This window comes from Phallusia mammillata, chromosome 3 (assembly GCF_965637545.1).
Source record: "Phallusia mammillata chromosome 3, kaPhaMamm4.hap1.1, whole genome shotgun sequence".
NCBI lineage: Eukaryota > Metazoa > Chordata > Ascidiacea > Phlebobranchia > Ascidiidae > Phallusia > Phallusia mammillata.
Genome location: NC_137254.1, coordinates 12,124,726 through 12,268,904, shown reverse-complemented (window position 1 = coordinate 12,268,904; position 144,179 = coordinate 12,124,726). Strand labels below are relative to the sequence as shown.

At 38.3% G+C, this 144,179-nt stretch overlaps 10 protein-coding genes, 1 long non-coding RNA gene and 3 pseudogenes across 11 annotated transcripts; 7 read left to right on the top strand and 7 right to left on the bottom strand.

Moving 5' to 3' along the window:
• The window catches only part of LOC145218559 (uncharacterized), a 1,809-nt pseudogene extending 1,605 nt beyond the window's left edge, over positions 1-204 (bottom strand).
• Positions 205-3,931: 3,727 nt separating this feature from the next.
• Positions 3,932-8,903, bottom strand: LOC145218560 (uncharacterized). The gene is made up of 2 exons (XR_013857654.1): positions 4,442-8,903; positions 3,932-4,133 (listed from the first exon to the last, which is right to left on the bottom strand). It is a non-coding gene; the product is annotated as an uncharacterized LOC145218560 (long non-coding RNA).
• Positions 8,904-33,801: 24,898 nt separating this feature from the next.
• Positions 33,802-37,275, top strand: LOC145219534 (uncharacterized). The gene has a single exon (XM_080086887.1). The coding sequence runs from the start codon at positions 33,802-33,804 to the stop codon at positions 37,273-37,275; it is 3,474 nt and encodes a 1,157-aa protein (XP_079943013.1).
• Positions 37,276-38,792: 1,517 nt separating this feature from the next.
• On the bottom strand, positions 38,793-39,790 carry LOC145220122 (uncharacterized; the record flags this gene model as incomplete). The annotated part of the gene is made up of 1 exon (XM_080087417.1): positions 38,793-39,790. A coding segment is annotated over one exon (690 nt), but the record flags the coding sequence as incomplete, so codon positions are not given.
• Positions 39,791-47,114: 7,324 nt separating this feature from the next.
• On the bottom strand, positions 47,115-53,546 carry LOC145219533 (uncharacterized). Its single transcript, XM_080086886.1, has one exon. The coding sequence runs from the start codon at positions 53,544-53,546 to the stop codon at positions 47,115-47,117; it is 6,432 nt and encodes a 2,143-aa protein (XP_079943012.1).
• Positions 53,547-58,503: 4,957 nt separating this feature from the next.
• Positions 58,504-59,991, top strand: LOC145219532 (zinc finger MYM-type protein 1-like). Its single transcript, XM_080086885.1, has one exon. The coding sequence runs from the start codon at positions 58,504-58,506 to the stop codon at positions 59,989-59,991; it is 1,488 nt and encodes a 495-aa protein (XP_079943011.1).
• Positions 59,992-61,058: 1,067 nt separating this feature from the next.
• On the top strand, positions 61,059-61,787 carry LOC145219530 (uncharacterized). Its single transcript, XM_080086884.1, has one exon. It carries the CDS (start codon positions 61,059-61,061, stop codon positions 61,785-61,787), a length of 729 nt encoding a protein of 242 aa, XP_079943010.1.
• Positions 61,788-62,185: 398 nt separating this feature from the next.
• On the bottom strand, positions 62,186-69,785 carry LOC145219529 (uncharacterized). Its single transcript, XM_080086883.1, has 4 exons — positions 68,843-69,785; positions 63,974-64,953; positions 63,242-63,479; positions 62,186-62,723 (listed from the first exon to the last, which is right to left on the bottom strand). Exons 1-4 carry the CDS (start codon positions 69,716-69,718, stop codon positions 62,226-62,228), a joined length of 2,592 nt encoding a protein of 863 aa, XP_079943009.1. The 5' UTR covers positions 69,719-69,785; the 3' UTR covers positions 62,186-62,225.
• A 6,720-nt stretch (positions 69,786-76,505) lies between these two features.
• LOC145220098 (hepatic sodium/bile acid cotransporter-like) lies at positions 76,506-88,937 on the top strand. Its single transcript, XM_080087390.1, has 5 exons — positions 76,506-77,013; positions 77,369-77,546; positions 81,607-81,817; positions 87,486-87,681; positions 88,193-88,937. The coding sequence occupies exons 1-5, from the start codon at positions 76,521-76,523 to the stop codon at positions 88,717-88,719; spliced, it is 1,605 nt and encodes a 534-aa protein (XP_079943516.1). The 5' UTR covers positions 76,506-76,520; the 3' UTR covers positions 88,720-88,937.
• On the top strand, positions 79,067-81,499 carry LOC145220108 (uncharacterized; annotated as a pseudogene).
• LOC145220117 (uncharacterized) lies at positions 81,879-84,123 on the top strand. The gene has a single exon (XM_080087410.1). The coding sequence runs from the start codon at positions 82,130-82,132 to the stop codon at positions 82,574-82,576; it is 447 nt and encodes a 148-aa protein (XP_079943536.1). The 5' UTR covers positions 81,879-82,129; the 3' UTR covers positions 82,577-84,123.
• A 160-nt stretch (positions 88,938-89,097) lies between the features above and the next one.
• On the bottom strand, positions 89,098-94,973 carry LOC145220125 (uncharacterized). The gene is made up of 2 exons (XM_080087419.1): positions 91,487-94,973; positions 89,098-91,401 (listed from the first exon to the last, which is right to left on the bottom strand). Exons 1-2 carry the CDS (start codon positions 92,125-92,127, stop codon positions 91,056-91,058), a joined length of 987 nt encoding a protein of 328 aa, XP_079943545.1. The 5' UTR covers positions 92,128-94,973; the 3' UTR covers positions 89,098-91,055.
• A 61-nt stretch (positions 94,974-95,034) lies between these two features.
• Positions 95,035-105,964, bottom strand: LOC145219528 (uncharacterized). The gene is made up of 3 exons (XM_080086882.1): positions 104,010-105,964; positions 99,102-99,562; positions 95,035-98,916 (listed from the first exon to the last, which is right to left on the bottom strand). Exons 1-3 carry the CDS (start codon positions 105,109-105,111, stop codon positions 98,650-98,652), a joined length of 1,830 nt encoding a protein of 609 aa, XP_079943008.1. The 5' UTR covers positions 105,112-105,964; the 3' UTR covers positions 95,035-98,649.
• Positions 105,965-113,507: 7,543 nt separating this feature from the next.
• On the top strand, positions 113,508-117,005 carry LOC145220111 (uncharacterized; annotated as a pseudogene).
• Positions 117,006-144,179: the final 27,174 nt, after the last annotated feature.

Genomic DNA, 144,179 nt, shown 5'->3' with positions numbered 1-144,179 from the left:
TTAGTGCGCGTGTTTCTTCCTGGGATAAATTGGGTTTCGTCGCCGTGGATTTCGACAGAACCTGTGCGATCCGATCTGCGGCAGCTGCGTTGTTGTGGCCGAGTCTTCATTTCCAAGACTGGAACCTTTTGGGGGGCGATAGCAAACCCGTGGCCTTTTTCCAACACCCGATGTTCCGCATCTGTTAGAGTCTTGGACGACAAGTTTCTGACCCATCTCTTTTTGCTTGCGTCTTCACCTTTTTTGGCAGTTTTTATCTACCGGTCTTTTTGTAAAGTCTGAATTTTCTTTTCATGCACCACTAACATATTTAAACACGTCGTTGGTAAACTCATCATTTTGTTGCTCTGTATTTGCTGCTCTGATTTCTTCTATGGTTGCTGTATTGCGGCAAAGCATGTTGTAAACGTTTTTCTGAAACAACATATAACATGTTGCTGAAAGTACTGAAAGAAAAGTACTGCTGAAAGTGTACATTTTTTTACATACACCTACATTCATTTCCCCTTTCAGAACGTTTCCTTTTTTTGTATGGTTTTAATGTGAACGGCACAGATGCACTTAAAGGATACGTGCTTACCCACGCATAGCAAGAAATAATGCGCGGTCACAGCAAAAAACATGCAAGAGACCACATGTAAGACGGCCAGGTCGTGTGTAACATTGACTGCGTGAAGAAGCAGAAGAGCTGCTGACATACTGACTTGAACCGGAGTTCTGTCGTGAACTCTTTGGTACTTGCAGAGAATCAAAATGGTGACGATTAGAAAACATATAGATGCTACCTCCGTTGCGTAAGATGTGATCTGCAAACAGAACGTAGGTATACATTTGTTTAAAGGGTATATACACCACGCAAATATTGTTACCTTAACACCTTTGGCTATTATTATGGTCCTCACAGTCAAAAGAACGGTAAAAACAGTGATTTGCATCCAATTGCAATTGACGTCACCCATTTTTTCATTTACGATCGTATTACAACCTAAGTCTGAATACTTCTTTGAAACCACGTCGATGAAAAGGCAGATTGGTTCCAGTTTCCTGACCAAAAGGTTGCTTGTGTTTTTCGTTTCCCTTTATATTACATTGCAGACCGATTCTGATGGCATCGTTGTCATAGAAAAATTTGCCTTTCCTGGCAGTTTATTGTTGCCTTCCAATGTGTCATTTAATGCTTGTTGAAATCCATCGAAGTCCCAGCCAGCAATGACAATATAGGTTGTGCCTTTTGTACTCGTGTATCGTAAACTTGGGTCGGACAATTGAAAATGGGAGGTACCTGTTGCGTTTGTCTTGTAAATTAACACAGCAGCAACGACTCGATTGACATTTTCAGTTTGGAATGTAAAATTAATGTGATATGATTCTCCTCTTAAAAACTGAGTTGTATTTTGCCTCATTTGCATGTATTTTGCCTCATGTTGGCAACAATGATGTGCAGCAGAACATTTGCATAGTCGTAGGTGGTTCCGTTTGTTTTTAGATGATTTTGCACAATACTCTCGATTTTGTTTTTGATATTCGCCAATCCATCTCCTCCATTAAGTTTAAGATAGTTAAACGCCTCTAAAGATAACTTTTTAGACAAAACTACCAAAATTTTGTTTTGCTGAACAAATGATCTATTTTAAGCAAACTTTAACTCAATATTCCTAAATATTGCTGGTTTTTAATTCCCGTTGGGCTTCTCGGTTGAAAGCCTTTTTACAAAAAAAAAAAATTACCAGCAACAAATAGTAGAACATTTATTACCTTCGTTTGAAATCTAGCACGTCATATTTATATGGATGTATTTTTCTACGATCGGACAAGGATCTCCAAACTTAGAATCATGAGAATTTGATGGAATTAGGCAGTATGGTTTGTCTTGACAATTTCTTATGATCTCGGTTGCTTGAGATCCGTTACAGTTTAAATTTTCTGTAGCATAGTCCAATGTTTTGTTGCAGACTCTAAAGGAAAACATTAAAGTTACATACATTGAACACATTCTCACTTTTTTTCATATTGTAACATACATCTATTTTTCACAAAAAAATTTAGCATAAAATCGTTTTTAACATTTCCCTAGTTGTTACTCTACTACGTACTCCCGAGTAATGTTGTATTCGACCATAAACAGTAGATGATAATATAATATTTGTTCCGGTAGGGCAAGTGACATTCAGCCAATCAACTCTACAAAGTAAGCAAAGTATCACATTAGCATTAATTCAACAAGTATGCCTAATAAGTGAGGTTGAATTGTGCACATATACCTGTACATCGCCTAAATCCTGTAAGTTGCTGACACCCAGTTAAAAGCGAAATGGGTTGAGCTGCAAAATTATACGTTGAATTTTTTTCACAGCAAACAAAAGAAACTTAACGCTAAATGAGTAAAAAATCATGTCGCTTTTCTAAAGTAGCACTAAGTTACATCAAGGTGACATGTAACTATTCCGACAAGTACGATGCACTTTGATGTGTGTAAACAAGTATAACACTCACCTTCAAACGTCAATGAAAGAATCATGATTGGAAACAATCCTACCAACAAAACTCTCAACAAGAGACATTTTATGCAAACGTTCAATATAAAATTAACTGCACTCAAGTCGTGCCAAACGATGCCTCTGGGTCCTAGTAGTTAGTCTGGGTAAGGGTGCTGAAGCTCTCAATATAACTTCGTTGACGGGTGATTTTAAAACGGTTACGGAATATATAGCGCTGCTGTGTTCCGGGACTATAGTAGTCCAATAAACGTTACCGCTTTGTGGAGTCTCTTAAATTGAAATTAATTTGGAACAATATGCTAACACCGATCAGCATGTTAACTTGGTATAAGTTTGCAATGCCAACAAAATACACATCGATTTTTGCGTACTACAGATATGAAAATTGCGATTTTCAAGCTACTTATTTTCTTACACTTCCGTTTTAGTTGTATAAGCATTATGAAGCGAAACAAAGAAACCTGGAATTTTTTTGAAAAAAAGGTTTGAATGAAACGCAAAAAAAATCAACGAAAAGAAAGCAGTGTGCCGGAAGACATAATGGTCCAAAGAATGTAAGTGACCTCATCTGGAAGAGTTAAAAAGTTTAATCCATTAGACACAAGAGACTTTGTACCATTCCCCTTTGATGAGACAAGTTTGGATAGGATCAGGGATCTTCATGCAAAAGGCTTGACCAAGTAAAGGGCAAAAAGTTTTTCACGTCAGCTGTTTGGAATCAAGTACACAAGTCCACCAAATTTTTTTTTCCTTTAGTTTTACCAAAAGAAATTTCCTAGTACTACATCATGCAGTATGCCCAAATCAATTTCAATTAGTACTTTTGTAAAGTCTGACAAGCTTATTAAAAATGAAGTTAAAGTCGTTTGGTTCAACAATTTGAAACCTAGTACATACTCGCTGCTTTAAACAAACAAGTAGTGATGACATAGCACACGTACCACGCACGGCCGTCGGGTATAATAGCAAGAGTTCAAAACATAGTTGAAACAGGAAAGTCAAAAGTTGCTTAATGTCATTCAGTGTCGGTACAACTGTTTCTGCTGCTGCCATACGCAATAGCAAACGCCTGCCGTCAACCACTTTCAGTTCGCACTTCTTTTTCTCTGGTATTTATACACAAACTTGCAAACTGCTGAAGTATCAGTCAAAATATATCCACTCGCTGCACAATATAGCTGCTGTGAATTTACTTTTGCACCGAGTAATTTCGACGCAACAGAATGTAAGCTGTTTATTATTATGCACAGGCCGTATGCTTATATTGAAAGTTTTAGTTGTCTACTGGAATCTGTTGTCCAAGTGTATCTGACACCGATGCAGTTGACCAGGCTTTCGTGAAGACTGGTACAGGTCGAAATTCCCGCTACTGTCGACCAGCTCGACGGTTCGGTTACACATGGTGATGCACGTGCGGCGATGTAAATGTAGAATTTCACCTTTGAAACCAGGAAGCAGAGGTAATATTTAATTTTTTAACACCGGAAAAATGTTTTAGGCCACGTAAAATTACAATAAAATCGCAAAAAAGTTGCCTCGGCTGAATGGGACAGTGTATGTTTTTCGTAACACCACTGGCTCCATTTGGGTGGCAAAAGTGAGTTTGCCAAAATAAAGATTCGTTAAAGATGCGAACTAAATCAAAGGTTTCGAATCAAAAGTCGTGCCTTTTGCACGGAATGTGTTTGCCCTATACTCACGTCGTTCATTGGTAAATTTCAATGATTGTTTTTTGTTCATTTCAGTTTTTTGCTTTTTACGGCACTAATATTGTTGGCGTAGTGACCTGTTTTGTTTACTCGGACATGTCCTATTAGAAGAGGCTGTGTGCATATTTATCATCTTCTCTGAAAAAGCTTGTGCTGCCAGCTTCTGGGTAGTCGACAAAAGGGACACGAGGATATTTAGGACTGACGTGTATTCAATAAAATTGGGAACGCGACAGGTCTTCGGGCCAAGCAACATTTCTTCCTCAAATATGTAAAAACGTATATTTAAAGATATGTTTGGAACACTACACACGAAAGGAAAAAAAAACGACCAAAATCGACTTAAATTTTCATGTGTGTTTTTAGTAGGCAAACGTCGCTGCAAATGCTAATGTTATCATCTATGGTACAAGAGGCCACACCAGTTAGATCCGTTTATAAAAATTAAATTACATAAAATATTGAAAAAAGGTGCGAAACAAGCGTCGCGTTTGATTAAAGCATGTCGCGTTTAAAGTTTATTAGTGCCATTATTTTCCTCAGTACAGATATGTTTGTTGCATTGTGACTGTGAAATTGTGCTTTTAATTTAATACCAGACTAACAAGCAAAGAACAAAAGCTCTTATTGCGAACGAGTAAGTGAATTGCTTCCGGTATGACGGGAACCCTCAAACGTCTGCAATCACATAACAACATGAACTTGGTAGCGTGGTAAAACTCGGTTGTTAACGGTGGATTGTGATTATCTTAACTTGGATAACGTAAGTTGGACCAAAGACCGCTGACATACCAGTGGTCTACTTGGCTGTACGCGTGACCAACAGAAGTACAAACCATTGTAATTGCGATCTTCTGCAATGTGCACACTAATTGCAAAAAATTCCAACATCACTTCTATAATTTATTTTGGCAAACATCATACGCACACAGTTTCTTTTTCAAGCAAAGTCAATTAAAATTCCTCGGTTGTGACGAAAACGCAATTTCAATTTTACAAAATTGTCTGGTGCAAAATGTCTTATTCCTTATTTGTGTTAGGTTTTACCGCACCATTAAATATTACACGAAAACAAATGTCAACCGTGATGGCGGTGTCAAACTTCTGGTGGTCGCATCATCAGTTGTACACGTTTATAGAGCCATAAAAAGCTGAATGCTTTGCTAGTAAATTCACTTTGCAAACGTGGGCTGCGATTTGTTGTTTATCCTTTGGGACATTTCTCATCTGCACAGTATTTAAACCTTAATTCTACTGTCAAAACATGAAAGCTGCAAAATTCGTCGTGATATTTGTCACATTGGTGCAAGTTTCCCTCTGCCAAAAATGCAAACTTGTCACAGAAAAAACGTACTGTGAGAATGAAGTTGGAGCAAATGTACAAGGTAATTTCCTGTGTTCATTTGTTTGTTTACGTGTAATTACTGGTCACTGCCATCTTTTAAGGAAAACCCCGAAGCTGCCAAATCATCAAGGCAGCTTCACCTAACGCTACCAGTGGCATATATTCACTTCAAGATTCAAGTGGATTTGAATACCAGACATATTGTGACATGGAGACAGTTAGTGGCGGGTGGAGCCAGGTTGCTTCCGTTCACGAAAACAACGCACAACCAAATGGAGCGTGTACAACCGGTGACAGATGGTCCACAAACATGGAAACTCGGCATATCAGCCGAAAAGTGAATCTTATATTTTTTGGAAACGTCGTTGAGTCTACCGATGATGATTTAAAAACCCTGGATATTTTGATATTGAGGGCAAAAACGTAATTATTTGGTTCCTATAAGGTTCCTAATAGCACACCTCCAAAGGATTGGAAAGCTTTATCGTACTTTCGGTACCGAACAACGTCCAACTTTCTGAACAACTACAATGGAAATCTCTGCAACTTAGTCACGTCAATATACCTGGCCAGGAGATAATGGTCCTGCCGAACATGTTGTTTTTGACAAAGGCAACGAAACAGCTCTGGATAATCAGTTTGGACCAAATGTTTTACCTCAGGATACATTCAGGTAAGAAGTTAATCCTTTATGCCACAAACGCAAACTACTTACGTTTTGTTGTCTATGACCAGTTTCGGGTGTTGAATGGACCTATGCTTTGTGTCCTGGGATTAAAGTTCATACAACTCCGTGGAACAATGAGCACAACTGTATTGGATCAACAGGATACAATATTGCTGACAAGTACTGTGGTGATTTCGCAACATGGTCCTACAATGGATATGGCACTCATACAGAATGGAGTGTAAGCAAACAGCTAATTAAAAGTTTGTTTCTCATTTTCTACAAGTAAATAAATCAATTTCCCATTTTCTTCAGTGGTATTTTTTCAGTCGATTCTTTCACAACATTTTGTTTTTCTTTCACAACAGCTTTATAAACGGCATGTTTACAAAACGTTTTTGCGGTGACATATTAAACAAGGCAAAAGTCATTTAAATGGCGATTTTATCACCGAAACCGGCCAACACAATCAGCTTCATGAAATCTGTAGAAGAAAAAACACGCAACAATCATTCGTTTGTTTGTTTGTTTTAACATGTCTAAACATTTGGTGTTTAAAACGAACCTGTTTGCTTTATTACTGTTGTACTATTGTTCCTATATTGTGTACTGTGTCTATGGTTGCCCCATGTGTAAGAACTCGCGTGCCCTCTAAACGGCATTACCCTGCAGAAGACAATACAATGAGTGCTTGCGCCAGAATACTAAAATTAATATTCGTCAGCTACATCTTCTGCAAACCACATGCAAACAATTTAAATCTTGACGGCTGTGGGACTGTGTAGATCAGGGGTGTCCAACACGTGGCACGCGGCGTATTAAAAAGTGGCACGCGAGGTCTGAAGCACCAGCAAATCTCACATGCCAAAAACTAAGAATTGGTACAAAGGCGATTGTTGTTCTATTGTTTTGTAACAAAATCAATAGAAGCAATTACCACTGGCATTCACATTTGACTTATGTTACAAAGTATCATGCGCTGCGGTTGCCAGTTGGGTTGTTGATATCGACTGTGTACTTGCTTGTTGACCTGGTTTTACCGGAAATTTGCACCATTTGTAGTTTTTGCGTCGAAGAAATGAGCAAAAAAAAGTAAATGAACCCCTACGACTGTTTAACGATTCTTGGACAGCAGGAGAAACCATTGTGTTTGATATGCAGAAAAAGTGTTTCTATTTCAAAGCAATTTAGCATAAAGAGACATTACCAAACCTTGCATGAAGAAAAATATCTTAAATATGTTGGAAAGTCAAGGGAGGGCTTGGTCAAAAAGTTGAAAAGCTCTTTGTCTGCACAGCAAAATACCTTCATGAATGTTGTCGATCGAAGTAAAAAATCAGTAATTGCATCATATATCATTGCAGAAAAATTGCTCGTTCTGCACGACCTTCTACAGATGGTGAATTTGTTAGAGATTGTATTCAGGAGGTTGCAAAAGTAATGCTTCCAGATAAGGAACACCTTTTTGAAGACATAAGTCTCTCGAGAAACACTATTGCAAGAAGAATAGAAGATATCGGTGAAGATTTAACAGCACAACTGTCTTCGAAAACTGGTGAATTTCAATGTTTTTCCATAGCTTTTGATGAAAGCACTGACATGATTGACACTGCCCAAATATTAGTATTTATCCGCGGTGTAACAAAAAACCTGTCAATCCACGAAGATCTTCTTGGGCTTGTTTCTCTTCGTGGCACTACACGTGGTTTGGATGTAAAAGAAGGAGTGCTGCAACTGCTCCACAATAAAGTTCCCTTCTTACCGCTTTCAAAATTAGTCGGTTTCACAACAGATGGTGCACCTTCTATGACGGGCAAAGTAAATGGTGCAGTGGCACTTCTTAAGCAGCACTTGCGAGAATCAAATTTTGAGCAGGGCATTCTAACAGTACATTGTTTCATTCATCAAGAAGCTCTGTGTGCCAAGTCTTTAAAAATGACGCATGTAATGGAAGTTATAGTAAAATGCGTAAACGAAATACGAGCAAAAGGTTTAAAACACCGCACAGTACAAAGATCTCATTTATCACTCGGAAGTACGATGGTTAAGTCGAGGAAAGGTGTTGGAACGCTTTGTTGCTCTTTTAGAAGAAATACGAATCTTTTTGAGGGAAAGAAGACCAACATTATTAACCGAAAATGGTAAAAATGTTTTAATGCTTCTTTCAGATCATGCTTGGCTGTTAGACCTTACTTTCTTAGTTGATATAACTCAACACTTGAACAAATTGTGCATTAAGCTTCAAGGTCGGGAGTTGCTGCTTTCTGAAATGTTTACAGATGCGAACAAGGATTTTCTGTAATGAAACTCAATAAATCAAAAATACGTAGCCAACTAACTGACGGGCACTTAGATGCAGTAATGAGAATCGCTACTACACCGTTAAAGGCCAACCTTTCAAGACTGGCAGAAGACAAACGCTTGCAAAGAAGCAGTTTTTGATAATCATGAAATACTGAATGAGCATGATTTTGAAATGTAAATAAAGTTTGGTTCTTTACAAAGTGTATGCCTTAAAAAAATAAAAAAGATAGTTTATCAGACGTTGGCACAGCGCTAAATTATAGGGCAAAAATTGGCACGCCACCGAGTTTGAGTTGGACACCCCTGCTTTACAGCTTCGTGAATAGTAAGGTCGGTGAAATCACACAATATTTTTTGTTTTCCTAAAGTTTCGAGGTCTTGTGAAATTTTATTTAAACACAAAAATGGCTCAAAAAAAAGAAGCAAATGGAAGAACAATCTTATGCCTTGACTTTGCTAGAGAGTAGATATTCTGTGATTGCTGTTGCCAGAGATATTGGGGGTCTCAAGAAAGGTAATTTATCAATTAAAAGGTCAGCGGCGTAATTGCCAAACAGGTTGGCTCCGAGGAGGTAATTAGGTTCTAGGGCAGCTAAGAAGACTTCGCCAAGTACGCATACGGTTTTGAAGCAACAAGTAACCTCATATCCATCTATAACCGCCGTTGAATTAAACAACAAGCACCCTGAGCTTCTCCACAACTTTTCAAACAGGACAATTCGTCATCGACTCCACAAGGATCTTAAGCTACCATGTCGCCGTGCAGCCAAGAAGCCCATGCTCACTGCAGTAATCAAAGAATCTCCATTCTTTAACAAAGTCAAGGCACAAGATTTTTCTTCCATTTGCATCTTCTTTCGACCCATTTTAGTGCTTGAATAAAATTTTGCAAGACCTCAACTTTAGGAAAATAAGAAATATTGTGTGATTTCACCGACCGTACTATTCACGAAGCTGTAAAGCAACACTAGACACGCAGAGTATGGCCTTGCTTTAAAGTGTAGCCAGACAGTAGCTTATGACATAACCATAAGCGTTTTTGTAACACAATGCTTTTAACGGAAACAGTAAGCTAATAACTTTTTGCAAAATTGAAATGTAAAGTTTATTTTGCCATTGAATGTAAAGATTTTTTTGCTGGCACTGTATTTTGATTACCTGACAGTCACGTTTATGCAGTTTTATTGAGTAAGAGCCAAATTTGGAAATTTTAACGATTTCGCTAAAATCAATAGTTTTTTTTCTGTCTATTGGATAACCGGGAAGAAAAAAATTCTTTGCATGCTGAAGTTGCGAGTTAGGTTGAGGTCTTGTACTTTCTGGATCCTTCACTTTCTGGATCCTTCTTGCAATTCTGGACGAAGCGTCGTTTTGAACTAGTAGACGATTTGACGAAACAAGTAACCACTTGCCATTTGACGTTAAATTAAGTACAGACGAATCCGGTTAATCGCATCATCGATTTGCCACGGGTATTTGATGCGATTAACCGGATTATGCGATAATCTACTAGCTCAACTATGGCAACGGGGCAGTATTTTCTCTCTTTTGTTGCCGAGAATCGAAAAAAGTACTCTCCAGTCAAAACTAGATTTATAACTCTCAGCGCAATGCATGACGTCATGCTTCCTAACTGTCGTGGCTGTGGTACAATCGCCTAAGTGTGTTAAAGAAACAGTAGAAACGCACGTACACACACACACACACACACACTTAGTTGGCGCGCGATTGTGTTTAAATTTGGGAACTTCCCTATGAAGACGATTTATGACGTTTTAGTCTTGTATTGGGTAGTTTCCCATATAAATGTGCCAGGCCTCTCGCCTAAGATACACGTAAAATGGCCTGTTGTTTCTAACGTGTTTCGTTTTCTAGTTCAAACCAACGTGTTAAGCGGCAAAGTGCTAGGTGCATATTTGTAAGCAAGCCCAAACCCGTACACGACCGAAACCTAGTCAAACTTACAACTTTGGCACATTCTGCAGCGCAAGGGCGCTAAGGCGAGCTGCATCATTAGTTTCTATTATAACCCGTTATACAATTGACAAAAAGAATAATTGATTTTAGCAAAACTTTAAAGACTCTTTGTCGCGCTACTTTCTAGCTTACTCAGCAAAACTACAGCTGCAAGACTAGCGTGACTGTCACGTGATCAACGTGTGATCGTTGCTTCAAAAATTTAAAGCAGCAACAAGTACTAGAGGAGTAAATGCCTTTTTTAATCGGTGTTCTTCCTGATAAGTTGCGCAAGGTCACGAATAGAAGACATAAAATATGTCAGTCGTTGGCACGTTACCAATTACGTGAATCTAAACAACATCGTGTGATTACTTGCGATCTAACATTTTTTACAACCATTACGTGTTTGGCGGGTCATGAACAATATAACAGAAAACATTTTTTTAAATATTTGTTTTACATTTAACATTGTTTAAATTTCAATACAGTTTAACACTTCGAATTTGGTGCAGTTCGCACTTAGTAAGAAATTACAATCAGCGTCTTTGCCAGAACACCAGTTTCGTAATTTTGACACGTTGAACTCTTCATATCAATTTAAAACGCCTGTTATATCACTATTGGCGATTAGATAAGCCAATAAAAAAAGGATTAATGTGCACGGCTTTGAGATAACGTTATCGCAAAGTCCTTGTTATCGCAAAGCGTTACACTGAACGCCGATTTAATCTCCTAATGACTTTTCCAAAATATTTTATAGTCGAGACGTGTCATTTTCAACGTTGAAATTAGATGCGTAATGCAACCATGCATCCACGTCTTTTCGTGTACATTACCTCCGGAGGATTTTACTATCATATCGTCGTTTTTTTTTAGAAAAACTCGGTCTGTTCGACTTTCACATAGAGATCATCAATCCGGTTAATCGCATATTTCGTTGAAAATCGATGCGAATATCCGGTTTATGCGATAAACCGGTATGCGATTAACCGGACGATTTTCTTAACAAACGATGGGCGACGGTTTGGGATTTTTAATTGTGATGCAATTAAACGGATTATGCGATTAACCGGATTCGTCTGTATTTAGCCTTGGATTTGAGGCGTATTGAACAAAGCAATTTCATAGGTGTATCGGGGTAATAATACTTAGCTCTCAAACAGTGGAGACGATTAAACAGCAAATTTAGGTTTGAGTACAAAAAAGTTCCTATTTTTGCGGCCCGCCAAGAAATTTATCGGTAAACATTTTGTATTGTTAGGACGATTTCTGTAAAAGCACAGTTATACATTTTGTATTGTGTTAGAGTTAAAGCAATGTCGTTTAAACTTCCTACTTAAAGAAACGCAAATAATCAGAGGCGGAACTATGGGTTATGTTTTTGAATTTATAAATAACATAACAAAGCTTTGCGCATCCATGATAGTAAAACAGCTTTTCCCCAACCCCAAATCTCTATTACGCATTAATGCAATTAAGTCCAACAACTCTTCTTTTACAGTAACGTCGTCAGAAACGTAACGAACATATACAGCCAATGACGGGTTGTCTTGCACATCTGTTGACTCGTCTAAAGCTAAACTGAACGCAGTACACTTTTTCAAATCATTTTGCAGTTGGTCTTCGACATTAACATTTATCAGAGATACCCGTCTTTCAACTGTGTGTCTTGAAACCGGAGTTAGCGATATTAGCCGCTAAGTTTTGTGTTTTTAGGATCTAGCACTGCAATCACCTCAGATATATTCTTCTTGACGAATTCACCATCTGAATATGGGTGTTTGGACCGGGCAATGTTCCATGATACAATAAAACTGGCTTCAGTAGTTGTGTCAGCTTCCTTGCAGAAAGTTGTTAATACTTTCTGCTTAACTCATTAAGCTTATTCTTCCGTAACTCCGACTTAGGTGGGTAATTGATGGGAAATGTTTTGTGTTTAGCTTCGTAGTGACGTTTCAAGTTACTCATTTTATAATGATTAAGCGAAGCTTGACAGATCAGACACACAGGTTTGCCTCCATTATCAGTGAATGCAATCTCTTCTTCCCATTCTGTTTTAAAAGTTCTATTTTCCTGTTCATACTTTCTTTTTTTGCATTGAGTTCTTAACGACATTTTCTTGCTCCACTTTGCAGTTATTGCTAGTATAAGCCGCAAAATGCCTTTAAAATGTCAGCCCTGACCCACAACTTAATTCTGACAATTGAATTAACTGCAATGCACAAGCTATGCACACTTTTGTATAATAACGTTCTTTTGGTTTTTGGAATGTACAGTGGTTATTACAAACAATCAGTTTATTGTTAATACGTGATAGAATGCATTGTTTCATAATCAAAGTAATGAGCGGCTCTGGAGTCTGATTCACTTTAGGTCAAAAAGGTAGCGCCGGTGATATGTTTGGAAATGCTTGTTTTTAACGATATTAATAGTTTTAAACCTACACCTGACCCGAATAGCCTTAACCACCGGCATTTCTACAAGTCTAAAAAAAAACAAAAAAAAACGGGATCTCGTTTTTGGCGTCGAAGTATACTAAAGAGCCGCAATCAAAGGCTCAAAGAGCCGCAGTTTGGCCACCCCCTGTTTTATAGTATCTATGGTGTAACACTGTCAACGCACTAATTGCGGTTTTTAATATGGATGGGGACATAGAAGATCACAAGTATCAATAGCGGGTTTTTGTTTTTTAACTTTTCTTTTTCTGCGATTTCCGTAATTGCCAAATTTAATGTCGGGGGTATTAGGAATCATAACAAACGAAAGCTATTTTTCACTTTAATAAAGGGAAGAAAAAGCACTTCATGTCGTTTTTCTCCAGGAAACGCGCTGTACAATTGAAAGGAATGGAAAAGGACAAAATAGTTTTGGAACATGGCTCTACCCGTAGTAGTAGTAAAGGTGTGGCAATCCCGCTCACAAAAAAATGCACTCACCCAAAGTCGTAATTAGCAGACAAACATATAATTCAAATATCATTAACGGCGGCTGCAGGTCAATTTAGACAAAAATCACTGGACTCCTAATCCCAATCGTAATTCACGTAAGAGTATCCTTTCACGTACATATTTTGGTTACTACGTTTTATATATTTAGCTTTCTACATTTTGTGATGAGAAGGTCAGTTTGGTGATTTTAGTTGTTTATGAGCGTTTTTGGCTTGACGTTTTTTTAATGTAATGCTAAAATTAGTTTGTAATAAATCATTTGCGTGTTGTTTGTAGTCCTAGACATTATTTCAGTGACTGTTCAACAGGGAACCTAGGGGTAAAAGTGAAAAAACCAGTTCCACATAGTTGAGCCATTTAATCCACTTTTGGATAGCATTACAAATAGCCTTAAATGTTGCGAATGGTATTGGAACATATGGAAGATTTCTTCATTGTTTGAATAAGATGTTGATAATTCTGGATGTAACTGTGTACAAACACATTACTGATTTTGCTGAAATGTGTATTTTGATGGTAAGGTATCAGAGGATGATTAAAGAACCTATATTGATTTATTTGTGATTAGATGCTTTCCTGCCACACTTGGTCAGTTGATGAAGTTTGCGTTCGATTATTTTCTTCTAATTATTATTAGTTGCGCCATTCAACTCTGAAAAGTGGTGGTACATCTGATCGGACCGTATCATGAAGCGATTTTTTTACTTAGTATGTGCACCATAAATTTGAAACACTACCCAAATATAAAATTCGACATCAGCAAAACCACAGGGCTTAGGCATGAATTTGATTGTTAGCGTTGTGTTTTTGTGACACAAAGTCTTCAAGGAAATTTATCCACCAGGTTGTACACATTCGCCACAGGTAAGATCGCCAGGAAAGCCCCTGTGACCTTGTTACGAATGCGAATCGCAGAAGAAATGCGTCATCCGTTCTTAGCGAAATCTGTATTTAATGGTTATATCAAAAATGCCTCAATTTGTCTGATGACATTTTTGGTACTATTCACAATATCCTTTAATTTGTGTATCATGCAGCCTGCTTAAACGGTGGTTTTAGCTTTTCAGCCTTATTTCTGAGTTTAGGAACGGTACGTACAACAACGAAAGCTGAATAGTTGTGAAACATGCGCATGGCAGCCCAGACATAAATGTTCAGCCTTCTCCACCGTAAGTGACTTTTTGCAGTGACCGTTTTGTGTTTTTAACTATAAATTGTTAATCGTTTTTTTCCCTCACACCGCGGTTACCATTGCCTTTTCAAATATTTCTTTTCCAAGTGCGCTGGAAAACGCAGAACCAAGCTTGTGCTGTATCTGCGGTTGAAAAAAGCAAATGTGTCATATTTCTTGACGACTTTGGTGCTATTAATCGACTGTTTAAGGAGTATACCATCGGAGGGTTACGTCTGCGATGGTCTTCAACCTTCTGCCGATTCTACAGTAAGTTCCCATTGACCGTTTTGTGTTTTTCTTATTTTTTTCCAATGGTAAAACGTTTTTTATACTTCAGGTCTTGACCAATTCAGCGGGGCGGCGCCATAGACCGTCTGAAAAGAAGGCGCAAGAACCGCGTCCACTGCCTGGCCATCGCCAACGCGTTATTGTTGCAGAAACAGCTCCGCGCCCCGCTAGTGGCATCATCGTGAAACCGTGGGACGCGATACGATCGCACCAAGATCTAAGTCCAATCAGCGTTTAACTACTGATTGCCGCTGGACTGGCGCACCAACACTGTGGCACACATCATGGCTGTGCGCTCCCTGGCCTTTCGCGTCAACGCGGGTCTTGCGGCGGGTCACAGGCGAAAGATGGTACTTCCACACATCAGAAAATAATTTCCATTTGTTCGACGGCCCGCTGTTGATTCGTTCCCTCGACGAGCTCCGAGCGAGATTGCCGTGGCTTGGTTCACAGGACTGTCCGAGGGCTGGTGATTAAGGACAACCTGTGTTTTTTCCGCTAGCCTTGTTTCGTGGCTCCAGTCCAATGCGACAGGCTTCTGGTGGTCAATGTCAACCCTGACACTTCCCGGCGCGAGGAGCAAGCTCAATATTAATCTGTTTGATTTTGCGGCCGACACTCCTCGAAATGGCAGCATACTAAAGTCGCGGAGTGTGCGACGCCGCGCATTCAAGGAACCGCGAATCCTTAATTTACATATATTCAAGAAGCATTTTAGTTACATAGAAAATTTGGACATTTTCGCCTCGGTTTGTGTGCAAGGTTTGCAGGAAACACTTTGGCAAGTTGTCCAAGTGCAGCGAACACGAAAACACCTGCAAAGGTTTGCTTAAAAACAATTATGTTGGCGGGGTGTATTTTGCACCTGTGTCAGTGATGAATGCGCTTGACGGGGCCGGCATGGACGTCCCCACACCCCTTCGTTTTTTCCCTTTCCGGGCCGCATTCGACTTCGAGGCGTACTTCAAAACGGAGAATCTCCCTGCAAAAGCGTCAAAGACGACCTGGCATGTTGAGCACCTTTCCCTGAGCGTTTCCATTTGCTCTAATGATCTGGCTTCCAGGAGCCCCAGTGCTTCATCACGGATGGGGATGCTACGATACTCGTCGATCGCATGCTTTCCTACCTCGTGCGAGTGCAGAAAGCGTCACGGGAACCAATGATAGAACGCTTCCAGGGGATTTTTAACGATTTGGACAAACTACTAATCGTGAAAACGCGAGTCGTGCCAAGTTGACAGGCACTCTCTGCGATATTCCGCGCGCGCCTTGTCACGCATCTTACCATTTTACCAGTCATCAGCTTTAACGGTGGAAAATATGATATTCATTTCCTGAGTATCGAAAACATGTACTCCGCGCGCGGCTTGACACGCATTTTACCAGTCATCAGCTTCAACGGTGGAAAATATGACGTAAACCTGATGAAGCGATGGTTTCTGCCCCAGCTCACCCGAACCGACATCATCACCTTTGTGGTAAAACGAAACAACAACTCACGCCGACCGAGGACGGCTACAATCGGGTGCAGGTCGTGTACTAGGCAACTTCCGATCGTGACAAACATGTCTCATTGCCACGCGGGTCAGAGAGATGGCAGAAGAGGTTGAAAGGACGGCGCGAGGCTCAACTTCAAAACCCGATTAGAGTTTGCGCCCGAATCATACTTTTAAACCAATCATAAAGAATTTGTTTGTTACGAGGATTCGGCAGGTCGTCAGCAGCTAGAACGCCTGTTTAACGACGAGGGAGAAGCCGGTTAAACGAAACAACAACTTTATGTGCATCCAGACGCATCAGTTCAAATTTCTGGATATGAGTGTACCAATAAATGCGCCACGCCAGCGATAGTTGAGTAATCACTCCCAAACTTTACAACCTTACCCGTGGTCGACGAGGAGCGTTAACTACCCCGCCTCACACCCGGGTCCACTATCTGATACAAACGGACAGCAGCAGAAGCAACAGAAAGCAAGCAAGCAGCATGAAAACACCAACCAAACGACCCATTCTCGCAAATATCACCAACGCCCCAAAAGATCGTCAATTCGTTCGATTTTTGCAGGGATTCTATGCAAGCTCGCCCGTGGTAGTACAAAATTAACTCAGGCTAGTAGCAGTAGCAGCAGTAGTATGATAATGCTTGCTCTCTTTTTCACAGTTACTCCTACACCACGCATGCGCTGCCTAACCTTGAGCTTCAAGGTAGGCAAAAGCGTTTTTTTTTCGACATCAAACAGCCCACCTGTTCTGAGAGACTCTGCACATCCAGGTGTTTCCCACGCCGACCGAGGACGGCTACAATCGGGTGCAGGTCGTGTACTAGGCAACTTCCGATCGTGACAAACATGTCTCATTGCCACGCGGGTCAGAGAGATGGCAGAAGAGGTTGAAAGGACGGCGCGAGGCTCAACTTCAAAACCCGATTAGAGTTTGCGCCCGAATCATACTTTTAAACCAATCATAAAGAATTTGTTTGTTACGAGGATTCGGCAGGTCGTCAGCAGCTCGAAATGCTAGAACGCCTGTTTAACGACGAGGGAGAAGCCGCACTGGCCCCGCCCCACCTTCATTTCGAAGACGACGAGCCTCTGTGATGCACATTCTGCGGTGCCCCAAATTTACAAGAATGGGCATTACAGCCGATTGCGAGTTCTTACTCGACGTCTTCCGAGATACTACCGTATTACCAATGAGCCGGCAAATACATCCGAGGCGTAGGTGATACGACCCGACATATGTACCACCAACGAAGCACAATCTCTTGTGATAGATGCGCACATTCCTTACGAGAGCAGCTATGAACAACTAGATGAGTATCGTGTTCGCAAAATCGAAAATTACAAAGATGCTTAGGAATCTGGGCATTAGCAAGACGGATGAACGAACAATGGCGATGCGGGTAATTCGACGCTGTCGATTTTGTACGGACAGCACAGGTTGTGGAACCCAACAGGACGGTCGCAACCATGGACCTAGCCAGGGCTAATGAGGTGGGCATTTCCACCCTCTTGGAAAAAATACATAATTTTTTCAACGTGGATAATACCACGCATATTCAAGCGACATATCTATTTATATTACTAATAGTCATTTGTTAAATTCAATCACCACAAAAAGTATACAAATGTCAGTATTTTTTTGCAACCATAGAAGCGGACAAATGGTTTCAATTAACAAAACCAGTAAAATTGTAATGGCATTAATTCGCACTCTCAATGTCACTGCGCTGTTCAACAAGGGCGGGGGGTTTCAACACAGCAAGATGACATTGTTTGGTAACCTTGCAGCACGAGGAAAAAAGTAGCTGTCTCGTTAGTGTCGTGATTGATCACATTCTAGGGTAGGATTTGTTGAGAGATGAAATATAGTATTTTAAAATATTTGTGAAAATGTCGCATATACAGGATAGTATCGAAATATTTTCAAAAAATCAAAATCCCATTCGGTGTGGATATATTTTGTTTGCAACAATGGAATGTAGACTTTCAGGATTGGCATTGGTAATCATTTACTGAAGTTTTTTGCACTAATTTGGCAGTAAATAGAACGTTTTGCGGTTTTTAATTTAGGGTTTTAGAAAAACCTGGAGGTGGTTTTGTGAGACGAAAAACTATTATTGGACTAGCGTTAGTCTGACTAATAATAGGTAACTGAAAACACAAACCTGTGAATAAACGGACGCCAATTGTACTACGTCCATAAACGAAATTGATTAAGTTAATTTGAAAATCTATCCTAAATGTTCGTTTCCTATGCGGGTATGAAAAAATTGACAACGACGAAGGGTGCTAACGCTAGTTATTAAACTGAAACAACAAAAGCACAAGAACAATGGCAGATCTTGCAAACCAAAGCCACCTAGACACACGAGGTGGCACCGTGTAAAAATTTGTAATCAGTCACTCAAATGTTAACGCACCAACTTTGTGCACAGCGTGGTCAGAAATCGAGACCCCCGTAGCCCCGCCAAGTCGATAACCCTTCTCCTGCAAAACGTCCGATTCCAGCCAAGCCGGTTACTCTTCTCCTGCAAAACCTCCTAAGTCGATTACTCTTCTAATGCAAAACCGCCGATGGCGGGCGCCACCTTGTGCAAAACCTTCCGATCCCAGCCAAGTCTCTAACCCTGTGTCTTGCAAAGCTTCCCATCCCAGCCAAACCTCTTCCTGCGAGGCAATTGCTTACTGCCATTTATTCATATGTTGGTTCGGGCGATTTGCGTTACACATAAATTGGTAAAAAGTTGGTGGTGCTCGTTACTGTAAAGTTATAGATGGATCAAAACCATTGCGATTTTTTGGCAAAAGAATAAGTTTTGATGGAAAAAACCAACGACTGTTGGCAAGGTCACACATTTTTCAGAACTAAGTTTTGCTGTTTGTCATAAAACAAAAATCAAAGCAATTCTTGTTCCAAAATCGCCATCATCAAATGCTGATGGGGTCAATTTGAGCAAATCGCTAATTCGTTTGTTTGAAAACTGTCTCCAAACTCCACACAAACCTCGAGACAAGCTATTATTTCATTTCTTACATACCGTAGATTTGAAAAATAGTCCGCAAACGTTCTTCAGATTAGACACAAAGTTAAATAACACCTCATTTAGAAAATGAATATAATCTACGTATTGTGAGATAAATGATTCTGCTGAAAGTCACGAATATGGTATGACAAAAAGTGATCGATGCGTTACCCGACAAAAATGAAAAGGTGACCTCACTTCTCCGCGTCTGAAGAGCTTTCTATCGTTTGCCAGGGGTGTAGACCCATTTGAGGAGAGGCTCTGGCCCAGGACTCAACCTTTGTTATCTCATAAAAAGGACGTCCATTTTCCTTATTTGGTTGACACCAGGCTCTTCATCGACTTATCCTGGACAACATTTTTGGAATCCCCTCCATCGTGTTTAATCGCCACCACGAGAAGGTATCACCACAAATTGTCTTGCACATTATGGTCGAACTGCGAAGATGTGCTAATCATTTTTGTGCTTAGATGCAAATTCGCTTCACTTATAATTCGTTCTCGCAACTTGTCCCAATATCATACTACACCGTCTTAACGTTTAACCCCTTTAGCCAATTGTTTGACACAGACAACCATGCAATTTGGCGAAGTGAAACTGGCGGGCTGAGGGTGATGGTGTATTTTGTCCTGGTACCCCAACCCTTAACTAAGAAAAACGATACGCCTTTACAAATTAAGCTGAAAGCAATTCCGTATTGAAATCATTTTTTTCAAAATTCCCATCATTCGTTGGTCCATATGTCACAACTAAAGTTGATGACCTTTCCACTGATATACTGGAAATGCTGTTCCGTGCTTTGGCACAGAAAAAAACATCACATGAAGTATCCACTAGCTCTTTAGCGACTAGTATTTGTCATAATCCTTTTACTGCAAATTGTCAGTTTTGCTGATTCTTTGAACCATATGTGTTTTGTCAGCAAAACAGTTGTTTTCTTCGATCTCGGGTCTTGACACCACTATTTATTGAGATGTTTCCTAAACAACAAAGTATTTGATGGTGATCAGCTATTTTACTTCTCACAACAAAAATATGCTTGTAGCCAAGTACCTATGTGACACAGAGATAGGAGGCTCCCATCGATAATGCTTGCAGTCAAATTTGACCACAAATTTCAAGTGTGGTAGTTCTAATATAAGAATTTCACAGAATTGTGGAAATCTTAAGACAGAAGCTGAGGAGTGTAAAACTGAATTTATGTGATGATATAAACATGCTCTTTTGACATCATTACAAGCAGTTAATCCCCTTCGACTCGTGTATCTACGGTTGATAGCTTCATTCATACTTGTCCAATCTGTCTGAACTCACTTCGTTGTCATTCATACCACGAAAATATCAGGGTCCTTACAATTAACGTCCTGCCAGCAACTGTCAATTGTCGTAACACTCGACAACCCCGATCGCATTGTATTTTTTTCAATGTTTCAAATTGTCCGTTTAATATCTGCGTGAGCAATGTTCCAGATAGTTTCAAATAAGAGGCATGTTTGTTACCAACCCAATTAGTCCTATTTTTAACCAAATAGCATTGCCGCTACAAGTCCAAAACGCAGTTTTGTTTCTAGATAAGTTACAAAACAGGTTTACAAGATCGGGTCTTTTTAACAGCTATTCATTAGCTTTTAAGACGCAAAAATCACCATGCAAGATGCATATCGTGCATCTAAAACAGCAGTGAAAACGAAAACCTTTTGATTCTCCCGAAAAGAGTTGTAAGAATTACTGCAGGCTATAGGTTACATACGCTATTGTGCTCTTATGACAACTATTATTACAGAACAAATGCTATTTTTTTCCGCGGAAAGCAGGTCAAATGGATCCCGAATCACAAACCCAGGTTTCAGATGAAAACGAGTTGGAGGCAGACCGAAAGAAAACAGTGTCGGAAAAAATCTTCCAGGTGTTTTTAGAAAATGGCCGTGCGAGCCGCGTTCTATTATGCTTTGGTCAGAACAGACATAGCGACGTTTTCATGACAGAACCCTGTTTAATGCAGCTTACGAAATCCGCACAAGGGTAGAGTACCTCACAACACAACATCAAATAAACATTTTCTGGGACATTTTGCAGCAAAACGCACCCCTGGCTTTGACGGTAGTGTTCAGCTCATCCTATCTGTTTTGGCTAAGTTTTCTTAGGATGGTTTGGAAACCTCTTTTTCTCGTTGTTTTGAAAATCGCAGAAACGTTTGCAAAGCCGTGTTTATGCATTTGTGTGGCAGCCACGCTGCAAAGAACATGAAAAACTTCAAAATCCATGGAGGAAATAAAACAAATTGTGTATCATATGACAACTTTGTTTCCTACGCTGGACGCGCTTTACATAGAGGGAAGCTGGGGACGATTTTGCAGCAGAAAGTTAGCCGCAATAGTGAGGTTAACTTTTCCGAAAAAAACGTTTCGGACGCAAACGACGATGTCTAGTTTGGCGAAACTTTGGCTGTAACGTCCGACACATTGTTTGATAACTTAAAAAAAGTAATCACGCGGGCTAAAGACAACGCAATCAGATGGTAAGGTTCAAAAACCAATGATTTTTTTGTCCAGAACTTTGGGAAGAAATTATTAAATACAATCTTCCGAAAATGTCGCTTTGGTCAGGATTGATGCTCGGCACGGGGACACACTTGCTTACAAAAATTATTGTTGTGAAGGTGCAAACAGAGTCCAGCAAAACTTTACGAAAGACGATAGAACGCAGGGTAGTATGGAAAAGAGTCAGCAAGAGTTAAAGAGAAGAGGGTGCATGAGTTTGCATGGCTTTATGCAGATACGCATCTTGGACTTGTTCGGCAGTATAAAGATGGGGTCAGAGAAAGAGCAAAACGTAAGAGAACAAAAACAGAGTCGTCAGAGCCTGAGGAAAAGTGGAGCAAGCGAACAAGAGTAACGACTCCAAATAAAAATCTAAGCAAGTATATGTAGGCCCCTGTAAACGACCATCGGGGTTGCACGAGTAAACGAAAACAGATTTCAGACAAAAAGCAAGATAGCTGTCGCATGCCGAAAGATTGTTTGGCGAGACGCTGCAGTGCTGAAACACCAGATTTTTCAAGAATTCTCAAGATCATTCGGATTTGCTGCAAGCGAGATGAATGGTTAGGTGATTCGCACATCGACTCGGCAATGTACATGTAGGCACAGTAGTTTCCGATGGTTATGGATTTACAAAGTTGTTTCTCCGAATTAGCGAATAAAAACCTGGTATACACGCCCACAAAATTGTTTGTCCAAATCGTTAATGTACATGGAAATCACTGGCTAACTGTATCTAACAGTTTTTCACCGAACAAACGATTGTTGTTTATGACAGCGCCCCTAAAGCGCAGTATAGCCCTTACGATCAGTTCATTCTAACCAAACTTGTTTCATGTAAACATAAACAGCTGAATTGTATTTTTTCTGGTGTTACCAAACAATCGAACAATTCTGGAAAGTGTGGCCCTTTTTTAATGTCTGCAGCCGCTGTGTGTTTGGATATTCCTCCAGAAAACGTGCAAGTCGGCGAAAAGTGGTGTCATGGTGGCTAATAATAACAGTACAGAAGAAAGACTTACTGCAACAGTGAGATTCCTGTATACTGTATTTGTCGTTCAGGTTACTGAGAGGAGTACGTCATAGAGTGTAGTACGCTTCTGTGCTACGTTTTCAGAATGTACATTGGGTATTACAAACAGTCAGTCTATAGACGGACTGCATTGTTTTATAATCACTGATTAATGAGCCGCAGTCAAAGGCTGAACGAGACGCATGCGGCTCGGGAGCCGCAGTTTGGCCACCCCTGGCATATACGTTCAATTGCAGACTGCCAATAAACAACATGTAAGTCGACGACAGTTTGCGTCTGTGGCCAGGAGCAGTTAGAATCAACGCAAGTTTTGGTTTTATCTCACAATTTTAATGGTTTCGATTTGCCGGTGCTTGTGTGGAGCCGTGAAACACTTGTTGCGTTGCGTTCCTATCTGATGCATTACAACGCAACGCTCTCGCATGGACACAGGCTCAGCGTGAAAACAGCTCCTGGATGATGTACCAGTTGGATAATTTAACGTTTTTTTTTTCAATGGGGGCTAAATTAGACAGGCTGTTGAACTACCACCCTACATCACATGCAATCCCGGGCCAGTGGCACTGAAAAGGGCCCCGACTGGGGGTTTTAAACGCGACAACTTGTGTCTCTAGGTCTTGTTTGCAATCTGACAGAGGCCGAACTTACCAAATTCGCACAGGGGCTCAGGGTGTGTCTAGACGGTGGTTTGGGAGTACACATTACAAAAAACAATCGTCGAAATGTTTGCGGGGTCCGTGGATGGTGTGATCCTAATGGCCAGGTAGTTCTTGGTTTAGAGGATTCCTATTTTGCTTTTGTTGACGATCTTCTTTCATTGCTAGCCATTCTTTTTCCAAAAACTGAAAACGCCTTGAGACTATTTTTCAACCTATGCCTGATTTGCGAAACAATACCAAAAAGACGGTCAAGATGGTATACGACCTCTTTAAGGATCACGTAGCTGCTGTGAAAAACAGCTGCTTTGCCAAACACAGTTGCTGAACGACGTCGGTTTTTGGAATCTCAATCGACGTTTTACTTTCCACGTGCTGCATAACTCTCCAATTTCTTAACTCTATGCTTTAAATAAATCCTTCAAATTGTCGTCCTCTTAATTGGTCTCATCAATCTCTTTCTGCTTTTAATCAGATTAAAACCATGCTGACAAAACTCTCCTTTGCTGTCTTAAATTACATGCCGATTCTCTTTGGTATCTGATTAAAAGTCAAATAGCCATGGAAGCTGTGCTCAATCAATTTAAAGATGGAGAATGCTTTGTGTCACGTAGGGTAATTGCTGGAAGGCCGTAAGTTTAACCCGACTAAAAACCGTTTCCATCATTTTCAGGACAAAACATTGGACATCAGATGACTCCATCTCAGTTTAATTCGATGTTTCTTTTCCTTTCCCTTCTACAATTGGACGACAAAACATTGAGATTTTATTATCATTTATTTTATGGTTTAACATAAAATGTATTTGTAATTTTTCTGATTTATACCATACAAAAAATGTGTACACCTGCAAAAGTGACTGAATTTTCTGAAATAAATTGAAATTACATGCAAATCGTAATACCAAAAAGAGCCATGTAATACAAAATGGCACGTGCCAAATGGCAACTATATAATTCATATGGCTTTTATTTTTCGAATAAGTAAGGTCTCTTTCACGGAGGACTCGAGGTGGAAGAAAAGCCTTACATTTTTGTCATTATTGGAGTAGATCCTAAATTAAGTCCAGTAGATCCTAAATTTAGTGCAGTGCCATTTAATTTTTTACGGGGGGGCAGAGGACTTACAGGGTTAGAAGAAGGCGCCACGAGGCCAAAAAGTTACTGTGAAGGGTGAGAACCACTGCTGTAGACCGTCTGTAATGATTGGAAAATAAATGATGAGGGCAATTACTTAATTATGGTAGTGGACCTACACATCCACATGGGATAAAAATAGAAACCAAAAATCCCCGCCCGAAAACATCAAAGGCCACGCTTATATAACAGTGCGAAACATAGGCCGGTGTACGAATTCCTTTTCTCATGTTACTTATATTATTTATTTTAAGGTAGCCATGTAAATTATAGTGCCATAGCGCCATATAGTGAACATCAAATCCTTTTTACACAGGGTGGAAACGACGCGTTCTAATACGAAACACAACTGCGGAAACATTGCCAATGCGGACGGAAATATGTGTCATAAGGGAATAAATACTATGTTTACTGTTAGATCTTTCTGGAACCCGAAAAATGGCTGAAAATAACTTATGACTACCATAGAAACGGAAATATAAACATTAGTCTCTGCAGAAATGAGGGTTAACACTTCCTTTTCGTGGTGTGAAACGTTATTGCGAAATAACATCTTACCGTTATCATAAACATTGCACAATAATGTTGCAACCGTTACAAGCGCAATCCAGGGTTTATGGAGATCAGTGTGAAAGACCTAGTCAGAAATTTTAGTGCGGGCCTTAGTCCAAATATCTTCCGAGTTTAGTATGGCCCATAACTTGCTCATCGGAGTTACCCCATAGATTTATCACTGGCGGGAGACAGGAACGGTATCATCGCTAATTTCCCTTGGTAGGCCTTACATATGGGCCTAACGTGGAAGTAGCCTGGCCACACGTATCCCTGCTTTACACCAAATGCAAAATTATTTATTGTCTTGCACTGACAGTGGTCAAAACACGGTTAGTTGAAACGAACATAACAAACGAACAGTTTAAACGGTAGGTTGGGACAAAAGTCGTTTCATCGCAGTCTTCACATCGTATGGTGTCTGTGCTGGTATTGCTGTCACTCTCACTTAAATTTTCAATTTCTTTTCCCAATCCCCAACACCAGCCAAAGAAAATTTTCAATGTTGTCGATTGTTGCATCCTTATACGATGTGAATTTCATTACCCCTCAGAAAAAAATGGTTGGCCCTTGGCAGTATGATTAGTATGGTAAAAGTTATAAATATGTGTTTTAGTATACTCACATAATTTGATTTGAAATGAAGATTATACATCATTTTTGGCAATTGTTTGAATTGTACATGATTTTAATTGAATTAAAAGACTTCTTGGTCGGTTGCCGTTTGTTTCCTAAACCATGAATAAGTTATGGCCAATTCCTGTTTGTCCTTATAATCCTGCAAATTTTAAAAAGTCAGTTTTTACACATACATACTTGATTGGCATAATATTTTGCATGCATACACTTTCCAGTTTGGTTCAGGTAGAACACAGTTTCGAGCCATCTGCTGTATATCACCTGAATTAGGCCATTTACAGAAGGAGGTATCAACCACATCCAACCACAATAAACTATATCAGATGTACCAACCTGACAGAGACAAAGTTTTTTCATTTTGTTTCTTAACTTACACCAAAGTCCTGCAAAACAAATTGGGATTTCATAAATGTTTGTAATGTACAATTACAATAATACAGAACAATGTAAAAAACATAATATAGCAAAACTAAATGATTACCATTGCAACAAATCCTTTTTTATAAGGAAGAATAATATATTTACAAGTTTGACCGATGGCACTAATAACCTGATGAATCACTTAAACAGTCAACATTCAACACTCCAACAGCAGCGGAGGGTCTTGAATCATGTTGTAACATTTCTATACTTTTTAATAATGAATAAACCAACTTTTTTTTGGGCAACTTTTTGTCAAAAATTAGGATGTTCTCATTTTTGCAGTGGCGCTCACGTTACACGAAAGAATATTTTTAAACTACCACAGGGAATTTTTATGATATTTTTTCGGCCATTTGAATCCCAAAAGCAAAAAAAATATCCCAATAGTTACTGGCAGGTAAAATGTGAATGTCTTTTGCATAAATCACATATTGAGAGATATCGAGGGGTGGATTAAAAACACATGGCGGGAGAAAAATGATAAAAAGGTCCTAAAAGACGGCGTTCATAGTGGTTTCCCAAGCATTGCATATGGCATGGAACAGACTAGAAAAATCTTGCCTGCGGTGGGATTCGACCCACGACAGGAGTCTTTCCGGTACTCGCGCTCTACCGCGAACGTCGTTACAATAACTGTGCGTGGTACTGTGAAGCAGCTGGTCGCAATCATTTGAAAGCTATTATGATGCAAGTTTGAAAAACAATTTCATTCAACATTTCTTCAACAACCTCCGAAGTGTAACGAAAGAGGAATATGACAATGGATGCCGCAACAAAATGTCCTACCAAAGCAGCTATAAAGAAAATCCGTATGGAAGCCCGTAAAAAAACGAATTTTTACAAGAACTCTTCAAAAAACTTGAAAGTAACCTCAAAGTAGGTTTTATGGAACCTTAAGGTATCATTTTGCACAATGACAAACTTATTAAACTTTATCAAAATATTTCACGAGATGACTTTATGTATGCTCGGTGAAACACACTTATGAAATTGTCGTGCGCCACCCAATATCTGGAAAGCCACCACTCGCCGTTGCAGGATTTGTTTTCTTTTCGGCACAACATTCCAGCTCTATCTAATTTTTTAACACGTTTTGTCATGTGCTCACGGCTGATGATGTGCGACGGTAGTACGCGCTTATAAACTCTAATATTTCATCTGTGTTTCAAACATAAATTGACTTATACTTAACGACTTGCTGGCAAATCGCTACGGGGAAACATAAAGAAACCTTTGTTGATAAATCGTTTTTACATATTTGTGCAAGTCACAAAATGAAGAATGCTAAACGAATGCCAAAACAGAAGTGAATGTTGCAAAAATCCTTTTTAAGTTATAGTAAATGTTGCAAGACTAACCTTTTTTCAGCTTTCCCCGGCATTACAAATTCGGGATGCACACCTTCGGTATGATGATCTTATCAACCTCGATACCTTTATAGTTTACCATCTGGCCGTGGTGTGCACAACAAAGCGTAAAGAGAGATATGAAGCAAGCTTCGCGGAACTTAAAAGACCTAATAGAATCAAATCCAAGCTTCATGCAAGTGGAGACAAGTTATGTAAGTTAGCATTGAATTTTTCACCGAAACATTATCGTGATATTTGTTTTTTCGCAGCATTCGGGAGAGTTTCTATCAAACACCGACAGCCACCAATCAGAAAAAAACAAAAGCAAAACACAGCGGACACTCGCACATCAAATTAATAACAACCAAAGTTCATAGATGCCATTCAAACTCGTGTTCTGCCATGGTCTTTGCTCTGGTCAGGCATCCTGCAAGGTAAGCTTTTTCGAACATTTTTTGTATATTTATTTAGAAGACTTGGGTCGCCATGCAACCTTGTCCAGCTACAAAGATAACTCCAAAATTATTAAAAATCTGTCTTCTAAAACAACTCTGATATTTCTAGGGTTGGCAAGCCGGTCAATTGACCAGTCAAATACGGTCAATTGACCGGTCAATTGACAGCACTTTATTTAACCGGTCAAATACTATATATTCTTGAACTTGCTTTTTGGTTGTCAGGAAAGGATAAATTATTTCTAATAACCCTCAGGTAGAACAGTTTATGGCAAATTCTTGTATTAATAAGTGCTTTTAAAGCCAATATAGATGTGTTTTGTTCATTTGAAATTAATGCCAAAACAATTAGGAGATACTTTTAATTCGAAATTAAGATCTGATTTACGTCGTGGCAAACTTTGCAAGGTTTACAATGCAAATAAAAAATATAGATCACTTCTAGCACCGTTTTATCTTAATAAAAATCTAGTGTGATGTGTCCATGAGAGGAAGTTAGTTCATTAGTATTTATCTGGGCATTTTTGCAAATGTTGCACATTTTTACTGGCAGATAAAAAATCTAAGTAATTTAAAGCAGCTGTGTAAACTTGTAGGTCTACAGTCCTTTTTTCTATAGTTGACCCAAAAATTGTTTGTAGCCATATATTTAGCTTATAATTGCCCTGAATAGATGTTTGTGGATAAGTTACAGGTCAGTACTTATTAAGATAAAGTACGTACATATCGAGCCTTTGTATATTCCTTTTTTGTCATGAATGGAGATGTGACAACAGCGTAACAGCATAAATTACGACTTTTAAGCAGGATAAGCGAGTTTTGCAGTTAAATCTCAGTCAAAATTAGACTTAAATCTGATGTATATAGAATACTATGAGAATCCAGTTCACAAATGTGATTACTGAATGAAAATTAGAGACACACAGGTGGGGCCATTGATAAAATGAAGCATGCAATGCAGTCGGAAAATTCTGTAATATAATATAAACTGCACATTTCCTATTTCACAAACAAATTTACATGAGTTGAAACCTTCATTTCCATAACTTATGGTTTAGAAGAAGATTTAACTTCTAACTTTTAACTAAAATTGCGGTTTAATAATGTGTTTAGTATTTGACCGATATTTGACCTATTTGACAAGTATTTGACCGGTCAATTGACCAGATTTTATTTGACCGGTCAAATGCCCAACCCTAGATATTTCCACATAGGACTCCTTGCGACCTGCCGCGATTTCCGACCTCCAACAAGAAAAGCTTTTTTCTGACAATTTATGTTTTTTCAGCTGTTTGGCGCCACATATTCTCCAGTTTCATGACGTGGAAAAGGACGCAGTTAAATACACCGTCGGAGTTAGTGTATCAAAATTTCCTGGCGTTGGAGTGGTAGAGGAGTTGATTGGGGTAAATCGGCGACGAAGATGTTGACGACAGTGTCCAGTGCAAGACAGTGTTAGATGCAAGTTCGTGAAAACGGATCGGGTGTTGAACCTACACCTGTACAAGCGGCACTTTAGTTACATCAGGGATGTGGAAAACTTTGCTCCTACTTATGTTTGCCCATCCTTTTAGTGAAATGGTGAGAAGTGTAGGTCGCATGAGGGTTTGCTAATCCCTCCAACAGTGATAGATCGACTTGCGGCAGTGAGTATTAACGTACCCACTGCTTTAAGGTTCTTTTCATTTCGTACCACGTTTGATTTGGAGGCGTACTCTTTCACCGACCATCTCCCAAGTGACACGCCCCAAACAAAGTACCAAGCCGAACATTTACCTTTGAGCGTATCTGTGTGTTCTCATGTTTCCAGTTTTGAAAATCCACTGTGTTTTGTGACTTCTGGTGACGCGGGTAAGCTCACGGACAGGGTGACACGTGTCACAAATATTCTAGACCGCCCCATGACAATATCCTGCGACCCAATTACCGCGGATCATGGACAATGTCGGTTCGTCTGGATTCTATCGTTGCAGGCGCTATTGTGTTGTCATTGTTCTAGTGTGCCAGTTTTATCGCGTCGCTCGTTGCAGTGTTCATTGTTTTATCTAAAGAAAATGGTCATAGTGAGTTACGCCTTTCCCCCAATCATTGTTACGCAAGCGATATAAGAGCCCCTATTTCACGATGTACCAAAAAAAACAATGATTCAGAGTAAGATAGAGATAACTGCGAAGTAGTGTTGGATTGTTGTTTTGATTACGTGTGGTTGGACGTGAATAAATGTAAAAGGAAAGGTTTCTTGCCGATCAGAGTACACGAGCGTTAGCTGTTAATGAACTTCCATAGTCAGTCCCAATCTTTCGTGTAACCGTGAAAACGGGAACGTGACAGTCGGTTGCCTCTTGTGCGTACAAGAGACCTCTGTGTCCACATCCTCTCATTCGCCTGCGGCAGTGTCCAAAACCTCACCGTCCTGCCAGTGAACTCATTCAACGGTGGCAAGTATGACATTAATTTAATGAAACGTTAAGATCAATTTTATTGTAAAAAAGAATAACAACTACATGTGTGTTCAAACTGGTAAATTTAAGTATTTAGATATGCGCAATTTTCTTGCACCAAACCACTCCTACGCCTCCTTTTTACAGTTCCTTGAAGTGTTCCACTATTTCTGAGACCGATTATGAACGTTGTTGCAAAGTTTGGAATCGGTATGTTATGAAGTCGATGCATGACTTTTTGTGCTGGTACAATAATTTAGATGTAGTTCCATTTTTAAACGCAATGGAAGAAGTGTCATTTTTATGACAGTAAGAAATAGGATTTGTTCAAGGAATCTCTGAGCGTACCAGGTATTACTCTCGGCTATTTCATGAACACTGTGGATCGAAATTGAATGAACACTGCTTTTTTACAACTTTTGGTAAGCGTTGTAAGCAGTGGCGCAACTAGCGGAAATTTGAGGGGACAGGCAACTAACTGGCATTACGACTTTCTCAAAAGCGATTGTATTGCTAAGTGCGTATCATAGATTGGTCAAATGGCGTGACGCGCTTTAAAAAATGGGTTTCGTCCTTGGATTGACGGCTTCAAATGCTGTGAATCAGTAACACTTGTAATTCACAAAGCCCATTGTGATAGTATATTGACGTTTTAAACTAAGGCATTGTTTCGTAACAAATAAACTCGTTCGACTGGGTGTTTACACATTCATCCAGTAGTTCTCAAACGTTTTTTTGTTGCGACGCCCGTGGAAAAGTTTTCAGGACTTACGACGCACCAGCAAATAAAAGTTAATGAGGAAACTGATTATTAAAGTTGCATTTACACAACAACAAAAAGCCACGAAACGGAACTATTCTGTAACGCCCTAGGAAAATTGAAACGGCGCACCAGGGCATCGCGGCGCACAGTTTGAGAACTGCGTTAACCTTTCAATCTGTCTACTAGTGCTGTACCATGTTATATATAAATTCATTCCTTGTGCATATTTACGTCAGGGGCATCAAGTTGGAGTAGAAACCAAGTTAATGTGGTAATAATGTCATGTCTATCTAAGAAAATGAGGAAAATAACGTTGTTTTTTCAAAAATCTGTTTCGGATTGCGGACCAGGAACTGACACGTAAATTACAAAAAGATTTTGGCTGAAGCTCCAGGCCGATAGACATTCCATTTTTGTGTGTTCACATGTAAATACGTTTTCAAGTTCCAACAAAGATCGTTGTTGCGGATGTTTAGGTTGTTGTATAAATACATCGCAAAAACTTCGTTTTTACCATCGCAATACATGCCGATGAAGCGATTTACTGCTGTACCGACGCCTTGTCCTGTTGAAAGTTATTTATAGCTTTGATGCGAACGAACGTGTTTTCGACACTGTACGTGAGCCGTTATACGCAATAACGCCTAGGAAAGGGACCTGGCATGCCGACGAACCTGCTAGAAACTAGAAGATCCTCCCGGACAGCATAAACTGATTGGCAACAGCTCTCTTATGGAAGGCTGTTGAGGGAACAGCGTCGTTTTAGAGCGTTCAAGTTTTGTGACAACAAGAAAGCGAGATCCTGTGTGAATAAGGTGAACTTAAAAGATGAAGACCAGCTTCGGAAGAATAAAGTGAACTGAATTTGAAGTCCCGCTTTTGAAGAGAATCTCTGCATCCAAAGTGGTTTGATGGTTGGGGCGCCTGCCATGCGATCTGAAAGAATAGGTTTGGTTGGGCTTCTTCGAAACAAGATGCTAGAATTGGGTGTGTCGATTCACGCCGTGCACTGCATACACCAAGAGGCCCTGTGTGGTAAAGCGTTAGAAATGCACGATGTTATGGGGGAAGTTGTAAAAACTGTAAATTTTATCCGATGACGGGGTCTTAATCATAGGCAGTTCAAATCATTCCTTGAAGCCATGGAAAGTGAGTATGGTGAAATACTTTACCATACAGATGTACGCTGGCCCAGTTGCGGTCGGAAATGTGCTAAAACGTTTTTTTCGCCTAGAGGGATGATATTGGTCTGTTCATGGCTTTGAAACAAGCCGACATACCGGAGCTTGCTGAACCAAAATTAATTCAGAACTAGCATTTCTATGTGACCTAACATCACATTTGAACAAGTTGAATACTTTTTTACAAGGTCCGTCAAAGGTGGTAACAATCAAGTTTGATGCCATAAAATCGTTTAAGTGCAAATTGTTGTTGTGGGCATCCCAGTTGAAGGTCGGGAACTTCGCCCACTTTCCAACTCTTAATAACGTTGAGAATAGCGCCATGAAGCAATATGCAGATAAAACCATGATGCTGCATGGGAAATTTGACCGCCGATTTCCAGACTTTTTCACATTGGAAAAATAATTCACGCTCTTTTCTACTCCAATGTCTGTGAATGTTCATTCGGTTTTAGAGGAGTTTCAGATGGAGTTGGTAGATCTTCAGCGCGACACCGTGTTAAAAGAAAAGTACTCTGAAGTGAAGGTTCCCGAGTTGTAACGCAGTCCTTTCGGAAAAGTGGCCAGCTTCTTCGGACGGCGTAACAGGTCACCTCTGCAATCTCCGTAATTACCGCATGTACGTAACTACTCCCCGTGTACTTCACCAAAAACACCGACAGCACACCCTCAAATGAAATGCTTTAATCGGCAAATACGAGAAAAGTCAGTCACGTAGCAATGCAGTTTTTTAACTGTGAGAAATGGCCCACAGAGGTAACTCAGTGAGTGGCAAAGCTGAAATGCAATTTTATTGAAAAACAAGTAGCTTAACTTTTAAGCCTAACAAAAAACAAGATCCTTGTTAACCTCTTAGGGGTCCGTGAGGCAATTTTGGGGGGACCGCGAAGCGGTTAAAGTAATTCTATAATCTTTTTTGGCGTCAGTTTGTGTCACTAAAAAAGTTTAAATCAAAGTAGAATTGAGAATCGACTGTCTCCATTGCTAAACACTTGCCTTTATTGAACGACAACTATTAAAAAATGCAATTGTTCGCGCACAATCGTAATGTTTTTGTCCAGTTTGTGATGTCACATGCTGTCTTTGGATGATTGTTATGCGCAATTTTGCATAACTAGCTAAAATCCTGCAATTAACTTTCGTTTGTGTGAAATACACAAATTTATTGATGGACACTATGAATTGCCACTTCCGTGGAGACACGACCACCAAATCATGCCCGACAACCTTAAATTGGCGACAAAACGTTTAGCCTGCCTAAGACGCCGTCTAGCAAGGGATGACGTCATGATGTCGAAATATGGAGAGCAAATGCAAACGACCATTGACAAAGGGTATGCAGAAGAAATTTCCACAAAGGAATTAAGTACTAATCAACGCGTTTGGTACATTCCCCATCACGGTGTTGTAAATCCCAACAAGCCAGGTAAACTCCGTGTTGTATTTGATTGCGCTGCTCAATATCGTGGCTTGTCACTCAACCAGGCTCTAATGCAAGGTCCCGACTTTGTAAATAGTTTAGTCGGAGTGCTGTTGCGATTCCGCAAGGAACCTATTGCTCTTGTGGCCGATATTGAAGCCATGTTTTATCAAGTTCGTGTGGCTCCGCGTGACCGCGATTGCCTACGTTTTTTATGGTGGCCAGGAGGCGATCTGTCAAGGGCCCCAACTCCGCACAGAATGAAGGTTCACCTGTTTGGCGCAGCTTCGTCTCCAAGCTGTGCCGCATTTTGTTTGCGACAAGCTGCCAGTGACTTTGGCAGTGAATTTGAACCGCTTGTCGCGTCTACTGTGGAAAGAAACTTTTATGTGGACGATTGCCTCACGTCGGTTTCGGATGTTAACACTGGTCTAGAACTCGTTGCAGGACTGCGCTCCCTGCTTGCGAAAGGCGGGTTTCGATTGACCAAGTGGCTATCCAACAGCAAGGAAATCTTGGATAGTTTACCGACTGAGGAACTGTCCAAGTCTCTGTTGACACACCCTTTAGATGAAGATGTGCAGGAGCGTGTGCTTGGTGTACATTGGAGCGTTCAAGCCGATGAGTTTAATTTCACGGTTTCTTTGCCGGTCAAACCGCGCACTCGTCGGGGATTGCTGTCAACGATGAATTCGTTGTTCGACCCGCTGGGGTTTGTTGTTCCAGTGGTAGTGGAAGCACGTTTGATCTACCGAAGTTTATGTCAGCAAGAAATGGAGTGGGACGAGGAAATGCACCCAAAGGACCTACGGAAATGGGAAAGATGGTTATTCAGGTTGTCAAGTCTACGCGACATCAGTATCCCGCGTTCATTTAACTTGCACGCGTACGACAATATACAAGGAAGCCGATTGCATGTATTTTCCGATGCATCGAAGGAGGCATATGGCGCAGTGTGTTACCTGCGATCTACAAGAAAGGACTCTGTCACGTGTACTCTAGTCATGAGTAAATCTCGACTGGCCCCTCAAGGAGAAGTTTCCATTCGGCTTGAACTAATGGCTGCTGTTACTGCTGTGAAGATGGAGCAGACAATCAAGGGGGAACTAGGGTTAGATCTGCGTCCGTCAATATTTTGGACGGATTCTTCTGTGGTGCTGCAAAGCATACAAAACGATCGACGAAGATTTCCGCTTTTTGTATCCCGTCGGCTTGCTTTCATTGAGAAAAATACGTGCACTCGGAACTGGAAGCACGTGCCGACAAAACAGAATCCGGCTGACCTGGCGTCTCGGGGTGCACCGGCTGATACTCTTGCAAAGTCGGATATGTGGTTTTTTGGTCCAGTGTTTCTGAAGGATGAGCCTGCAAAGTGGCCGAATATGTTCGAGAAACAGGACGTCGAGGTCAATGCTAATGTGTTTGAGAAGAAACCTGCTGAAATATTTACGGTTGTGGAGTCTGCTTGCCCAATGGACCGACTGTTAATGAGGTTTTCTTCTCTATACAAGTTAAAGTCTGCAGTCGCTTGGATGCTGCGCTTTAAATATTATTTGTTACAAGGAGTGCGACGCCAACCTCAGCCAGTTTCAAACACGCCTTTGACAGTTCATGAGTTAAAGCTTGCTGAGATGGAGTTGGTCAAGTATGCGCAAAGATGTCACTTTGCCCAATGGATGTTTGGCATGTCCGGAGAAGGAAGATTGAAAAAGATGACTAAGTCATCACCAATATTTCGATTGGATCCATTTCTTGTTGAGGGAGTTTTACGCGTTGGTGGGCGACTGGAGAAAGCCCCAGTTTCATACGAGGCACGCCATCCAGCGATTCTCCCTCACAACTCGTGTTTGACCGATCTAATCATTACTGATTTCCACCAGCGTGTTGGTCACTCTGGATTGAACCACACATTGACGACTCTGAATCAACGTTTCTGGATCGTGGGTGGAGCAGTTGCCGTTCGCCGCGCGTTAAGTCGTTGCCTGAAGTGCCGATACCGCGATGCCAAGCCTGCGAAGCAGCTGATGTCTGAACTCCCACCTGCTCGTTTACAAATGAACGTCCACCCATTCGCTTATACTGGTGTTGATTATTTTGGCCCTCTGCTAGTCAGACGAGGGCGCAGCGAAGTGAAAAGATATGGATGTCTATTTACCTGCCTCACAACACGTGCAGTTCATTTGGAAGTTGCATGTGACTTGAGCACCGACGCCTTCGTCAACGCGCTCCGCCGCTTTGTTGCGCGACGAGGTATGGTTTTGCACATGTACTCTGATAACGGCACTAACCTGGTTGGTGCGGAACGTGTTCTAAAGGATGGAATTCGAAACTGGAACCAGCACCAGATCGAAGAACACTTGAAGCAGAAGGAAATACAATGGACCTTTAACCCGCCCAGCGCTAGTCATATGGGAGGAGCCTGGGAGCGGATGATCCGTTCGGCAAGACGTATACTTTCAGCCTTGACAAACGAACGGACGCTCACTGATGATCAACTGCAAACTCTGCTGTCGGAAGTTGAATCAATTCTGAATTCTCGTCCTCTGACACCGGTCACCTGGGACGTTGATGATGAAACTCCACTTACCCCGAACCATTTGCTCAGGGTAAACCCTTTTGGCGGCCTTCCGCCGGCCGCTACAAAAGACCGTGACTGTAATGCCCGCCAAGGTTGGCGCCACGTCCAATACTTTTCGGATCAGTTCTGGAAGCGCTGGTCGAGAGAATATTTGCGTACTATTATCTCACGTCAAAAATGGCATGATGAAAAAAAGAATCTCCAAGTGAACGACGTTGTCCTTTTGGTGGACAACGCATCCCCGAGATCGTGGTGGTCGATAGGAAGAATCGTCGCCGTCCATCCTGATGAGCATGGAGTTGTACGAAGCGTCATGGTTCGATCCAAGGGAAACTGTGTTCGAAGGCCTATACACAAGTTGTGTTTAATCGTTCCTGCTGATGAGAAAGTTCATGCGCAAGCGCATGACGATCCAGTGGCTGTTGCTTGCGACAATGAATCTGATGAAACCAAATGCCGTTGCGAAATGGAGCGATTTTATTGCAGAAATAAACAACCCTTGTCGGTTGAATGGAAACTGGCGCAGAATGGAATTCGCGATTGTTTAGACGGAAGTGACGAATGTGTAAATTTGGTTGGTGACGCATTTGCAGATGTCAACGAAATGATTGCCAATCCCGTATACCGAGCAATTTTCTGGATAACTGTTGTCTTAGCATTGGGAGGAATTTGTCTGACAAAAACAAAATGACATGTTGAAAAAAATGCTGAATAATAAATAAAACTTTTTCACAATTTTACTGATTTTCGACTGAAGAGCTGACCGGCATCGACTGGCAACAATTCCACTTTAACTTATTGAGTGTTAAACGTTGAGCTTTACAACAGATGTCAAATGGGTTAAAACAGGGGTGTCAAACACCCCGCCCACGAAGTAACGTTTGATTGGAAGTTAAGTGTTTTTATCAGGCAGACATGCAATATTAATTTTTGCGTCCCTTGCTTCGTTTGAAAAACGCAGTCACGTTTTCGCTTAAATAGGTTTTTTTAGCTTCTCCAATCTAATGCAAGAATACAGACCACAGATAAAATATCTAAGCAGTGGATATTAAACCTGTGTTGTTGTAGCATAGCAGACCAACCAATCGTACTAACGAATTTCACCAACTTACAGACTAGCTTTACCTCGCCACTGCATAAACCCTCAACTGGGCTACTGTGGCCAGTTGTAGCGCGTACATGATGCAATTTAGACAGTAATCATTTGTGCAATTGCGACCTCCGCCTTTAGAACGTTTTCGTATTATATGTGGTTTTTCAAGCGTAGAAAATTGCCACTGATTTGGTTCACATGGAACAAGGAAATCCCTGTCATGCATTTTGGAACAAAGTGACGCATGCACATCAATAATGTCACAATACCTATCGACAACGTGTATCTCTGCAACTAGTTTTACCTTTAAATTAGTAGCTTTACGTACAACACGCGGTCAGATTAGTTGCCTTTCATGTTAGAAACAGACAGACCCACACGGGATAGATATTTTAAACATCAACTATTAAACAGAAGCTATAGTGATAATCATCAAGAAACACGAACCCGTAAAACAACCTTTGTTTACACTAGACCCCAAATGACGATTTACATTGTGTTCTTCAGTTTTCTGATGAGCATTGACGAACATCCTGTTGCAACAAATTGAACTTATTGACAAATTAAGGTCTTGTCAGTGCACAGTCTTAATATGGTCTCGGTGTTGACCGGACGTGATAAACTGCAGGGTAATTTAGCAAAACTATATAAAATTTACCCTACATGTCGCTTTGGCAAGCCCCGAAAGAAGTAATCTAGAAAACCACTACTATATGTCAAGCAGTAAGAAATCCAGTTCTTCCCTATTTTCGATTTAGCAATGTGTTGCGTTGTATTATTGAATGGGTTTAAACTTGTAAAACAAATTCATTGGTTGAGTATGACCTGGTTTAACATTCGCTATTCTTTTAGGGCATTGTTATAAACTTTTGCCTATTTGCAAGATAAACTTTAAATGCCTTATTTCCAATAAACTAGATGCGTTAAACATTTTTACAAACAGCACACCAGCGTGTTTTCAAATGTCTATTGGTGCTATTTGTTATTTCCTTCACAAAACATACGAGAGGAATTTCACTTTGGTGCAAGCCAACACACATAATTTAAAATCGTACACCAGTTTTCGCGAGTGTGCATCATAACGTGTTTGTTTAAAATTGTAACTACTGTTAAACCTGTAGATGTATGACATCAATGGAGTTTGTCTTTTTGTGTGTCGTAATGTGACTTTTTAAACTCCCACTTGTGGTGTAGCGTTTTTTCACAAACATCACATGGCTAAAGCTTCTGACTGGTGTGCGTCAACATTTGTGTTTTTAAATTTCCACTGATGTTAAATCTTTTTTCACAAACATCACATTGATGAGGTTTTTCGTTGGTGTGTGTGAACATGTGTGTTTTTAAGTTTCCACCATGGCTGAAGCAATTTTCAGAAATGTTACATCGATAAGGTTCTCTTTGGTGTGAGTCAACTTGTGCCTTTTTAAATTTCCACCTTTAAAGCATTTTTCACAAATGTCACATTCTGATTGGTGTGTGTCAACATGTGTGTTTTCAAGTTTCTACCCCAGGTAATGCTTTTTTTACAAACATCACATTGATGAGGTTTCTCTTTAGTGTGTGTCAACATGTGCTTTTTCAAATTTCCACTTTCGCTGAAGCGCTTTTCGCAAACAATGCAGCGATGTGGTTTCTCTTTGGTGTGTGTCAACATGTGTCTTTTTAAATTTCCACGCCGACTAAATCTTTTATCACAAACATCACATCGATGAGGTTTTTCGTTGGTGTGTGTCAACATGTGCCTTTTTAAATTACCACCTTGGTTAAAGCATTTTTCACAAACATCACATCGATGAGGCTTTTCTTTGGTATGTGTCAACATGTGTGTTTTCAAATAATCACCTCGTATAAAGCATTTTTCACAAATATTACATCGATACGGTTTAGGATTGGTGTGCGTCAACATGTGCCTTTTCAAACTTCCATTTTCGCTGAAGCGTTTTTCACAAACATCACATCGATAAGGTTTCTTACTGGATTGTGTAAACATGTGTGTTTTCCAATGTCCTCTTATTGCAAATATTCTTACACAAACATCACATATATAAGATGTATGTTTAGTGTGAGTTGCCTGGCACAATGAAACAACAAGAATACCAACTGAAAAACAAACAAGTTACAACTCTTAGCTCTGTAATACTTTGTAATTAACTGATGTGTGTAACTATCTGCAATCCTAATACTCGAGTAATGTTTCAAGCTAACTGAAATCAAGTAGCTTTGCAATGCGGCAGTCAGCTGTGCAACAATTTTCTTTTTTCTAGCGTCTTCGATTACAAGCGTCATTTGTATTGGTTACAAACTTGGCCAAACAACTGATCGGACATATTCCTGTAGCGCTGGTTTGCCAAAGGGTTTATGTATTGAACCAATTCAAGGTATTAGAGTTACTCTGTCAGAAAATATGTATTCAGTTCAGAGGTTCTTATCTGCGCATGAAGCGGTCGATGTCACGTCTGCCATACATTTGTTCTATTCAAGACAAGTAATTGTAATTAAGAGAAGTGGGTCTTCATTTTTTTGAAGCCTTAAGATAACAACAGATGTACAATAAAATGAAAAGTAAACGTAGACTAAAGTCATCTTATTCAAAACCAACGTATAGTAGCATCAAGTCAATAAATATTATGTATCAGTGTTTCCAAGTATTAAAACACTTAAGTCCAAACCTCTGTGGAAATTCCAACCAGGTTTATTAATAATTCTGAGTAGCTTTTTTGTTTCAAACTGCAATTAAACGCACTTAAAAGATATTTTACTTTTCCGAATCTAACCCAACATAACATACCACTGGTAAAATGATTAAAACGGTGTGTTCTAAACGTGACAGACAAACGAATTCGTCCTCTAACATCTAACTAATATAAACACTAGCTTTCCCTCGCTACTGTAAACCTTAACTGGACTACAAAGATCAGTTGTTGCGTGCAAACGAAGCAATTCAGACATTAACGGGTTGTGCAGCTGCAACTTGCGGTTTTACCACGTTTTCGTATCACAGGAAGCAATTCGACGCATGGCCTATTAGCTAGCTTCCATGGATTTAGAAACTAAGAGAACAGGCAACTGGTGAAAATTCAAAATTGATTTTGTGAATTATTCAACAAACCATCACAACACAAATGGAAACATAGTTTAAACCTACTACTGCAAACCAAGTGAAGATTCACTTTGCGATATTTTGTTTAGTGCCATCGTAGTAAACAATCAGTTGTTAAACAAAGTATAATTTTAGAGTTAAAAAGATTTCAACCCCCTATTGCAGTGGTTCTTAACCAGGGTTTGGCAACGCCAAATCAGGGGTTCGACGTAGGTCTTATGAAGTACACTACAAATACTCGTTTTTGTCATACTTTTAGGTCTATAGTCGCTAAAAACTGCAATTTGTATTTGCTCAATATCAAAACACTGAAAGGTTAAACTTAGGCAGGGGTGTTTTGTGGTACTGAAAATAGTATTACCAAGCTAATAACGGTATGTGTCAATCTTTTTGTACGCCTATTGTGTGCCAACAATGCGTACAAAACAGGTACCACAAGGATCACAAAAAAGATTATGACATCATAAACACTTAAGACTGATCCTCGTTGTGCAGCTCAATCTATACACCAAGCAACAAGTTAAGCTGGGCTTTTGGGCGCTAATAGATGGTAAATACATGAAATAAACCAAGTATTTCAAAACAAATATCGCGAGCGTTCTAGCAAAATGGTTATTCACCTCTAAGGTTTATTTTTTTTTGACGTAACAATGGGCATTGGTCGCGTTCTTCAGCAAAAACTTATTACATCATCTTTTCATGTTTGTGCACAGGTGCTAAAAATACAATGCTTTATTTTGGTAAAAACTAAAAATTGCCGGATTTAAAGCAATCATGAAACAAGTTGCTTGTATTGCTATGTCAGAATTTATAAAAAAAACTAATTATGACCCACCCAACAAAATGGGTTAAAAACCTAGGATGTAACTTTAGGGTTCGGCTGTTATAAAAAGGCAAAGAACCACTGCCCTATTGTTTGCTACAGAAGCAACATAGTGATTCATAAGGTGTGTTTCGCAAGCTTTAGACTTCGACTCATGTTAACCAAGTCGTTAACCTGATTCAAAGCCCTTTTCAGTTTCTACATAAATACAATACAAACAAATTTACTTTTACTGTTACGCTGATATTTTTGTTTGACCTTACAGAAGATGTGAGAAAAGAATAAAACCCTTTCCTTTTTTTCTTGTTAACATAACGGACTTTAGTACGCTGCAGACGCTGATCGTTTTAGCCTTAATCATTGACTCTCAACTAACAACACTGGTCACTGAACACTGGTGCATAACGGCAAAAGAAAGATCGACAAAGGCTCGCCAAATGCATTTCAAACCAACCGGTCATTTGACTGTTGTCTAAACAAGGGGTGAGCAACCTTTTTAACACAAGAACCAGTTAGGAAAATGTAATTAATACAGCAGGGTCGCACATCGAATAAACACAGATTTGCATTTTCAGCTTTTACTAGAAAATCGCAAGTACAAGCGAATTACACTGACGCTGATCGTCTGTCACTCTTTTCGAGTATATTTTGTATATTTGACAAGTAAAGACAGACCTGTCGGTCAACACCCTGTTACAGAGGCTGATTCTTGTAGCCTGTTATGACATGACACTTACTTCTGACGTGGAAACTAGAATCCCTTATTTGCACAAGGTGGATCCAATAAGACCAAAGAAAGGGATAACGATTATCACCAAAGCTGCTTTCTTGCGAAAATGCATAAAACACAAAGTCCTACTCCCCTCAAACCAACGTAGGGGTGTAGATTTTGATCTTCTGCTTATTCAAGAGAGGAGGAAAATTACTGAACAACTAGCTCCGTACAAAACCCTTACCCTTCCTCAAGTTTTGCCGCCCGACCACGGCGCTTGCTACCACAGCTACCAAATCAGATATTAGCGAAAATTTAGTTGGTTATGGTTCAAACAAGCTGAACTCCGCAAACGTTTTAAGTCCGCGCTTCGGAGTGACGCACGTTGCACCAAACGTCGTTTGAAGAATAAAAGCGACAGAAACCGCTACATCCGACGTAAATGTAAAGCTAATGCCGCTATTAAAAACCAGCAAGCCGAAGATTGCATTTTAAATAAATCCAGAAAGATTTTGTCACATACGGACAAATTGTTCCTCTTAAAAGGATTAAACTTTGCCCCTACACCTGACTGGACGAAGAAAGAAAAAAACTCAGAATGATTAAATGCATAGTCCCACATTCACAGAATAGAATGGGACAATGTTTTTGGAGATGATTCATCACAAGATGAACCAATGCTGCCGCCCAAACTAAAAATTCCTAAATTTTCAAGACCTGACCCTAGTCTTCTTGACGAAAAACTCTTGCTTAAACGGAAAGTGTACGGGTAAAAATGCGCACTCTGGGTCCTGCTGTACGACGTTGAATCTAGAATATCGCTCAAGCTTGCAGAAGCTTAAACGACTTGTCGCGAATAACGTCATAGTCATATGTGAGACGGACTAAGATGGAAAAATTGTCGTAGTCGACTACTCCAACTTCTGCCATATCATGAGAAAGAACCTCATGAAGTTTTCCAGATTGCCAGTTAAACCTGAGGATTTTGACAGTCACCAAAGGCATATCTATCTCGAGTGCGAAGCATTGGTAAAAAAAAACTCCACATGACCAATGTCATAGACATGGACATGTTGTTCCACACCATAGGTATAAAAGCGACTGGTTCTACTTACCATCATGTTTCAGGACCTTCAGCCAAGTTTTTTAGCAACAACAAACCAGCCTACGCATACCCTTTGTTTAAAACCCACAAAATGGCGCCACAACAACTGCAACTTGCAAAGTGCTCAGATATTCCGGTGAGATTGGTACATGCGGCGGGGGATACGTCTCTGTCGCGTATTACAGCACTGCAAGAGTACCTACTTAAACCTGTCAGCCAACCCTTCTGCAAAAGTACCGTTGACGAATACTGCAAGGACAGCAAAGGGCAGCTGTTAGAAATAGAAAAGTGGATATTGGATGACCAGGCACAAAGCCATGCGGATAGTTTAGTTATCGTGGCTGCTGACTTAGAGGCCCTATGTCCAAGCCTGGACCGAAACCTTACAAAGGTGGCACTAGCTCATGCCTTGAAAAACCATTCTAAGCACAGCGTCGCCAGCAGACGCTGGTCAAGCTTATAATGCACTGTCTTGAAAACGTTGTCACCCAGTTTGACAACTGCCCATATTCCCAAAAGACAGGAATAATCACTGGTGACAACCACTCGGTATCAGTGGCCAATATTGCACTTCAACCATCATCCATCCATGCTCCTCCACCATTACTAAATTACACGATGGTGTTCAAAAGATTTATTGATGATATAATATGGATTTCAAAAAGTGAAAATGATGCTGAATATGGACAGCAGGTATTGAGAAAAACTTTTGCCAGTTTCGGTTTGTCCTTCACTTTTCGAAAGGTATGTACAGCTACACCTGGACAAGAACTGGAATTCCTCGACGTCCTCCATGTAACGTCCGACACCACCGCAACAGGTTTTATAACAAAAGATTATGTTGAACCTACGGCTGTTTCTTATCGTTTTTGAATGGATTCTCGCACCATCCTCCGTGTGTATTTAAATCCATTGTCTTTTCGGAAGCGGTACGCATGCGTCGCCTGAATGAAACGGATACCGATTTCATCCACAGCCTTGTGAGGTTGAAGCAAAAATGTTTATTTTCCTGCTTTCCAAAAAGATTGACTTCGGACATAATCGATTTAGCTTCCACCTGGAAACTACGTTTCGGGCCTAAAGCAACACCACAGAAGCAGCATAAAATAGTTTTCTGGGCTACCAATTTCCCAGGCATCCTTAAACTGTCAACAAAAGAAAAAGCGCCAAAGCCCAAAGCTTGCATTACGTTTCAACGCCCAAAACACTCGGTGCGATATTGTCCAAGAATCGCGCACCGGGTATGTTGAGCTATAAACAGGCTGGTGGATATTCTAGACCATGCGGCAAATGCGCATTGTGTGGTGGTAGAAAGGGGTTTAAGGCAATGGTTCCTTCCGCTACCTGCATCACCACGCCTTCCTACCACTCTATTCCCCTAAGACAACAGTTGACTTGCAAAAATTATGGCATATACGTGGCCACTTGTACAACATGCAAAGAGCAGTACGTAAGACAAACAAAAAAACGTTTCAGTACTAGATGGAATTCACACCGATCAATCAACACGCTCGCCATTTTTACAACTGCTAGTTTTTTGTTTGCTACCGGCGTTGCCACCTTATTTGCAGTGAGTCAGTTTTGGCTTTTTATCACAGCCGTTCTCCATATTTTTCTCGCCATTGTCTGGTTTTCGCAACTGTTAGTTGTTTTAGTATTTTAACTTTTTATGTTTTTTTATCGTTTCTTTTCTTTTCTTAGACAGAAACTGACCATGCCTTAATAGGCGAAATTAATATTTATGTTGAAAATGAAACTTTACACTGACGCTCATCGTCTGCCAATCTTTTTGAGTATATTTTGTACATTTCTTAACATTAATGTTTTTAAAGACATTTTACTTCGAGTCAAATTGTCCAGTGTAAGTACTTTAAGGCCAAAGCTTTTTTGTTGCAAGTTATTTATGTATAAACTTAATAAAAACATAATTCCAAATTAAAAAAATCAAGATGACAAACTGACAAAAGCTCTGTAGTTCTTCCCTAAAATGTTTCAAGGGCTTTAAAGAATGTATAGTTTTTTTTCTGTTTTCGGTATCTGCGGTCAAATGTACACAATAAACAACTGTAACAGAATTAGTTTCAACTGACACTGCTATAAACGATTCAATTTTCTTTCTAAAAACTACCACTTTAAAGTTGTGGGTGAACTAGTGGGTAGAGCTACTAACACTGAGCTTGTCTGGGGCCCGGTGTGAGAATTTCTGGTTGGTGGCGCAACGGAGCATAGGCGTTTATGGTGCTGATTCAGCAATTTGGGTTTATGGTAAGCATGATTGCTGAGTCAGCACCATAAACGCCTATGCTCCGTTTCGCCACCTACCAACCCGGGCCCAGCCAAAGTTCAGTGTTACTAGTTCTACCGATATACTGCGCCAATTTTTTAAAACATTCTTAGACTAAGTGTGACGTCCAAAATTTTAGGACTAGTCACGGCCTAAGCTCACTTTAGGCAAACCTAGGCTAATGCCTTCGTTGGTACCATCATCAGGTACAATGAGTCAGTAATTCACAACTGCCCTCTAGACTGCACAAACTGTGGTTTTCAGTGTTATATTATGGCGATGAAGGTGCAAGAACAGTGCACGAATGACAACAAATACAGTTCGTATCCAAGATCCAAAACAGCTGAATTGCGCCACAGTGGATGTCAAGACTATACAGAATAGAGGAAATTGAGACAGTTAAGCACTTGAGCAGTTGAGATTTCTGAAGTTCACAGTACCTAGGTGTTTGACATTATGGTGTTGGCTTTATCGTCTAAACATTCAAACAACAATAACAAACGAAAAGTTACTAGAAACACTTCACATGGCTATACATTAACATACTTGTAAACTTGCTGACATTTGGTTAACACACAAACATTTAAACTAAGTCGATTCTAACAGATTACTGCACTAAAACATACAAACTGCACTTTTAGAACAAGGTGTGGCTAAGTCCAAGCACGTTTTAGTCACATGACCGCATATAAAAGTTAGGATTGGCCCAAAACTAACAAAGAACAATGCACTTGGGAATAGACGTAACGCATGGTTGCACTTGGGAAAGAAAGCATAAAAATCACATTTAAATATTGTGAATTTGTCCGTAACATTCCGGCCCCAAAAATGTCAGACAGCATGGAAACATTTTTCAAAACAAAAACGGACAAAGAACAAGGCACAGGAAGGTTGGTCACAGAGAGAGCTGTGATTACAAATTTGGTAACTGACCCAAACCAAAGTACCCACACAAACATTTCCATCCTGGGCTTAAAAACAAAACAAAGACACAACTATGACTGAGTGAATATGTTACATACTGACAAGAATGGTATCAAATGCACAGTTTCAAATGCTTCACAATTAACTACAAATTTTGCACCAAATATTGTTCTAGGAGGTAAAAAACAATGACAGATTTTGGCAAGGTAAAAAACACAGAAAGGCTTAGAAAACAAAACATTTTCACAATACTTGGTTGTTATCAGTACAGACATTACAATGTTTAGTTGAAGAGGTATTCGGAATGTTTACAATTTATGAAGAACACACTACACAACACTAACATGCATGATAAGGCTATAAGGCAAGATGAAAGACATATAGGTAGTACAGACTTAGCAAGAATGACATGTGAAGAGGCATATATGTTGGTGTAATGAAGAATGAAAAGGTTACAAATATGAAAGAGCATGCACAGAAAGTAGAAATTTAGCCACATTCAAGTAAACACAGCTTTCGGATGTCCCTCATCAAAGTTGAGTCATAAGTTTTGACTCGAACTCTCCGCACCATCCCGTCATGATCTGGAAAGACCTCCTCGACCAGTCCTTTGGGCCATACTCCTCGTTTTGTATTGGCATCCATTACCAACACAACATCTCCAACTTCAAAGTTCTTCTCAGGTTGCAACCACTTCTGGCGTTTTTGCAGAAGTGGCAAATAGTCCTTCACCCAGCGCTTCCAAAACTGGTCGCTCAACCATTGGACTGCGCGCCAGGATTTCTTGTAGCCATCTGCTTTGATGAATTCTCCAGGTGGCAATGTAGCTTCAATTCCACCAGCTAACAAAGTAATGGGCTTCAAAGCAGACCCATCCTTTGGATCATCACTGACAGGTGTCAGTGGTCTGTTGTTTAAGATCGATTCCACTTCTATCAGGAAGGTGTTCAAAGATTCCTCAGACAATATCTTGTCTCCAGTCAGTGACTGCAAAATTTTTCGCACAGAGCGAATCATTCTCTCCCATACACCACCTTGGTGGCTGGCAGCTGGGGGATTGAAATGCCATTCAATTCCCTTTTGTAGTAGCTCTGTATGTATCTGTTGTTGATTCCATGCTTTAATCCCTTCGCGGAGTTCTCTGTCAGCTCCAATGAAGTTGGTTCCATTGTCACTATATATGTGTTTAGTGGTAGATCCTCTTCTCAGCACAAATCTACGAAGTGCCTGTATGAATGAACTAGTGTCCAGTGAGCCAGCTAGCTCTAAATGTACAGCCCTTGTAGCCATACAAGTAAAAATGCAGCCATATCGTTTCACATGACTGCGTCCAATTTTTACCATTAGAGGGCCAAAGTAGTCAACCCCTGCATGAGTAAAGGGTAACTGTCCAGACTCAACACGACAAACCGGCAAGGGTGCCATCAACTGCCTACCAGCTTGTGCTTTCCAAAAACGACATTTTCTGCAGTCCTTCAAGTAGTGACGAACAGATGATTGGCCTTTGAGAATCCAGTACCTCTCACGGGTGGCTGCTAGAACGTGTTGAGTTCCACTATGTCCTTCTCGCTGATGGTAATGATGTATAATCAGCCCAGTAACATGGTGACGACTAGGCAAGATCATAGGGTGCTTCATGTCCTCTGGCAGAGTTGCATGTTGTAGGCGACCTCCCACTCTCATAGTGCCATTTATTTTCATAGGGCTAAGTCTACCAAGAGCCCGGTTTCGAATATGTAATCCATTCGAATGCTGAGATTCCAAGTAGTGGGAAAAGCTCTGGTATTCCTTAAGATCCGATGACATAGATCCGAATGCTTGATGCTGAACCAGCTTCACCACTTGATGGACAGCTGTTTCCATTTCCTCTGCCGTCAGCAGACCTGCCTTGGGTGCAGGTTTGCGTAATTTCTCTGAAAACTTACACATCATGTACTGCTTGAACCGCAACAACCAACCAGTGGCCTTGAGTACAGCATTGTATGAAGAGTATCTGTCTAGCAAGTTGTCCAAACCATTTTGCACAATTTCTACTACAATTGTGTTGGCTTCAACATCTTCATGGTCTTCTGGCAATTGTAACACAGCTGGCTGTTCTGGCCAGCAACTTTCTTCTTTCCACAAAAATGATGGACCGGATAACCATGCCTTTGCCTTGTCCACCTGGTCAGGATAAAAACCCCTAGATGCAATGTCTGCAGGATTTTGCTTTGTATCCACATGTCTCCACTGTTCTGGTTCTGTGGCTGCTTGAATCACAGCCAGCCTATTGGCAACAAACGTCGGAAAGCGGCGTGATGTATTTCTGATGTACTGAAGCACAGAAGTGGAGTCTGTCCAGTACACAACCTTTTCCAACTCAAGATCCAACTCACGAATCACAAACTGCGCTAGTTTAACACCAACCACTGCTGCAGTGAGTTCAAGCCGGGGAATGGTAACTGCCTTTGAAGGGGAAACTCTGGACTTTCCCATCACAAATGAGCAGTGGTAGGAACCACCAGTTACCAGGCGAAGGTAGCAAACAGCTCCATAACCAGTTTCGCTTGCATCACAAAAGCAATGGAGCTCAGCACTTATGTAGTCCATTGTTTTAAAGCATCTAGGAATAGTAATTGATTCCAGCAGTGATAAATTGCCCAGCCACTTTTTCCAGGCCACCTCAAACTCGGTGGGAATAGCTTCATCCCATCCTATGTTTCTTTTGCATAATTCTTGCATAAGCTTTTTGATTGGCAAGATAAAGGGTTGCACAAACCCCATGGGGTCAAACAACTGACTTATTGTTGACAGAATTCCACGTCTTGTGCAGGGCTTTGGTTTCAACTTCACTTTGACCTCGAAGCAGTCCGTACCAGTGTTCAAGTACACTCCCAAAGCTCTCTCGATTGGCAATCCATCCAAGTCCATGTCTTTCACTGATGGAGCAAGGTTATCTTCATTAATAGACATTAACAGTTCTTTGCTGTTACTCAGGTACTTGGTAAGGTGAAATCCTCCACACTTAAGTAGCTCATCCAGTTCCTTGACTAGCTGGGAACCTTCCTCTAAAGTCTTGACCGACTTCAGGCAATCATCTACATAAAAATTCCGCAGGACAGTATCCGTTGTTTCCTTTGTTGCATTGCTCTCATTATCCTCAGCAACCTTTCTCAATGCAAAGCTGGCACAACTTGGAGAAGAAGTTGCCCCAAAAAGATGCACCAGCATCTGGTAATCCTCAGGTGGCTTGGACAAGTCATCATTTGGCCACCACAAAAACCTCAGAGCATCACAGTCATCTGGGTCCACAAAAACCTGATGGAACATTCCTTTAATGTCAACCATCAATGCAATCTTCTCCTGGCGAAAACGAAGAAGAACACCAACAAGGTTGTTGGTCAAATCAGGTCCTTGTAAGAGATTTTCATTGAGGGATGTGTCTGCATACTTGGCAGCGCAGTCAAACACAACCCGAAACTTTCCACCAGTGCAGCAGTGATGTGGAATGTACCAAGTCTTTCCCGGGTGTGGATCCTTTCCATCTGGTACTTTCCTGGCATGACCATTCTTCAGCGAGTCATTAATCTTTTCACTGTACTTCTGGAACAGTGACTGATCTGTCTTTAATCGTCTCTTTAAACCAAGAAGGCGTTTCTCGGCTGTTCCACGGTTATAAGGTAGCTTTACATTTTTATTCTTCCATGGTAGCGCAAGCTGATAATGCTTGCCTTTCCTTTGCACAGTCGAATTCATCATGGCGAGTGCCCTTTTGTCCTCCATAGATAGAGAGACATCATTTGAACACTTGTCATCCATAAAGTCATGATTATACATCTTCTGGAACATGTCATGTAGTTCATTATTGCCAATTGTGGCGAAGTTAACATTGCAACTGTCCTCTGATGCATCAGTGCCAACTAAGGTCCACCCAAGTCCAGTGTGAATAGCTGTTGGCTGTCTTGGCTTCCCGGTTCGCACTTCCCTGATAGAATGGGCTTCCTGCGTACCGGCCCCAATGAGAATATCCACTTCTGCATCAGGTAACTTTGGAAAGTCCAATCCCCTCAGATGAGAATAATGCTTTACATCTTCCATTGTAGGTATACTGTTCTTCAGTGTTGGTAGAGCATCCACCGTCAGTAGATTCTCAATACGGATTGAATCTGTTTCTTGAATCCCCTGTAGGGACAGTCCGACCTCGTATCCCTGCAGATCCTTACTGCCACTTATGCCATTAAGTCTTCTGGAAACTTGTTTTCCTTCAAGCTTGAGTCTCTGTTTCAGATTTGACGTGCAGAATGTAGTGTCAGATCCCTCATCCAGAAATGCATATGTCTCCACTACACGATTCAGATCCCTTCCCCACACATGTACTGGCACCACCTTGAGTCTAACCCTGTCCCTTCCTGCAGGGGGTGTAGTAACAGTGGCTACATATGTCGTTGAGCTTTCCTTGGGACTTTCAGCATTCTTCTTTTCCTCAGTCGATGTGGATGTTTTTTCTATATTTCGCTGTTCATCACGATGAAGTAGAGTATGATGTGGTTTTTCACAAGACTTGCACTTTCTGGAGCAGACACACTCATTTGCCATGTGGTCTGGTGAAAAGCAGTTGAAGCATAAGTTGTTATTCTTGACTGTTGTCCAACGGTCAAACTGTTTCTTTTTCTGGAACTCATCACATACCCATAATGGATGAGGTTTGTTACAAACCACACATGGTTGTGGCTTCTTCTTCCTTGTTTGATCTGGAGGTTTAGGTTTGTCAACATGTTCACATGATGTGGAGCCCAAAGTAGTTTGTGCAGAGAACACAGCATGTTCTTTCTTCTTCTGGGGCTTGTCCTTCTTTGGATCCCTTTCCTTAACTGTTGTCAATGCATCCGCAAACATGTTGTTGGAATCCATCACCTTCTGGTTGAGGTACGATGTCAGATTGCTGAATGTCACATTCCCATTCCTTCGGTAGAGTGAACTGGCCTCTGTGACAAATGTATTTTGCATGTGCTTGGGTAGTCGCTGAAATATGTCCACTAGGAATTGGGAATAGTCCAACTGTGACTCACAACCCAAAGATCGAAAAACCATTAAAGCATTTGTCATACTTGTAGCAAGAGAACGAAGACCTTCATTGTCCCCAGTCCTAATTGGTGGACCCTTGGTCAACTCTTTGACATGTGCATTTACCACCAAGTCCATGCGCCCGAAGTTATCTCTCAGCAACTCCCGAGCAGTAGCAAGACCCAATTCAGGTGGGCTCGTGGCACAACATCCATGGACAACATCATAGGCTTTGTCTTCACACATGTCTACAAGGTACTGAAGTTGTACAGCAGGATCAGGAAAATGCCTTGTGATCATCTCATCAAATTTCTTCATAAAGTTGTGGTAATTCATTGGATTCCCATAGAACTTTGGGAGCCCCCTTTTGGGCAGTGTAAAGCCATGCAGCATGGTTTTCGTACTCTCCACCAAGTCCACCATGGCCTTTCCATAGTGAAAGTCATCTTTGGTGAAGCTCTCATCTGGCTGAGGTTTGTACTTGGAGACCGGCCCCATAGAAGGACTGTGAGTCTCCTGCTTTATGTCTGTCTGTGTACATACAGGCAAGTATGGATCGGCAGAAACATTTAGCTGTTCTGCTGGATGAGCGACAGGATATTCAGGCTGTGGCAGCTTTGCTGTGGCTAGAGGGGTGAAACCAGAAATGGTATGCATTTCACCAGGCATTGGACAGTCCATCGGAGCTAGGTCATGGGCAGACTGCTGTAGACAAGCAGAGCTTCCCACCGTGGCGTCATCTATCTGATTTAGTGGGGGCATATCCAACCTGTATTCATGACGAGAATCACAGGATCCCACTGGTTCAGCCTCAAGTACAACCAGGTCAACCTCATGCCTCTTGCGCTGCACTTTCAACTGTGCATTGTAAGATTTTTGTCGATGTTCCATTTTTGCCTTGGCTAAAATTGCTTCAGCCCTTTCCTCTTCTCTTTTCCGTCGAGCTGCAGCCTGTTCCATTTTTCTTCTAATCGCCCTTTTCTCTGCATCAGCTTCTTCTCTTCTTCTTTTGGCTATGGCCTCTTCTTCTGCCCTTTTACGCATGGCATTTGCCTCTTCGTCTGCCCTTTTACGCATGGCATTTGCCTCTTCTTCTGCTCTTCTTTTGGCTATGGCCTCTTCTTCTGCCCTTCTTCGCTGGGCATTTTCTTCCTTTTCATCTTCAAGCATCATCTTTAAGGCATCCTCGTCTTCTCTGGCCTTACGTTTTATCTCCTCAGCTTTCATCAGTGCATCATTAACAGCATCAGCTGATGCTTGGAGAGTTAATTGTGCCTCTGACTCTGTCAGCTTGTTTTCTAGCTGAGCACGCCGCACCTCCCTCATTGAGTATGTAGTGCTTCTGCTTGATATTGAAGAAGAAGAGCGGAATGATTTCAAACTAGGAGCCTTGGAATAGTGTGAGTGGTGTGAAGATCTTGAGCTTGTTCTACTAGAACGATGTGAACTGGATTTAGAGGACAATCTTGACCCAGTTGAGTGATGTGAGCTTTTCGAATGCCCACCAGTAGAACCCAACTCCACAGCAGCATTTTGTAGAAATGTTTGATACATAGAATTTATGTTGTCCCCTTTTTCCTCCAGGGACTTGATCTTGTCCACTGCCTCTTGTTTCTGAGAGTAGAGTGAATCTGGAATCACAGAATGGTATTCCTTGCAACAGTCCAAGCACTTTGTCAGTGAACTATCAAAAGCTTCCTTTGCAGCTGGTACTTCCTTGATATTAGAAACATCTAGCATTAAGTTACAAACAATATTTTCGGCTTTGGTAACAGCACCCAAATGCCCACTCCGAGATGATTTCAAGAAATGCAACTTTTCTTGAAGCACTCCGTCCACATCCTCATGAGAGGATGTGCTAGAATTTGATCCAGGCATTGTATTTGCAACACCACTAATGCCAGACAGCAGATTTCAGACACCTTTTCTTAATAGAAAGGGGTCTGGCTTCTTCAGAAATGATGTGACGTCCAAAATTTTAGGACTAGTCACGGCCTAAGCTCACTTTAGGCAAACCTAGGCTAATGCCTTCGTTGGTACCATCATCAGGTACAATGAGTCAGTAATTCACAACTGCCCTCTAGACTGCACAAACTGTGGTTTTCAGTGTTATATTATGGCGATGAAGGTGCAAGAACAGTGCACGAATGACAACAAATACAGTTCGTATCCAAGATCCAAAACAGCTGAATTGCGCCACAGTGGATGTCAAGACTATACAGAATAGAGGAAATTGAGACAGTTAAGCACTTGAGCAGTTGAGATTTCTGAAGTTCACAGTACCTAGGTGTTTGACATTATGGTGTTGGCTTTATCGTCTAAACATTCAAACAACAATAACAAACGAAAAGTTACTAGAAACACTTCACATGGCTATACATTAACATACTTGTAAACTTGCTGACATTTGGTTAACACACAAACATTTAAACTAAGTCGATTCTAACAGATTACTGCACTAAAACATACAAACTGCACTTTTAGAACAAGGTGTGGCTAAGTCCAAGCACGTTTTAGTCACATGACCACATATAAAAGTTAGGATTGGCCCAAAACTAACAAAGAACAATGCACTTGGGAATAGACGTAACGCATGGTTGCACTTGGGAAAGAAAGCATAAAAATCACATTTAAATATTGTGAATTTGTCCGTAACACTAAGTTTGATTTCTATGACTAAATTAACTGCCCAAGAACCAATTTTGTTTCCCATTTAAACAAAGCAATGACAACATCCCAAACTTCTTCAAAATTTTGATAATTAGGATTATTCCAGGTGTGTTTTCTTATAGTAAAATAACTGATTTCTAATTATCATAGCAGTAAAGGTGACTGTAACCTTATATCACTCGCATAGACAACTTTTATCAACCAGTCAATTTAAGTGGGTTATTTTTGTATTAAAACAACCACACGAAAATTAAATGCATTCTGTGTAAATATAAACTATAATGATCAGTTTGTTTTTTAGGTCTTTACATTGTCATTCTTCCACTCTTCCTTCCTCTTTCCATTTTGTCTAAATCACACTCTTCTTCACATCTTTCTTCTTCATCACCATAACAACAGTCAGAATGAGAATGATCAACATCATCAGGCAGAGACTTGACACAAGAGAAACCTCCATCAGTGACTTCATACCTGGAATAACCTCTAACAAATAGATGAAAATCTTTAGATGGCAATTTACAATGACTCACAGCTTAGACTAAAATTTCAAAGCACCCATGTAACTGTGTTTTTAACAAATCCTAACTTTTGAAACAATTTATGAACAGACTTTTAACAGTGACTTACCAAGGCAAGTCTTGCCATCATTCGTCAGGAAGTATCCTTGAGAACAATAGCAGTAAGCTGCACCTGTCGTGTCTAGGCCACACATGTGAGAGCATCCCAATTCCTCCTAGAAAGCAATTGAAATAAGTGAGACCATAGACTACTAAGCAGAGACTGCACACTGCGATTTTTATTAAGATCCGTTCTGCTTGAACGCGACCAGTAAGAGTGCGGCGTTTACAATGGAAAAGGATAGAAAAAAAATCTGTTTTGTTGTCTGTTTTTTCGTGTTTACGTGAAGTGTAGGCTTTTAAAATAATTTTTATTGATTGGTACATCAACTTGACTACTTCTGAAAACATGATGAAAAAAGAAACTTTCCGAAGGCGAAAAAAAAACGACACAGGTGGCGATTGAATGTAAGAAATTTGCTACCAAATTTTTAGATGTGCATGTATGACAAAAATAAACCATTGCCAACATCTACAGATTATATTTGCGAAAAGAGATGTAACACGAATTGCTGAGTTACAAACGTTTTCAAAAGAATGTAACTAAATTTTAAAATCTGTCATGTATAAATAAAGACCATGCTATGCCCAACACATTTAAACTGCAATAAATTTTATCACATTGCCTTTTGCTTTGGTACTAATCCAGATATATTATTTTGATGATTATCAGGATGAAACTGGAAACAGCATATGTTCTCAAAGGAATGGCACAACATTTTAACATCAGTCATCATCAAATAAAGACCATGTCAGGCCTTACACATTTAAAGTGCAATCAATTTTGTCATTTCGCTTTTGTTCTGGTAGCTGTGTTATTTTATCAATGTAACATTTTTACACAAAAGTGATTTAAGATGTTGTTTTTGCAGCTTAAACTATCCAATCTCATAGATGTTGATCCCTGATATATCCAGTGGCGCGAAAAGTTTAGCGAAATGCTGACTGTGTCGCGTGGTTTTAAACTTTATTGATACTTTCTGTTTGTTTTCTCAGGAAATATTGCGCGAATAACCTTTTTAAACATCTGAAACTTAAATATTAGTGAAATCATGAACCTCAGTGTTAAAGAAGTTGTAGATACAGTGTCCTTGGCGTTGAAAGACGAAGATGAAAGCGAACGAGAAAGTGTTTGCAAAGCCTTTTATGGTAAGCCAATGTGTCATAATCCAAATCAGTCAGTCAAAAATATAGTGTTTAAACTTCTGCTGCTAAATTTTGGAGAAGAATGAAAAATACATATATTTATCCTCGTAATATACTGCTTTGTAAATTTTAGACAACAAAATTGATGGGAAGGCGCTTGGAGCTGTCAATCAGCTTGACATATTGAGAAATCAGCGCAAAAATTCTGATATGATGAATCAAACGTTTTCTATGAGAAGGAATTATTTTTCTTCTAATCCTAGTCCGAAAATTGCATGTCAAGAATGGCCAGCTTTGTCGGGGTATAATGAGGTAAATAACTCTCCATCATACATTCTGTGATACTCTAAGTGTAACAATGAATTTTTGTATGTATGCATATATGTGTTTTAAATGGTAAAAAATATATTCTTTTTCTACGGCTACAGCACTATAATTGTTTTCTTGTTTTTTGTTTCCAGTTGGTTAGAGAATTTAAAAAGATACAGAGCCCAACATTTTCAAGAGCATTGTTAACTATGCCAAACAAAAGACCACATCTGTGCAGGTCAAACGAATTTTGCAAAAGATCGTATTAAAAAATGAAGAGCAATTCCCAGTTTGTAAGATATTTGGTTTTATTACAGAAAAACTTTAAAAAAATGTCAAGATTACATGCTCATTTTCGTTTAAAATCATATTACCAACAACCGTATTCACTCGAAAAAATCAACAGATCATTTTTCGATCTTGGCTTTTGTGCAATATTATTCGGTCAAACACCAAAAAGGAATACTGCAGCGAGAGGTATCCGCTTGACCTGTACCCGGTAAGTTGTGGTGGCAATAAATTGTGATTGAGACATTGAAAAGGTCTTCTTTGAGTTCAATCTTATGACATATTTTGCTTTTGTAGGAAAACACAACTATAGATGAAATCATTAAAGCTGTTCCGAATCGCCACCAGCCATTCATTGCAGTATTAGGCAATGTAGAAGAAGTCAAGAAACTCCGCCTTTTTGTGAAAAACAACCACTGATAGAAGTGAAAAGCCTAACACAGGCATATATTGGTTAGTTTGCATACTACTATGTGTTTAACTATGAATATTGTCCTCATGTTCATTTGGCACTTCAGTTTCTTTCTTCAAACCTATTGTTAGGTATCCAGACAGCAGGTGTTAATGATTCTGTCAAAGAATTGACAATGAAAATAGGCCAAACTGTTTAATACTTTGCAGTGTTTGCTTTGCAATGATTTCTTTAACAATTCCTTTTTTGTTTTTTTCCTTCCAGCACAGTTCTTTCAAATACACTTTGTTTTTTTTCCGGCACGGTTCTTTCAAATACACATTTTTTTATATTTGTGTGGTGAAAGCTGGATAGAATTTTATTTGGGTAATCTTTACCCAACAAAGTTGGGTGTCCCCACGAATGTACCCAGAACATTAAATAAGGTACAAACCACAGCCAGTGGCGTAGCAGCCACTTGGCGGTTCTGGCTCTGCGCCAGGCTGTAAGGGGGCGGCAAAATGACTTAAGGGGACACTTCTGGATAAAAGTCATTATTTTTTAAAAAACTTTTTTTGTTCTTGTAAAAAAGGAAATTTTATCAGGATTCTGAATATGGAATTTGGTAAAATTTCAAAAATGTCTGTTTGAGCTGCATTTTTTCTTTTCCTAATTGCTTTTCATCAAATTGATGACTGTAATGTGATGCCAAAGTTCATACCCTTTCCAACAATACATAATATGTGGGGATTATTGCATGCTATGGCTTGTGTAACGGACAATAACGCTCATCTACAACAAAAAACTTTCCCGTCGTTGCAGCCATTACACCATACATGCATTGTTACGTCACAACTGCTAACCTTGTATGTGTCCCACTTTAACAGTCTCTTTGTTTCTGCACGTGTAGTCCAGTTAGTGTCACAATGGCATCTGAGTTAGTTGTGATCATATTAAGTTGTGTTATGGTGCATACTTTTATGTTCTGCAAGTAAGATTGTTTGGACTATTTTGTATTTATGACGTTCCCTATTCTATTTGGTTTAGGACTTAGGTGGTCGAAAATCGTTTTAAATCACTCTTCATTTCAATAAAGTGCATGTGAAACTAACCGCTCTTATTCTGCCAGTCAAGAGACTAAAAGGTAGGATTGGCACAGTGCTTGAATTCTACAGCTTGTGTTCAAGGTTAATGACTCGAGTGACTGTATATCGAAATCGGTTTTTAGACAGAAGTGTCCCCTTTATTGTAAACGTTTGGGTTGTTATTAATTGTAAACGTTTAAATGACAGGTTGTGGTTCAATTATACAAGTGTTCATTTAGACTCGAAAATGAAACGTGTCAAAGAGAGTGGAGCTTTTTTTTTTAAAGAAGAAATCAAGAGAAACAGAATTAAAAAAGCACGAGGGAGCTATGCTAAAATTTGTAACCTCTTCTTGTTCAAATGTTTCTTTAACATTACCAGAAAACGACTCAAATAAAAACCCAGACAATAACGATGAGCTCCAGAGAGATACTGAAAAGATCAGCTTATCAGCAGAAACGCAAGAAACAGGGTCTATCAAAAGTAATACCAATGAAATCAATTATGCATTGCCAGATATATATGGAGACGAAGGTAAAAATAACGACGAAGCAGTTGCAGTAGTCAACAATTTGCCCAATGATGTAGCCTCTTGGCCTGAAGTTATAGATCACCATTTGAGAGTTGAGCTAGTCAAAGCAGGACCAGAAAAGTATCAAAACAAGGAAGGCCCATTTGCTTCCAGCAGCAGAATAATTAAAGTTGGAGATAGCACTAAGCTTGAGCGAAGAAGTGTTTCCAAAGAATGGTTCTATAAAATACTCAAAAACGGTGACAGAATTTTGAGAAGTTGGTTATTATATTCGAAAAAGGAATCTGGATTGTATTGTTATTGTTGTAAGTTGTTCCACTTTACTGACTATGCTTTATTTATCACAAAATGTTTCAATAATTTTTGGCATTTAAATCCACGCATATTTGAGCATGAGAATTCCAAAATCCACAAAGAATGCATGGAAAAATGGAAAGAGCTTGCAATGAGACTACAATTGCAACAAACAATTGACAAGAACCTGCAGAAACATATGGATGAAGAGCGAAAAAAGTGGAAAGCAATTTTAGAAAGCATTGTTGATGTCATATTATTTCTGAGCAAGCAAAACCTTCCTTTTCGAGGACATCGTGAAGCTTTTGAATCCAACAACCAAGGGAATTTTTTAGAGACCGTGAAGCTTCTGGCAAAATATAGTCCCGTACTCAGCAAACACCTTTCTGATATTCGTATTTCTAAGAAGATGACAACTACTTATCTTTCGCCCACTATTCAAAATGAGCTTATTTTGCTTCTCAGTAAAAAAGTCAAAAACATCGTTCTTGAAGAGGTGCGCGAAGCTAAATATTTTGCGATTATGTGCGACAGTACTCCGGACATATCACATACTGATCAAATGACTCTTATAGTCAGATATGTAACAATCAAAAACAGTATTGCCCAACTGAAGGAATCGTTTTTGAATTTCTTTCCGTTGAGCGGAAAAACGGCAGCTGAAATTTCTCAATCTATTCTAGATGAACTTGAACTAAACAACTTAGATGTGATGATGTGTAGGGGACAAGGCTACGATAACGCATCTACTATGTCGGGAATTCATGCTGGAGTTCAGCAAAAAATTAAAAACATAAATCCAAAAGCACTATTCGTACCGTGTGGAAATCACACACTGAATCTTGCAGGTGTTCATGCCGTCGGATCGTCGCAATTAAGCGACAGATTTTTCGCTGTTTTGGAAAGATTGTATGCTTTTTTTGCTGCCTCTACTCATAGATGGGATGGTCCTTCTAAAGCATGCGCCAATCGCGCTGAAGCGAGTGATTGATACGCGATGGAGCGCACATCACGCTGCTGTAAAGGCCCTTTACGCAGGTTTTGATGAGATTATGGATGCTCTAGAGCAGCGGTTCCCAAACTGGGGTCCGCGGACCTTTAGGGGTCCGTGAAGCAATTTTGTGGGGTCCGCGAAAGGGTTGACGTGCGTCTACTCTATAGTCTTATTTGGCGTCAATTTGTGTCAATGAATAGGTTTAAATCAAAGTACAATTAGAGATCCACTGCCTCCATTACTATACAATAGATAGCCTTTATTGCATAACAACTACCAAGAATGCAATTGTTTGCGCACTATCGTAATGTTTTCTGTCTTGTCTGTGATGTCACAAACCGTCTTTGGATCTTTGTTATGTGTAATTTTGCATACCTAATAGGCTAATTCTGTAAATAAACTTTCGTATTGCTAAAATACACCTTCAGGCTTAAGTTCCGCGAGTCCTCGATATAATGGCAAAGTGACCGTTTCGAAAAAACAACGAAAAAGTTTGAAAACCACTAAGTTAGAAAGTTGTTACATAAAAAGAATCGTGACTGCACCAATGTACTAGAACAGGGGTTCTTAACCTGGGGTGCATGCACCCCCAAGGGGTGCGGGGATGCTGAAACATTACGGTTTGTTAGGTCTATTCTATTTAAGCGATTACATAAGGAGGAGCGAAAATTGGTCAGTGATTTGAAAGGGGGTGCGAAAATTGGTTAGTGATTTGAAAGGGGTGCAGCAAGGAAAAAACGTCAAGAACCACTTTGCTAGAAGAAACAATGGCTTTGCATTTTTTCTATAGCATTCTTTGATTTTTATAGGGCCGCGAAATATCAAAATAATTGCAAAGGGTCCACCAGGCAAAATTTTCGAAAAAGTTTGGGAACCGCTGCTCTAGAGGAACTATGTAATCCAAACGAAAATCTTAATACACGAGGTGACGCTCATAGTATTCTAGAAGCGATTCAGAATTTTTCTTTCTTTTCCTTCTTATGTTTTTGGAAAGTAATCCTGCGAGAATCTCATGATACTCAAACTTACTTGCAGCAAAAAGGACTGCTGTTAGCGCTAACAAGATGAAAGAGTTTGTCAACTTTTTAGTGGAAGAACGAGATAATCTGGTTAAAAGTTCTGTGGATGCAGCGATTAAAAAATGCGCAGAGCTAGAGATTCCAGTTGAAGATCGGAGAGTTCGCAGAAAAAAGAGAATGCCTGGCGAACACGCTGAAGATGCTGGCCTTAGTGTTGTTGGAGAAGTAAGACGATGCATGCTTCAAGCTTTGGACAGATTTAAACTTGAAGCTGAAACTAGGTTTACGGGCATACACCACTTGAATGATATGTTTGGATTTTTGAATCCTCACGCGCTGCTGCAAAGCGAAAGTCACAATGGATTCACCAACGCTTTTGAAAGCACTTATGACGACGAGGTGGACTTTAAAGAATTAGCTGTGGAAATTGACAGATTTAAGAGGCTGGTGCGAAGCAGTGAAACCACGTTTGATCGTAATGCAACAGCGTTTGATGTCTTACAGTGGTTAGCTAAATCACACCTACTCGATTCGACACCATATTTATGTTTGTGTCTTAAACTTTACCTTACTATTGGTGTTTCAATTGCGAGCTGTGAGAGGAGTTTCTCAAAGCTCAAAATGATAAAGTCGTATTTACGTCTTACCATGAATGATGATCGGCTATCAGCTCTATCGATTCTTTCAATAGAAAGAGACTACGTTCAAGAACTTGATTTCGAAGACATTATCGCTGATTTTGCTTCGGCGAAAGCTCGAAAAGTTCAATTTTGAGGCGGCTATTGATCTTTCATTTGCCTAGTACATTTGTTCTCCATTTTTTATTTTTGGCCTTAACGCTGAGACAGTGAGGCTTCTTTCTCGAGCAATATAGAACTTCTGACACACGGCACATTATTTGTAAATATTTTTATTGAAAAGATTGCTTGAACATGAAACTAATTCAAAATTTGCTGCAGCCTACTTAGGGCGGCATTTTCAACGAAAGCCAGGGGCGGCAGCATATGTTCCTACCCCACTGACCACAGCTACCCAATATAGCCTTTGGGTGGAAAATTATAATACCCAAAAACGAAAATTGGGTAAGTAAGTGTGATACCCAAGTTGGTTTGGGTATCAATCACCCAAAAAAATGTAGTGGATGTCCCCACGAATGTACCCTGTTTGGCATAGAAGTACCCAATGATTTTGGGTGTTAGTTACCCAATTTTACTAACAGTGTATTTTTACAAACATCACATACTGAGGTTTTTTGGTGTGTGTCAACATGTGTGTTTTTAAGTGATTACTTCGGGAAAATCTTTCTTCACAAACATCACATCGATAAGGTTTCTCATTTGTGTGTATCAACATGTGTGTTTTTAAATTTCCAGTTTGGTTAAAGCATTTTTCACACACATTACATCGATAAGGATTCTCATTGTTGTGTGTCAACATGTGTGATTTTAAATTTCCAGTTTGGTTAAATTTTTTTTCACAAACAATGCACTGATATGGTTTTTCTTTGGTGTGTGTCATCATGTGAGTTTTTAAAGTCCCAACATGGCGAAATCTTTTTTCACAAACATCACATCGATGAGGTTTATCTTTGGTGTGTGTCAGTGTGTGCAGTTTCAAACTTTCACGATGACTAAATCTTTTTTCACAAACTTCACATTGATAAGGTTTCTCTATGATGTGTGTCTCTTTAAAGTCCCAACTTGACGAAATCTTTTTTCACAAACATTACATTGATGAGGTTTCTCATTCGTGTGTATCAAAATGTGTGTTTTTACACTTCCTCTATCGCGAAATCTTTTTTCACAAACATCACAACGATACGGTTTTTCACTGGTGTGTCTCAGCATGTGTCTTTTCAAACTTCCACTTTCGCTAAAGTGTTTTTCGCAAACAATGCAGCGATGTGGTTTCTCTTTGGTATGTGTCAAAATGTGATTTTTTAAATTTCCACGCCGACTAAATCTTTTATCACAAAAAACGCATTCATGTGGCTTCTCTTTGTTGTGTGTCATCGTGTGTCTTTTTAAAACCCCAACTTGGCGAAATCTTTTTTCACAAACATCACATCGATGGGTTTTTTCTCCGATGTGTGTCAGCATGTGCCTTTTCAAATGACTACGTTGGTTAAAGCATTTTTCACAAACATGACACCGATGAAGTTTCCGATTTCTGTGAGTCAACATGTGTGTTTTTAAAGTCTTTACTTGGCAAAATCTTTTTTCACAAACATCACATCGATGAGGTTTCACTGCGGCGTGTTTCCACATGTGTCTTTTTAAAGTCCCAACTTGACTAAATCTTTTTTCACAAACATCACATCGATGTGGCTTATCTTTGTTGTGTGTCATCATGTGTCTTTTTAAAGTCCCAACTTGACTAAATCTTTTTTCACAAACATCACATCGATGTGGCTTATCTTTGTTGTGTGTCATCATGTGTCTTTTTAAAGTCCCAACTTGACTAAATCTTTTTTCACAAACATTACAATGATAAGGTTTTTTCTTTGGTGTGTGTCAACATGTGTATTTTTACACTTCCTCTTTGCCCAAATCTTTTTTCGCAAACAATGCAGCGATGAGGTTTCTCTTTGGTGTGTGTCAACATGTGGTTTTTTAAATTTCCGCTTTGGGCAAAGCTCTTTTCACAAACATCATATCGATGAGGTTTCTCATTGGTTTGTGTCAACATGTGTGTTTTCAAATGTTTACTTGTTACAAATAGTTTTTACACAAACATTACATTTATCAGGTTTATTTTTAGTGTGAGTCGCCTGACACAATTAAACAACAATAATACTACCTGAAAAAAATTGTCTTTTATATTGGTTACAAACTGGGCCACACAACTAATCGGACGTATTCCTGTGGCACTTACAAAATAGCCAAATCGTTTTTTCCAGTATTGAATCAATGTATTTACTTTCGCGTAAATATTGAATCAAAGTATTTTATTATGCGTACGGTTTTTCACTGGTGTGTCTCAGCATGTGTCTTTTCAAACTTCCACTTTCGCTAAAGCGTTTTTCGCAAACAATGCAGCGATGTGGTTTCTCTTTGGTATGTGTCAAAATGTGATTTTTTAAATTTCCACGCCGACTAAATCTTTTATCACAAAAAACGCATTCATGTGGCTTCTCTTTGTTGTGTGTCATCGTGTGTCTTTTTAAAACCCCAACTTGGCGAAATCTTTTTTCACAAACATCACATCGATGGATTTTTTCTCCGGTGTGTGTCAGCATGTGCCTTTTCAAATGACTACGTTGGTTAAAGCATTTTTCACAAACATGACACCGATGAGGTTTCCGATTTCTGTGAGTCAACATGTGTGTTTTTAAAGTCTTTACTTGGCAAAATTTTTTTTCACAAACATCACATCGATGAGGTTTCACTGCGGCGTGTTTCCACATGTGTCTTTTCAAAGTCCCAACTTGACTAAATCTTTTTTCACAAACATCACATCGATGTGGCTTATCTTTGTTGTGTGTCATCATGTGTCTTTTTAAAGTCCCAACTTGACTAAATCTTTTTTCACATACATCACATCGATGTGGCTTATCTTTGTTGTGTGTCATCATGTGTCTTTTTAAAGTCCCAACTTGACTAAATCTTTTTTCACAAACATCACATCGATGTGGCTTATCTTTGTTGTGTGTCATCATGTGTCTTTTTAAAGTCCCAACTTGACTAAATCTTTTTTCACAAACATTACAATGATAAGGTTTTTCTTTGGTGTGTGTCAACATGTGTATTTTTACACTTCCTCTTTGCCCAAATCTTTTTTCGCAAACAATGCAGCGATGAGGTTTCTCTTTGGTGTGTGTCAACATGTGGTTTTTTAAATTTCCGCTTTGGGCAAAGCTCTTTTCACAAACATCACATCGATGAGGTTTCCCATTGGTTTGTGTCAACATGTGTGTTTTCAAATGTTTACTTGTTACAAATAGTTTTTACACAAACATTACATTTATCAGGTTTATTTTTAGGGTGAGTCGCCTGACACAATTAAACAACAATAATACTACCTGAAAAAAATTGTCTTTTATATTGGTTACAAACTGGGCCACACAACTAATCGGACGTATTCCTGTGGCACTTATAAAATAGCCAAATCGTTTTTTCCAGTATTGAATCAATGTATTTATTTTCGCGTAAATATTGAATCAAAGTATTTTATTTCGCGTAAATACGTCAGAAACTATTTTTTCAGTCAAAAAGTTCTTATCTGTGCGTGAAGCGGTTGATGTCACGTCTGCAATACATTTGTTCGATTTAAGACAGGTAATTGTAATGGAAATGGATCTTGAACTTTTCAAAGCCTTGAGATTGCAAAAAAATCTACAATAAATAGTAACTAAGATCTACGCAACAGTTAAAGTGATTTGACATTTGGCTTGTAATCAAAGTTGACTAAAGTCATCCTTCTATTCAAGCCAATCAATATTATATATCAGTGTTTCCAAGTATCAACACTTAAGTCCAAAGCTTTGTTTTTTTTTTTTGAACTTCTAGGTAACGCTCTGAATGACTTTTTTACTTTTCCCAATTTAACATAACAAACCCCTGGTAAATTGATTGAAACAGTGTGTTCTAAACATGACAGACAAACAAATTCGTCCTTTGAATATAACTAACATAACACACTAGCTTTTCCTCGCCACTGTAAACCTTAACAGGGCTACAAAGATCAGTTGTTGCCTGTAAACAAAGTAATGTAGACATTAACGGGATGTGCAACCAGCTGCGACTTACGGCTATACCACGTTTTTGTATTACAGGAAGCAATTCGATGCATGGCAAGATTAGCTACCTTCCATGAACTTAGAAACAAAGATACAGGCAACTGGCTGAGAGTACTGGCAACAGGTGGGATTTCGAAATTGATTTCGTGAACAATTGTAGAACATCACAACCAAAATCGAAACACGCAACGAAGTTGGATACCACCACTACACACCAAATGATGACTCACATTGTGTTATTTTGTTTGGTGCTGTTGTTATATAAACAAACAATTAAAATAAATTCGCTGTTAAAAGTATATTTTGAACTTAAAAAAGATTTAACACCCTTACTCCACGGAAAGCGCCTAATTTTGCGACTGATCAAAAAAACCTTGTTTCGGTTTTATATGTAAAAAATGTTTCCGAATATTAAACTTTAAATCTATGTTTCAAAGAAAAAACGTTTCGACCAAAATGCTTCAACGTAAAGAAAAACCGAAAAAATATTTGAATATGTATCACAAAGGGACTAGATGTCACTAATTGCTGTTTTTATAATTATTGCAAGGCTTAAAATTTTGTGAAATTTCCGTTATGGTGGAGATGGAGAACCATTTTTGGCTTGCGAAAGCAATCATGTTGCGTTTGTTGTTATCGTTTCAAAATTGATTTATTTACAAAGTATGTCAAGCCATTTGCGTTAAATGGTACTGAGGAAACACAAAACGATTGTTGAAAAAGCAAAGGCAAGCTTTAGTCATCATACAAAACATTTTTTGAACAATTATGGATTTAGTCATAATACACAGGTAAAAAATTCATTTCCACCACACACTCTAAAAAAACTGTATTCATTTTTGTGAATCTTTTGAATGATACGATCATTGTAGTATGGTTAAGTACACATTATAAACTGAACACTTAGGTTTGCACAGAAACAGATAGAGGTATATTAAATCACAGCATGCCAAGCTACTTAAAGTTATCAAATAACCTGTTTTGCAGATCTATTTTCATCAAATGCGAGGTTGACCCGTTGCTTACTGTACTAGACTACATTAGCGTTGGTTTACAATGCAATGGCATAATGTTGATCATTCGGGAAAATCAGAGCCTATTTCAATCTCTTTTCTGTAGCTCTGACCATTATTCATGGAACAGTAGCATATTTCTTACATTGTTCGGCCTATTTTTTTCTGATGATGGCAGCAACAACAAAATAAAGGAAATCGATGTGTACAAAGCTTGTCTTGACTTCATAGATATGTGTTTTCATAATGATTAGTGTTGTCTTTATATTTGAAAATGATGGTAGAATTGTTAGGTTGTAGTTGACTGGCCCAAAACATTATATATTTCTTATCCTTATTGTTACAAAGTTAGTGTTAAAATGCTTAATCATTATAACATTGGAAGAATTTTCGGAATGTTATTTGGTGTGTACACATTACAGGTAGTGTGCACCTTTGTGGTATTTAAGGTAACATATTAATTGTGAAATGTTTTAAATCCAGAAAAGCGTGGTTATGAAGTTTGTAACCGGCTGTGAAAAAATTACACCTCTTGGATTGCCACAAGAAAAGAAAGTGCAGTTTGTGCAGGAGTGCCCAACCGATTGTAAATGATTGGCCACTGTTAGTACTTGTGCAATGTGCATTAACTTTCTTGTTCACATTAATACGTGTGTAAAGATGCAAGATGCATTTCGACAAGCAACTACATGTGAACCAGGATTTGGACTTATGTAATAATCAGTTGTCTGTTTGAGAAGGCGTTTAAATGAGTATATTAATGATTCAGAAAGGTAAAATAGGCACCATTTCTGTCTCTTTAGTGACTATATTGGTGTTACATGGTTACTTTTCAATGTAACTCCAATAATGTTCTTGTGTGGTTTTGGAGGGAACTATAAGACTGTGGTGTACCCTATCTTTAGGGGATTCATTTCGTCAAAATTTCTGATTGTTGTCTCATGCCAAGTAATGTTATTACAGCGCCTACATTGTTGTATACTGAGTTACAACAACTCTACCCGAAAATTGAAAATAAACATCTTCCTGGGAATCGGTTTGTTTTTGTAATTTATTTTAATGTAGTTTCGTACAATTAAACAGATTTTCAGTTTCGAATATGGATCATTTTACAAAGTATGCAAAAGCTATATACGTAAAGTCGTCTGAAGTAAAAAATTAGTTCTCATACAAAATTCCAATTACCAGTTTTGTAAGTATTAAGGTTTTCGACTTGAGTGTTCAGGCCTTGGACTGAATTGATCCTGCAGAACTTGTTTGGTTTTGTTTATTTGATACTAAACTGAGCAAATCCACAACTGCAGTAATGCGTTGGAGAATACAATTCTGAGTAAATCAGATGGTAGAACAGAAATGTAACTGGGCAACCGCAAAGGACCCTTGTAGCTTCGACGTGGCAAACAAGCAAGCGACTAAAGGGCTATTGAGCAATTCAGTGTAGTAGGACAAACAAGGTTATGTAGTAACTATTGTATCAAGCATTGGTTAAATGTTTGGCACTGAAAAATTTTATACAAACACCGCACAAAACAATATTTAATTAACATCGCTATATCACATAACAATCGTCATGGCTATTTCTTAAGTCCAATGCAGGATATTAATGTCACGAATCCAAGCCAAGTCAATTGTTTGTAATCGTGCGAAATCAGATCATCATGCATCTGGTTGTAAAAACAACTTTGCAGGGAGAAAATTATCTCATAGCACTGAATACATTTTGCATGGACCGCGAGTTTTCCAAAGAATTATGAAGGGAAAAATATTGTGTTTTATTTAGAATATGCTTATTTTGTTTCGATTTTTTCCACCAACAGAACGAATTGTATATGTATGTACAAAGGTAAGACAATGGATTTTGGGGTTCAAGAATTGTTATTTGGATTAACAAAACCTTCCCCAAAAAACATCACATAGATAATTTTTCACCAGTGTGTGTCAACATGTGTTTTTTCAAACCACCTTTTCGGCTATATCCTTGATTACAAACATCACATCGATGGGGTTTCTCATTGGTGTGGGTCAATATGTGTCTTTTCAAAGTTCCAAGTTCGCGAAATCTTTTCTCACAAATGTCACATCGATGGGGTTACACTGGTGTGAATCAAAGAGTGTCTTTTCAAATATTCACATTGGGCAAATCTTTTTTCACAAACAGCACATCGATAAGGTTTCTTGTTGGTGTTGTGGATCGAAATGTGTTTTTTCAAATTTCCACTGTGACCAAAACTTTGCTCACAAATGGGACATTGAAGAGGTTTCTCTTTGGTGTGTGTCAACATGTGTCTTTTTAAATTTCCACCTTGGCTAAATCGTTTTTCACAAACATCACATCGATAAGGTTTCTCATCGTTTGTGTGTTTCAACATGTGTTTTTTTCGACTTCCATCTTCAGAAAATCTTTTTTCACAAAAATCACATCGGTGAGGTTTCTCTTTAGTGTGTGTCATCATGTGTTTTTTCAAATGTGCACCTTGGTTAAATCTTTTTTCACAAGTTTCACATCGATAAGGTTTCTCTTTGGTGTGTGTTAACATGTTTGTTCTTAAGTATCCACCAAAACGAAATCTTTTTTCACAAACATGACATCGATGAGGTTTCTCGTTATAATGTGTCAACATGTGTTTTTTTAAATATACATGGGCAAATCTTTTTTCGCATACACTACATCGATGTGGTTTCTCTTTAGTGTGTGTCAACATGTGTCGTTTCAAATTTCCACTGATACCGAATCTTTTCTCACAATTGGGACATTGAAGAGATTTCTTGTTGGTGTGTGTCAACATGTGTGTTTTCAAAGCATCTTCTCGGTTAAATTGTTTTTCACAAACATCACATCGATGAGGTTTTTCTTTAGTGTGTTGTACCAACATGTGTTTTTTCAAACTTCCAGCCTGAGAATATCTTTTTTCACAAACATCGCATCGTAGAGGTTTCTCGGTGTGTGTCAACATTTTTGTTTCCAACTACTGCAGAAAAGTGGACATCTATGTTATGTTAGCGTTATAAATGCCATGCAAATAACGACGACTTGGCAATTAATATGTTATTGTAAGATGGAACTGCGCAGAAGCAATGCGTTTATCTTCGGACCACTATCCGCTAGTTGGAACCGGTTAATTTTTTTTCGTTTCAGTTGAATTCTACCCATCATCTGCCTGATCTTATCAAAATTCAAAGAATTTTGCCCGTGCACTGTTATTGTTGACACGCACTGTAAATGTTATCTATTCTTTAGTACAAAAAATCACAAATATCAATCAGACTGCATTTTTACTAGTTCGGTTCGGGTCCAACGCCAAACAAAATATAGGGTTCGACTCCCGTTCGGGGTTTTAAAATATCATAATTAACTATCAGGTTTAATGAAATTAACCGCTCAAACCGGTTCGCGGGTTCGGGTTCGTCTCCCTGGCTCTGCAGAACTTTATTGAGATTTAAAGACTGTGAACGTTAATTTAAATTCTGCCCCCAAAAGCGAAAGTATTGTGCAGGAAACGAAAAACATAGCAAGACTAACTTACTTAGGGGGTCTGCGGACCTATAAAATTTATTAAAGGGGTCCGTGACCACAAAAAGGTTGGGAACCACTGCTTCAACTAGACGCGAAGATCGAACTCAACAATCTTAACGATCAGTCCTAACTGTTTATGACGTCATTATCATTTATAATATTGTGTCGCTTTTGGTGCCTGTTTTTTCCGCATTGTTTGCACACAACAGGGGTTCAAAATGTCTGCCTTATATTGATAATATTCTGGTAATACTCTTTTCAGGCCACAAAATCTGTTGAAAGCAATTTTAAAATCAAAATATTTAGCAAAAGAGTTTTATTTACGTCATCGTCCCCAGTGCATATATTTTAATACACATCTTAGGTTGTGCACCCCTGTCCTAAACCAACGAACCATAAATCAGTTCACATATTGGTCAGGAAAGACTTCAAAATTTGCTTGAAGCAAAAATGAACTAAAGCAAGATTTTAAACAAGCACTGTTAAAACAAGTACCAACTTTTACACCCAAATCTTTGTGGAACTATATTACCTTTTGTGTCGCTTGCTCAATTTACTGCACTTCAAAAGCACCTAATTGGCCACTTCAATCATTTCTCGTTATTATAGTAGACAAACAAATTCGTCCTATGAATTCAACTACGCGTTGGCTTTACCTCGCAACTGCAAAACCCACTACTGTGCTGGGCTACTGTGATCAGCTGTTCGTACACAAGTAATTTAGGCAGTAATCGGTTGTGCAGCTGCGACTTACGATTTTTGCACGTTATCGTGTTACAGGAAGCAATTTACCAGTTTGACATCAGAGCTCACAGCAAGAGATGAGCAGGTTTACTGGATAGTTCGGAAATGGATTTCGGCAGTGTATGCTTTACGCCCGTTTGAAAACTAATCTCGTTTTCGAACATGGAACATTTCACAAAGTATGTGAAGCGCTTTTCGTTAATTTGTAATGACGAAATACAAAACGATTTTTGAAGCAGCAAAAATTTAGCCATTATACAAAATAATAATTATCCGTTTCTTAACTGTTTTGCAATGCAGGTTACAAGATACACGTTGCCACGATCGAAAATAGCACAAATAATTAAACAGCCAACGCAAGCACAGATAGAAACAAAAAAGACTTTGGCATGTTTTCTTTTCTTGGAACGTAAAAAAAAACATTTCTTAACTGCGAAATGGTCCAGAACCTACTAATACACGTATACCTAACAACAATTACCGGAAAACAAGGTGGTAAAATTAGTTGGAATTAAATAACCTTCTACAAAATAAACACTACTTAAATCGTTTTATTAGGCCACTGACTGTCTTGTTTTCTCATAACCAGTTCAGGACCATGTGACTGCTTTAAAACATTGCGTGTTTTAATTGTTAGGGTGGCAGAAGCCGCAGATTTGTCTTGCTTGCATGCAATGTTACTGGTGTGGTTTTGCGATCGCAGGAAATAACCAATCAATACATAATACATTATTTTTCTCCGTCACTGAAACATACAGTTATACCCAGGGTTGCCATACCGTCCTTATTTCTAAGATCTGTCCGTATTTTAAAGGGCTATGTCTTAGAATAGTTAATTGTCCTTATTTCTAAGAAATGCCCTTATTTATGACTGTAGTCCTTATTTTGTTTTTCAATATACCACCAGATGCTTATGTGCTGTGCGCTTGTATGTTGTTTCCAATCAACAGCACTGTTAATCCCTTGCTTCAATCGAAAGCTTTAGAAGATCAGCTTACCAGGGCAAATAAATATCTGGTTGGAAAATTGACGTCTCTACAATCATCAACAAATCGCTCATTATAAAGATTGAACCTGTTACTGATTGAAATATATATTTTTTATTAAAGAATATAGTAATGTAAATTCAAGTTTGGTCTGATATACAAAACCTATTGCATGTTTCATTTTTAAATCTTTTCAGTGGCAAAACTAACAAAATGAACTGCTACCCAGTAGTTATGATTCCTTCTACAGTATATGTACAGCCACAATTTGTCACATTTGGTGTTTGATCAGGGTTGCCAGGTGGCCTAAAATTCGGTCAAAAAACGATAAATTGGCCTAATTGCACATGCTGTGTCCGACGCCTAAAAATCATTAGGACATTTAGTTTTTTGTCCTAATATGTCCGAATTTTGCTATATGTCCGAAAATCCTATTTTTTGAAGGTTGCAAACCTTTTTTTACGACAAGACGTGGCTTAAAACTGCAACTTGTTTTGGTTAGTGCCTTGTTTATGACGTTAAACACATAATTTTATGCCAGTGAATGTCTGGCCATTATTGTGTACAATGCAATTGTATTGTAATAAATGGTTATCTAAGGTGATATAAAGCAGCAACTTAACGAAACATTTTTTAACGTTGCTAAACCAATGATAAACGATACAGCAACGTGTTGCAATTGCCGACTAAATATTATTTTAAACATGTCATTTTTTTGTCAAACATAGGAAGTTTGTTATGTTTTACGTCCTCCACTTTGTCACCTCGATATTGATACCTTGTTTGCAATTATACGCTCTAGCTTTTTTTGTCCTAAAATGTCCGATTTTAAGACAAATATTGTCCGAATCCAGTCGACACTATCTGGCAACCCTGGTGATAGGCTACACAGTCTGAGGCGTTTTGCGTTGATTGCTCGCAGGAATAATATCTGCTTGTTTATCATCGCTTGTAACTTACAAGGCTGCAGTAGGCTTACTACTACTAGGATCGCCTGGTAAAGTCTCGCGCATGACTTTTAGTGGATTTGATTGTCTGGCAAGAAGGTAAGTTTCTTTTTTGTGTTATTATTTATACAAAGCAGTTTGTCACTAAAAAAAACACTGTAGTTCTCATTAAGTTTGGTTTCAACCTGGATAGGGGAGAGTGGGGTAAGTTGTTACAGGGGCGGGTTGTTACAACGCAAATAACTTCGGCTATGTTTTTATAAAACCGCTGGAATTACGCATGTCGGTTGGTACATCCGGGACGGCCAGCGTGACAAAATTTTTACAAATTTGAAAGACATATCTAACAAAAGGCAAAAGATAACAGTATCAATATATAGCAGTCATAGCTGCACATTGGTTTGGTTGTTGTGATCATTATTGCTTTACTGAAATATATCGCTTTCTCCTCGCGAATTTTTAGCAACTGAAATTAAACGCCAAAGGGCGCTAAAGAGCTAAAAGTTGGTAATTTGTTTCAATAAATGCTAAAATCCTACTGTGCCAAAATTATTTGTAAAAGTTTCACATTTTCGTTTTTTTTTAACCGAGTTGTTTCAGAAGTAAAGTAATAATGTTTTTAGACTTGTTGGAACATTACAAACATTGGTTGCCATTAGCAGTAGGGTAAATATAAAAACTTTTTTTTTTACGGTTTATTCCAAAATCTGATAGATTGTAATTTTACTAAACAAAATCCTGAAAGTCGTACATTCGTTTTTTTTTTATTGTAACGAAATGCAGTAGTGCGTAACATTGTAAGGCGACTAAAAGAAATGACTTTCCAAAACGTTGAGTTACGGTAGCCTATACTATGGAACCTGCAGTCATTGTTTCAGTCTTCGAATGGTCACACGGACGTTCTGGTAATGGAGTGTCTTGAATTCTTGCGCTTTTCGGTGGGTCTGCATGAGTGCGTTACAGTTTATCATACGCCGTTGATTATAATCAATTATCACTGTTTTGCTTGTGAACAAAGTGAGTCAGTTCCTTCAACGAACCGAAATAATTTAGGTGGGCGTTTCATGAAAACGCCTACTCACACATAATTCCTCGCGTGAAAAAAGTTTGTTGTGTTGTTCCCCGCGGACTATAGATTACCAGATCAACCAAATACTTCTGTGTACATTTCCAAGTCACCAAGCCTTCGGCGTTTTCTCATTTCGTTCTATGCGGGTGGTTTTTCAGTTATGTTTAGTGTTTGCAAAGTAATATATCACCCGAAGAGAATAAGCATTTTTCAAGTGTGTTAAATAATAATAATAATGGCTTCGAATGACAGTAAATTGTGTACATATATTTTACTTATCACACGTACGGTAGCAGGTTGTGTTTGGTAAAAAATAGCAATTTGTTCGTTTTAAGTGGTTTAAACCCTATTACTTGAATCTGTAACCAGACTTGGACAACTAGACAATTCAAGTTTCTTCAGCAGGGAAAATCTTTTAAACTAACAATTTTTGTCAAGTTAGCCCTCAAAATGGCTGTGAAAAAAGATTTTAGCAATTCACCAGAAATGAATTTCACCGCATGTTATTTATAGAATGAGAAAAAAGGGGCTATTTTAATTAATATGTTTTTGTTTGATGGAATCTTTGAAATAAGAGTTTTGTGTGAGAGACAGTGTTTGCACTGACCATTTATTGTTCAAAAATTACTGGCCCGTGGTCTGTACAAGTCAAATGGGGTCATTATTATGTTGGTGTGCGGCATTTAGAATAGATCTGGCTAAGCACAGGTCTCTGTGTGTGAGGAAGGGACGAGTCATGTAACAAATGTGCTTATGTGTATAATGTGGCTCTTTGTGGTAACACAATAAAAAATATGGCTCTTGGGCTTTGACCGCTTGGCCACCCCTGCAATAAAGGCTATTGCGTAGCAATAGAGCCAGGCGATTCTCGATTCTACTTTGATTTAAACTGATTCAATGGCACAAACGGACGCCAAATAAGATTATAAAAGAACTTCAACCATTTCGCGGTCCCCCGAAATTTGCCTCACGGAACCTTAAATCTAAATGACCCCGGATCCCAGTTTGAGAACCGCTGCCTTATTGACAACTTTTTTGTTTCTTATGTACTTTATAGCAGGGGTGTCCAACTCGAACACACCGCCGTGCCAATTTTGGTTTTAAAATTAACTCGCGGGCCAAAGTTTGGTACTTTTTTCCTAACCATGTCTTAAACGTCTTAACGAGAACGACCCAATCCGAATATACCATTTAAATGTATAAAACCTTTTGTGCCATTTTCAAATGCTCTGCGTGCCACTTTTGGCACGCGTGCCACGTGTTGGAAACCCCTGCTTTATAGGTTTCCAAAACTTGTAGATTAATGAGGGTCAAGTGAGATTTAAGTTTTTTTTCATAAGAACTCGAAAATATGGATGTTGTATGTTATATCCTGCATCGAGTTAAACATCTTCCAATTCCTACTGAATCATCTCAAAAAGGATTGAAACGGGTTGGCTTATAGCTTTAGAAAATTATAGGCTACCAGTTTTTACTAGCCGTTTGTTAAAGCCTCTCGGAACTGTTTGAATAAAATTAGTAATCAACTGCTATTAATCGCAATTAGGAAATACGTCTAAGTTCAGAAGGTTAAGGACAAAGAAAGGCTGACCTGGTCGTTGAAGTATTGATCAGTTATAGTGCAATACTTAATGAGACTTCCAGGCCAATATGTCCAATGGTCATAATGTTCCCGGCACTAGACATTGGTAACATGTCCCGTAGCAATTCCCCATGCAAGCTGTACGCCTTGTGTCTTCATATGGCAGAATCGATAGAAACCGTAACAGCTTTAAGTCACGAAAAAGGCGGAAATCGATGCTTTTCTGAGACTTACTTGCATTTGGAGTCGTTGCATTTATTGTTCAGACTGCCGTAAAGTGAGGTTGGAAAACCGCAATAGCTTTGTAGTAAGAAAATGGAACCAGGACGTTTTGTAAATAGGTAGACAAAGTACATTAATTTTTCCACTATAACAAATTTTATTTATCAACAAAATCTTGTTGTTAACCTATTTTTGAAACAATGGTGTTAAATTGGACGACAGCGAAAAGGTTAAGAAGCTTTAATTTAGTTAGACAGTATTCAAAGACAAAGGAATTTTTAGATTTGATTCCTTAGAATTGTTGACTGAGGGATATATGTTACATGCGGTAATTTGGCACATCGTTTTACAGCCGTTTTATGAATTATTGAACGTCGTTACAAATAGATAACAAATTCGCTTTACGGGGAAAAGCACGCGGCGTGAACACGTCACTGCAACGAACGTTGTTTTTTCCGCAAGTTCAAAAGAACCAATTAGCTGTGATCCGTTGCGACGCATGAATTTTTCATAGCCAGCTGAGCACACGTCGATGTGACGTAGAAAAGGTCGTTCGGGAAGGCGCTTCACTGTTTCGAAATAAAAGTAAAAGGTTGGTTGACTAAAGTAGCAGTTTGGGGATCAATACTAAGCACTTTACTAAGCACTTTGCAAGCTGAAATTATTCTTTTGCAGTAAAAGTTAGATACAAAATGGGTGGTTTGACTAGAATTGGTTTGGTGTTTTTGATTGTGGCTCTTATGATGTCAAACGCTTTGGACATGCCTCGTCGCCATAAAGCCAAAGCCGGACGCAGCGAAGGTTTAATGTACTTGAACGAGATAAATAACGTCCATGACGGGTCAGGCATAGGGCGATATTCAGCACCAAAACGAGCAAAATTTATGCAACGACCAGCTGGAATGCTAAGCGAAAACGATACAGACAATACGTCATCAATGTCGTCATCGGAAGGCGTTACATCCTCAGCATCGGACAAGCCTGAGTCAGAGCCAACATATTCAACGGAAACAAGCACTCTGATTGATGACGACATTTCCGAAGTTGTGAAGCGAATTCAAAAGAGCCCAGGTTTAAATTCAGGCATTGAAGCAATCTTGGTGTTGCTGGTTATTCAAACGATGCTTGGTCTTGGCTGCACCATCGATCTATCGGTGATGAAAGAACATCTTCTGGATGCTTGCGGTAAATTGCTTTTCCAAGTTATTGGGTTTCGTGACAGCGGTTGTTAATTTAAGGCAATTTGCGTTGGTTTAAAAATTCCGCCACCCTACCAGTTCTTTGAGAATTCTGTAAACGTAGCATAATTAGTATTTACACTGTTTGTTTGTTTTTTCTATGCCAAGAAAGTTTTATTTCATGTTCAAACGAATTTATCAGTTCAAGATAAACTTTACAACCACTTCCCTCATAAGGATAGCCTATATGCCTTGTCTATGTATCTGTAAATTAGAATTTTCTTTAATTTTAACAAAAAAACATAGGTTGTGCATATCGGTAGCATATAATGGTTTTTAAATTACATGGTTCTAAATCTCAGGTATTGCAATTGCGGTCGCCTTGCAGTTTGGTATCATGTCTCTGGTGGGTTTGGGGATGTCGAAAATGTTTGGCCTGGATAAAGTGGCAGCCATTGCAGTCATAGTGACTGGAGGCTGTCCAGGTGGCAATTTATCAAAATTGCTTACTTATTTCTTCTACGGCGACGTCAACCTCAGGTGCGTACGAATAACTAACATATACAAGATTATACATTCTTTATACACCGTTCGTCTTAAACCGGCCTGCTTTGTGCTTTACACTAGTAGAAAAAAATATGGTATACAACAACACGCAAATCAAAAATTGGATTAATATTTAGCGATGTTTTTGCGTTCCGCATTTTGGGCAAAAAACATGGATCTTAAAATAACAAGGACCACTAGCTATTTTGAAGGTCCATCAGTTTAATATAGTCGAGCATTAAAGACATGGGCTATCGCTTGGGCCAAGATCTCCGTGAAAACATGCCATCCGCATGTGAACAACTACATTAACTTTATTCATGTCTAAAACAATACCAATCCCGGAGTTTAGGGAAATACCAGCAGTTTTTAACGCCGAAACCGGGACAGTTCAATCGATGACTTGCAATTAAGATTAGCCAAATAGGAACTTCAAGGCGAAACAGTCAGCATTCTGGTTCACCCCAATTGATTGCTATTACCGTTAAAGGCCGTACCAGATGTTTGCAACTTGCCTGCCGCTAATAGAATTGAATGACCGCTGCGCCGACAAACGCATTCCAAACAAGATGTTTTAATTTCTGTGCCATGAATGACCTCAAGCAACAACTTTGACCATTGTAGCTAATGTATTGTTAGGTCAATCCGTGTAGTAAAATGGCATACGTTATACTTAATTTGTGTTCCTATTAGGTATTATTTCATACAGGTTTCTATATTTATAATGCAGTCGTGTCTTTTCGCACAATAAACTTGTATATGAAACTGTATTATTTTATTTTTTAATTCTATTTGAACAAGTTATAATGATGATATATAAGCGATTGCTGCCAGGCATATAGTATCAAGTTTAAAGAGCTCTTCTGGCAAATGTGATTTTATTCCGACGTTTCGACGTCCTATACAGGTCGTCTTCATCAGGGTAAATAACACTGAATGCGACTAGTACAGTGCACGATAAACAAAGGAAAAAAGGAAAAAAAGAATAGAACGCAAGCACGTAACAACGCAACGAAAACACCGCGCGATAACAAATGATTGACCCTCTAATCTTTAAGCAGGTGCCTGTAGCACGCTGGAAGCATCACGTCTGTTTTGATGTTCATTGTGTTGACCCGTTGGTGAATATTCCATGACTCAAGAAATAGTCTTTTCCTGTAGTCAGGCTCCCGGGCCACAACAGAAGCCGCATTGAAATCAATACGGTGGCCTTGTGATACCGCGTGATTGGACAGGGCCGACTTCTTTGCGTCGCTGTTGGCAACATCCCGCTGATGTTCTTTTCGGCGGGTGTTGAGTGACCTTCCAGTCTCCCCGATGTATATTAACGGACACTCGGCGCAGGGAATAGAGTATATACAACACCACGTTGTTTAAGGGTGTCGATTGGATCTTTCGGGTGACTCAGTAGCTTGCGGAGAGTATTGGCAGGTTGAACGCCAACCGCTACGCCGAAGTCACGCAACATACGCCGTAGAATATCCGTCAATTTCGGTATGTACGGAAGTGTCACCTGTTTGGGACACGTTGCCCGTCCATCACGGAGAATCCAGTTGGGGTAGCCGTTGTATTTCAAGGCTTTGCGAACCTTTGTGACGCAAGACCAGTTAGAGCGGATTTTAGACCACACCAACGTCGGAGTTAATACACGTTACAATCGTGCGATGATTGATTGTAAAAGGCGTTTGACATCGCTGAGTTCCATGTGCGACAGACGAAGACCTGCAGTGGAAAGACAGAAGATGCATAACTGGGTCATGAACCTGTCTGATTACCAACCGACGGTTGATGAAACCAAAGTGTTGCAACTTGGTCTTAATTTTGCCACTGCACCACGGGTATAGTACCGAAAGAACAAATTATTGCTGCAGTCGAGAAAGGAATTTGGCAGCAACCCGCGCACATTAAAGCAATCATTCAAGGCAAACTTGCAAACTGCCTTCGCACACACAGAATGGGTCAAAGCAACCTCAGTAACACCGAGCACCAAGCGATCCGAAGTTTAAGGTCAAATGAAGATATCTCGATCTTACCCGCAGACAAAGGTAACTGTACTGTCATCATGAACCGCCCAGATTACGACAAGAAAATGACTTATTACTGGATACTTCGACTTACAAGCGTTTAAAGCGTGATCCAACACGTAAGTCGGAACGCGTCCTTAATAAGTTCGTGGGGAAATTGCACACAGAGAGGCAATGCATTTCTGAAGCCGTATTGCATCAACTGCATAGCACGGACGGCTCCGCTCCGCGCATCTACGGCTTACCAAAAATACACAAGGAAGGCATCCCTCCGCGACCAATCGTTTCGTTTGTTGGTACTCCAACCTACAATCTTGCGAAGTACCTATAGCGAAAGTTATTTCTCCGCTCGTGGGCAATACGGAATGGACTGTTTCGAACTCGTCCAACTTTGTTCAAGAGATAGCACAGTTGCCGCCCCTGTCCAACGAAGAGTTAATGGTGTCGTATGACGTCGTGTCACTTTTTACAAGTGTTCCTGTGGAATTGGCGATGGACATCGCGTCATCCAGGATTTTAAACGACTATAGCCTTAAAGACAGAACACCATGGGTCCCGTTGGATATTGTGGACGGTTTGCGGATTTGCTTGAAGCAATCATTTTTAACATTCAGGGGAAGCTTTTATCAACAGGTTCAAGGCACAGCGATGGGTTTCCCGGTCTCCGTGGTTGTCGCAAACATGACAATGGAAGCGCTTGAGGAAAAAGCCTTATCAACATTTGCCAACCCACCAAGATTCTGGCGGCGATATGTTGACGACATTTTTTGTGTCATTGCTAAGAACAAGGTTGAGGCATTTTTACAGCATCTCAACGAGGCGCAACCAGGCATTCAGTTTACCATGGAACTCCAATCGGTAAACTGTCTTCCATTTTTAGACGTTCAAGTCACAAGAACCGATGACGGCGTCTTGTACTCGAGAGTGTACCACAAGCCAACGAGTACCGGCAGGTATCTCAATTTTCGATCTCATCACCCCACATACCAGAAAAGAGGGGTGGTTCGTTCCCTAAAAGATCAGGCACGACGCTTGTGCACTCATAGCGACGACTGCGAGGCGGAACTGGCTAAGGTTCGCAAAGCCTTGAAATACAACGGCTACCCCAACTGGATTCTCCGTGATGGACGGGCAACGTGTCCCAAACAGGTGACCCATCCAAAAACAGAGGGTTTTGTGACACTTCCGTACATACCGAAATTGACGGATATTCTACGGCGTATGTTGCGTGACTTCGGCGTAGCGGTTGGCGTTCAACCTGCCAATACTCTCCGCAAGCTACTGAGTCACCCGAAAGATCCAATCGACACCCTTAAACAACATGGTGTTGTATATACTCTATTCCCTGCGCCGAGTGTCCGTTAATATATATCGGGGAGACTGGAAGGTCACTCAACACCCGCCGAAAAGAACATCAGCGGGATGTTGCCAACAGCGACGCAAAGAAGTCGGCCCTGTCCAATCACGCGGTATCACAAGGCCACCGTATTGATTTCAATGCGGCTTCTGTTGTGGCCCGGGAGCCTGACTACAGGAAAAGACTATTTCTTGAGTCATGGAATATTCACCAACGGGTCAACACAATGAACATCAAAACAGACGTGATGCTTCCAGCGTGCTACAGGCACCTGCTTAAAGATTAGAAGGTCAATCATTTGTTATCGCGCGGTGTTTTCGTTGCGTTGTTACGTGCTTGCGTTCTATTCTTTTTTTCCTTTGTTTATCGTGCACTGTACTAGTCGCATTCAGTGTTATTTACCCTGATGAAGACGACCTGTATAGGACGTCGAAACGTCGGAATAAAATCACATTTGCCAGAAGAGCTCTTTAAACTTTATAATGATGAGCCCAATATTTATGTAAAAACGCCGCCATGAGTCAGTGATGACTCGTGATTACCATATCACACACACGGTTTAAATATGAGGTGCGTTCGTTTTTTTCGCAGGGGTAAATTTGCTTCATACTAAATTGCATGGTTGATGCTGCTGGCAGGTCACTAACTGTCTTATTGTTTGACATTTTTGCAGTGTTTTGATGTCTATCATATCAACCCTTTTCGCTCTTATTCTGATGCCACTATGTCTTTTGATTTACGGGAGTTGGATTGATGTTTCGGTCATAGGCGGCTTGGCACCCGTTGAAGGTGTGGTTCTCACCCTGATTATGATCTTCTTCCCTGTTGCACTCGGAGTAAAACTAAAGGCAAAGTACGACAGGATTGCCAACACTGTGTTGAAGGTAAGAAATGTCAACTGGGGACGTTTATTTTCTATATCAGACGTATGAAACCAAACTTAAAATTTCAATGCTTTTAAAATGTACGAAAATACTTGTAGCAATGTCCATCGTTTTGTTGGCAAACGTTATCAAACAGATATTAAACTGGTTTGGAATAGTTTAGTAAAAACAATAGGCTAAACTAAACCAACAACAGCCAGTAATCCTTCCATCATTCTATTTGAATAAGGTACATGACTGCTTAGGAATATTTAAAAGCCATTTTGCTCAATTTAAAATCTGAATAAATTGTATCTGATTAATTAAATCATCATGGGAGGAGCTACCAACACCACAAGAATGGAGAAGCTAACCAAAGCAATTGAGGAGTTTAAAGAAAGACAAGATAAGTTAGAACATCAAATAGAACTTGCTACTGCTGTAAAAGGCTCTGATTCTGTTTCCACAGCTGGAACCTCTGTTAAAATGGTAAAAGAAGCTGGTGAGTTGAGGATCAGACTTACTCAAATCGAGTCAGAAATCCGCACCTTTGATGAGAGTATGAAAACCTGTGAACAGGATCTGTATGACCTTGAGCAGTATGGCAGAAGAGACTGCCTCATACTGCATGGTGCTGACAAAGTTCCCAAGGGGAGTCATACTGAGCTTGTCAACTATTTGTTACCAATTTTAAATTCTAAATTAAAGCCTGTTGTTCTAGTGTCACAAATGGACATTGACATAGCTCATGTCCTTCCAGCTAAAAAAGGTACACGGTAATTGTCAAATTTGTTCGAAGGTCAGTTCGGAATGAACTCTTCTTCAAGAAAAGACGTTTGGCTGGAAGTGGACTTGTTCTTACGGAATCACTGACAAGGAAACGACTTCAACTGCTTCGTCAAGTGCAAGACAAGGTTGAAATAAGAAGCACATGGACGAACAACGGCACCATCCATGTGATGGTTAAAGGAAAGAAAAAGGTGATTCATAAAATAGTAGATCTAGATTCCCTTAACTAAATCAACCCATACATAATTTGCATGCTTAAAGTATCACACTGTGTGTTACTATACCTACATTCAGATATAATTAATGTTTTACTAACAACACATATGAGCATGGCTTATTCTATGCCTGTCAGAGGAATACCTAAAGGCGAGAAAGGGGGCATAATCATGGGGTCAATTCCTAGCCAAACTACCAGCACTACAAGTCTAACTAAATTTTCCACCAATTTTCCATTTACTTTACTGACTGACAATGAACTTAAATGCCAGTATGAGGGCTTAGTAGAATCTAACACTATGGAAAGTCATATTCTTTCCCACATGAATGAGGAACAAGACAATGAATGTGAACCCAATAACACCAGTCTGATAGACTCAGGTAGATATATATACTCAAATGAAATACCAGAATCAATTTGTTATGCTTCTTCTGGGCATAGTTTCTCAGCTATCTGTGTTAATATACATTCACTTGTTAACCCCAACAACTTCTGCAAATTAGAGTCTTTAATAAAAAACTTAACCATTGGGCCCAGTATTACTGGCATTAATGAAACATGGATTAAAAACAACCAACCAGGTTTACATTGTAACTTACCAAATTATAATTTCATTTCCAACAGCCGACGTAAAACAAATGGTGGCGGTGTTGGTTTATATATTAAATCTGGCCTAACATACTCAATATGTGAAAAGTTAACAATAATGCAGGAAAAAGTATTCGAGTCAATTTTTGTTGACATAGAGTTAGAAACAGAAACCATAACTTGTGGAACTATATAGATCACCAGGACAGGACTTAAAGACTGGCAATGAAGTAAAAAAAATCATACTTACATACTTGGAGATTTAACTTATAACCTTTTGGATACAAACAACAACCACATTGATAGCTTTACTGGTCTTTTATTTGAAGGTTCTTTTGTTCCCATAATTAACAAACCCACCAGAATTACAGATACTAGTGCCACATGTATTGACCATATCTGGACCAATGACTTTAAACATCAGACCCAATCCTTTATACTTCTTGACTCTATATCTCATCATCTCCCAGTTATGGTTTGTGTTGATATCAATGAGAAAAATAATAATAAACCAACATTAATGAGACAATATTCCAACAAGAATATTGAGAACTTTTCACGACAAATGGGTCAGATTGATGTTTCACATATCCTTTGTGAAAATGAACCAAATCATGCATTTAGCCTGTTTTGTGATTTATTTAAAGAACACTTTGAACAATGCTTTCCTTTAAAACGGCAACATAGACAAACTAGTAAAAATGAGTGGTATGACTTGGAACTTTCTGAACTACTTATAGCAAAACAAAAAGCATACAAAAAATATTTGAATAAGAAAACAAAGGAGCGAAAGGGGAGGTACAACACAATACGGAACTTATACAATCGCAAACTGAACCACAAAAAGAGGCAACACTATCAAGTTTTATTTAGTAAGGTAAAACACAATATGAAAGGCACTTGGTCGATAATAAACAAACTTCTAGGAAGATCTCAACCATCCGGTGTAAGTCCTATAATTGTTGATGACAGTCCCACCAATGATTCATGCAAAATTTCCAATCACTTTAATGATTATTTTTCAACAATTGCCAAAAATCTTGCAGATTCTCTTGATAGTCCAGAAAAACCGTTCACCTCGTAATCATTCAACTAGTCATGTGACCGCAAACCTTTCAGCACAGGTTGCTGAAAACATAGACAACAAACTAGCAACCATGGGTATATTTCTGGATTTATCAAAAGCGTTTGATACAATAGATCACAAAATTCTACTACATAAGCTAAATCATTGCGGAATACGCGGTATTGCTAACAAATGGTTTGAAAGCTATCTTACTGGCCGCACACAAAAAGTGGTGTACAACAGAACCACATCAGAAAATGTGTGCTCTATCCCTCTAGGCCAGTGGTTCCCAACCTTTTTTTAGTCACGGACCCCTTTTATGAATTTTATCAGGCCGCGGACCCCCAACGTTTTTTAGTCTTTTTTCGTTTCCGCATTATGCGTTATTATACTTTCGTTTTGGGGGGCAGAATTTTAATCAACATTCACAGTCCGTTAATCTCAATAAAGTTCTGTACTGTAGCAGTCAATGCACTAAAAGAGATAAATTTTCTAGTGTACAATACTTAAAACAAAGCACAAAGAATTCTATTGTATGTGTGTTATGATGTCACAATGGTAACAATCACATTTTTTTCTGATCCAAGGGTTTGATTTACAGTTTGCACTTATATACAGGATTCTAAAAACGGTTTGGGAACATTACCATATTGTACTGTTGTTAATGCTACTACAAATGTTTGCCTCCACGGACCCCCTGAAACCGTCTCACGGACCCCTTGGGGGTCCGCGAATCCCAGGTTGGGAACCACTGCTCTAGGCGTACCCCAAGGTTCTCAATTAGGTCCCCTATTGTTCATTATTTACATAAATGACGTCGCTAATTGTCTAAAATTTGGATCGCCATTAATGTTCGCTGATGACACAACCATCTTATTATCAGCTAAATCCAACAGCACACTACAGTGCATGGCGAACAATGAAATGTCCAATATTAATAACAGGCCTACTGCTAATAAATTGATCCTCAACATTTCTAAAACTAAAACCATCCTCTTTCGTCAACAAAACCACAGCTGTCAACCGGTTCAAGTTAAAATCAAAGGCCATGTACTAGAGCAGGTAGAATCCATCAAATTTTTAGGAATAATTCTCGATGAAAGGCTATCCTAGAAGAAGCAGATTAACAAACTGATTTCGTCATGTAAAAGAAGCTTGGCAATCGTATACAAGATAAAACAATTTCTCAATAAAAAAGCCCTTTTAAATCTGTATCATTGTTTAATCATTTCCCACATACGGTACTGCATAATCAATTGGCACCATGGGCAATCAAGGTTAATTACCAAACCCCAGAATATATGTCATAAGTTCCTAAAATGTGTGTTTGGCTTAAAACATAAAAGTGATCTGACCAAAGTAATGGAGGAAAACTCTCTGCTTTCCATCAAGGAGCTATTCGAGCTTGAAACCTCCTTGTTCATGTATAAGTATAATAACAATACACTTCCAGATATATTCAACAATTTCATAAATGTAAACAACCTAACAATGCACACTCGTGCCAGCTCCTCTTTCTTAAAACCGTTTTACCGCACAATACAAAGTCAGCAGTCAATTAGATATGTGGGTCCGAAGATTTGGAATAACATCCCAGAAAAAATTAGAAATGCACCTAGCGCAAGAATGTTTGCAAATCACTTCACTTCATATCTTTTGCACAAATCCTAATAGCACCGACGTGAATTATGTAACTATCCTGTTACTATTATCATAACACCTGCACTTTGCTTAGAACTAAAAGCTTTTAGTCGTATGCAACCAAGGTCCGATACAATGGCAAACAACCTGCATGTGTTTTGTGTTGTTGATGTCTGTACAATGACCGCTTTTTAGCATTATACACTCACTTTAGTATCACTTCTACTAACAAATTTTCCTGTTGTAACGCAAACTACAAATTCAATTGGTTATTACCAGTAAAGTATATGTAAACTTAACTGTTATTGCACTTCAGCGCATGCGCGCGTATGTGTGTGTGTGGGTTTGTCTTTGCACTTCTTTGTTGTGATGACTTGCACTTTATCTCACTTTGAAACTATTTAAACATATCAAGCACCGCGTGCTGTGAACTAACATAATTACTTGCAAGTGTGCTAATGTCTGGTAGTTGCATGAGCAGATAATTTGCTGCAGTTGTTTCCACAGGCAGCTGCAACTGGCTAGGTCATTACCAACTCCTGAAGCCCTGAACCCCTCTCCGAGACGTGACCACCAAAAGACTTATTTTTAATGTTACTTTACTTTGTTTATTTATCTGTTTGTATATTTTGTGCCATTCTTTTTTTAGTACTGTTTAATATCGTCACTGAGTTTCGTGCTGCACCCTTTCTTCCGGCGCCTGAAACTATCCAACAGGGTTTCTTTGGGTGGTTTCTTTTCCTGTTGAACCCCGGCCTCTTTCCCTAACACGGGTGGTTAGCTTTTAGGTCCCAACTTGACTGGTTCCACCAACGTTGCGCCAACCTCACCCTCTGATGTGAGTCCCCGTCAAATAACGCTTATAATAACGGTGTAGCTGCAGCGCGTCTTCCATCCCTCCACCAATTGTACCCTCATCTTTGTCGCGCATTTTAACGTCTGAACGTTGCGCAGCTATTTCCGGCCTGGTAAATATTTTAGCGCAATTGTGCTGCTACGATTTTGCCCGGCGAAATAAACTCAACTCAACTCAACAACTCAACTTATGAAGTGTTCCTCAACCGTTTTTGGTGTAGTTTCCCAGTAACGGTAATTACCAAGTTTGAATCTTCCCCTCTGTTATTTTCATGATGATATATGTCCGTATTTCGACAGTAATGTTCTTAATTTGGTCAAAAATACTTTGTGACTAAACATTCAGATTTAAGATAGATGACCTCATAGATATTCGAGCCAAACTTACAACAAAAGTTTTGGTGCCATTGACTTAAACAATGTCCTTTTGCATCTACATAAGTTCCCGAAGGTCAAAGAACTACTGCTTTATAAACATTATCCAGTAAATATCGTTTAAAAAGTGTCACAATTTTGGCTTGTTGTATTGGCAGATATCGCTATTTAGCGTTGGAGTCTCTTTTATTGCTCTCATCACTCTCTCCGGTATAATGTTTGGGTCTACCTTGTTTGCTGCCATTTCGGGCAAGACGTATCTTATTGCTATGATCATGCCTTTAATCGGATATGCTACCGGCTACTTGTTGACAACAGGAATGAGACTACCCGATGCAAGTCGAAGAACTGTCGGTACGTATTTGATCATTACAATTTTTATTAATGATATGTAAGGGCAAGGGCATTATTTACTGAAGATGTCACGTTTATTCGAAAAGTATGATAATATACAACTGACAAACTAACGTTTACTTGACTAAGAACATTGTGTATTTTGTTGATGTACAATATAATTTGCTCCTGCCTCTACTTTTTCAGGGTCTTGTGTCCTTCTCCAGGAGTAGACGTTTATACCCATTTGCCCTTTTTTTGTTTTTTCAGACACGTATATGTACAGTGCGATACATAATATGACTGTGCAATATAGGTTTTGACGAAAAATTATTTGTTTAACATTTCTAAAGTCATTTTAAAACATTCATGTATATATTGTTCACAAAAAAACATTTCGAGTAAAAAATCCCAATCATTGTATATCTCTGTGGTTGTGTGGGCTATTTGCATTAATTAAAAGTGTCATGTTTCTGTCCTTCCCAATGCATTAAGAACTGAGACAAATACTCTCAAACTTTTGTATTTGCAGCTTTCGAGACTGGATGCCAGAACAGCCCGCTCAGTTCAATAATTCTGAAGATGGCGTTCGCCAAAGAAACAATGGGCGCTTATTTCTTGTTTCCAGTTTACTACGCCTTATTTCAAGGACTTGAAGGCTTGGGGATGATTATTGCTTTTCGTATATATCGTCGTTACTACGCAGATGAAAGCATCGCCCCTGCGCATACATGCAGCACAAATGACCGTTTTGAAGGTGGTTTGGGCGCTGATGTCGACGGCGAAGACATGATGCCTAATCGATTATATCAGCAGCCTTCGACCAGTGGCAGTGAGGGTTCAATGTATGGTAGAATGGCTAACGACGGCAGTTCAGACAGGGCCTTGGTCAGCTCATTGCCTTTGAAGCACAAGTACTCGCCTGGTGAAGCAGAGAAGACGATTACTATAGAAAGCAAGGCACAAAAGCAAGCAACAGACAAATCAGCTTTGGTAAAGGATCAAGGACAATTAAGCGAAGGGGTATTGGATTACGGGGGATTGGGCGATCGTCGATAATAATTGGAGCTTATGTCAATTGGAACGATTTCCCACATTAAATCAACCAACAACGTTAATGCAATATGTAGAGTTGTTTTTGTTGTATATAAGTGTTGCCATATAGCCAACGTGCGTCATACTTTCACTTTTTTCTGTTATTGTGTGTTCTGTTACGCGCCAAGCTGATTTATAAATGGCTAAAAAACTATATGACAAATATATTTAAGCATGTGGTGTACGCTTTGACCACAATCGTACTAAACACATTGGAGCGCCTTTGGCCGAAGGTATGTGTGTGTGTGCAATCGATTGTTCATGAGCGACACAAATAAAATATTACGGCCGGATTAAGCCATGATTCATAAGCAATATTCAATACACGACAAAACACACGAAGCAGCAGGTAATCACATCTATCCTAGGTTATAATCCCAACGCACCAGTGACACATTAAGATAACAATAAAACGTAGTCCGACATTAACAGCAGTTCCGCTGGCAACCACTCACACCTAAAATACCAGCACAAAAACACGCAAGGTTGACTCTTTCTTGCAACCTCAGATTTACATTAAAATTGCACCGGATTATTCCTTACTTGTGGGCCCATAAAGGCACTTATACTAGATGTACTAATTTTGAATAACAAAAGTAAACCTGCAGTTTAAGCCCGGCACGTGAGACTGTAAATGTTGAAAAAAAAACTTTAGGGCATTAACTTTAAATGGTTGCTTCAAAGTATGCAACAGGCCCAGTCAATTGTCCAATTTCTTCCGCGCGTGATAGGCAGGGTTGCCAGGTGGCCTAAAATTCGGTCAAAAAACGATAAATTGGCCTAATTTCACATGCTGTGTCCGACGCCTAAAAATCATTAGGACATTTAGTTTTTTGTCCTAATATGTCCGAATTTTGCTATATGTCCGAAAATCCTATTTTTTGAAGGTTGCAAACCTTTTTTTACGACAAGACGTGGCTTAAAACTGCAACTTGTTTTGGTTAGTGCCTTGTTTATGACGTTAAACACATAATTTTATGCCAGTGAATGTCTGGCCATTATTGTGTACAATGGAATTGTATTGTAATAAATGGTTATCTAAGGTGATATAAAGCAGCAACTTAACGAAACATTTTTTAACGTTGCTAAACCAATGATAAACGATACAGCAACGTGTTGCAATTGCCGACTAAATATTATTTTAAACATGTCATTTTTTTGTCAAACATAGGAAGTTTGTTATGTTTTACGTCCTCCACTTTGTATTTTTGTAAAACTCGCGCTTATGAGTGTGGGGAACGTAAGCGCACAAAAATGGCATTTGGCACCTCGATATTGATACCTTGTTTGCAATTATACGCTCTAGCTTTTTTTGTCCTAAAATGTCCGATTTTAAGACAAATATTGTCCGAATCCAGTCGACACTATCTGGCAACCCTGTGTTTGATAACAGGAATCTCAAATAATCTAAATTTTATCCTGTCGAATTTGCCAACATCTATTTTCACCATTTAACTTTTTTTGCAGTTGTATTGGGTGTTAACTCGGTAAAGCAGTACTTACAAAACGCAGTAAACAAAGTTTGCAAAGAATAAGTTCATTTTTATCGGTTACTAAATATAAAGCAAAAAAAAAAGAAACAAGAAGTTACTTGCTGAATTATAATAACCGGTTGTGGTTACATTGGTGACTGCTTCACATCTTTGGGAAAGCAAAAAACTGTTTGGGAAAGGAAAAAGTCAAATACAGCTTTTTCCTGAATGCTTCAAACTGTCGTTTCAAATTTGCAAATATTTTTTTTCAAAACATGCAAAAATCTATCGAACCAAACGGTTTTTCACAAACCACACATATGTGTCACTTTCCTACTTTTGCACTACTGCAATCTTAGACTCAAATGTACATGAGATTTAAGTGCAAGACAACTGTGTTTTATCTTTTATTGACTAGTTTTTACTGTTTTTTTTTTAATTCTTTGCACCAAAACCAAATCTTTTTTATCAAACATCACATCAAGAAAGTTTTCCACTGGTGTGGATCAACATGTGTTTTTCTGAAACGCCTTGTTGGCTATACCTTTCATCACAAACATTGATGGGGATTCTTTAAGTGTTTGTCATTTGTCTTTCAAAGTCTCAAGTTCACAAAATCTTTTCACACAAACAATGGATTGATTTGGTTTCTCGTTGGTGTGAATCAACTTGTGTTCTCACAAACATCACACTGATGAGATTTTTCTTTTGTGTGTGTCAACATGTGTGTTTTTAAGTGTCCAACCCGTCTAAACCTTTTCTCGCAAACATCACATTGGTGAGGTTTTTCTTTTGTGTGAATCAACATGTGTTTTTTCAAATCTCCACTTAGGGCAACTCTTTTTTCACAAACATCACATCGATAGGTTTTTCTTTTGTGTGTGTCAACATGTGACTTTTCAAATGTCCCCTTGTGCGAAATCGTTTCATACAAACATCACATTGATGAGGTTTTTCTCTGGTGTGAGTCAACATATGTGTTTTCAATGCTCCACTTTGGGTAAACCTTTTTTCACAAACATCGCATTGATGAGGTTTTTCTTTAGTGTGAATCAACATGTGTGTTTTTAAATTTCCACCCTGGTTAAATCTTTTTTCACAAACGTTACATTGATGAGGATATTCATTTGTGTGTGTCAACATGTGCCTTTTTAAATGTCCATGTCGGCGAAATCTTTTTTTTACAAACATCACATCGATGAGGTTTTTCATTGGTGTGAATCAACATGTGTTGTTTCAAAATTCTTCTATGGGCAAACCTTTTTTTACAAACATCACACTGATAAGGTTTTTCCTTAGTGTGACACAACATATGTGTTTTTAAATTTCTACCCTGACCAAATCTTTTTTCACAAACATTACATTGATGAGGATATTCATTTGTGTGAATCGACATGTGTGTTTTCCAATTTCTACTATCGGCAAAACGTTTTTCACAAACATCACATCGATACGGTTTCTCGTTGGTGTGAGTCAACATGTGCCTTTTTAAATGTCCATGTCGGCGAAATCTTTTTTCACAAACATCACATCGATGAGGTTTTTCATTGGTGTGAATCAACATGTGTGTTTTCCAATTTCTACTATCGGCAAAACTTTTTTCACAAACATCACATCGATAAGGTTTCTCATTGGTGTGAGTCAATTTGTGTCTTTTTAAATGCCCATGTTGGCGAAATCGTTTTTCACAAACATCACATCGATAAGGTTTTTCATTGGTGTGTGTCAACATGTGGCTTTTCAAATGTCCATGTTGGCGAAATCTTTTTTCACAAACATGACATCGATGAGGTTTTCCATTGGTGTGTGTCAACATGTGCTGTTTAAAACTTCCATTCTTGCCAAATCTTTTTTCACAAATATCACATTGATAAGGCTTCTCTTTAATTTGAGTTAGCATGTTGCTATGTTCTACAAACAAGAATTAAAAAATAAGATAGTTAAAATAGTAAAAGTTAGGTTATTGTAAGGTCGGTCATTATGTTTTTTTTCAAGCGAATGGTGACAACCTGGTAATAGGGCATCAACGTCTTCTTCAAATGCGAGAACCCCCTTAACACTGTGTAGTGAAGATGCAGCTGTAAAGCATATTCCATCATTTCACCGCTTGTGGTCTATACTCTGTCGCACAATTTGTTTTTCCCAATCAAAACAAACACGAGGGAATTCAAATATTTCCATTAATTCATAACTTTAAAGGGCGGATCAGATTGTTTTAGGAATTCCTTAAATCTTTCTTCACAAAAACAAGTTTAAAGATCAACTGATTACTAGCTTGTGAAAATGCGGATGAAATCAGAAAGCAATTGTTTACAATCAGAGCACGCAGTAAAATGCAGTCAGTACAACTAATGCAGTAGTAGCATCACAAAACTTACTGCGCCATTTATTCGTCAATACTGTACTGTATGATTTAATGCTCGCCGAAAGAAATAAGTTAAAAGCAGTTTCAAACACGTATACAGCCTGCATTTCCTGGGGCTTTAACTGTTCGCGTCGATGCGTGTAACTTGAACATTGGTGAAGTGACGACAGCGCGTTGTTGTCGTCACGGTTATGTAAACATTAGCTATGTGGCAGGTCAAATGTATGTGCGTTAGTTTAGTTTTAAGCATGAGGCCTTTCATTATATCGTGCCTTTGTTTAAGCTTTGACTAGAACTTATGTTAACCCAGGGGTGTCCAACGCGAACACACCGCCTTGCCAATTTTGGTTTGAAAATATACTACTCGCCTGCCAACGTTTGGTACTTGCTTCCAAACCATTTCTTAACGTCAGACGTTACCGACGCGTTTTGTATAGTTGGCCAATATGTTTAACACTATTAAATGGTCGGAAAAAAATGTCATCAAATGCAAGTAAACTTGTTTATGATTCTCCAGAAACCTTGTTCTGTTGATGCAACGCAAGATACAAATAGTTTGCAACGGGTTTCAAGGTTGTTGTTTTTTCAAAAAAACGAATAATTTAATTAGTGGGTTGCGTAATTTTACTGCTCATATTCTTTAGAATAATCAATAGAAACAAATTATTGCGTGACAAATCCTAATGTTTACCTTCTAAAGTGAGCCACAAATGCTCTACGTGCCACTTTTGGCACACGTGCCACGTGTTTGACATCCCTATGTTAACCTATTGACCTGGATAATGGCGTTGGAAAAGCATCAGCTATTAAATAAATGCAATTCAAACAAATTTACCGCGTATCACAATAAAGTTCCTAACACAGCTAGGGCAGGGGTCGCCAACCTTTACCACTTAAAGAGACATTCGAACTAGTTTCACATAGTAAATAAAACCCTAGGAGCCACAAAGTCGTAAAAAAATGTGAAATGAAATGCAACTTCATAAGCGTTTTTTACGACATTAAACTTTTTGTCGTTAGCTAGTTTCTCTTTATCAGCAGTGTAAGCAAATTAATCTCCCCATGTGGCGTTAAAGTTTTGTTTTCTTCAGACGCTAATTTTTATTTCGTTGTATAATACGTTTGTTTGACAACATTTTCAAACAGGTATTGTTGCCCGGGCGTACACACTGCAAACCAAAACAGTATTAACAACTTGCGCGCCCCAATTTTTCTTCTTTTAATTTCATGATATAGAAGCGCGGTTGTGGCTAATTACTAGAAGCGGTTACGTTTCATTTTCGGCTTTTGTGTCCAGCATAATCATCACAGATTTTGACTTACATGAATTCAAAACGTTATTTGAAAACCTGAGCCGCATTAAAAGGATCAAAGAGCCGCATGCGGCTCCGGAGCCGCGGGTTGGCGACCCCTGTGCTAGGGGTTAACTGGGATTTTAAGATGCGATTGGCCGTTGCAGACTTAAATCGCAGTTTTTCATCTAAAATGTGGCATATGAAACACCTAACTCAATAGACCAATAAAGTCGTGCTAGCAAAACCCAAGCAAACAGATTTACTTACTTGACAAAACTCAACTTGGCTACTATAACCATAGTTGCGTGAACACGAAGTAATTTAGATAATATTCAGTTCTGCGAATTTTTTTGTACGTGTTCGTATTTCAAGACGCCATTAACTTCTTCAAAGTCAGAGAATATTAAGCAAGGGGCGTGTTGATATTATAGCATAGCATTGCTGTATCAAACGAAAAAACATTTTGCTGCTAAACAAGCCACACGTAATTGTTAGACGGGCACAACATTTTACTGCGGCAAATATATCATTCAATACTGTACCGCACAGATAAAATGTTGTTTATCGTCTAAAGAAATCAAAAAGTTTCAACTCGTTTTATCTCCAGTGCCTTGGGGCTCTGACTTTGCGCCCCGAAGCGTGTAACTGGACAACTGGTAAAATGGGGTCAGTGCGTTGTTGTCGTTCCGGTTAAGTAGAATGAGGACTGTGAAAAAACTTTCTTGCATCTAGCGCTGACTAGCGGTATGTACTTCAATAAAGACTGCAGGAAGAGCTAACATTTTGTGGATGTAAATCATCCTCTTCGTTGTTGTTTAAAAATATCATTTAACACTACGCAGATTTAACTTTGTTTCTCGCCTTAAAACAATTCACTATGTTCCAGCTAAAACTCTACACTCGTATTAGCACAAAGCTTTCCTGGAGCTCTGTATGTGATCCAAGTGACGTCAGTGCGTAGTCGTCACGGTTAAGTAGACATGAGCCATGCAAGAAAGAATTCTCACATGCAGCGCTGACAGGTCAAGTATTCCCTGCGTTGGTCCTCTAGCCATGCCTGCCTCGATGACGACTTGTTAAAGGCGCGGCTACAGTAGAAACTATTATCTTCATTACAGATTGATGGTAAGTCTGATTTTTGCATCTCAATAACAGCTGACTGATTTGCAACCAACAACCATAACAACCAAATCAGCTCTAAACGACAGAAATTCTCTCGCTTAACAATTGAAGAAAATAGAAGCATAGAATACTAATAGAAATACTCCCGACAAAGTCAAAAACAAACTACATATAGGAACGCAGAAACTTGGTTTTACAGTAAACCTTTTTTTCCTTTCAGTTATAGAATTTATTTTATGGCAAAGGTGCAATTGATAAAGTCATAGCGCCATCTAACGCAGCTGCTATGCTTCTTCTCAAGTACGAGCGGATGTGTTCTACTTTAAACTTGAAACAGAAACGACAGTATAAACAAGAGGAAGTATGCGTAATGATGAACAAATACCTAGTTTACCATTAGAACATTCTGGAGGCAAAAAATATCTTATGACGGGCATAAGAACGGAAATACCAACACTTACACCCTTTTATAGAGAGGTTAAACACTTCCCCCTACATGCTGTGCAACATTATTTAAAACAACATGCTAACATAAAACATAAACATTGTCCACACTAATACCATGACCGCTACACGCCCGAGGCCTTTCATTATATCCTATCGTTATGCTTTGACTTGAACTGATCTTAACACAATCATTGACATGATTCAGAGCGTTAGAACAGCGTTAGTTTCTACATAAATGCAATACTGTACAAAATATAAACCAACTATTGTTGCTTGTAAACAAACAGTGTTACGCGGAAATTTTTTTTGTTACGTTTGCAGATGTCATAATGCTGTAAGCAATACCAACAATAACCCACTACTAAAAATTGCAGTAGTTTCAAAAAGTTAAATGCTGCATAGTATTTCAGGATTAAACGAAAAACAAGCTTTACACCACCAAGTCGTCACAACAAGTGCCTCTTACTGTTCTAGTGGTTCTCTAAACAAGCAACATACTTTTTGTGGTACTGCAATTTGTTTTACTGCGGGAAATATTTCAATCAATACCTCACTGCCCAGATTAACATCGTTTTATGCCTAAAAATAAGTCAATGCGTTACGTTTAAAACTCACGAGTTGTGCCAGCACGAGATAACATACAATGCCCGAGGCTCTGACTGTGTGCACTGATGCGTGTAACTTGACCACTGATAAAGTGACGTCGGTGCGTAGTTGTCGTCACGGTTAGTTAGACATGAACAATGTGTGAAAAAATGCGCAGACTGGCAAGCGAAATAATTCCTGTGTTCGCCTTTCGTTGTGTTGTAAGCTTTGACTAAGTCATTAACCTGATTCAAAGCGTCAGAATAGCGTCAGTTTCTACATAAATACAATACTAACAATTCACTGTTATGCTCATATTTGTGTTTTACCTTACAGAAGATGTGATATAAGGATAAAACCCTTTCGTACGCTGCAGACGCTGATCATTTTAGCCTTTGATCATTCTCCACTAACAACAATGGAGTAAAATCACTAAACACTGGTGCATAAAAGCAAAAGAAAGATCGACAAAGGCTCGCCAAACTCAATCGGTCATTCAGCTATTGTCTAAACAAGGGGTGAGCAACCTTTTTAACACAAGTGCCAGTTAGGAAAATGTTATGCTTAAAGGAGGGCCGCACATCAAATAAGCACTAATTCATTCTTTAAGCTTTTGCGAGAAAATCACAAGTACAAGCGGATATGAATTATGTCCGTAGCCTATTGGGGTTAGGGCAAATTCACACAGACTGGAGAAGCTGCAATAGTGGTCACAGGTTGTTTCACAAAAAAAGCCAGTCTAAAGCAAACTAGCGCAAATCGAAATACGCAAATTACCATAAAAACAAGCAATCTTAAGTTGTACTGCTTAATGAGCTGCTGGGCTGCAACGCTGACTAACTCTATGGCGGTTTTGTAAATGCTGTCTACTTTTCACCTCCCTGGGCGCTCGCGTGAGTACCGCCCTAGGGTTTTCGTCTTCGACCGTCTTCGACTGGGTGAATTAGTAAAGCTGGTCAAAAAACTTGTGCGCCGATGTTGCCAGATACTCCCACACCTCGATTAATCAAAACTATGTGATGAGTATATTTACCAATTTTAGCCACCAAATCCTTATGGGAAACCTATGCATGTTTACAATTATTTTATGCGTCGCTTACTTAATTTGCAAAGTCCAGTAACATTGTGCACTTTTGTGCAGGTTTTGTTTTCTGGGTAATTTAGCAAAACTACATGAAATTTAACAAGCATGTCGCTTTGGCAAGCTTTCAAAACAAGTAATCTTAATAAAAGCCATAAAAACTGCATCAAGCCATTTTTAAGGATGTGTTGCGTTCTATTATTGACTGGGTAATCTACGAAAACAATTAATTGATTCAATTATGACATGGCTTAACACTTTCTATTCTTTTTAAGCATTAAAAAAACGTTTTGCAGGATAAAATCTAAAATGCCCTATGAATAAAAAAAGTTTTTAAGCATCTAAATGCATTAAACATTTTTACAAACAGCACACAAGGGTGTTTTTAATGTCCATTCGTACTAATTTTTATTTATTAAAAAAACAAACAAATTGAATTTCACTTTGGTACAAGTCAACATACATAATTGCAAATCCTACATCATCTTTTAGATGGTCTAGACCAGGGGTGGGCAACATACGGCCCGCGGGCCGGATCCGGCCCGCGACGGGATTTTGAGCGGCCCGCGGACAGTTTCCGGTCTTACATGAAAATGTGGCCCGCGGTCACAGTCTGCCGCAATCCCCCATTACTTGCTTACTACGTCAAATTACAGTTGTAACGCTCCCCAATAGCAAAAAAATTTCCCGCCGTTGTTACCATTGCACCATACGTCTATTGTTACGACATAACTACCAACCTTGTGTGTGTCCTACTTTAACGGTTTTCTTTGTTTCCACACGTATAGCCTAGTTCAGGGGTGGGGAACCTGCGGCCTAAAGGCCACATGCAGCCTTTTAGGGCACTAAGTGCGGCTTTCGATGGCAAAATACATTTTTAAGATGTTGATATAACCGACTGCACCAGGCGCTGAAAAAAAATAGACAGAAACGTATTTTTGACCTTATTGCAGATTATTTTTTGATTAGTTCCAGGGCAGCGGTTTTCAAACAAGACCCATGTGGTCCCATAGTGGTACATAAAGCGATTTCCATAGTTAGGACTACCAAAAACTCCAGGTTCAGCAATTTCTAGGTTAAATAAATCCTGAATGTTGTAGTGAAGATGAAAATGTAGTGAGGAATTTTAATTAGCTGGGACCGTAAGTTCTACAAACTACGAGGAAATAGCAAAACGACCATTCTGTAAGTCAAAAAGTTTGAACATCACTGCCCTTGGCCTGGAAAATAGTCTATGCGGCCTACACGAGTGACGATAAATCGTTTGGTAGCCTTTATAAACAAAAAGGTTCCCCACCCCTGGTTTAGGTGGTCAAAAATCCGTTTTAAATCACTGGATAAATACGCGATTAATGTATCGATTCATGAATCCGGCCCGCCAAGTGCTTCATTTTCCCATATCAGGCCCGCCAACTGGAGAAGTTGCCCGCCCCTGGTCTAGACTCTAGACTTTGTATACTAATGTGTTTATTTCAAGTTTTTGCTTCTGTTAAACCTGCACTTGTATTACATTGATGGAGTTTGTCTTTATTGTGTGTCGTAATGTGTTTTTTTAAGTTTCCACCTTGCGGTGAAGCATTTTTCACAAACATCACATCGATGAGGTTTTTCTTTGGTGTGAGTCCACATGTGTGATTTCAATGCTCCGCCTAGGGCAAATCTTTTTTCACAAACATCACATCGATGAGGTTTTTCTTTGGTGTGTGTCAACATGTGCGTTTTCAAATGACTACCATGGTTAAAGCACTTTTCACAAACATCACATCGATAAGGTTTCTGATTGCTGTGAGTCAACTTGTGTTAGTTTAAGTTTCCACCTTGGTTAAACCTTTTTTCACAAACATCACATCGATAGGGTTTTTCTTTTGTGTGTGTCAACATGTGTCTTCGCAAATGTCCACCTGAGCTAAATCTTTTTTCACAAACATCACATTGATGAGGTTTTTCTTTACTGTGAGTCAACATGTGTGATTTTAAACCACCACCTCGGTTAAATTTTTTTTTGCAAACATAACATTGGTTAGGTTTTTTTTTGTGTCAATCAACACGTGTTTCTTCAAATTTCCACTGTCTGCAAAACTTTTGTCACAAACATTGCATCCATGAGGTTTGACATTGGTGTGTGTCAACATGTGGCATTTTAAATGTCCAGCCCGTCTAAACCTTTTCTCACAAACATCACATCGGTGAGGTTTTTCTTGGGTATGTATCAACATGTGCTTTTTCAAATCTCTACTTTCGGCAAAACTTTTTTCACAAATATTACATGGATGGGGTTTTTCTTTGGTGTGTGTCAACATGTGTGTGTTCAATGCGCTACTTTGGGAAAATCTTTTGTCACAAACAATACATTGATGAGGTTTTTCATTTGTGTGAATCAACATGTGATTTTTTAAATCCGCCTTTTGAGCAAACCTTTTTTCGCAATCATCACATCGATGTGGTTTCTCTTTTGTTTGAGTCATCATGTTACTATCCTATGTTCTGCAAACAAGAATACTGCATTCAAAAAATACGATAGTAACATAACAAACTTTGGCTATTATATGATCTCAGTCGTTCTGTTTTTTTCAAGTGCATGTTGACAACTCCCTTAACACTGTTAAGTGAAGGTGCAGCTGCAGTGCTCTATTCGCCAATACTGTACTCTAATGATTTAATGCTCGCCTAAAGAAATAGGTTAAAAGCAGCTTCAAACTTTATTTCAGCCTGCACCTTTGTATCATTTGATATCACTTGGTGCATTTTAATATAGCCTGGTGCACATATATAACGCTTGATTCACCCTTATATCGCATGATGCACCTTTATATCGCTTGATGCACCTTTGTGGCGCTTGGTGCACGTTTATTCCCCTTGATGCACCTTTATTTTGGTCGGTGCAACTTTGTTTTGCTTGGTGCACCTGTATAATGCAGCGCGCACCTTTACCTTTTTTTCACGGGGTTTAAACCCGCGCCAGACCGTTCGGCCAAGTTCCTGCCCCGGCGATAAAAAGGTACGCCAAGTGGCATAAAGGTGCACCAAGCGATATAAGGGTAAACCAAGTGATATAAATGTTCACCAGGCGATATAAACGTTCACCAAGCAATATAAATGTGAACCAAGTGTTATAAAGGTACGCCAAGCTGGGTTAATAATGAACCAAGCAACCCACGTGATCTTAGCGATCCTGTATATTTTAGATGCACTCTGCCTGCATTGCTCTCTAAACATACTGCATAGGCTACAACTGTGTGGACTGATAACTTGGCCACTGTTGAAGGGGCGTCGAATGTCTGTTAAGTCTTTATCTTTAACCAGAACTGAAGTTAACCCATTCACACGATTCAAAGCGTTGTTTGTTGTTGTTAAACAATGTTATTGAATACCGTACTGCGCAGATTAAACTTTGTTTCTCGCCCAAATATAAGTCAATAGTTTTCAGCTAAACTCTAGACTTGTATTAGCACAAAGCTTTAAATCCCTGGGCTCAGACTGTGTGCACTGATGCGTGTAACTTGACCATTGGTGAAGTGACGTCAGTGCGTAGTTGTCGTCACGGTTAAACAGACACGAGCCATGTAAGAAAAAAGGCTTACATACAGCGCTAGCAGAGTTCAGCATTTCGCCAGAGGCCTTTCACAGCCTGTCTATATTTACGTACTGATGTTACCGCATTTATTAAGCTAATATAGAGCGTTGGAGTAGCGTCGTTTTCTACGTTAATGCAATACCAACTAATTTAAATTGTTCTTTCAGTTACACTGTATGCTCACATGTTTGGCGTTTTACCTTGCACAAGATGAAATAATGCTGCACGGATAGAACCTTCGCCTTCATGCTTGGACTCTTGTACGCTGCAGACATTTACTATCAATTTGTTTTGTTCACTGATTCTATGTTGGGCGATCAACTAACAACAACGGAATAACACTGAACACTGGTGCATAGCAGCAAGAGAATGATCGAGTTTGAAAAAGGCCTGCAATGGGTCGCAGTTTTCCATCTTTTTATGTTACTAATATATCTTTAGAAGCAGCAATAAAACACCTCACAGTGCCCCGTTTTAGAGCAAATGAACCATTTCAAGATCACAATGAGTTATTCTTACGTCACTGAATTAATGATAAAGCTTCAAGGATAAACTCCCGGGTTTTTTTTCGATTGGCACGAATCGATGAAGTAGCTTTGTTCTATTTTTAGCAATCCACGAACAGAAACAAAGTAAAATGTTTGATTTGAAAGATACTTAATTCCATTAAAGTTCAAGTAATTTAAAGACGCCTTTGACTAATGATTCATTCATATTAATATACCTTTGTCCATACAAACGGTCAGTAACTTGACTCAAGCACCAACTGACAGGATTACCACGCTTTAGGGGTCAAAGGATTTTCCACAAAAAATCTCACACAGGTCCAAGTTCTTTTTCTTGCTTTTTTAAATACCTCAATACATACAAAACACGATCTTAAAAGTTTTATTCCCAAGTTAAATGATTTATTTTTTATAGACATTTCAAATATGGCTTTTTTTCTATGTAGCCAATGCTAAAACAGCCTTATTTTTTACCAAACCAAACCATTCTAAAATAAACAAAACCATACACCAAACAAAAAACATGCAGTTTATTGTTCAGTCAACAAACGTAAATCATAATATTGCATACAAAAAGTCACAGTTAGTAACTATGAAGCGTATGGTACAGCTCAAAGCAATACTCGGGTTTTTGTTGCCTAGAATTCAGCCACTTTTTTCCTGTTGCAACGCTTGAGTTGCGCCGTTGCTCCTCTCCATTGGTCCGCGGCAGCCACGCTGGCGCAACTTATACCTCCTAGAGAGGTATTTGGACCTTATTACATAAAACATAAGGACCTCCCAGGGAGGTACTTGGACCTCAAAGGGTTGACCAATCAGCTGTTAGCCAAAACGATTGGCCGCAACGGTTTGTCACTGACAGTTGAAAAAAACACATTATAACAATGCAGCAATTCAATGTAACATAAACTTAGTTCTATCCTGCCAATATTTCCCTAAACTCATACTTCTGTGTTCTAAACGTCATGTGCCTTACGGAAATACAAGCCATAAATATAAATAAAAGACCTAATAATTTTGAGACTGGGCCTAGAATATAGCTTTCGTTAACTAAAACATTTTTATTCGTATAATCTGTTTTAAACTGAGCAAAGTTGTTTTATCACATCCGTTTCTGTGTTACCTAAAAGTTGTTTGTCGGTCATCATAAAATAGCAAAGTCACTGTTGAGGAAAACAGGACAATTTTTGTTTCGCAGCAAGTTTCCTGTGTATTTCGTCCATTATACATATTTATTGGGTCAACTCCCGAACAAGAGGTTAAGACTTGTTTTTGTAAAACGGTATATCAAGGAAACTTCAAATGTATGCCAAGGAAAGGTGGCCGACAAACAACTGATACCTTCTTACTACTGTGGTGATAGACCAGATGAAAATATTTTGAAAAATCTTCAATTGTAAATAAAGCTCACAGTTAATTTGCTTTTTTGTGTAACATTGTTCTACGTTACTTACTTACACAGGCCTGGGGAACAAATTAGTAATTATTTGTATTCCCCCATTTGATAAATGCACTGTCCCAGATAGTTAGCTGTAGTATTCATCGATAATTTTCACTGCTTTTTCAGGTAAAAATGTTACATTATTGCATGTTTAGGTATTATATTTCTCATTTGTAAATGCTGCATTGCTGGCCTATTTTTAATTGTATCTATCGAAACTTTTTGTTTTTTTCCTCATTATAAAACTAATAGTTTTTTTCTCCATTAAAAAACTAATGTGACTTAAACTCATATTCTGTTTGAGGACCAGATATTGAACAGTACATTTTATTATCTCGTGTTTTTTTTTAGTTCTTTGAAATCTTCAATACGCACTACATAATGGCATTTTAGTAGTGATTGTTGGTTTGAAAAAGAATACAGCTTTGAAGTGGGTTGTTATATTTATCTTAAATATGGTTTTAAAATCGTGGACACAACCACAATATTGAAATGACTTCAAAACAGGAAATTAATGAGCAGCCAAGTTTATATGTTGCAAAAATGAAACGCATAGTTGTTGCATTGCAATAACTTTCAGCCGCTTCACTTATAGCTCTCCCCGTTCTCCTTTTTATTTCTCTTGTGCGTGAGTGAAGACTGAAGAGTGATTGTTGCGCAATAATGCTTCCGAGACTGATTAAATGAGGCTAGAGTGCTAGTTGTCAGTTAGGACACTTGTTTTTATAGCGCAGTGTTGATTGACTGTTGGTATATTTTAAACACTTGTGCATAAATGCAACTTTTGTTAAAATTAAGTGCAACTTTCTCACGGATTTAGTGCAACAAAAACTTGCCTTATTAATGATATAATACACACAACATTACCTCATTGATCTGTAACGCCAATACATAACAACTTGTGTTTTACCAAAGTATATCGGATGTCTTCATTTGGATTACAGACCCCCAAAAAACTCTTTAGCATAAATCAACATGTGTTGTTTAAACTGTCGACATCGACTGAATAATCGATGGAATTTTTCTTTGCTGTGAGGCAATATGTAGTTATCAAATGTCAGTTTTGGCAAGGCATTTATTACACACATAACACACATGAGTTTTTTCCTTAATGTGAGCCAATATGTGTATTTTGAAATGCTCGCCGATGTTTTGAAGTTCCGTCTTGGTCAAAGCTACTTCCACAAACACTACATCGTTAATGATTCTTATTGATGTGAATCAACATGTGCGTTTTCAAATGACTACCTTGTCTAAAGCGTTTTTCACAAACATCACATCGATGGGGTTTCTGATCGGTGTGTCATCATGTGTTTTTTCAAATAACATTGTAGGGCAAAACTTGTTTTACAAATGTCACATCGATGGATTTTCTGATCGGTGTGTATTTTCATGTGTTTTTTCAAATAACTTTGTAGGGCAAAACTTGTTTCACAAATGTCACATTGATGGATTTTCTGATCGGTGTGTATTTTCATATGTGTTTTCAAATAACGCTGTAGGGAAAAACTTTTCTCACAAATATCGCATGGATGTGGTTTCTCATCGATGTGTGACATTAGGTGTGTTTTCAAATGACTCCGAATAGCAAAACATTTCTCACAAACATCACATCGATGTGGTTTCTCCTTAGTGTGAGTCAACATGTGTCTTTTCAAATCTCCACACTGGATAAAAATTTTCCCACAAACATCACAACAGTGTGGTTTCTCTTTATTGTGCGTTAACATGTGTACTTTCAGTGTTCTAGCGGCGTAAAATCCTTTTTCACAAACATTACAATGGTGAGGTTTCTCATTGGTGTGTGTCATCATATGTATTTTTAAATTTCCACCTTGACGATATCTTTTTCCACAAACGTCACATCGATGGGGTTTCTCTTTTAAGTGTGTCAACATGTGCGTTTTTAAATTATGCTGCAGGGCAAATCTTTTCTCACAAATATCACATGAATGTGGTTTGTCATTGATGTGCGTCAACATGTGTGCTTTCCAATACCTACTTTGGCTGAATCTCTTTTCACAAACTTCACATCGATGAGGTTTCTCTTTTGTGTGCGTCAACATGTGCTTGTTTAAAGCTCCACTTTCGGTGAAACGTTTCTCACACACATGACATCTATGAGGTTTTTCTTTAGTGTGAGTAAACATGTGTCTTTTCAATGTTCCACTGAGGGCAAAAGTTTTTTCACAAACATGACATCCATGGGGTTTCTCTCTTGTGTGCGTCAACATGTGTCTTTTCAAAGTTCCACTTTCGGCGAATGTCTTTTCACAAACTTCACATCGACGAGATTTTTCGTTAGTGTGTGTCAACATGTGTCTTTTCAAGATTCCACTTTTGGTGAAGTGTTTTTCACAAACATGACATCGATGAGGTTTCTTATCCACGCGAGTTGGCTTGTATAATGATATTGTAAATCCATTGTGATTCGAAAACATCACCTTTGGTTGTTTTAAACAAAACATCTCGTTGATGTTACATTGAAAAAGACAATGTATTCCTGCGAGTTTGTAGTTAGAAGTTTGCAGGTAAACCAAACCCCTTTTTAGTTATGTGTTGAGACTTCAGGGTCCAACTTTTGTGTTGTATTTTCTTTTGTGAGTCAATGTGTCTAACTTATATAGTTAGAAAAAAAATGTTTGCATTAACTCAATAATTAAAGTTGTTTTTTCATTCACCTGTTTGAAACAAAGATATGATATTAATATTTTTCATCAGATACTTATTCTTTATCATTAATTACTTTATGCTCAAGTTAGCATGTTCTGAAACCGGGTTAAATTGTATAATTACCGCGACTTCATTTGTCATGTTGAAAGCTATAATATCTAGTACAGATGTTCTCTGAGTCTAACAGTAAGCTGTCTTGTAAATCTCTCACAGCCTGTCGTCCCTAAAATAACTGTGGATGTTAGTTTTCTGGAAAGAATTGAAAAAATGTTTCTGTTTACGGTAGAGTGTTAACAGTAGAATATTACGTTAAACGAGTAATATCGGTAACACACTACACTGTCTCAAATTATTTGTTTGAAGGTAACCAAGATTTTATGTCAAGTGTAATAACCCAGGCCGGCTTTGTACATTTTTTTCTATCTTTTGTTTTAAAATCTGGTTACTCTTTGCGTAGCCATAACGTTATCTTCAAATCGTCTATGGTTGCGCATGCTTAAATATTTGAGACAAATATCAATCGTGTAACTGCAACCTTATACTTTTGTACACTCTGATACAATCAGGCAACATACTGGTTTGAACACAGCCAGGGACAAAATAATCAGTACTACCAAACAAAAAATAATAATTTACTTGAAACAACCAGTCGGTACACCAAATTATTTCGCTAGTGTTTATATAAATAAGCAACAAGATACTGTTCTTCAATGCAGCATTTTTTGTGGCAAATATCATTCATTACCTCTAGAAGTAAGTTGATAGATTCAGTTTACAGCTACGTAAAGACTCTTATTAGCTTTTGATGACCTAAAATGCGCGGGGCTCAGACTGTGTGCATCGATGCGTCTTACTTGACCATAAGCGAAGTGACGTCAGTGCGTAGTTATCGTCACTGTTAAGCAGACACAAGCCATGTGAAAAAAATGCTTACATACAGCGCTGGCTGACAGGTCATATGTTCCCTGCGTTGGTTAAGCATTTCGCCTGAAACCTTTCATTATATCCCGCTATTACGTAGGCATTGATTTGGACTAATGTTAACACAATTATTGACCTCATTCAGAGCGTTAGAATTAGAACAGAGTCAGTTTCTTTATAACAGCAACATTGTACAAACATAGTTAACGTCAGCAGCAAAATACCCTTCACGCTGTACATGAAATAATCCAACTATTGTTGCTTGTAAACAATAACAGTGTCACGCGCAAAATATTTTTGTTACCTTTGCAGATGTCATAATGCTGCAAACAATACCTTTCAGGGCACTACTGAAAATTGCAGTAATTTCAAAATCCGCTTGAGGTAAATGCTGCATAGCATTTTGGGATTAAACGAAAAATATTTTTGCACCAGCCATTCGTCACAACCAGTGTCTCTTAAGGTCTTAATTTATCTCTAAACAAGCCACACATATTTTTGTGGAACAATAATTTGTTTTACTACAGAAAATGTATCTATACCTTACTGCACAGATTAACATTGTTTCATGCCTAAAAATAAAAGTCAATACGTTTCAGCTAAAACTCACAAGTTGCGCCAGCACGAGATAACCTACAATCCCTGGGCTCTGACTGTGTGCATCAATGCGTGTAACTTGACCATTGGTGAAGTGACGTCAGTGCGCAGATGTCGTCACGGTCAAGTAGACATGAGCCATTTGAGAAAAAATGCTTACATACAGAGCTGGCTGACGGATGTTTGTGCTTGAGTTTAGTATCACACCCGAGGCCCTTCGTAATAGCCCGTCTGTGTGCAAACTTTGACATGAACTGCTATTAACGCTTTAAATTAACCTAAATTCTGACTGGGGCTCTGACTGTGCGCACCGATGCGTGTAACTGGACCTTTGGTGAACTGACTTCAGTGCGTAGTAGTCGTCACGTTTAAGTAGACATGAGCAAATCTGACAAAAAGTAACTTGCGCAAGTCAAATGTTTTATGTTATATAAACATTAAGGATGCTCGAGGCTTTCGTTGCATTCTACATCCACGCTTTAATTCAAACTGATGTTAACTCAATCATTGATCTGCTTTAGTGCGTTAGAACAGCTTCAGTTTATATATAAACGCAAAACAAGCAAATTACACTAAGCAGCAATAAAGCATCTTATCTGCCACGCTGCATAGCAAATAGACCAACTATTGTTGCTTGCAAACAATTACACGGTTACGCGTATTTGTTACGGTTATTGGTGTTATAATGTTGTGAAAGTATAATGTTTGTAATAACGTTGTAGTAATGTTATGAAGTGTCCATACAGGCCAGCGATTGGCGACATTTTGCCGTATTTATGAATGCGTTCGTTTATGTGCTCGGCATACAAATTGAACTCTTCAGCAGTTGTTGATTACAAAACTTGCTTGTTAGCGCATTAATATCTCTTCCAGTATTTTCAAAAGTCGCTTGCAAACGCTAAACACATGGATGATAGAATACTGAAATGCTATTTTCCCTTGTCGTTGCGACCGGTCGGTGTTTGAGACAACCGCGCCTTAAAGACCCCCGGCACAGGAAATTATTTTTGAATATGTTGTTTGTCGTATTTTTATAAACACGATTTCAGGTTTAAAACCGCAAAATCGAAGTTACTAGTCAAATATTTACGTTTTTAATCTAAAAACACTGACATCTTGCGGATATTTTGTCGCTTAGCTCAAACGCCATGTGACGTCACCTCGTACCAACTTGGTTTGGAGCTTGTTTTTAGTCGGTGGTTGTTAACGTTCTGCGATGCCAATTACGTTAGTCAGTTTAGGTATTTTGCTGTTTAAATGTTTTCATTTTTATACTCAAGTGTGCAAAAATGCCTGCAGTGTGTTCTTTGTATGGTTGCAGTGAAAAAAAGGACCAACGAAATACAGTATTTTTTGTAGCCTACATTTCACAGACGAATGTTTCACAAATAAAATGCAGCAGACAGGGGTATGGCAAAAGTTCTGGTGTTAAAGCCAAATGCCATTCCATGTATTCATTAGAACAGTTTTCTTCAGCAAGAAATGGCATTGAGAGCAGCTGCAAGAAAAGTAGCATATGGTATGCTTTAGTTAATTGTTTTTTGACATAATCTCATTTAACATTATAGTCTTTAATATTACCATTATGTCATACTAATTTAGTTTATTGTCATGCCATTTACTTGGTAATAACAAAAAAGTATGGTTATGAAAAAAAATGTGTGATTATATCAATACATTTTCATTTGGGAACCACCCAATCTAAGCTATGAACCAAAATACATTGTGTGTAAAGGAAAACTTCTTTACCTCTTAAATGGTGTACCAGAAGCAAATTAACTGCAGATTTCCCTGGACACTCAGCTAAATTTGATACATACACATTGATGGATGATGGATCTTTGCAACAATAAAATTATTGCTATTAACCTTGTTCATGTATTCAGATGGTAATTTCATAATATTTTCTAGAGCAATGAATTGGAAAACAGCAATGATATAGAAAAAGAAGGATTCTTGGGATGCATTGAAAACATCACAAGCAAAGGATTGTTTATTAAAGCATTTGTGACTGACAGGCATCCACAAATCATTAAATACATTAGTGAAGAATCGTCAGAAACAAAACATTATGTTTGGCATGTAGCTACAAGTATGATAGAAATAAAAGATGAGCATACACCAGTATATTTGTGTTTATGGTTTTGAATTCAGAAATCCAAAAGAAACTGACAGCACTTTCTAACAAAGCCTGTTACAAATCGTTGGGACCTTGGGTGAAAAGCATATGCAACCACATGTATTATTGTGCAGCAACGTCACAAGGGAATTCACAACTCATAGTTGACAAGTGGCTGTCAGTCTGGCAACGTAACTCTGAAGTCTTCCCCAGCACCATTTAACAAATTTTCTATAGGCAGTATATCTGTAACGCATAGAGGTTGCTGGTGGTATATTGCATGTTACTAGTTAGTACAGTAAAACTTACTCGTGACGTGTTAATTACCCTCATCATGATTTCCCAATTGACGTTTAAATCGATAACATGCTGCTTCTAATACACGTTGAGATTCAAATCCAGGATATGCTTTTATACAAAGCAGAGTCGACTCAGAATATTTGTTGAACTTGGCTAACTGCTGTTGCACTTACGAATTTCATGGCAGCAAACGCATGATTTTCTCTCCTCTGTTATCACATAGTTAGTACATAAACACCTACAATAATTCTGTTACGTGGAAAATACGATTTGTCAACAACACCAAAACACCTACCTTTTTAAGCAAACAGTTGTTTTGTATTGCTTAACTGTCAACTACGTATACTACGTTAATTTTATCAGTTGTAAACAATAAAAAATGTACGCATCAAAGCTAAAACAAGCAATAAAAACAACAGCTGACCAACGCCATTGTTAGAAGTTGGTACGAGGTGACGTAACAATCGCTGCTACATCTCAAACCAAGGTGTCGCTCGAGAGCTCATTGTTTGATTGAATATCTCAAAAACGAGAAATCATAGGATAAAAAAAATTAGTGATTCGGAATCCTTGATTTTTGGCAATTCTAAATATCTTAAATGTAGAAAAAGTCACATCGCCGCTGCGGGGCCCTTTAACAAGCAATAGACACAAACAACATCAGTTCAACCCAGTTACTTGAATGCAAAGTACCAAAGGGGTGCTGAATAAATTGGGCGTTAACAGCAAACCAAAAAGTTGGTTGTTTCTCTCGAACCACCGAGCATATGCTCGGAAGTGAAAAATAACACACAACAATCTTTAAATCTGAATTTATTTTAACAGACGCATTTACAAAGATAACCAGATTTCTTTGCAAATTATAACGGTTATTGAAAGTAGTACATCATGTTATAAGTAGCAAAAACAACTATTTCATGCGTTTTATATATCTGCAAAGCCAAACTCTCGACCTAAGTTATAAGCTAACTAGCGTTTCAAGTTTCTTGAACAAACAAAATAAATAACTCACCAACGTTACTGCGCCACGGAAAACCCCTCAACTACATTACCATGGCCAGTTGTTGCGCATACATGTAATATTTTAGGAGATAATTAGTTGTAGAGCTGCGCCGTCTAAATTTCGTACGTTTGAAATTAAGTCTTAAAGTAAGAGAAACCAGATGAGAACGAGTTAAACGCTGCATAGTGTTTCTGCACTGAACGTAAAAAATCCTGTTCGTTGTTGTTAAAAAAATACCATTGAATAGTCTACTGCGCAAAATTTCTCGGCTAAAATAAGTCGATAGTTTTCAGCTCAAACTCTACACTCTTATTAGCACAAAGCGTTAAATCTCTGGGGCTCTGACTGTGTGCATTGATGCATGTAACTTGACCATTGGTAGTTGTCGTCACGGTTAAGTAGACACGAATGATGTGAGAAAAACGCGTTAATACAGCGCTGACTGACCGGCTAAATGCTTCTTCTGTAGTTTAGCATTACGTCTAAGGCCTTTTTTATAATAGTCTGCTTATAAGTAAGCTTTGACATAAACTGATGTTTACGCATTTATTAAACTAATTTAGTGCGTTGAAATGACGTCGGTTTCTACACAAATGCAATACAAACAAATGTACATCGTTTTTCCAATCATACTGTAACGCTCATATTTTTGCGTTTTACCTTACAGAAGATGAGATAAAGCTGTATAGATAAAACCTTTCGTCTGTTTGTTCATAACTTGGGCTATTTTACGATGTAGAAATTGATTCTGATCTGGGCGATCCATGAACAACAATGAAATAAAATTTACTGCACACTGCTGCTAAAAGAAAAGGCGATTTTGACAAATGCCCGCCACTTATAAACGAATGACAAATCAAGCGGTCATTCGGCTATTGTCCAAATCGACGTTAACTGGGTGCGCGACTTTAGGATGCGGTTCGCTGTTGCAAACTTAGATGGGTCGCAGTTTTCCATCGTATATGTTGCTAATGTATTTTTTTTAACTGCAAATAAACACCTCGCCATACCATGATGTAGAGGAAATAAACCATTCTAATATCACATGTAGGCTTGCAATAAAACTGGGCAAATTAGTTATTGTTATGTCACAAAAGTTGTAGGAATATACTGTTGTTTTCAGCTGACACGTGTTGACGCTCAACAGCAATAGAATAGAATGCTCGATTTGAAAGTTTGCTACTTAATTCCATTAAAATTTAAGTAAATGTAAAAATCGCTTTGAAACGTCCAACGCTCGCATTAATGATAAAATTAAATGCTTTTGTCGATGAAAACAGTCAGTAACCGGACTCTATAAAATAACAACGGACACAAGTGGTGTTACGTCGCGCTTCATGAATAAATATGATCAAAATGACCGTAACTGCTCAAAAACTCAATGCACAATAAACTTAGTCCTTCCAATATTGCTGTTTCCCTAAACTCAGGCCTAGTTATTTAAACATCATATTTGCATCATTTCATCCAACACATTTCATCGTAACGTACCTGTACTTTGTCGTCTTTTTCATAGCTTACCTGGTTTATAGAATATTATTCAACCGACTTATTTATTTATACTGGATCCACCACTGCAGATAAATATCTCTTGCAACATGTTCGAGTTTAATATGCAGAGGACGACTTCTGTTTTGCTTTTGTCATTTTTTATCAGTTCACTAAAAAGGCTGTTAAAAATAACGCTTCTGCAAATAATCTCATACATGCAGCATCACAAACTAGAACACTGTACTTGGTTTTATATCAAACTTGCTTTGATTATGATAGCGTTAACATTCGCCATTTTCATTGATTTTAAGCACTTTTCAAGCAAAAAGTTTTGTAGCGGAAAATCTAAGTCTAAAATGCCCGACAAACTTCTTTACATAACCATTTTTTTAAATGTTTGAGTGCCCGACAAACTTCTTTACATAACCATTTTTTTAAATGTTTACTGGTGAAATAGAAGCCAACATACATTAACTATAACCAAAAAAACACGTCAATATATGTGTGTCAACATGTGACTTTTCAAAGCTCCACGCTGTGTAAATCTCTTTTCACAAACATCACATCGATGAGGTTTTTCTTTGGTATGTGTCAACATATGTGTTTCGATGAGGTTTTTCTTCAGTGTGTGTCAACATGTGACTTTTCAAAGCCCCACTTTGGGCAAATCTTTTCTCACAAACATCACATCGATGATAGTTTTCTTTGCTGTGTGTCAACACGTGCGTTTTTAAATGATCACGCCGTTTGAAACATTTTTCACAAAAATCACAGCGATGGGGTTTCGTACTGGTGTGTATCAACATATGGGTTTTTAAATTTGAACCAAGACTGAATGTTTTACCACAAATATCACACCGATGTGTTTTTTTATTAGTGTGTGTTAGCATATGGCTTTTTAAATGTCCACTGATGCTAAATTGTTTCTCACAAACATCACATCGATGTGGTTTTTCCTTCGTATGTGTCAACATGTGTGTTTCCAAATGTCCACTAAATATTTTTTCACAGACGGCACATCGATGAGGTTTTTCCTTGGAATGTGACAACATGTGTCTTTTCAAATCTCCACCCTGTTAAACTTTTTTTCACAAACATCACATCGATATGCCTTTTCATTAGTGTGTGTCAACATGTCTGTTTTCAACGTTCCACGATGGCTAAAATCTTTTCTCCCAAACATCACATTAATCAAACTTCTTCAGATTCGTGTCAAAATTCTCACAATAAATGTTCTACAGATAAGAATGCTACATAAAACAAAAAAAGAAAGTCATGTAATTGGTAATGCTGCGAAGCCTGAACTAACGTAATTGCAATCTAAATTTAAGTTCAAATTAAAATGAAAACTTATATTTCATGCCTTACACCGCTCATCTATAGTTGTATTAAAAACAGAGAAACACTCAGTACGTGCGCTTTCAAATATCTGCAAAGCCGAATTGTCGAGTGAAGTTACACGTCAAACGGCACCAACTGGTTTCGCAATTTAGCAGTCAGCTGTTCAACAATTTCCTCTACAAGCGTGTCCGATTACAAGCGTCATTTATTAGTCACAAATTGAGGCAAACAATTGGGAGAACATGTTCCTCAGTTGGTGGCAAAAGAGCTGAATCGAAATAAAAAGGTATCGTAAAATAATATTGGCTGAACAATTTTTTTAACGCAGATGTCTGTAACGTTTACTTGTAAATCGAACTCGTTTGTGGAAAAGTTAAACATGTAATAGTAATTTTTGCATAGCTTGCTTTGTTTACAAAGTATTAAGTTACGCGCTTGTATCGGACTCTGGATTTCATGATCAAACTTTGGACTTTCAATTCAAACATTTGTCACATGTGTTTTGTTTTCTTGCAACGTCTTGAACGAATTTTCACACGTAAGCGTTTGCAAACTATGGCAGAACATGATAAGCATTTCGCGTGTACGTGTTAAGCAACTAATCTCGTGACACTATCGCTATATAAACAAGCATTTTTAAAACCTAAAAACCAGGTATAAAGAATAGAGAACACAGACGACAGTAAGATAATAACTAAGTGCTGTTTGGTACTGGTTTGGTATGTTCAACCGATGTAGCGCTGTTGTTTTGTTTCGCTGAAAAATAGACTTGTAAAAATTAAAGGTAATGCTTGGCGTCATTTAGACTTGATTTATGCAGCGTTAGATTGTCTAGTCAGATTGGAGTCAGATTCAGTACAAAGTGGTGCCCCTCAGGTGATGTTGATTTCCGCGCATTTAACCCTCTGATAAAATCGCTGTTAACAACGCCTAAATTAATGATGCAGAGAATTGCTAGTTTCGTTCCCGTTTCTGTAAGCGCTGCGACGCATTGTTATGATACGCCTGTCCAGTCTGCATGGATTTCACCAACGGTATAGTATTACTCTGAGACTGAGCTCCGCTCAAATTATTCTGTCAAGTTTTCAGATAGAGGCCAGACAGCATCGCCGTTTTTGCCACGTAGCCAGGCACCGTGTGATGCACAGTATTTTACACCTCGCTATCAGATTAATTCTGCGCCTTTTGAAGTTGGTGAACTTAATTTACCTCCCATGTGGACAGATACGGTAAAATTTTGGTTTACAACGGTGGAAAACATTTTTCAAAACCACCGAATAACGTCCGACGCTGAGAAATTCTGTTTAATTGTCTCTGTGTTGAATCAGGCACAAGCGCAAAAGGTCAGCCACGTCATTTTAGGTGCTGTTGGTGGTTGTCTTTCGTATGACGATTTAAAACAGGCTCTCATAAAGGCTTTTAGCGTTAACCCTGTTGCTGAGGTACAAGAGTCGCTTCCCGATGTTACGTTGTAAAGTAAGCACCCTAGTGTCTCTGTCGATAGTTTGGTTCCAGAGGGCGATAACCAAGATCTAGTACCGGTCGCCGAAAAGTTGCTAAACCAGTCGTCTTTGGCGCCCAATTATGGCTTGTCGGTTGACGCATTGGTCGAAAACGCTGATCAATTCGCATTGATTAGCGAACCAACAAACTTTCGGTCTTTTAAGGTGGCTGAAAAGGACACAATCGTAGACGGCAATAAAAGTGTCGACGCGTGCCGATTTCAGCAACTCGCCAGGCGAAACGCCGGATTTTTTAGGTCCGCGGCCGATTTGAGAATAGGATAGCAGGTAAGTATGAAATTTATTGGCCTGACTACAGTTTACGGACGGATTGTTCACCTTACTTTGATATTGCCTTCTCCCCATATTTTTAATCTCTACCTGGCGATTGCTAATCTTAAATTGCAGCAACTGTACCATTTCGTAACTATAATCATGCTCATTAATTATCAATGCTCTGACATGGCAGTTTGTTTGCTATAAGAATACTTAGCGTCGCAAAGTTGCGACAGGTTTAATGTTTTGCATTTTTGAGTGCAGTTTTACAGAGAGATCAATACTACATGAGGGTCAGACGAGTTCGATCTATACTGACGGCGACGTCTCAGATAAGTACAAACAAATGATCTTTATATGCCTAAATTACGCTGGCCTATGTCACGCCAATATAATCAGAAAAGTCTGTTACTAAACCTCGTAGATGGACCCTTAGTTGTATAACAACTACAATGATATTGAAAACGATCATAATATTCATTCTAAGTACCTCGTTGGTTGACTCTGTATAAAAATAATTTTAGATTTGACATGACTATATGTGACACCAAAACGATAAATGTTACATTGTATTTAATCAATTAAACGTGCTAAGGAAAAATGCAGGAGAAGGCTATAGTGATTAAGCGGTAAATTGATGTAACGCTTATGCAAATGGCACTTGACATGCGCCCGCGTTGCGCAAGCGTCCCTTGAACGCACCCAACTGATTCATATTGAATCTTTTACCACATTGAGCACCGCTCAAGCAGCATTGCTGAATAGTCGCTAGGCCACAAGTAGCCTAAAAGCAATTGCAACTCAAATGAGCTTGATTGCCTAAACAATTACCTTGCCTCGACGGCAGCGCGAAACTATAATAATCCCTCAGTGATTAGCCTGTCAGATCGATTAGGCAAGAGTAAACCCCAAAACAAAGCGACTCGCCAAAACTAAACTGCAGATTGCAAACGCACTGCAAACCCGCACAAGTGGGAGGCTTTATAGCCACATTTCACCTGTGAGATCAAGACGCCACGCGACAAGTAAGCATCGAACCGTAAAAAACTTGGCCAAATTCTGAAAAGTACAACAGCTCGTTTAATTTCTTACACGAATTCGAAGCAGAAACACTTTGTCAAATGTCAAAACTAATTTTATTTGTATACCATATACCTACATAGTATAGAATTTGCGCCTTATTAATCGTATATATACTTATAATCCTCATATTACCCCTATAGTGTCCATAGAAACATTAGTGTGAACATTTTTCGCGCAAATCTTGCATTGAGTTTTCAGACATTCCAAAAAACAACTGTAGGATTCTTATCAAATCAGCGGTTCGAATCATCATCACATCCACATCATCACGTTAACACACAGCGTGATATTTCGACAGCAACAAATCAAGCACGGCAAACGGACTCAAAAACAATTTCAACTCGAACCAGATCTGACTTGGAGCATGAAGCGTCAAAAAGAAATCAACAAACGGACATTCATAACTCTAAAATGGAAGACATCACCCCGAAAAATCTGTTCCGGAAAACATTTTACGGAGCGGGGAGTGATATGTATCGGACTCTGGATTTCATGATCAAACTTTGGACTTTCAATTCAAACATTTGTCACATGTGTTTTGTTTTCTTGCAACGTCTTGAACGAATTTTCACACGTAAGCGTTTGCAAACTATGGCAGAACATAATAAGCATTTCGCGTGTACGTGTTAAGCAACTAATCTCGTGACACTATCGCTATACAAACAAGCATTTTTAAAACCTAAAAACCAGGTATAAAGAATAGAGAACACAGACGACAGTAAGATAATAACTAAGTGCTGTTTGGTACTGGTTTGGTATGTTCAATCGATGTAGCGCTGTTGTTTTGTTTCGCTGAAAAATAGACTTGTAAAAATTAAAGGTAATGCTTGGCGTCATTTAGACTTGATTTATGCAGCGTTAGATTGTCTAGTCAGATTGGAGTCAGATTCAGTACACGCTCAACTTATTTACAAACTACTTGTGAAGTACAAAAAGGTTACAAGCCCATTATTAATCTTTCCACTAGCTGTAAATCAGTTGTTCAGCTACGACCTCAAGTCTATCACACCTTCCCACATTGCAATGTTACCCTGAAAAGTTAGAACCAAAACCTTTTATCGAATTTGGAGAATCAAATTCGCTTTTAAGCTCTTCAGTTTGTGAAAATCAGATTATTTATGTGTTTTTCACCTACGGCAACTGTTTTATTTTGGACAGAAATAATCTTTAAAGGCTTCATGCCGTAGCAATGAGTTGGACAAATTTAGCTGTTCACCTACGCTTGTGTGTCACTACGTAAAAATACAAAACATTGGTCGTCTTAAAACAATACCGCCATATTTCATGCACAGCATGTACATGCCTATTTTGGATTTATTTTAATTTACTGGATCCCACGCAGGCCAGACAGGGATGTGGCCGCAGGTCTTAAAATGCCCAGGTCAGTGTTAAATTCTCCATGTAGTGTTGATTCCATGAAACGTTTGTCTGCGTATGCTCCGATATGTTTTAAACATGCATAATGTTACACACATTCAGCCACCGTAACGCATACGAACAGTTCGCATGTGGTTATAGGAAATAGCGAAACGAAAGGCTTCCAAATAAACAAACAAAATTGCCCCAAATGTTAGTTAACATCTCGCCAACTATTTGGTCATGCAAGCCAACAAGTGGGTCACACGTTGTTACAGTTTTAACAGAATAAGCACAAACATGTCATGCCATTAAACGCACAAGCAAACCTAAGTTAAAGCCAAGTAAAATTCAACACTTGTCGTGCTACTGCTGTTGGGAATTTGCTCAGTTTATAATCGAACAAACAAAAACAACAATGTTCTGCAGAGTTTTAAGGTCCAAGTGAACACGCAAGACGAATGCTTTAAAACTTACACTCTCGCTTAAAGAATAATACTGCATCAACTATCTAAACACGGGGGCTAAGTTTCAGTCTCTTGCACATAAGAGCAGTGAACTATGTACCGTACTTAATTGGTTCGTATCGGAATAGTTTCCACAAGGCATATAAGGCATGATTAACGTTGGTCCCGATTCTCGGCATACCCGAGGTTTTCGTCTGGGTATGCCTGGCATACCCAGCATACCCGTTTCGGCGTCCAGGATAAAGGAACATCAAGTGGAGATCGGCTGGTGCCTTTTGTTTGTGAATTCTATACCTCCGTTCCTGGTTGCATTAAAAAAAACTTTTCCAAACACACAAGTTTTCACATTAGCATACAGCACGTGTGCAAAGATGCAAGTTAGCACATCTACGTCATAAACAGACTTTTTGACGTCATTAACGTGTATGCGTCACTGCATCTCATTGTGTAACGCTTATAACGTAAAACAAGGCTTATTAAACAATTTTTTTGAGCCGCAACAAACGTACAGGTGGGTTCTCCATTGTTAAATCTAACATGTTTATTTACATGTCACTCCGAAACAAAGAAATAATTACCGTGATACGAGACACTCCAAAAGAGGTTTTGTGATTGTGACGGGATTGAGGCGTAACAATTTATATAGAACGTCTGCTAACTTACAAAGGGAAATAATTACAATTATTAGATGACGTCGCTAACTTACAAAGGGAAATAATTACAAGTATTAGATGACGTCCATAAGAAGATTGAAACATACAATGAATTAATATACACCAAACATAAAAAAACGCATTGCTACATGGTCATGCAAATAACCAAACAAATTAAACTTTGTTTCACACAAAGAGCATGCTACCTTATGTCTTCAAATTTTCAATTATTTTAAACAAATGTCCAAACTCATCACTTAGAATGAGTTGCTGTTTGGAGTTTGTTTATGGTGGATCAGCATGTAGGTTTAAAAATATCTACCTTAAACAAATGCTTTTTTTAGCAAACAACCTGTTGGTGTGTGTCAAGATGTGTCTGTTCGTAAAAAGCACTAATTCTTCCCCAAAATGTCAATGGAGTTTTGGGGTTTGCTGTTGGTGTGAATTAACATGTGTTTGGTTAAAGCTCCTCTTAGGGTAAATCTTTTTTCACAAACATTACATCGATGAGGTTTCTCATCGGTGTGAGTCAACATGTGTGTTTTCAAATTTCCAATTTGGCGAATTTGATTTTCACATATATCACAACGATGTGGTTTGTCATTATTGTGAATCAACATATGTTTTTTTCAAATTTTCACGGATACTAAATTCTTTTTCACAAACACTACACTGATGAGGTTTTTCATTTGTGTGTGTCAACATGTGTTTTTTTAAATATCCATTTCTAGAAAATTCTTTATCACAAACATCACATCGATGGGATTTTACTTTAGTGTGAGTCAACATGTGACTATTCAAAGCTCCACTTTGAGTAAAGCTTTTTTCACAAACATTGCATCTATGAGGTTTCTCCTTTGTGTGCGTAATCATGTGAAGTTTCAAATGTTCACTTCTAGCAAATCTTTTGTCACAGACATCACATCGATTAGGTTTTTCTTTGGTGTGTGTCAACATGTGCTGTTTTAAATTTCCAAGTTGACTAAACCTTTTTTCACAAACATCACATCGATGAGGTTTCTCATGGGTTTGTGTCGACATGTGTGTTTTCAAAATGTCCGCTTATTGCAAATATTATTACACAAACAACATCACACTTTAAAGATTTATGAAAAGGTTTACTGGCACAATGAAACAAGATTACTACCTGAAAAAAGGTACAACCTTTAGTTTTGTAATACTTTACAATTAACTGGCACAGACGAAACAACAAGAATACTACATGAAAAAATGAAGGTACAACATGCAGTTCTGTGATACTTTGCAATTAACTGATGCGTTTAACTATGTGCAGTCCTAATACTCGAGTAACGTTTAAGCTAACTGAAATCAAGTGGCTGTGGCAGTCAGCTGTGCTACAATTTTCTTTTCCAGCGTGTCCGATTACAAGCGTCATTTATATTGGTCACAATTTGGGCCAAACAACTGATAACGTATGAATGTAGCCGAGTAAAAGTAATTATTTTCGCGTAAATATGCAAGAAAATATATTTTCAGTTCAAAAGTTCTTATCTGAGGGTGAAGCGGTCAATATCACGTCAAGACATACAAAGCCTTAAGATTACAACTATAAACTAAAACCAATATACGCTCAACAATTAAAGTAAGTTAACTTGTATTTAAAGTCCTTCTATTCAAAACAAACTAATACATGCATCAAGCCAATAATTATTATAAATCCGTGTTTCCAAGGGACAAAACTCAAGTCCAAACCTTTGTGGAAATTCAAACCAGGTTTAACAATAATTCCTTAACGCCCTTAAAACACGTAACGCCCTTAAAAACATTTTTACTTCACTGAATCTAACTCAACTTAACAGACCACTTTTAAAATAACTGAAACGGTGTAAAAGCATATGAGCCAATAAATGATAAGCTGCAGACAGTGCACACTGTTTCGACCTATAAGGTCTCATCAGTGCAGCTGGTGACGAGAGATCGGCCGCATTGGCTATCTCGTATTACAGGAAGCAATTCGACGCATGGCCAGATTAGCTAGCTTCCATGGATTTAGAAACTAAGAGAACAGGCAGCTGGTGGGGTTTCAAAACTGATTTTGTGAATAATTATTCAACAAACCATCACAGCAAAAATGGGAAAATATCACATAATTTGATCCCACTTCTGCACACCAAATGACGATTAACAATGAGTTATTTTGTGCTATTGTTATGTAAACAAACAATTCAATTCGCTGTTAAACAAAATATAATTTTAGAGTTGAAAAACATTTCAACAAAATGTTTTAACTGCAAAAGCAACAAGCATGGTGTGCTTTCAAATATCCATGTTTGGGAAATGTGTTTTTTTTCCTAAATATCTTGCAGAATATTTTAGTGTGAGTTAACATGTGTGTTTGGATTTTTCCTTTGGTAAAGAATTCTATGTTGAAACATCACATCTGTATCGGACCTTGGACTTTTAATTCAAAATACATCGGACTTTGGACTTTTTAATTCAAAACATTTTAATTCGTATAATTGTCGTGTCACATCATCACGGTCAACCCCGTTCATAACTCGCCTTTTTCTACACAAAAGCTTGACCACCTGTTAAACCTGTTTTTCTTATTACTGGACCGGTCATATACTGGCTTAAGGCTATTATTGCATCGCTTTTAACGTGTTAACAGTAACCCACGTATTACTTGGCCTCCAGCCATGTTATATGTGACACTTCTGTAAAGCAATTTAAAGAATAATTACGGTTTAGAACATAGTTAATCTTCTCGGGCGTACGTTTTTACGACTAGCTGGCATAACCACTATATGACCTGAAAGCTATATAATCTGCATCATTTTGACGTAAAACCAGAGGTGACCAGAGTACGCATTGGAATTGATACCTCACAGTTGATTCGTGGTGCGGTGACTTTTGTGTTGCGTGTTTAGCCGCAAGAGGCGCTTTCGTGGCTTGCCTTATTGAAATATAATGTGGGAACGTTAATTTAGCTTTGCGTCTTTTTAGGTTTTGTTTCGACAGCGATAGTTTGTTTGTTTATTAGAGTCAGATAAACGGAGTGTTGTTATTGTCTACCCACTGGGTCAGTACAGTTTCACGTAAACTCAAATCCAAAAGGTTTCAACATGTGATTACCGGTCACTACAAGTGCAAGACACACAATAAACGGTTCAGTTTTTACCAGCATAATTTTCCTGTTCGTTAACCAAAAACAACACAACTAACCAGTTAAAAAACGCATGCAGACGCTGAAAGTTCCAGTCACTGATAAACACGAGGCAGCCACGCTTACAGTTACGAATTTTTAACTGCTGTTTATTGCAGTGACTTGGTAATAAATAAGGGTCAAAAATATCAACTATTAGCTGAAATAATCAGTTTTCATTTTGTTAGTGTTATTTAAGTTTGTTTCCTCATTAAGTATTGTCATATTCGGATGTCCCTTTCTTTGATTTTGCAGTGGTTTTATTTACGCATGACTTCGTTTTTAGGCGTTGTGCCATACCGAAATTTGTTTGTTATTCAACAGCATGTGCGTTGCTAGTTCAGGAAAATTTGTTGCTATGTTTGCTACTTGAATTAGCGCTGAAGCAATATGCTATCGCCACTGGATATTCTCGCTTTGGAGACATGGATTTTATTGACAACTTTCTTGGTTCTTGTATGAGTAATTATGTGATATTTTGTAATAAGTCTGCACTTTGCATATCATTTCTGCGTTGAATGTGTTTTATATTTCTAGGCAGTTTTAATGTTTTTGATTTATTTGAAAACAAAAAAGCAGGATAAATGAGAAATGGTTGTTTTCTGATGCATCTTTACTTCTACTTATGGTGATAAATTGACCATATTTTTTTGCGTTGTCTCTAAATTGGAACGAAAAATAAGGGTGACATGCTTTGACAGTAAACTTTTAATTTCATACTTTAAAATCTGTTATTGTACACCAGTGGCAGAAGGGTTAAAATACATATAACTATTATAACTATCTGTGTTGTCTCAAGATCCTACGTTCACCAGAAGTAAAAAACTTCAAGAAACTTAACATTCCTCCTCATCATGTTTTTAATAATGCATATATTGACGGGTCAATTTATCACAAATAATGAAATATTACCTGATTAAGTACCGTAATTTTCCATGTATAATGCGCAAAATTTACTTAATTTATTGTCCTAAAATCTAGGGTGCGCATTATGCATGGGTACAACAAATTTTGAAGAAAATCTGCCTCGAAATAAAACTTTAAATCACACCTTTCTTCTTGTTTGTTGTCAATCGCGCATCACATTTAGCCATCCTGCCCAACACACTTAGTCAGTAAAATTCATAATTGACGACACATCGTTTGATGCGATGGTGCAATCCTTGATGGTGTGTTATTGTCAAATACTGCACACTGCCCATTTAGCGACAACGTAAATGGGGTGATATCATTGCCGATATGCAACGGATCGAACGAAAATTTTGTATATAAGTTTGAATTTAATTATTCTGATTTTTAGGTATTTTAATCTGATACATATTAAACTTCATTTGTGTTTTAAAAATAAAAATGTTCTCTGCAAGTATTAAGATCGGTTCCGCTTGAACGCGACCAGTAAGATCTCGTTTGCTGTCACGATGTACCCTACACAATTCCTAAACATTTTTCGCTGTCGAGTTTGCGAGCACATGCGCAGTGATACTGACCGGCAGAATAACATCCGGTTGTTTCAAAAGATGATCTTTTTTCTGAAATAATTTTTTGTTTACGGATTTAAGAGTAAAAATTTGGGTGCGTATTATACATGGGTACAGGCTTTTTTCCAGCATCGACATGCCATTTTTAGGGTGCGTATTATACACGGGGGCGCACTATACTTGGAAAATTACGGTATTACAGTGAAAACTATTTTTGTAAATCTTTAATTTTTTTGGGTGTAAGCAAATTCTACAAAACGTTTGGTCATTTTTAAGTTCTCAAAACCATTTTTTGAACTTTGCTTTAGGGAGCCAAACCGCTTGTCATATGGGTTCAGGTTCGGTTCGGGTTCACGTTGTTTGGTTGTTAGGGCTTCAGTTCAGGTTTCAAAAAAATAATATATTCGTGTTGTGTGTTACGTATTTCGTTTCAAAAAATTAATATATTCGTGTTGTGTGTTACGTATTTCGTTTCAAAAAATTAATATATTCGTGTTGTGTGTTACGTATTTCGTTTCAAAAAATTAATATATTCGAACTATTTTCGCTCCCTGCGTTTTAATTACATGATTCGCATTCTTGTGCTGCCATGCAAATTGATTTTGATGCTATTTAAATTTTCGGGCTGGATTTGTTTTATTTATTCATATGATTTGCTCTGATCAGGAATACAGCATTGGCGACGAGGATTTTTTTTTCTTTTATTGTTTACCTTCACGTTAATGGAAGTCTTCTTTATTTCTGTCGATGGAAAAGTTTTTCGACTTGATGCAAAAACAATGAAAGTTCAAGAAAGACGTCAACAAGAACAAATGGAAGTGTTATGATGACGCTACTGAAGAAGACATCCTCCGGTGAAAGTTCTTCTCTAGACCGAATCAGCGAACCCCAGGCGACGCCTTATTTATGCGCGTTCGGTTTTACACTTTCGTTAAGGCTCATAAAGTTCCTAAGACCAGACAAGTGCAAGTATTTCTGACGAATCAAAGCGGTGCTTTTTACAAATTTCTGACCAACTTGACATCGCACAGTTATCCGCCCAAATAGGTAAATGATTTGGAAGAGATTATTAAGATGGAAGAGATTAAAGCTTTCATAAATGAGCAGTATAACCCTAAGCGTTTCGTGGTAAGAGAACGATTCAAATTTTGGAGCAAAATCAAGCGTAATCCGGGAGAATCGATCCAGTGACTTGCAGCACGCATTCGTCAGGACACTTGTACCTGCGATTTGCCGTCCATGTTGGCAATGAGACTGTCTTGAAGTATGTATTCAAGGTAAAGAGTGACGAAGCGTTTTCGCTGGCTATTCAGATTGCCACTGTTGCTGGGTTTACCAACGAAACTGTTTGGAACATTCCGTAAACAAACCCAAGAGCCGTAGAAACCCCAGGAATTAACGTTTCTGGTTACGAGAAAAGAACCGTAATGTGCGGGGAGCCTGGACATCTTGCAACAACCTTTCGATTCAAAAAAACTTCAGTTGTAAGTGCAAAAGAAACTTGCAAGCAGTATGTCGTAAGAAGATGCCAATTTCGAGGGTGTGATCAGTGGCATCTCTTGATTGACATCTCATGCCAAAACCTATTTCAACGCTAGTCGTCGATTCCAAATCGTTCAACGTAGAACTCGGTATCGCTGCTGGTGGTCCTATAATATTTTGTCAATCAAGGTTTGGAGAAGTATTGAGCGGCCAAAGATTGAAGCCATAAGCGTTGCTTATCGGTTATTCTCTTAATTATCGGTTGCTGTGGAAAGGTCTGTGTTCCAAATTCAAATGCCACAGTAAAATGTATGTTGGCGGTTTCATATTATGAAGTAAAGAGGCCGCTTGTGGAGAGCTATGATGACATGGATGTAATTTCATTATCAGCTGCAACAGTAAAACGTAGGATTGAAGACATGTCCAATGACGTTCTTGACCAAATTGTAACTCAAGTAAATGTTTCTCCATGGTATGCAGTTCAATTAGACGAGTCTACTGATGTTGCCGACCTGCCTCAGCTTCCTGTATTTATTCGATATATCAACGAAGGAGAAGTATTAGAAGAGCTTTTGTTTTGCAAATCATTGCAATTGCATACTAGTGGTGAAGATATATTCAAAAGTCTTGACGATTTGTTTCACGATCGTTGTATATCCTGGGAAAAATGTGCTGGAATATGTACCGATGGTGCGGCAGCATGTACTGGCATCAATTCGGGGGTTGTAAAAAGGGTTCAGGACAAAGCACCATTCGCAAAATGGACGCACTGTTTTTTGCACATGCAACCACTTGCCGCCCAAAATTTATCAGAGGAACTGCATGATACTTTGAATTCGATGACAAAATGTGTCAATTACATTAAAGCAAGGCCACTCAACCAGCGTTGGTTTTCTTGTTTTTGTGATGAAATGGGTGCTGATCACACGGGATTACTATTGCTCACAGAAGTGCGTTGGCTGTCACGTGGTCAAATACTCAAGCGGATTTATGAACTGCAAAAAAAATGTTATTTTCCTCCAAAAACAGGAACATTTGGCTTTGTCTGAAAAGTTTGGCCAGGAAAAGTTCATTGCAAACGTAGCTTACTTAGCCGACATATTTGATTCGCTGAACTGTTTGAATCAATCCATGCAAGGTTCTGGCTTTACAATTCTTGATTATATTCAGGGGCGGCTCGTGCGAGGGGGCTGCGGAGCTGCAGCACCCCCTAGATATTTTTACCTAATATTCCCACCACAATATTACAGATAATTTTCATTAGATTCTTTTTTTTTATTCTTTAGCAATACATAATAAGTATAATTTCCACCTTTATCGGCATTTTTTTTCCTTTTTTTTAAAAAAATTATTGCATTAATATGTTATCTATGGCGGAGCTGCAGCTCCAGTTTCGTGACGTTTCATGACGTTTTCAGTTGTGCGCATGCGCACTTAGAAAAGCTACATGCCGGGCGAAATAGGCGAGAGGGGGCTGTGGCTCGCGCAGCCCCTCCCGTGACATAGCGCTAGTTGTGTTGTCTGCTTCGCGTCAGTGAGCTCCAAAGCCAAAACCGTGTATTCTTAAGTTCGGCAGTGAGTAGAGTACAGTTAAATAATTATTTTGCCATCTTATAATTTATTTGTTTGAAGGTTAGTCGTGACTTTTTAAGACGACTGTAAGTGGGTTTCAGTTTTTGCAGTTATCATTGAATTAAATAAGTGTATGTAACACTTTGAAAAAGAAAAAAAGGTCATCTAACACCTTGAAAAGTCACGATTAACCTTTATAATAAATAACTGAATTAAAAAGTTTTAAGAAAATATGGGATAAAACATCTGCTGCTCCAATGCCATGCAGGTATAAGCACCAACAAGAAATACTCAGTTTTAGTTCTTAATGCTACTAAAGAAAAAATAAATTTGTGACTGTGAAGTTAAATGCCTCACTGAAATTCAGGCAATATTAAACGCAGAACAAACAATTGCAGAAGCAACAGGAATTTTGAAATACCTAAGTGAAGACAATTTAAAGTTTTGGTTTCCTAACAAATCATGTGGAGAGTATTTGCAACCAAGTGCAATCATGTGTATTGATATAATGGACATGTACTGTTTGTCTAAACAGTAGCTGCTAAATTGCTTCACCGGAAGTGTTTCTTAAGAATGAACATTCTACAGACAAGATAGTAGTGACCACCAAGCACATCCTATTGTTGACAAAGAAAAACTAGATGTTTCTGTAGATCTGATGTTCAAAATTACTTCAAAAATAATCTAGATGATGTTTTGACAAGTGAAATTACTAGGATGAAAAATCCTTTTTGCTGTTTCCATGATTCTTTCAAAGGCAAAACAGTTCTTTTTAACACTGAAAATGATGCAAACCTTTGTTAGGAACACCATTATTTTCAAAAACTAATAGAACAACAGTTTCTTAGTTGTCATTTGGAATCAAGAAAGAAGCTATCAATTATTTTGCCCAAACTATAACTTTATGAGAACACCATTATTTTCCAAAAACTTGCACTTGCAGTGCTAGTACTAATAGAAAAACAGTTTCTTAGCTGTCATTTGGAATCAAGAAAGAAGCTATCAATTATTTTGCCCAAACTATTACTTTATGATTCATTTTGGTTGTAAAAAGGAAGCACAAGGTTTAATAATATGTGTTAAATTTAAGTGAGAGTGTTGTAAATTTTAAAGCTTGAAGGAGTTTTGCACTTAAAAAAAGCAATTAGAAGCTATTTGCCAGCAAATAAAGCAGCAAGTATAGCAGTTAAGAATCTGAAGGACAAATAATAGTCTGCCCACAAAAATTCAAAAAAAAGATGTCAAAATAAACAAGTTCTGACACAAATGTAATGTGGTTGTTAAATTTGGCAGTTATGATACCATTAAACAGCTGTATGGCTAGTTTTTTTGTGTGACAATAATCTGTGACGTGTCATAGAATATGTTGAAAACGCTGACTGTGACTATAAGTTACTTAAATAAAACATGACCATTTTTTTAAATGTTGTCTAACTGAAATACTTCGACCTTTTTCGACTCATTTCTTTTTTCTGATTGTTTTGTTATATTTTTGTTGTGTTTTAACGTATTTACAACCGCTTCGTTTCGAGTCTGTGTCACGTGCGTTTTTGTGCCACATTATTACTGTATGTTATGGTGTTTGGCCCGTCGCTGTGCAAGTAAACAAAATACACAAATGATACCGTCTGCTGTTTAAATTACGTCACAATGGAGTTGCTAATTAAGATTTGTATTACTTGTTTTGCTACACAAAACAATGGCTAGAAAACTAGTAATGTAGCTTTTCTATATATTGCCAACTTATGGAGCAGCACCCCCACAAATTTTAGGCACGAGCCGCCACTGATTATATTGCAAAAATTACCGCTTTCTACAAAAAGCTGATCCTGTGGCAAAGTTATGTAAAGCGAAATGAGTTTGACATGTTTCCAGAACTACAGCAATACATTGTCGAAAGAGATGTGGCTATCCAAGATACCATATACTTGGACACCTTCAGCAGCTTAGTAAAAAGTTTGAGCACTACTATGGCAACATTCTGACGCCGTCCAAAGAACATGACTGGATAATAGATCCTTTTTCTATCGTAGATTTGCCTAAACTGCCTCTCCGTGTTGCGGAAGAATTTACAGAAATGACAGCTGATGCATCAAACCGCATTTCTTTTAACATCTTTAAAGTAAAATACCCAAAGGTCTCCGCAACTTTTTACTTTTGGGTGTCAATCCACTCAACTTACCCGACTATGTCAAATTTTGTTATTCAACTTCTAATCCCGTTTTCAACCACATGGCTGTGTGAAGCAGGATTTAGCGCCATGAGCATTTTAAAAACGAGACATCGTAATCGATTGGAAGAGCATGACATGCGGTTAAGCTTGTGCAAAGTCAAGCCGCGGCTTAAAAAACTTGTGGACAGTATACAGGCGCAACCATCTCACTAACAGTGAAAACAAAATGTTGAACAACTTAACAAGTTTGTGTTCCTAAAATTTGGTTTATGTTTCAAATGAAACTCCATTATCTTTTAAATGAAAAAACTTTTTTCGGAATACTTTTGTATCGCCATATTTGTTTGTAATTACGTATAGTTTGTGTACTTGTTCTTTCGTTATAGCATTACTTAAAACATTTTTCTCAGTGCCAAAAAATGGGGTCGCATGTAAATTCTGATTTCATTTTTCCTTAAATTGGGGTCGCCTATAAAAAAGGTTGGAGACCACTGGTATAGGCTATTACCGGGTAAATTGCTGCTGTGTCTTGTTTTTTTATTGTTGCAGGGGAATTACAAGTTTAAATCGTCCTTTTGCCATGCGTCCAGAGTAAGCTAGTAAGACGACAACCGATTCAAATGCATTCATTTCCGCATTTTTTTGCTGCTTTTCTGTTTTGTTTGTCTTTTTGTTTTGATATGTCGCACAAATGATGCTTCTATTACAGTTTTAAATGGTTTAAAATATTTTTTATCCTCATTTACTGTAAATGATTTAAATTACCAGGTCTGTTAAAGTAAAAATTGCAGTTAGTTCAAAGTAGACTGTTACAGTAAGAGTTATTCCCTATGTGTGTGTGCTCTTCCTTTCCTTTTTCCTAACCCTGGTGGTTAGATTCTAGGGACCTCTCGACTGGCCCCACCAACGTCCCCTTCCAGCCGTGTTATACTTACAATGGGCCAAACTCACTTTCTGGTAAGCTCCTGCCACATAGCGTTTTATAAATACGGTGTAACGCGTTTAATCATAATCCACCAATCGTGTCCTCTTTTTGTGCCCCATAACGCCTTAACATTGCGTAGCTATTTCTGGCTTGGTGATTGTTCAGGGCAATTATGTCGCTTTGTTTTCTTTCACCAAGCGAAATAAACTCAACTCAAGTTCTTTGGGTCAACACTTCTGTTTGTTGTTCAAGATTTTTTTTAGGAAAAAAAACCTTTTTTACAAAAACACAATGATTAAGTTACTCTTTACCATGCATCAACATATGTCTGTTCAAACCGCCAATGAATCTTATTTTTTAGCAACACATCAATTACTTTTTTTCCCTTGTGTGTTTTATCGAGTGTACTTGCAAACTATCACAGCGGGCAAATCTTTTTCCACAAACATCACATCGATAAGGTTTCTCTTTGTAGTGTGTTAACATGTGTCTTTTCAAATTTCCACTTTGGGTAAATCTTTTTTCACAAACGTAACAATGATGAGGCTTCTCATTGGTGTGCAACAACATGTGTCTTTTCAAGTCGCAACCAAGACCGAATCTTTTTTCACAAACGTCACATTGATGTGGTTTCTCATTGGTGTGAATCAGCATGTGCGTTTTCAAATTTCCTCTGAAACGAAATCTTTTTTCACAAACATCGCATCGAAAACATTTCTCCTTGGTGTGTGTCAACATGTGAGTTCCTAAATGTTGACTGGTTCGAAATCGTTTTTCACAAATATCACATTGATATCGTTTTTCTTTAGTGTGGGTCAACATGTGTTTTTTCAAATATCCAACTAGGCTAAATTGCTTTTCACAAACATCACACGAATGTGGTCTTTCATTTGTGTGTGTCAACATGTGTTGTTTGAAATCTCCACTTCGGATAAATCTTTTTTCACAAACGTCACATCGATGAGGCTTTTGATTGGTATGAATCAACATATGTGTTTTTAAAGTTGCATCGTAACTAAAAAGTTTTTCACAAACATCACAACGATGAGATTTCATATTATTATGAGTTGACTTGTGTGTTTCTAAATTTGCACCTTGATTAAACCTCTGATCAGCAACATCGGACTTCCTTGATTTTTTCCTCATGTTGGGGCGAAAGTCGCCTTCCAGATCGTGGTTGAATGCAAAGGTTTCTCTCTTGTCGCTCACATTGATGTTTGTTTATTGCAGTCAAATCAAACGCTTTTCATTTTGCGAGTATGACTGTGTAGGGCGTGAAGTTTTTGCTTACGGTTTTTTGACAAACGAGTCCTGTAAGCTGAACTAAAATAGAAATTAATTTTTTTTGTTAAGTCGTTTAAATGGTGAAACATATTTCTAAATTTGGATAATAATTAGACTACATCACTGAACAGGGTAAATTACACAAGCACACAAATTACAAGCTAGAAGGGTGGTTTTGCTATATCTGCCAATTTATTTTTTTTATGTCCTATTTACGACTCTATACTATACACTAGGGGGTGTGCAACCTTTTTCGTCGGTGGGCCATGAAACCAATTTCGGATACCAAGCAAGCGAGGGCGATTTTTTTCATGTAAACAGTCAATTTGAAGTTCTCCTAAAGCATAAATACATTTATTTTCTAAAACATACAGAGTTTCGCTGCAACCCTGGCTTTCACAACCAAATAGTTGTTTGCTAGAAAAAGGGAATCATTAGGTCACATTCGGTGAACTACTTGCAAACTGTTGTATGGCCCAGTGCTTGGAAAACGCTGGTTTAGCTTATACTTGTCCCGTTAGTAGAGCAACTTCGGAGATTTACCAAAAACTATTCGAAAAATGTGCAGAATTTCCAGAAGAATTATATTTTTCTCTGAATCAGTGTGTTGGCGAGAGTCACAATAATCGGATTGTGGCCCGCGGGCGGCCGGTCTGCTATACACCATCTGAGCTACTAACATGATTGTTTTGGCTTTGCAAAAACGAATAGGTCCCAACAGACGTGTACATGTAATTAATGAACAGCAGGCGAATATATCTAGAAAAACATACAAAACAAGACTGGTAATTCCGTTAAAATGTGGTACAGTTGCAATATGTACATGTATTCCTGCAGAAACTGCATGTAGTGCAAAAGTATTACAGATCATAGCCCCTTGAATTGGGGGCGATAACGGTCGTTAATCGTTTTGTTTACGTCTTATTGCCAGTCGTTTTCGAGATTTTTGTAAAGTTTGACGGTTTACTCTTTCATTTTAAAGTCAGCAAGTGGAGCATTACCAGCAAACCCTCTCGCGCAGTGCAGTGTCACGGTAAAAAAGAAACACGCCGCCAAAACAGCCTAACCTTTAGCAACTTTTTTCATTTTTCTATGTCATTCGCACTGGTTCAAACAAACTAAAACGGGAACAAAAACGTAAATTAGATTAAAGAAAACTTGACACCTCGACATTAGCGATATTTGGTTGTTTATTGCAGTACTTTGTTAAATTTAATTTAACTACTTACGATTGTTCTGCGTCTTGCCGAACAACGTATTATTCTAACCGACATCAACTGGCTTCCCAATGTGGAAGTCAGCTGTGCAACAATTTCCTTTTTCCTATGTGGCATATTACAAGCGTCATTTATAATGGTGCGGATAGGTTGATCCCTCAAAGGTTACTGTTCTTGAATTTATTGCAACATAACAGACCACTAGCAAAATAGTTAAGCTGTACGTCCTTAACATAATATGCAAACAAAAATGCCATAACGAAACCAAGTAATGTGCTTAATAGTTTTTCCTCGCTGCTGAAAAGTCACTCAACTTGTTTCATAACCTTTGAGTTGATGCACATACATAAAATGATTTAGAAAGTAATTAGTTTGTGAGGCTGTGGCCATTTGTACGTTCTGATATGACTGGTTCGAAATCAGAGCAATCAGTGCTAGTCAAATGCTACATAGCCTTTCTGCATAAAACGTAAAACAGTTTACTTGCCCAGTCAGTTGGTACAACAGTCTTATTATTCATCTATCAGTTCTTTTAAACAGCAACACAAGCTTGTCTGTAGTGCTAACACAGTTTAGGCTGTAGCAAATATGCCGCTATAGTACTACATACCTTGTTCACCACCTAAAGTAAAAAGTAGTTTCAGTCTAAAGCTGGTTTTGAGACTAGATTGCCTACTATGTCTGGGATTCTGGGTGTCTGACTGTGCGCACCGATGCGTGTAACCAGACCAGTCGTGAAGTGACGTCAGTGCGTAGTTGTCGTCACGGTGAAGTGGACATGAAAAAAAGGTTGCGCCCACATACAGCGCTGGCTGGCAGATTAAATGTCTCATGCTACAGTTATTTCTAAGGATCGAGGCCTCTTATTTTATCATCCCTTTTCGTAAACTTTGACAGGAACTGATCTTAAATCTGCCTTCACAGTCCTTGAAAATCAATGACGTTTCTGTATTGTAGTGGCCAACGCATCGAATTGATAATATTTACAGTATACATAACTTCACAAATCACTCCTTGTGTGTTATGATGTCACAATAGCGAAAACAATTACAAAAACGATATGTTCTTGGCCCAATTAAGTTGTAATAAACAGCGTGCACTCGTATGCAGGATTGTAAAAACGGTTGAGAAACTTAAAAATATTCTTCTGTTGGTTAATGATACTTAACATATTTTCCTCCGTGGAACCCCTGAAACCAGCTTACGGACCCCTTGGCTGTCCGCGAACCCCAGGTTAAGAAACACTGCTTTAGACGGAATAACCTGTTTGTGATTAATGAAATTTTTTTGCACTTGTGGTTTGGATTTTATCGCCATTGCCAGTATGGCCCAGTGCTTGGAAAACGCTGGTTTAGCTTATACTTGTCCCGTTAGTAGAGCAACTTCGGAGATTTACCAAAAACTATTCGAAAAATGTGCAGAATTTCCTGTTTGTGATTAATGAATTTTTTTTGCACTTGTGGTTTGGATTTTATCGCCATTGCCAGATTATTGTTTATCCATTCAGATACAAATAAAGCTCACTAGCACAGTGGTTTTCAACCTTTTTAATCCCATGACCCATTGTAGTAGCCAAAATAAAATAAGGCTCCCTTTAAAAAATCCATACATTTATCCCACCGGCCATGGCTAGATGATTAGATTTTTCATTTAGCAAAACCTAAATTGTAATACCAAATTTTTGTATTATTTTTATATTGTATTAGGTTTGATAAGAAGCCTCTGTCTAAAAGAAACGAAAAGTAATGCCAAACCCAATATTAGGCGATGGACAAATACAAATTAATTCGTAACTATAAGTTATGTATTAACTTTTCAAGTTATTACCTGCCATAACTCCAAATGTTGTTCTAAAGAGTAAACAAACACATTTAAACAGTTCTGTTGTTGTGTTCGAGAATATTTGTGCATCTTTATCGGCAAATAGTTTTAAAAAAAGTGTGTTTCTTGTATGCGCAAACGTCAACATTGAACATCAACAGCTTCCAGCAGCTTCCTAAATACTCAGAATTGATGAATGATGTTATAAGCTGTTAGTAGGAATTTTGCGTTGCAACTTTTTACTATTTTTCATACAACTTTTATCAAGTATTGCGCAAAATGTAAAGGAGTGATTTATAAAACATGCTATAAAATTATTTCTAGTATGGTTCTATTCTCTTTGATTTGCATAACAAAGAGCTACGGGATGGATTAGCTGCATCTCAATGTTATCTATGACGCAACAGTTAGTTTGTAAGCTAGAAGTTCAACAATCCCAGCCAAGCACGACAGTGCCGGAACTAAATTAGAAGTGGAAGTGTGACTTTTGACCAAACCGCACAAACGGTAACCGGTTGTGTCTTGTTATTCAAGGCAAAGTTTTGTTGAGATACCTTAGTTAGTTAAACTATGTGTTTATAAAAGTGCATTCGTTATTTTGCAAGTAAGAAGCGATAATCCTTGATATCTGTTAAGGTGACAAGTCTAAGGCAGGGATGTCCAACCTGCGACCCGCTAGTCATCTTCACGTCAAGTAGTATTTTGAACTTTGAATCTTAGCCTAATTAAAATGTACCATTCAGCTTTTAGGGGCGCAGTGATAGTATAGTATGGGAGCTGTTACTCTCCCCGTTCGCCTTTTTATTTCTCATGCGTGACGGAAGACTGAAGAGTGATTGTTGCGCAATAATGCTTCCGAGACTGATTGAACGAGAGTGCTAGTTGTCAGTCAGGACACTTGTTTTTATAGTGCAGTGTTGATTGACTGTTGGTATATTTTAAATTAATTTTTTTTAAAAACTTGTGCAAGTGCAACTTTCTCACGATTTTAGTGCAACAAAAACTTGCCCTATTAATGATGTAAAACACACAACATTACCTCTTTCATTTGTAACGCCAATACATAACAACTTGTGTTTTACCAAAGAATATCGGATGTCTTAATTTAGATTACAGACCCCCCAAAAACTTAGGTTTTTGCACGTTTGTTTGTTTTTCGAATTTTATTTACAAGCATTACATCAATAGGATGGCTCTTTAGCATGAATCAACATGTGTTGTTTAAACTGTCGACATCGACTGAATAATCGATGGAATTTTTCTTTGCTTTGAGGCAATATGCAGTTATCAAATGTCAGTTTTGGCAAGGCATTTACTATACACATAACACAGATGAGTTTTTTCCTTAATGTGAGCCAACATGTGTCTTTTGAAATGTTCACCAATGTTTTAAAGTTCCGTCTTGGTCAAAGCTTATTTCACAAACACTACATCATTTGTGTTTCTGATTGGTGTGAATCAACATGTGCGTTTTCAAATGTACACCTTGTCTAAAGCGTTTTTCACAAATATCACATCGATGGGGTTTCTGATCGGTGTGTATCATCATGTGTTTTTTTAAATAACTCTGTAGGGCAAAACTTTTTTCACAAATGTCACATCGATGGGTTTTCTGATCGGTGTGTATTTCCATGTGTTTTTTCAAATTACTCTGTAGGGAAAAACTTTTCTCACAAATATCACATCGATGTGGTTTCTCATCAGTGTGTGTCTTCAGGTGTGTTTTCAAATGACTCCGCATAGCAAAACATTTCTCACAAACATCACATCGATGTGGTTTCTCCTTAGTGTGGGTCAACATGTGTATTTTCAATGCTCCAAAAGCGCAAAATCTTTTTTCACAAACAGTACAATGGTGTGGTTTCTCATTGGTGTGTGTCATCGTATGATATTGTAAACCTCCAACTTGACGAATTTTTTCCCCACAAACATCACATTGATAAGGTTTGTCATTGGTGTGTGTCAACAAATGTGTTTTTAAATTCCACTGTAGGGCAAAGCTCTTCTCACAAACATCACATCGATGTGGTTTCTCATTGGTGTGTGTCAGCATATGTCTTTTTCAATTCCCCCGTAGTGCAAATCCTTTTTCACAAATAGTGCATCGATATAGTTTCTCTTTGGTGTGAGTCAATATGTGTGTTTCTAAATTCCCATTTTGACTAAATCTTTTCTCGCCATTCCTGCGAGCTTGTTCGTTTTGGGAAGAAGACATTCCCTGGAGTTTTTTCTCTATCCAACTTGGTTAGTCAACTTGTCTAAACTTCATCTAAGAAAGACAATAACATTTCAATCTAAAAACGAGATGTCGGCTATTGCACCATTATTTCGGTTATTTGTCATTGACCTGTTTGAAACAAAAGAAAAATATTTCTAATATTGTCAAACGGGTTGAATCCCACTAATAAATGTCACAACCAGCCTATAATAAAAAAAAAGCTTTAGGCCGAGACCAATGTATCGTATTGAGGCAAAATTATGTAATCAGTCAGACAAGCTTTGCATTTTTGGATTAAATTTATAGGGGGTAATGTCATAAAATATTTTGACTCAGTGTGTTCGGTGAATACTGCGTAGTTATTTAGGTCACCATATACGAAATGAACTCCGAAAGCACACATCTTTTTTATGATATATGAAACATACAAACTTGCAATTCAGCAAAAACAGACAAATGTGTAAAACGTTCGTCAAAAGTGCCAAATGTCTAACTGACATAAACAGGCTCCCCAATGTGACAGTCAGCTAAGATATACTTCCTTTTTTAGAATGTCCAAGTATAAGGGTTATTTATTTTGGTCACAAACTGTCCAAACCGCATGTCGAACAGATAATCGCTCTTCAGTAATAAAACGGAACACTAGTATTTTGATCGCTAATCAAAAAATTTTAGTTTTTATACTTGTTAATTCAAGACATGCAATTGCACAAATAATAGCTTCAATTGATTCAGTCTTGTTTGAAATCGAAACTAAACTATTAAAACAAACAAAACATTTTAACAGATATGGTGGACCAGACGTTTTTCGAATCCGAGAATTTAGACAATATAAAAAGTCATAACAGTGTGTGTGGGGGTGGGATAGTCATGTGTGGTCTTTATTTTTGCGGAGCTAGTTACATTTGCTAACTCGGTTAAACTGCACACTAAAAAGATAAAAAAAGTTTGACTTAGCATAACAGACCAGTGGTGAATCGTTTTGAACTGTGTGTTCTTAACAAAGCTATCTTCCCAATGCAACTAACATGCGTACGAGCTTTATCTCGGTACTGCTAAATAACTACTCTACCCCTTGGTTCCCTGATTGTTTACACTTTTTACCAAGAAAAAATATATGACCAGTTTTTTTATCTTAAAAACAATGTAAAATTGCAAAATAATACGGCATTCTGCGACAAATATATCAGACAATACTGTACTTTGTAACACTTAAGCCTGAAAATAGCCTCCAATGCCCGGGGCTCTGACTGTGCGCATCGATGCGTGTGACTGACTAACGGTGACGTGAGGACATCAAGTTGATACGGTTGTCCACAGCGTTGGCTGTCAAGTCAAATTACGCCCGAGGCCTTTTTATTATGTCCTGTCGTAATGTAAGCTTTCATGGCGTTTGGACAGTGTCCGTTTCTACATAATTGCAATACAAGCAAATTTATCGTAAGAATTAAGTCTTACCTGCCACGTTTTACAGCAAATAAAACAATCATTGTTACAAATAGACGCTGCGGCAGTTTGTTGCTATGTTTTTTCGTTGTAATCATATAAAGCTGGCTAATTATGTAGGCATAACCTGTGCAACAATGTATCGCTTGCAAACACCTGACGCGTTATTATAAAATACGCAAACGGCCAGTAACTGGACAACTGCACTTAAGTAATCATGGACACAATGAACAACAGTTTGAATAACAGGTGGGTCTTCGAACAAATTGCCCGTTACTAGCAAACACTATAGTACTGGATTCAAGTAATGGTGATTTACTACGACCTCCGACTTTTGCACGCAGTTCAGGTAGCAACTGACTCGTGTAGACACGCCTGCCTTGATGGCGGCTTTTTTAAGGCGGCTACAATGTAAACTATGATGTTCATTGCAAATTGTAACGTTCAAATCAGCTACACATCCACATGGGATAAAAATGGAAGACTCAAAAATAGTCTAAGAATAGACCCAGAATTCACCGACGACAAAGTCGAAAATAAGCTAACTTATGCATAGTAGAGCAAAATATTGGCTATTGCGTGAAACCTTTTTTTCCTTTAAGTTATAGAATTCATTTTATGGCAAAGATGCAATTCATAAAGTCATAGCGCCCTCGGACCGAGCTGCTATGCTTTTTCTCAGGTACGAGCGGCTGTGTTCTACTTTAAACTTGAAACGGAAAAGACAGTATAAACATGAGGAAGTTTGCATAATGATGAACAAACACCTTATTTACCATTAGAACATTCAGGAGGCAAAAAATATCGTACGACTTAGTATAAAAAAATGCTTTCAAACGCCTTACCTACGAATAAACGACATTTAAATGCTTTTGTCGATGCAAATTTTTTTCACATTGTCTGCTTTTTCAATTACCTGTCCTAATAGTCATCATAAAACCGTCGAGTCACAGTTTTTAAGTTGCAAACTCGGAAGCAAAATTTGATCAGCAGAAAGGTTTTGTGTGCGTTTCATTTTAACAGGTTACCCAAACAAGGTACTCAGTTTATCGTAAATAAAAAGAAAAAATGCTTTTAAAACCATTTTATAAATATTTCAACGTATCTAGTTCGTTTAAATCAGTGGTTCCCAACCTTTTGTAGTCACGGACCCATTTTGTAAATTTTATACGCCAGCGGACCCCCAACGTAATTTTCCATAAATCTCTCTATGTTTTTTTTTGTTTTTTGCATTTAACGTCATTATACTTTTTGGTCAGCATTTTAATCAACTTTCACAGTCCTGAAATCAATGAAAGTCTGTACCGTAGCAACAAAGAGATAAAGTTTCTAGTGTACAAAGGTAATTGAAACAAAGCACTATAATTCCGTTTTTCGGTGTGTTGTGTGATGTCACAATGGACAATCATAAAAGAGTAATTTTTTTCTGACCCGAAGATTTGATAAACAGTCTGCACTTGTACGCAGGATTGTAAAAACGGTTGGAAAAGTTACACACATTTTACTGTTGGTTATTGGTTCCAAAAATGTTTGCCTCCACGGACCCCCTGAAACCATCTCAACCCAGGTTGGGACTCACTGGTTTAAATATTTCTGTAGCAAGACTAAAAAAAAAAAAATAGAATTTGCACATCCAGCATTAAAATTGACATCCTACCTTCCATGAAAACTCTTTTAGGGCAGCAATAAAAGACCAGTGCAAAAAAAAATAAGTTGTCATGATATGTGCACATTAGATTTGGAATGAAAAGCGAATGTGAATCAGGGGCGTATCCAGAAATTAAGTCACACGTCGTTCAAAACGGCGCGTTATGCGGCAAAGCACTTTTTCCTAAATTGGCGGTTTCTCTACCCATCTAATTGACAGGAAGAACAGGTAATTTTAGCAAAAACTTTGTAGTTTTCTGATTTCGCCGCTGCTATCTAGCTCACCCAGCCAAACTGCAGCTGCAAAATAAGCGTGACTGTCAGGTAATCAAAATCGTTACTTAAAAAAAAACGAATCCAATTTCTAAAGAACTAAATCTCTTGCTGAAGCGGTAATCCTACTGTTAAGTTGCGCAAAGTCACGAATGCACTAAAGGTGGTAACTGCAGAAGGCATAAATTGTGCCTGGCAAGTAACAAATTACCCTAATAACATACCGTAATTTTCCATGTATAATGCGCAAAATTTACTTAATTTATTGTCCTAAAATCTAGGGTGCGCATTATGCATGGGTACAACAAATTTTGAAGAAAATCTGCCTCGAAATAAAACTTTAAATCACACCTTTCTTCTTGTTTGTTGTCAATCGCGCATCACATTTAGCCATCCTGCCCAACACACTTAGTCAGTAAAATTCATAATTGACGACACATCGTTTGATGCGATGGTGCAATCCTTGATGGTGTGTTATTGTCAAATACTGCACACTGCCCATTTAGCGACAACGTAAATGGGGTGATATCATTGCCGATATGCAACGGATCGAACGAAAATTTTGTATATAAGTTTGAATTTAATTATTCTGATTTTTAGGTATTTTAATCTGATACATATTAAACTTCATTTGTGTTTTAAAAATAAAAATGTTCTCTGCAAGTATTAAGATCGGTTCCGCTTGAACGCGACCAGTAAGATCTCGTTTGCTGTCACGATGTACCCTACACAATTCCTAAACATTTTTCGCTGTCGAGTTTGCGAGCACATGCGCAGTGATACTGACCGGCAGAATAACATCCGGTTGTTTCAAAAGATGATCTTTTTTCTGAAATAATTTTTTGTTTACGGATTTAAGAGTAAAAATTTGGGTGCGTATTATACATGGGTACAGGCTTTTTTCCAGCATCGACATGCCATTTTTAGGGTGCGTATTATACACGGGGGCGCACTATACTTGGAAAATTACGGTAACTCGATTTACATCGATCTAATGTTTTTGACAAACTATTACGTGTTTGGCGGATCAAAGCAACACAACATTACACGTTTTTGACACTTTTACATTGTTCAAATGCAAAAACAGTTTGATACGTTGCTCTTCGTGCAGTTACCACTTAGCAAGAAACTGCTACCAGCGTCCTAGCTGGAACGTAACTTTCCGATTGTTAGCGCATAAACCTCCTTTCTAAACCCCTGTTACTTCACAATTGGCGATTACATAACAAGCGAATACAAAAGAGTGAAGGCTCGCGTCTTTAAGATAACGACTCCCTGTTATCACGCAATGATAAACGGAACGATTTTGGCCTATTTAATTTACGCACATCTTTTTGAAAAGGGGAGGGTCCGGACCTTAAATTTGTAATTTACATCTGGTTTTTAAAGAGACACTTCAGCTCTGGGCAAACAATCTGAAAAGTTGATAAAGATCCAATTTTAAAAGATTTTTTGTATGATTTAGCTACCACTATGTAGTCCATGGGGGAGGAATGAAAATGTTTTGAATTGTCAACGAAGGAATTCATTGCCAAAGGTTGGGAACCTTTGATGTAATCAATCACAGGCTTGTCACTTGTGTATGTTTGCAGTGACACGTTTCATTTTGCATAAGTTTTGAAACAATTATTACAAGTTTTATCATTTTTGAGCACAACTTTCACACAACTTTGTAAAGAGTTTTTGTTTTATTTTCAACAGGTCCACTGGATATGAATGGATTATGTTTCACAACAACTATTGGTCATACATCTTTTGGGTTTGTACCTTTGTAGGGGTTATTGGTCCTGATGACGTCGTACTTATTACTACAGAGGTATCTTTCGCTGTAAATGTTTATACTCTAAGTCTTTGCCTATCTGAGCTACTGCTTGTCTGGGCTTAGTCCAATGAGGAAAACGGCGTTTAACCTTAAACTTAGTTTATTGAGTTAAGAGAGTTATACGTTCTGAAACTGAGAGTTACAACACATGTGAATATATAGTGGTAAAGGTGATGATGACACAACTGTACAATTGTGCTTAAGGTGTTAAACAGCGACAACTGGCATTTAAGGTCGAGTACTGAAAATGTGACGATGACGAAATAAAACGTTCATGCAATCACAGTCACTCGTACGATATCATACACGCTTATGTATTACTTCAATTCACGATACTCCACACCTTCTTACTACTTTGGTGATAAACAACATGGAAATATATTGAAAATTCTTCAATTGTAAATGAAGTTCACTGGTAAAAAAAAAGAACTTATGTAATTTGCTTTAACTTACAACTAAAACCTTTGCTTTTACAGCAATTTTTTGTAACATTGTTCTACTTTGGTTACTTACACAGGTCTGGAAAATAAATAAATAGCCTATTATTTGCGTTCCCCCATCTGATAAATGTAATACCCTAGTTCCAGATAGTTATCTGTGGTATTTGTAGATAACTTTTTTTCCTTTTTTATTTAAAAAATGTTACATTATTGCATGCTTAGGCATTAAATTTCTCATTAACTGTTGCTGCATTACTGGCCTAATTGTAATTGTTGTGATACAGAAGTTGGATGGCCATTAATTTTTTTTTTACTCTTTTTAAACTTATGTGTTGCAAATTCATGTTCTTTTTAAATACCACAGACTGAACAGGTTATTTTGGATGTTATGTTTTTACGTTCTTCAACATCTTTTTTACCCACAACATAATAAATTTTTACTCGTAATTGTTGGGTTGAAAATGAATGCAGCTTTAAAGTGGGTTGGAGTATAAATTTAAAATCACAGAGACAATCATAATATTGAAATAAAATTCCAAATTGGAAATTAATAAACAGCCAAATTAATATGTTGCAAAAATGGATAGCACAGTTGTTGCAATGTATAAACTTTCTGCTGCTACACTAAGAGATCGGATAGTGGTTTTGTCAGTATAGCTATGAAATGCGCTGAATGGCATTTATTTTCTGTTATTAAAACAACTGTTGACAATATACATATATACATTGTTTGTTTCTTTTGGCCTTTTATATCACTATTAAATATTGAGGTGCATTATCACTATGGACAATTAATTTTTTTTGCCAGATGCTTTTCAATGTCGTTTCACACTATGCAACTGATAAAATATTTTTTAATAAAAAGGGCAACAAAAAGTTTTTTTTGCGCTAATACGCCAATCATTTCTGATTATTACAAATCTTACACTTGTTCAGTACTATCCAGTTTATATTTGCCTCAGCCTATAGATCAATTCATCCAATTCTTCTGATGAATGTTGCACTAATACAGTCTTAAACATGAGACATTAAAATGCATGTTAGTCTCCTTCAAAATTGTTTTCACATCTATATACTCTGGCTGCGTGACTATTCTGATTTTTAGCTTCTAGTTTGGTGTCATTCTTTTACCTTTCCAACTTGTCCATACCCTTTTTGCAGCATCACTTTAGAAATAATTATATTTTGTTAACCACACAACTTCATTTTTTTCAGTTTTGTATGTGATGTAAACTGCCATTAAGTTTAATTTAAATGATTTCTACTGTTTTTGCAATCCAGACAAAATTCTGCAAGAAGTAAACTATCTGTTAAGCTTTAAACCAAGCGTTTGTTTTGTTGATATTTGTATTATGCACAAACAATTCATTTTAGCTTCGTCTTGAATAAAAATATGATAAAAATGACAACCATACTAGTCTAGTATACCGTGTGTTGATTTCAGGTGAAACGTTCGTTTTAAATATTAATTTCATGCATTTTTACAGTTGTTTAATGTGTACTGTTTCACTAATGTGTGATATCTTTGTGCTTGAGATAGTGGTGATGATGTAAAGGTGAGATATCTACTTTTAAAACTTTAAGAATGAATGACTTATTGTTTCAATAAATTTAAATTATAGCCACCACCAAGCAATAAGCTGGGTAAAGTATATTAAGATATATACTCAACATGTTAAAACTTTGCCACTGACAGCACTAATGAGTTTCAATTAACGTTTAATTTTAAGAAATACGTGTTCAATTTATACATACAACTATGCATGTAAAGCCAATAGAAAGCCCGCAAAAATGTTATCTGGTTTAAATTTGTTTCAAACTTTTGCTGTGGTTTAACAAATTTCCTACAAAAACATTTTTTTACAATCACATCGATTAAGTTACTTCTTGCTGTGTGTCAACATGTGTTTGTTCAAATCACACATCGGACTGAATCTTATTTCATAAACAAAACATGAATGTTTTCTTTTGTGTGTCGAACAAGTGAATTTTTAACCTTACATCTTGTGCAAATTGTTTTTCACAAACATAACAAAAACTTTAGTGTGAGTCACCATGTGATTTTTCAAATTTCCTTTTTGGCGAAATCTTTTTCTACAAACATTGCATTGGTGGGGTCTCTCATTGTTGTGTATCAACATGTGAACTTTTAAATTTCCACATTAAGAAAATCTTTTTTCACAAACATGACACTGATGGGGTTTGTCTTCGGTGTGAGTCATCGACTGAATCTCTTTTCACAAACATCACATCCTCATGTGTTTTTTCAAACTTCCACGTTGGCGAAATCTTTTCTCACAAACGTCACATCGGTGGGATTTCTCTTCAGTGTGTGTCAACATGTGTCTTTTTAAATTGCCAATGATGCTGAATTTCTTTTCACATACATTACATCGGTGAGGTTTCTCTTTAGTGTGGGTCAGCATATGTGTTTTTAAACTCCCACTTCGGCTAAATCGTTTTTCACATTTTTTGCATTGATGAGGCTTCTCATTGGTGTGAGTCATCATGTGTGTTTTCAAATGTCCACTTTGGGCAAATTTATTTTCGCAAACATTGCAATGATAAGGTTTCTTTGTAGTGTGTGTCAACATTTTTTTTGTTAATGTACCTGTCTGATCTAAAGTGTTTACAGTTTACACATACGTTACATCGATAGGGTTTCTAATTTGTATTTGTTAACATGTTTTTTGTTCAATTTCCGTCACTTCCCATATTCAAAGCAACCAATGTGTTTGGTATTAATTAAACTGTATTAATTTTTCTCAAGCAAACTGATTTTTCAACGTA

Coding starts and splice junctions, on each gene's coding strand:
- LOC145219530 (XM_080086884.1), top strand. CDS start 61,059: ATGAAAGAGTTTGTCAACTTTTTAGTGGAAGAACGAGATAATCTGGTT.
- LOC145219532 (XM_080086885.1), top strand. CDS start 58,504: ATGCTAAAATTTGTAACCTCTTCTTGTTCAAATGTTTCTTTAACATTA.
- LOC145219528 (XM_080086882.1), bottom strand. CDS start 105,111: ATGTTTTGTTTAAAACAACCAAAGGTGATGTTTTCGAATCACAATGGA. Junction 99,563..104,009: donor ACACACCGATCAGAAAATCC/ATCGATGTGACA, acceptor AAGAGAAACCAC/ATCGATGTGATGATTGCGAA. Junction 98,917..99,101: donor AAAATTTAACCGAGGTGGTG/GTTTAAAATCAC, acceptor AACTAACACAAG/TTGACTCACAGCAATCAGAA.
- LOC145219534 (XM_080086887.1), top strand. CDS start 33,802: ATGCCCGACAACCTTAAATTGGCGACAAAACGTTTAGCCTGCCTAAGA.
- LOC145220117 (XM_080087410.1), top strand. CDS start 82,130: ATGGGAGGAGCTACCAACACCACAAGAATGGAGAAGCTAACCAAAGCA.
- LOC145220125 (XM_080087419.1), bottom strand. CDS start 92,127: ATGCTAACTCAAATTAAAGAGAAGCCTTATCAATGTGATATTTGTGAA. Junction 91,402..91,486: donor TGTGATGTTTGTAAAAAAAG/GTTTGCCCATAG, acceptor TGTAAAAAAAAG/ATTTCGCCGACATGGACATT.
- LOC145220098 (XM_080087390.1), top strand. CDS start 76,521: ATGGGTGGTTTGACTAGAATTGGTTTGGTGTTTTTGATTGTGGCTCTT. Junction 77,547..81,606: donor TACGGCGACGTCAACCTCAG/GTGCGTACGAAT, acceptor ACATTTTTGCAG/TGTTTTGATGTCTATCATAT. Junction 87,682..88,192: donor TGCAAGTCGAAGAACTGTCG/GTACGTATTTGA, acceptor TTGTATTTGCAG/CTTTCGAGACTGGATGCCAG.
- LOC145219529 (XM_080086883.1), bottom strand. CDS start 69,718: ATGTTGACACACACCGAGAAACCTCTACGATGCGATGTTTGTGAAAAA. Junction 64,954..68,842: donor CCAGTGTAACCCCATCGATG/TGACATTTGTGA, acceptor GTGTAAAAACTA/TTTGTAACAAGTAAACATTT. Junction 63,480..63,973: donor AGACACACCAGTGAAAAACC/GTACGCATAATA, acceptor TTGTGAAAAAAG/ATTTAGTCAAGTTGGGACTT.
- LOC145219533 (XM_080086886.1), bottom strand. CDS start 53,546: ATGCCTGGATCAAATTCTAGCACATCCTCTCATGAGGATGTGGACGGA.